A 144,179-nucleotide genomic window follows, 5' to 3' on the forward strand; every position below is an offset into this window, starting at 1 on the left:
CTGCCAGGCCATTAAGAACGCCCTTTCTGTCTGTGGCAGTTTGCCAACTTTTTAAGAGCTAGTTACGAACACAATCCACAGTTGACTTTCCTTTTTTATAGGCTTCTAGCATACAAAATGAATCTCCTATAATATGAGTTAGTGTCTTGATATTAAATAACTATTCGACAGGGTAGCCGCTTTACGTTGAAAGTTCCTTCTGACAACAACAGATGGCGGGCCAGCAGCAGGTTTAAACTGCGCGCGTTGGGCGCATGAGTCTTACGGCGATTTGTTGCATGCAGAGATCTTCGTATAGGTATCGCACAGATAGACCGTTGCGCGTTAATCAGTCACATGATATGTAGATGATTTCTCGTTATTCAAATGGGTACGAAATTAATGCTTGTTTTCTTCTAATTTTGGTGATTGCTTTTGAAGCTCCTTATGAATCCTGAAAGCTTCCCTTAACGATTAGTTTGTGAAATTGTTTCTCTTTCATGTTCGTAGACGCCCTCGACAGTTGTTTATGTCTGTCAATACTCTTTGATTTGCGTTCAAAAGGTGTGGTGACAATGAAAGGTGGGAGCGAAGCAGACAGCAGAATGTTCGTTTGTAGATGTGATGTGCTCCTGTCGGCGTACTGTATGTCTTGACTTTATCTCTGCTTAAGTATTGTGTGTCAACTGCTTACATGTTCATTCAAATTTGGTGAGCGGAGTTTCTTGGATCAGTAGCGCGTAGCGATATGTAATACAAACAGCGTCATTGTGATTTGAGTTACGAAGTGTTATTGGATATTTGGTAAACGATGGCAGATTTTAGTGGCAACCAGGGAAATGAAATCAATGAGATAAAGAGATTGTTGTGGGGAACAATTAAAGATGATGTATTTCGACGATGGGCCCAGGGTACGTATACAAATTGTCGCCTTATAAGTTATGGTATTGCTCATTCTTTCAGTTAGCATGTAGCAACTTCTTTTGCAGGATTCTGTTTTAGTAGCGACGAACCTACGGCTCTTGTTCAAAATCATGGTGGCCCCTGTGCAGTTATTGCACCAGTTCAGGCGTTCATTTTGCGGAATATTATTACTGAACCAGTGGGAAACAACTGGCGCGAGGTAAGACTTTGTTTATATTTTTCTTCACACGTTACGTATTAGTTATATGTTGTGTTTGTTATGGCGGTGAGGTTAGCAGCACGTGAGGTTTTACAATTAATGTCACGTGTAAACTTTTGAATTGTTGTTAGCAACATTTCAGGGATACAAATGTAACGACGAAAGTGTTATATTGTATGTGCAGGTATACCATAAGCAGTGTTTATAATGGAAAGCTAGTTGTACACGTTCGACATTCTGGCACCTTCTTGGGTGGCTTTCGTTCATGTACTTGCCCACATGTCCTGTTAGTTTTTCTTACGTTCTATAACTACAGTAAAATGTTGGTGGTGGTTCTTAGAATTGTGAAGTACTAAACTTGTTAAGAGGTATTCTTGTCCATCTTTCAGTTCTAAGGCTGTTGGCCTTTCTTTTTAAAGAGTCAACGTGAACGTAAGGATAGAATGAGTTTGTACACATTTGTGGCTTCCTCTTCCTACAGTACTGTCCCCAAACTTACTTCAGGGGTTTGCATAATTGCAATCCTCAGAAATCCCAGAGGAATCACTGATGAGTGTGGATGAATATAGAAAAACATTGTTTTTGTATCTTGGTTAAGTTGCATGTGAAATGCTCTTAAACTCTAAGTGGGACATATTAAACCAACGTTATTAAGGTAGTTCTTGGTGCAGGTTAAAATAAGCGTTGAGTTAGTAATGCTGTTACCTTCTGGAAATGTGCTCACAGGTGTGGAATAGGGATGAATCTACTGTGAAATGTGGTCTCCCATAACGCAGATAGTAGCCTACAACTAAAATCTGTTGGAGGCAGTGAAAAGTCTTAGATTTTGACTTTTATGAGTGCCAATTACTAAAGCAGAATGTGTATTTAATTGGTTATGAAATAACTTGGAATATGATTTGAGCTTGTATTAGATGAGGTGTAATTTTTCTGCTAGATCCAAAGGGAGGAAATGCTCCAGCGTGTAGAACATGCCAGAAAAGAATAATAATCTAGCTATAAATATTCACCAAGAAAAACAAATATGCTAATGTTCCTTTCATATTCCCAAGTGAAATACTCTTCATGGATGTGACATAAGTAAAAGGAAAATCAGAAACGTATTTTTAGTTGGAGAGTAATAAATAGCCATAAAATGTTAGACACTGAGATGCATACGGTAATTCCTAGGGTATTTTATTGTTAATCATCAAACAGAAAAATAATTTTACAGCACTTATTTACAACGATCACACTAATGCATTGAATTTGTACACAAGTCAGATTAAAGGATATTTATTTTAAATTGACTTAAGTCTTTGTTTTTAAATATTTCTGGAATAATAATTTACTTTCAAGGTCGTAAACTTTATTCGAAATTTCAATCTTAAAGATGTATCGGGGTACTTAAAATTGTTTACTTATAAACTGAGTGCTCTTATCGTGTGTGTGAAAACTATCAAAAACATATGTTTGGAAAGTCTGTGTCATTTAAGTTTAATCAATTTTTGCAATAAAGTATAAGAATCTCATATGTTAATTCTGTCATTGTCTTACTGCAGGAAGTAAACAATGTTCAGAATGGTCCGAATGGTCCTTAACATTTCTACCATCACATTAACAGTGATAAGGGACACAACATTGTTTACTTGCATAGATATTCAGTTACCTTATTAGCAACAATGTCTGAATCACATTTGCTTTCAAGAACATATTTAGGATATTTATCTGAATCATAGTTATCCACATAATCCTTGAATTTCTAAAAGTTGTTGCTGAAAAGCATTTTTCTAGCATGAACACTGTGTGTGTTACTACTATTGGCAGCCAGGTGTTTGGCCCTTACTGCTGTTTATATGTGAACATCCTAACAAAGTTGCCATTAGTGAGAATCTAAAATTAGAGCTAGATCTGCTATTTCTTCGTTCAGTGTGTTACTGTCAGCTAATATGAATAAAGCACTTCATGTACCATGTTTTACATGCAATAGCTCTTTCTCGCTGATTGTCAGTAACCTGTGTTTACAGACAAGATTTTCAATTACGTTTTTAATAAAGTGCGAGAGAATGACTAAAGGAGATTAGTTTAGTTGTAAAGTATGAACATTGATTAAAACAAACAATTTGGGTTTCTGTGCTGTGTAATTGCTTCATATTGGCTGTGATCTCTGCCTAACTATCCACATTGCTGTGAAAATCGTGAGAGTACAATCTGTTTTGGGATTAGTTGATTACAGCAGACTGAAAATGGATTGCTTAACTAACCACTATGAATAAAATATTAAGAAGCACAAGTTAATCGTGTCCAAAGGTCATGATCCCTACCCACTTGCATTGCAAAGTTAATATTAATTTAGCATATGACAGACATGTGAACATTGAATAAGTGAATACTGTTCATAGCTATTAAGTTTTCTCCAAAATGAAAACTGATGGAAGAACTGTTTCGAAATCATGGGATTAATGGGTGGTTGTTTATGGGCCATTCATTGCCAAGTAGTTTAGAGGGTCCCATCATGGTTATCATGGACTTAATGAATTTGAGCACCCACACATGTTCCCAATAAATACTGGTAAAGTTTTATGATCCCCAGTTAATAGTTACAGATATACACCCCCTGAGTTTTTGGCAATTTCAGACATATCACTGGCAATGTTGTCGTGTGAGAAACAAACCTAGACCATTTTGTGAAGTTTTTGCTTTATCGTGAAATAAGTTTCATGTGAATAATTTGGAGTGAGGTCATTAAAGAAACCACCTGAAAAAAATTTAATATCTTGTCTTTTATATCCCTGGAAGTAAATGTGGGATAGACCCGAAACTTTGCATGTAGTAACTTGCCAGCAGCAAGGCCTTTGTATGTAAAATTTCACTGTACAGCTAGTTACTAATAGTATACAAATTGAGGGCAAAGTTGATTTTTGTGGAAACTCCAAAAATGGCTGTTTATATCCCACTTTGACAACTTTTACGTTTTAAAAATAGTTTTGTACTCCTGATGAGCAGGGAGGTCGAACAATTTGAAAAAAAAAAAAAATTAAAAGAAATGGAGTGGGTGTCTGTCTTGCAATTGTATTGCAGCCAGTTTTTCTGCTGCAAGACTCATAGAAGCAAACTAGTTACAAATGTCAAAATTTAACTTTCATTGCCAAGGCACTGGACATCATTCCACAGAAATTGTTACAATCTGCAGCATATGTCCTATAAATTGCCTTTAAAGTTTTACACCATTAACACAGTGTGTAAATTTTCCTGAAGTTCTTAACAGTATGATTAACATTTTTGAAAGATGTTTCACGTTAACGAGAATTTTGAATTTCTTTATTTTGTAAAGCTGTTGATGTGCTTGTTTAATTTTGGTTCAAAATATATCATTTTGTGTTAGTGCAGTTTGTGGTTTGTGTTGATCTTAAGTCTACTGATGAAAGGCTGTATAAATGTGTTGCTATGGCCCATGGTAGCCTAACCATTGCTAGTTTGTTTTGAAGTGAGAACACCAGCATCCTAGTTCCATAAGGACCACAGATGGTAACTGTGCAACAGCAGCTACGATACAGGTTCTTTGTTATGGGATCCCAGTCTCTATAGGGTTTTTTTTTTTACTGTGGTATCCCAAGCCTGACACGAAAACTCCAATAAGGGATTTTCTCCACAGGGTTCCAAACCTGATTACACATTAGTGTCCCAGGCCAAAGCTAGACGAGGTCTAATTTAGAATCCTAAGCTTAAGTTTGCTCCGAGCTACTTCAATTTTTTAAAAGTTTCATTAATATGCTGTTGAATATTATGAGAGAACCTGTACTGCCGGCCAGGTAATGTCACTGGTGGCACTTTGGAAGTTTAAAAAAATGCAAGGAAATTATCCAAAATCTTCCATGGATCTCAGCTGTTGACAGTGCCTGTCTAGCAAGTCCAACGCTAGAATGGCACCTGATATTTTCAGCAGAAAGGAAAGTGCTCAAAGAATTAAAAAAAAAAAAAAAAAATATTCATCTTAGTTATTGAGACCTACAGAATGTCTCGTCGTCCAAAGGTGCCTGGGGTTTTAACTTCACGAAGGAAAACATTTGTTGTCGTATAATCATGGTTTGCTTAAATGTTTTTCATAAACAAACACAGCTGTGGTTTCCATTGCAAAGTCAGATGTTGGAACATATCTGGTGAAACTTCAGTTTTTAAACAAACAAGTTTTGTGCTAGATAATACAGTTTTTGTGAACATCAACTTGGGACATAGGGCAAAGAACTGAAAACTATCTATGCACTTTTTTGACAACTGTATATGTAATACGAACCAGAACATTTGACAAACCACTTGTTATTTACATTATTATAGTTACATCCAGTTTTTAAGTGAAGTATGAATTTGAATAAAAATGTATGTTTTCTTGTACAGAAAAATCGAAGAATTAAAACATAAACAATGAATTTAGATAATGACAATTTTAGATTGAAATATTTGAAGTTGGGAAACCAAGGAATCTTTTTGTACATATTGCTGTTGCTTGACTTTACATTAAATAAAGCTGGTTTTTTGCAACGCTAACTAAATTTCCATAATAAAGTGTGTAACCATTGAACAATAAATTGTGGTCCTGAACAACTTAAATAAAATTTCATAAGTTTGCATCGCATGCCGAAGACACTTGTTGTGATAGCACAAAATGAGGAGCTTTTGTATTGGGTGCTGGAGGTCTCACTGAAATACTTTGTGGCATATCTGAGTGAAGTGTGTTTTTTACGTATTTGATCGTTACCTTGAAGAGAGGAAAAAAGAAAAATGGCACTGTGATTGTGTTACATCATATAGTCACTGACAACACACACATTCATACTTTGCACCTTCCGATTTCGACAAGAATACATAACTGTGTGGATTGTTGCTTGAGAAGTATCCTGGTGCGAACATTACACTGCCTCTTGAACATTAAACAAACAGTTTTAAAAAATCCATTAAGGTAATAAGCTTTTCTGCCTTTAGATCACGTGTAAGGACTAAAGATATGAACTCCGAACTCCGATGCTTGGTAATGTAATGACATGACAGGCACAGTTTTTGTCCCTACTCCTTCAATAAATTCATTCACAGCCATCTGCTTCGTGTTCCCTGTGTCCCTGTCAGATTGGATAGATTGCTCCTACACAACAATTTCCTGTGGATCAAGATCTGTGTGAAAGCTTGTAACTTCAGATGCTGCAGTTTCTTGGTCCAGCACACTTTGCATATCAATAATGCATGCATTCTTTAGATTAAATACTTAAATGCTTTGCTGAGAAGCTCTTTATAATTTTTCACTTATTGCTGCTCCACTAAGCGTAAGCTTAACATTCTAATGATGAACTACAGGAACCCAAACTGCATACATTTCAGCTCGTCCAACTGTTACACACCCTTTCGGTCTAAATTTACAGCGTCTGCATCTGCTAAATGAAGGGATCACATTGTTAAAACAAGAAGTCTGCAGATACCAGTTACCGAATGCTGGCCACTATTTTGATGAGTATGAAGTTGGATTCTTCCTACATGTCAGGCAGTGGGCGTGAAGATAGCATAGTGAAACACTGAAACCGATTCCATAAGTAAAATAAAATTTGAAAAATAGATGGCTGAAGGTGTTTCTGATTTGCTGTTTTATATTGAACAGCAGAAGTCTCTGAAACATCCTGTATAAAGATGGACTTGAAGAGATCTTCTGATAATTGTCTTCCTTGTCAGTTTACAGGAATAATCTCATTCTCTGCCTTAAGCTTTGAGCATGTTTTACCATTCTTTCCGATACTTCAAAATGTGGTGGTGTTTCTCCAGTGGTCTGGCTTATAGGTGTCAAGGTTGAAATTTGTGTCTGTTCTTTGATTGGATTCCTGCATCTTGCTCTTCAGTTAAATTGGCAAATGTGTGTGGTCAGCATAGTTTCCATGTTGCTTGCTTTTACTGTCCTCTTCAGTTTACTGAGTCACACCTATAGAATTTGTGATGTGATTCCTAATAACACTGTTGAATTTTCTGCATCTCATACTGAGGCTTATCTCTGGTCCTCACAGTTTGTAGGCAAAGCATAAGTTGATGAGTGAGTGTTTCTCTTCATTTGGTGTGGATGACTTTGATGAGGCCAATAAAACTGGCACCATATATTTTCTTATTACAAACTTCGAAGCTGGACAGATTTTCTGACTTGGCTTGATGTTGTGAACAAGCTTCATCTAACTCTTGTGAACATTCACTAAAATGAAACGGTTTCAAAGCAGCTATCTGTAAACAGAAAATTGCATACTTAAATGCTCCAGCTCCTTGCTGCTCAGTTGAGCAGGAGAGTGAGCTGCTCCCTTCTGTGTTCATTGCTACTCAATCGTGGAAGTATTACTTGGAAAACACCATTGGCTCAAATTGCAGTTCACTGAAAGTACACACATTGTATAACACTAAATTGTAATGTTTGCACGGCCTCGCAAAGCACATGCAACATACACTGAGTCTGAGAACCCACACACCCTGCTGCAAACACTGCACAAAAATGCAGATAGTATGGACAAGGTCCCCAAGAATAAAACAAACATAAGTATAGCTGACTTAAACTTGCTGTTGACATATTTTCTGTAAAATGTGTATCATATTTTTTCCGTGTGAAATTAGTTAAGTAGTGATAGGTAGTATATTTGTTTAAAAGTGCAGAAATGAGGACATTTAAACCTATGCCTATTTGACAGACTTGATTTCATCCAAAAATCACAAAACTCAGTTCATAGCGAATTACATACGGTACTCTACAATGCTGATTAAGAATGGGGAAAGTATTTGTGAAGACACTTTGAGCACACCCACCAGCTGTACTCTCACTAATTTTCTTTACCCTCTCCCCTCTCCAGTACTGTTGAGGTGCAGACCATCTCTAGTGTAGGCCCGACTCCTTAAATTTCCCACTTGCACCAGTGAAATGTGCACCTGGTCAGCAGTCAAAGCCATCTCCAGCTCTGTGTTGACTGATATTGTTAAACATGTGTGCTTTATAGATAATGTGACCACATTGTAATTGGCAATATGTTGTGGATAAAGTGACTTCTTTAATTGAAAACGAATATTTTCAAAATGCCAGAGGTTTTTAGGGCATAAATTGGTGTGTGTGTGTGTGTGTGTGTGTGTGTGTGTGTGTGTGTGTGTGTGTGTGTGTGTGTGCACTATGCAAGACAGAATGAGAATGTGTGCCATAACACAGCAACAAATTTTTTTTAGTGTTTGAAATGAGTTACACATGCTGAAATGAAGCGAGTGTATCGCTGGGGATGAGCAACATCAAGGAAGCACCCTCAACAATTCCACCAGAGTACACTACCGTAAGAAAAGTATATGCAGTTAAAGTACTTAGGAGAGTGGATCTATGCAGACAAGACCGAGAACATAACCATTGACACCAGACACACAGCCAGGCATCTGACTCCCTTTTCGTTGATGATTTTGATATCTATTGTCATTCTCCAGAGACTAGTCTCATTAAGCAGCGTCTTCAGTGATGCATCGATCGTCTTTACTCATGGAGCATTGACAGTGGCCTTTTTTTTTTTTTTTTTTTTTTTTTTTTTTTTTTTTTTTTTTTTTTTCCCCCACCAAAAAATCTGTTTGTATGAATTTCTGGTGTTGCAATTGGTTTCTTCCATTGTATTTACATCCTCAACCTGTTGCTCTTCTGTTAGTTGAAACTATGAAATTCCTGGGGCTCATGCTTGGTAGGAAACTTTCTTGGTCCACCCATGTGTCTTATCTGGCAGCCCGCTATGTGGTCCCTCAACGTTCTGTGTGTCCTGAAGGGTACTTCTTGGGATGTAGATTGAACCACCCTCCTCCATTTATGCCGGTCCCTTGTCTGTTAGAAATTAGACTGTGTGTTTCGTTTATGCATCTGCACGTCCATTCCTCTTATGCCGTCTCAGTACTATCCACCATTGTGGCAACCACGTGGTCACGGGTGCCTTTTACACTAGCCCAGTTCAGAGTTGTATGCACAAGCTGCTGAACTACCACTGTCCTACTGCTGTGACATTCTTCTCAGCAGATATGTGTCCTATTTGTCTGCCATGTGTGGCCACCTATCCTGTGCCACTTCCTTCTATGACTCCTTTGATTGCCAGTATGGGGTGCATCCATTTTCTGTTACCTCCTGGAGTTATCTTTCGGCTCTTGCTCTGGCGACATAACTTCACGCTACCTGCAACTTTCCTGGTGGGTGTGAACCCATCACCACCTCGGTTTCGTGCAGTGGGCTTGTTCGCCTTGGTGTTTATTCTCTTTCCAAGGACACTACTCCAGCCTCGCTCTATTGCTTTGTTTCACAACCTTCGCATGGGAATTTGCGATAGTACCTTCATGTACAGTGATTGCTCTCTGTCTGACCATGGTGTTGGGTGTGCCTTCATCATTGGCACCAACGTTTTTTGGTATCGGCTTCTGGAACACTGCACAGTGTTTACAGCAGAGTTCTTCGCCCTGTATCAGGCCACACAGTATATACAATGCCACAGGCTTTTCAATTTAGTCATCTGCTCAGATTCTCTTAGTGCCCTTCAAAGCCTCTGTGTGCTGTAGACTGTCCATCCCTTTGTGCAGTGGATCTGGGGAAGCTGTAACTTGCTCACTCTCGATGGAGGCACTGTGATGTTTGTGGATTCCTGGTCACGTCGGTCTGACAGGAAATGGGGCTGCTGACACTGTTGCGAATGCTACAGTCCTTGTACCTCAGGCCGCTAGTTCTTACAGCCCCTCTGATCTTTGTGTCCCTGTGTGTCAGCAGGTGGTGTCACTTCGGCATGACCACTGGTCCTCCCTTCATGGGAACAAGCTCTGGGTTATTAAGCCTCTCACAGCAACTTGGATGACCTCCTCTCGCTGCAAGATAATTTTAACTAGGTTGTGTATTGGATACTGCTTTTTTTAGCCATTGACATTTGTAAGTGATGCTCTTCCACCACTTTGTGCACATTGCACTCAACTTTTGACTTGTACCATTTCCTGATGGAATGACCTTGGTTTAACCGCTTACATTCCTGTTTGTTTTTGCCGTCTGAGTTATGGGCTATTTTAGCAAATGATGCGCAGGCTGTCGACCATGTTTACTTTTCATCTGTTATAGCAATATGGCAAAGGTCATTTAATTTTTAGTTCTGGACCTTTCCCACGTACCCGTTTTTTAGCTGTCTTCTATTCCGACAATTGGGATTGGTGTGTAGTCACTTTTAACTCCTCTCTTTGTCTTCTTGTTATCAAGTTTTGATACGGGCACATATGACCCTAGTTCTTTTTGTGCCCTAAAAGAAAAGAAAACAAAACCTGACATGTAGTTTGAAAGGCTTACCACTCCTCTACTCAACCAAGTGCCTTTCGGACAACCTCATACTCAAGACATTAAGACTTTGTAGCTAAACCCTCAGTTAATTATGCCTCATATTACCTCAGAAAGGCCAGGAGGGGTCCACTCAGAAAACAGTAGGTCAAGGAGAGAAAGATCCTGAGCAAGATAGCAGGACACGTAAGAGAAGAGGTAGGCAATGCAGAATCTGGCATGATGGTGAGCTTTACAAACATCACTAGGACATAATCGCGTATGTAAGGAGATTTAAGGAGAAGGTGACAGACCTATGGGCGCGTGACCTCCACGTGAACACTAAATGACCCACCAACAGGATCTCCAGTGACACATAGATGGAAGGCCTCAAAGAACAAGTGAATTGTATTGGTAAAGTTAGATCTGGAAGAACTGGAGTTCCTGCAGGAGAAAACAAGACCACCTGAGGTTTTGGCAAGCTTGTCTGACAGGGAGTTGTTATTATTATTAACTTCCATTGTAATTAACTTGTAAAGACAATTGTAAATTTGTACCAGATCTGGACTTCCACTCAGATTTCCTGTAATGTACTAACAATTGCCTTAATCATTGAGCTGTATCAGCATGCCCTTGGCCTCCTGGAAAGACTATCAGTTAAACACTATAATGGTGTAAGCAAAATATGTACACTTACTGAATCTAACCCTCCACATGAACCATGGACCTGGCCGTTGGTGGGGAGGCTTGCGTGCCTCAGCGATACAGATGGCCGTACCGTAGGTGCAACCACAACGGAGGGGTATCTGTTGAGAGGCCAGACAAACGTGTGTTTCCTGAAGAGGGGCGGCAGTCTTTTCAGTAGTTGTAGGGGCAACAGTCTGGATGATTGACTGATCTGGCCTTGCAACATTAACCAAAACGGCCTTGCTGTGCTGGTACTGCGAACGGCTGAAAGCAAGGGGAACTACAGCCATAATTTTTCTCAAAAGCATGCAGCTTTACTGTATGGTTAAATGATGATGACGTCCTCTTGGGTAAAATATTCCGGAGGTAAAATAGTCCCCCATTCGGATCTCCGGGCGGGGACTACTCAGGAGGATGTCGTTATCAGGAGAAAGAAATCTGGCGTTCTACGGATCGGAGCATGGAATGTCAGATCCCTTAATCGGGCAGGTAGGTTAAAAAATTTAAAAAGGGAAATGGATAGGTTAAAGTTAGATATAGTGGGAATTAGTGAAGTTCGGTGGCAGGAGGAACAAGACTTCTGGTCAGGTGACTACAGGGTTATAAACACAAAATCAAATAGGGGTAATGCAGGAGTATGTTTAATAATGAATAGGAAAATAGGAATGCGGGTAAGCTACTACAAACAGCATTGTGAACGCATTATTGTGGCCAAGATAGATACGAAGCCCACACCTACTACAGTAGTACAAGTTTATATGCCAACTAGCTCTGCAGATGACGAAGAAATTGAAGAAATGTACGATGAAATAAAAGAAATTATTCAGATAGTGAAGGGAGATGGAAAATTTAATAGTAATGGGTGACTGGAATTCGAGTGTAGGGAAACATAGTAGGTGAATATGGATTGGGGCAAAGAAATGAAAGAGGAAGCCGCCTAGTAGAATTTAGCACAGAGCACAACTTAATCATAGGTAACACTTGGTTTAAGAATCATGAAAGAAGGTTGTATACGTGGAAGAACCCTGGAGATACTAAAAGGTATCAGATAGATTATATAATGGTAAGACAGAGATTTAGGAACCAGGTTTAAAGTTGTAAGACATTTCCAGGGGCAGATGTGGACTCTGACCACAATCTATTGGTTATGACCTGTAGATTAAAACTGAAGAAACTGCAAAAATGTGGGAAATTAAGGAGATGGGACCTGGATAAACTGAAAGAACCAGAGGTTGTACAGAGTTTCAGGGAGAGCATAAGGGAACAATTGACAGGAATGGGGGAAAGAAACACAGTAGAAGAAGAATGGGTAGCTCTGAGGGATGAAGTAGTGAAGGCAGCAGAGGATGAAGTAGGTAAAAAGACGAGGGCTGCTAGAAATCCTTGGGCAACACAAGAAATATTGAATTTAATTGATGAAAGGAGAAAATGTAAAAATGCAGTAAATGAAGCAGGCAAAAAGGAATACAAACGTCTCAAAAATGAGATCGACAGGAAGTGCAAAATGGCTAAACAGGGATGGCTAGAGGACAAATGTAAGGATGTAGAAGCTTATCTCACTAGGGGTAAGATAGATACTGCCTACAAGAAAATTAAAGAGACCTTTGGAGAGAAGAGAACCACGTGTATGAATATCAAGAGCTCAGATGGCAACCCAGTTCTAAGCAAAGAAGGGAAGGCAGAAAGGTGGAAGGAGTATATAGAAGGTTTATACAAGGGTGATGTACTTGAGGACAATATTATGGAAATGGAAGAGGATGTAGATGAAGACGAAATGGGAGATACGATACTGCGTAAAGAGTTTGACAGAGCACTGAAAGACCTGAGTCGAAACAAGGCCCCCGGAGTAGACAACATTCCATTAGAACTACTGACGGCCTTGGGAGAGCCAGTCATGACAAAACTCTACCAGCTGGTGAGCAAGATGTATGAGACAGGCGAAATACCATCAGACTTCAAGAAGAATATAATAATTCCAATCCCAAAGAAAGCAGGTGCTGACAGATGTGAAAATTACGGAACTATCAGTTTAATAAGTCACAGCTGCAAAATACTAACGCGAATTCTTTACAGACGAATGGAAAAACTGGTAGATGCGGACCTCGGGGAGGATCAATTTGGATTCCGTCGAAATGTTGGAACACGTGAGGCAATACTGACGTTAAGACTTATCTTAGAAGAAAGATTAAGAAAAGGCAAACCTACGTTTCTAGCATTTGTAGACTTAGAGAAAGCTTTTGACAATGTTGACTGGAATACTCTTTTTCAAATTCTAAAGGTGGCAGGGGTAAAATACAGGGAGCGAAAGGCTATTTGCAATTTGTACAGAAACCAGATGGCAGTTATGAGTCGAGGGGCATGAAAGGGAAGCAGTGGTTGGGAAAGGAGTGAGACAGGGTTGTAGCCTCTCCCCGATGTTATTCAATCTGTATATTGAGCAAGCAGTAAAGGAAACAAAAGAAAAATTTGGAGTAGGTATTAAAATTCATGGAGACGAAGTAAAAACTTTGAGGTTCGCCGATGACATTGTAATTCTGTCAGAGACGGCAAAGGACTTAGAAGAGCAGTTGAACGGAATGGACAGTGTCTTGAAAGGAGGATATAAGATGAACATCAACAAAAGCAAAACGAGGATAATGGAATGTAGTCAAATTAAATCGGGTGATGCTGAGGGAATTAGATTAGGAAATGAGACACTTAAAGTAGTAAAGGAGTTTTGCTATTTGGGGAGCAAAATAACTGATGATGGTCGAAGTAGAGGATATAAAATGTAGACTGGCAATGGCAAGGAAAGCGTTTCTGAAGAAGAGAAATTTGTTAACATCGAATGTAGATTTAAGTGTCAGGAAATCATTTCTGAAAATATTTGTTTGGAGTGTAGCCATGTATGGAAGTGAAACATGGACGATAACTAGTTTGGACAAGAAGAGAATAGAAGCTTTCGAAATGTGGTGCTACAGAAGAATACTGAAGATAAGGTGGATAGATCACGTAACTAATGAGGTATTGAATAGGATTGAGGAGAAGAGAAGTTTGTGGCACAACTTGACTAGAAGAAGGGATCGGTTGGTAGGACATGTTTTGAGGCATCAAGGGATCACAAATTTAGCATTGGAGGGCAGTGTGGAGGGTAAAAATCGTAGAGGGAGACCGAGAGATGAGTACACTAAGCAGATTCAGAAGGATGTAGGTTGCAGTAGGTACTGGGAGATGAAGCAGCTTGCACAGGATAGAGTAGCATGGAGAGCTGCATCAAACCAGTCTCAGGACTGAAGACAACAACAACAACAACTGAATCTAAAACTAGACCTGTGATTAGATTGGGTGAGGCGAAAAGGAATTAACATCCTTGTATGTACATTATATTCCCTTTGTCACAAATCGTGTGTTAGCTTGTGAAATGCAGAGATCACACAAGAGTTAAATACTTGCGTAATGGCTCTTGAGGTTTTGCATCCAGACAGGTTTCCTATCTTAAGAGTTATCCTAGAAAGTCATTGTAGTGTTCACAGCAAACCAGCATTCATTAATGATGTTGCAATAATCAACTCTTACAATTATAGCAAAGATGCCAGACACTCCAAAGAAAAATGAAACTAACATTTGGTGTCCATAACAATGCAGATGCCTGCATTATTATTTGATTACCAATATTGTTGGTTGCTTTGTTCTGTGCGTATTGTAAGATGAAGTAAAAAAAAAAAAAAAAAAAATCTGAAATAACTGCAAATTGTAAATTTTGTATGTAAATGTGCTGTCATTTTATCCTGCTTAATGCGGAGACAATTAGGATTGTTTATTTTGTAATTTGTATGCAATTTGGTTTGCAGGTGAGTATGTTTATACAAAGATTAAGACCTGCTGAAGGGCTGAATGTAGATTGCCCTTTTCAAAAAGCGGATGTTTGTAGACCAAAGTGAAGCAGAAGCAGCATTTTAGAATTGGTGTGGGCTAAGTTAAACCTTTTTAAGCAAGTATTCCGTCCCAGAAACCTTGTTTTAAAGGATATTGGTACACACTTCAAAAGAAGTGACATGCCATTCAGTCTTGAAGATATTTATTGTCACATAGTTTGATCCTGCCAAAGGAATGGGCGTGGTTCCGCACACTGTCCAGATATTCTTTCCCCCCATTTATTGAAATTTGATATACTGAATGGACGAAAACTTGAAATTTTATGTGACATTGTGAAATTGATAGAATACGATATTGCTTAATTTTTTTGTCATATTGCAATTTTTCTCCGGGTGCTGTGATAGCTGTGTTTTATGCTTATTATGTTTTCATGTTATGACACAGCATATTGCTAAACAGGTGGCTCACTGAACTAATCTGCTGCTTTATTGTAAACAGTTTCATCATTCATTCAAATGCAACTGCAGATGCATTTTTAATGTGTACCATTTTATGTCAGTGTTTTGAATATTTCCAACCAGCTAATTGTTCATTTAGTGTGTGGGAGTGGTGTAAGAACAAAACATGCTGTGCGAAAAAAAGTAGCACGTTAAGACAAGACAGCTATGTTCATATAATTTGCACATCTTAATACATTATCAGTTTATGAGCAATAAATTTGTGTATACTTCTGTATTTTGTTAAATGTTATCCATGTCATTTCGAAAGTAGGTGCAAGTGTGTGTTAATTTTTGTCAATTTCATTTGGTTTATGCATATATATATATATATATATATATATATATATATATATATATACATATATTATATATATGTGTGTTTGTGTGTACAAAATGTTTCTTTAGGTTGAGCAAGACACTCAGAATGAGCTCCTCGTTGGTGCCATATGTGAAATATTGGTTCAAGCAGCTAGGCAGAATGGGGGAAGATTCGTCTTAGTCGATACTTGTGATTCACCAACGGCGACTCCTAGTCCCAATAATGACTCCCCGACTCTTGACCATTCATCGGCCGACTATATAGAGCAGCCAGCAGATGAGAGCTGCTGCCAGAAGCAGTTTCATGCTCACTTAAGGTAAATATAATAAACTTGAATAAACAGCCTGGGTTTGCATGATTTGTTATTTTTACAAGAATTGTTGGGTGGAATAGATAATTGGAAAAATAACTGTTGTGGTGTTTGTTTTTTTATTGCGTTTAAAACCAAGTAAGGCTGGGCGTAATTATCACTGTCTGTTAGCAGGTTGTTCTGTAGTAGTGAATATTTTTCTGTTGGAAACAATTATTTTGCATACTATTTTTTCCACCTGTAGACATTTTAATATTTTGAAAGTGATAAAGATTTTAGATCACTTGAGGACTTTCACACTCTGTTTACTTTTCTTATATGCAACTGTAGTCTCAACCTGTGCAAAGCCACAGGTATTGTGTGCATTTCTCTGTGCCGCATTTACTAGTAATAGTGCGAATGCAATTTCAGAAAAAAATTTAACCTTGGTCACATGGGTAAGTTTTTTTTCTGTGTAAGTTCCTGAAACATTTTACTGTGAGAGACATTATTTTTAGTGCAGTGGCTGTTTTAAGGGACAAAGTTTCTTATTTGGGAATTGATGATTATGACCATTAGTTGCCATTAGCGCTGATAATTAACTAAAAAGGAAGTTTTCCATCATTGTAATTTAATGTTATACTTTTTCACAGCTGTTTTGTTTGTGTTCCTCAAAACAGTAGTTACCCTTTATTTTGTAGAAAACTAATTTTTATTTGTTGTGGTGAAACATTTTATAGAGACAGTCAGTAATAAGTGGAACTTCTGTAGCCAGTTGTACTGTGTAGAAAAAGAAAATAAGCTCCATAAACAAGTTATTGCATTTTATTAATTTGAGAGTAGGTTTTTTTCCATTTCTTAGACCTGCGATAGCTTAATATTGTGGTGCACAGATTTTAACTTTCGTTAAATACTAATACATCAGGGAGTAGATTCAAAATCCCTGTTTACGTATACTGATTTCCATTTGCATGGTTATCTTAAAGAACTAGTTCTCATTTTATCAAACTAAATTGTTTGTTATTTATAAACAAAAGATCATTGTATGATAGAAACCGGCTAGAGTAATGCATTTGTTAAGACACTGGTTTTGAAATCGAGAGAATGGGTGTCCTTTCAGCCAATGTGATCAGGTAATCTGTGGTTTCACAAACTCACTTCAGCAGAGTGCCAGGATTCTTATTTCAACAAGGCCTTTAAAGTCTCTTTATATTTGTGAGTGTATGTTCCTTTGGTTTTTGCATGTGATAAGCTGGCAAATTCTGTATCATTGTAAAATGATCAGTGCCTGAATGAGAAACTCAGTTCTGCGGAGAGAGATTCTATAAAAAAAAAAAAATTCCGCTTCAGCTGTTGGCTCTGTGTGATTATAAGTATTTTTTAAAAAAGTAAAGTCGCTGCCCGAAATAGTACTGGATATGTGTAAAAGTTCAGCAAATTATGTCGGAAAACGAAAATTATAACACATACAGAGAAATTTTCTTATGAATGGTCTCCCTTGGCCACAATACATTTACCTAATCTGTCTGAATGGTGGTATTAATGCTGCTCTTGCTGATACAGATTCCTCGGATATCAAGCTTGCAGATATCCAGTAATTGTGTGTCAATATCTGTTGAACAAGACTGATGTAATGTGTTCAGTGTTAGGAAAAGGGTAGATTGTTAATCATCGTAAAGATGACCAATGAGCTGCAGACAGGCACAATTAAGACTGTTAAATATTATAGAATAGCGGTCTTATCTTTTACCTAACATTGTTACTATTCCAACTTTGAGTTTGCATCGTTTGGTGTATTTTGTTGCTACACTTGCTGCCAGACAACCTGTGTCAGATGAACAGTTCACTTTTTACTGTGTAACTGCTCGGACAGTTGTAAACGCATTTGCTGTTCCTGTTTCTGCTGTGTTGCAGGAATGTCACTGGGAAGCCCTTAGACATCCTCCATACATCCTACACTATCCCCAGGCAATTTCCGTATTTTTGGATCACTGAAGAAAGGCATTTGTGGTCATTGATTTGTTTCGGACGAAGAGGTGCACGTCTAGGTACAATCGGGATTCCATAGGCAGCCACAAACATTTTTCATGAAGACTTCAGCCTGCTTGTCTGAAAGTGGGATAAATGTATAGTGTTTACTTTTAAAATAATAAACAAGTTTTAATACTTGTCCGTCTGTCTCATTTGAGTAACCGCTTATAAAATGCACCTCCTTTGCTGTAGATCAAAAAACCCTCAAACTATTATTTTCTGGCTGACAGTGCTCTTTTTAGTCATTTTGATAGATAAATTGAATATTGAGAAAGTACGATGTTGTTGCGCTCCCCCCCCCCCCCCCCCCCCCCCCCCCCCCCCCCCCACCTCCCAAATAATGTTGCAGTAGCCAGCTCCATAGGAGTAACAGTGATGTGCATGGTCAACGGCCTTATTTTGACTTTTCACTGGTGTTTCTGGAGTTACTGCATTGGATCCTTTCTACAGCAGCTACATAAGCTGTACTATGCAGGCTGCATAATTTTATGAGACAGGTGCATGACTAGGGGAATTAAACACCCATCTCCTGAAAGTTAAAGGGTCCCCTGGTTTTGTTTTAGGTAATGGACAAATAATCCCCTTTCAGTCTTGATTGAGGTAAAGATATGGTGTCCATCTAGGCCAGCCTCATCAAATTCTGCTCCATGAGGTAAGTTCATAAGCAGTGTTGGCAACCCTATAGCACACACTCCGTGCACACTGTAGTCACCTGGCCATCCTCATCAGTGGGCTGTTGACCAGTGTTTTAAGACCTTGTAGGCCGTGGCTCAACTACCTGCCTGCTTGCTTGTGTAACAGCTCCTTGTCCACCCCTATGCACTGCTATTTACTCAAAAAATATTGTTCAGTCCTTTGTTACCCTTTGAACATTATAAAGACTGATTGACTTAAAACTGATATAGGCTGACTTAAAACTGATATAGGCTGGAAGATAGGACACTAATCATAGGATTGAGCTCATGACGAGAGTTGTCAGTTACACTGATTTCTACAGTTATGAACATCAATTAGAGTGGACAGGGACTGCGATTGCTGTGTTCGGATGAGGGCTGACTTGGCATCCCTTCGCTCACAGCTGCAATCGGCACTGACTTCGGTCGCGCAGCTTGAGGCTGTTGCCAATGGGCACCACTGTGGGGAGCTGGACTTGGGTATCACGGGGATGTCAACCTCATCCCGTCTGTCCCCAGATCGGTCTGCCGCTGTGGTTGCCCCGGTTGCTGCCCGCAGTGGGGCTGAGCCCTCGCCTGTGGTTGATTGGGAGGTCGTTCCAAGGCGTGGCAGGCAGCGAAAGGCGTCCCCGGAGGCTGATCAGAAAGCCTCCCCGGTGCGTCTGACAAACCGGTTTCAGGCACTGTCTCTGGCTGAGCCAGATGCAGCCGCCTGCCCTGTTTCAGAGGATCATTCTCAGCCTTCAAGGTCCGGGCAATCGCAGAGGGTGGGCTTACTGGTAGTTGGGAGCTCCAATGTTAGGCGCGTAATGGGGCCCCTTAGGGATATGGCGGCTAAGGAGGGGAAGAAATCCAGTGTGCACTCCGTGTGCATTCCGGGAGGAGTCATTCCTGATGTGGAAAGGGTCCTTCCGGATGCCATGAAGAGCACAGGGTGCAGCCAGCTGCAGGTGGTGGCACATGTCGGCACTAATGACATGTGTCGCTTTGGATCTGAGGAAATTCTCTCTGGATTCCAGCGGCTATCTGATTTGGTGAAGGCTGCCGGTCTTGCTTACGAGATGAAGGCAGAGCTCACCATCTGCAGCATCGTTGACAGAACCGACTGCGGACCTTTGGTGCAGAGCCGGGTGGAGGGTCTGAATCAGAGGCTCTAGACGGTTTTGCGACCGTATTGGCTGCAGATTCCTTGACTTGCGCCATAGGGTGGTGGGGTTTCGGGTTCCGCTGAATAGGTCAGGAGTTCACTACACTCAGCTGGTGGCTACACGGGTAGCGGAGGCTGTGTGGCATGGACTGGGCGGTTTTTTAGGTTAGAAGGCCTCGGGGAAAGTGCGGGATGGGCTGCAATGTCAAAGGGTGCTTGGCAATTACAGGACGTGCTTGGATCAAGGAACAGTCGGAATTATAGTTGTAAACTGTTGTAGTTGCGCTGGAAAAGTCCCTGAGCTTCAAGCGCTAATAGAAAGCACAGAAGCTGATATCGTTATAGGTACAGAAAGCTGGCTAAAGCCTGAAATAAGTTCTGCAGAAATTTTTACGAAGTCTCAGACGGTGTTCAGGAAAGATAGATTAGGCAGAATTGGTGGTGGAGTGTTTGTGTCTGTCAGTAGTGGTTTATCTTGTAGTGAAGTCGAAGTAGATACTCCGTGCGAATTGGTGTGGGTGGAGGTTATACTTAACAGCCGAATTAAGTTAATAATTGGCTCCTTCTACCGACCCCCAGACTCCGATGATACAGTTGCGGAACAGTTCAGAGAAAGTTCGAGTCTCGTAACAAATAAATACCCCACTCATACGGTTATAGTTGGTGGGGACTTCAACCTACCCTCGGTATGTTGGCAAAAATACTTGTTCAAAACCGGTGGTAGGCAGAAAACGTCTTCTGAGATTGTCCTAAATGCATTCTCCGAAAACTATTTAGAGCAGTTAGTCCACGAACCCACGCGAATTGTAAATGGTTGCGAAAACACACTTGACCTCTTGGCCACAAACAATCCAGAGCTGATAGAGAGCATCATGACTGATACAGGGATTAGTGATCACAAGGTCATTGTAGCTAGGCTCAATACCATTTCTTCCAAATCCATCAGAAACAAACGCAAAATAATTTTATTTAAAAAAGCGGATAAAGTGCCACTAGAAGCCTTCCTAAAAGACAATTTCCATTCCTTCCGAACTGACTATGCGAATGTAGACGAGATGTGGCTCAAATTCAAAGATATAGTAGCAACAGCAATTGAGATATTCATACCTCATAAATTGGTAAGAGATGGAACGGATCCCCTGTGGTACACAAAAAAGGTCCGAACGCTGTTGCAGAGGCAACGGAAAAAGCATGCGAAGTTCAGAAGAACGCGAAATCCTGAAGATGGGCTAAAATTTACAGACGCGCGAAATTTGGCAGGTACTTCGATGCGAGATGCCTTTAATAGGTTCCACAACGAAACTTTGTCTCGAAATTTGGTAGAAAATCCGAAGAAATTCTGGTCGTATGTAAAGTACACAAGCGGCAAGACGCAGTCAATACCTTCGCTGCGCAGTGCCGATGGTACTGTTATCGACGACTGTGCCGCTAAAGCGGAGTTATTGAACGCAGTTTTCCGAAATTCCTTCACCAGGGAAGACGAATGGAATATTCCAGAATTTGAAACAGGAACATCTGCTAGCATGAGTTTCTTAGAAGTAGATACCTTAGGGGTTGCGAAGCAACTCAAATCGCTTGATACGGGCAAGTCTTCAGGTCCAGATAGTATACCGATTAGGTTCCTTTCAGATTACGCTGATACTATAGCTCCCTACTTAGCACTCATATACAACCGCTCGCTCACCGATAGATCTGTACCTACAGATTGGAAAATTGCGCAGGTCGCACCAGTGTTCAAGAAGGGTAGTAGGAGTAATCCATTTAACTACAGACCTATATCATTGACGTCGGTTTGCAGTAGGGTTTTGGAGCATATACTGTATTCAAACATTATGAATCACCTCGAAGAGAACGATCTATTGACACGTAATCAGCATGGCTTCAGAAAACATCGCTCTTGTGCAACGCAGCTAGCTCTTTATTCGCACGAAGTAATGGCCGCTATCGACAGGGGATCTCAAGTTGATTCCGTATTTCTAGATTTCCGGAAAGCTTTTGACACCGTTCCTCACAAGCGACTTCTAATCAAGCTGCGGAGCTATGGGGTATCGTCTCAGTTGTGCGACTGGATTGGTGATTTCCTGTCAGGAAGGTCGCAGTTCGTAGTAATAGACGGCAAATCATCGAGTAAAACTGAAGTGATATCAGGTGTTCCCCAGGGAAGCGTCCTGGGACCTCTGCTGTTCCTGATCTATATAAATGACCTGGGTGACAATCTGAGCAGTTCTCTTAGACTGTTCGCAGATGATGCTGTAATTTACCGTCTAGTAAGGTCATCCGAAGACCAGTATCAGCTGCAAAGCGATTTAGAAAAGATTGATGTATGGTGTGTCAGGTGGCAGTTGTCGCTAAATAACGAAAAGTGTGAGATGATCCACATGAGTTCCAAAAGAACTCCGTTGGAATACGATTACTCGATAAATAGTACAATTCTCAAGGCTGTCAATTCAACTAAGTACCTGGGTGTTAAAATTACGAACAACTTCAGTTGGAAGGACCACATAGATAATATTGTCGGGAAGGCGAGCCAAAGGTTGCGTTTCTTTGGCAGGACACTTAGAAGATGCAACAAGTCCACTAAAGAGACAGCTTACACTACACTCGTTCGTCCTCTGTTAGAATATTGCTGCGCGGTGTGGGATCCTTACCAGGTGGGATTGATGGAGGACATCGAGAGGGTGCAAAGAAGGGCAGCTCGTTTTGTATTATCGCGTTATAGAGTAGAGAGTGTGGCAGATATGATACACGAGTTGGGATGGAAGTCATTACAGCATAGACGTTTTTCGTCGCGGCGAGAGCTTTTTACGAAATTTCAGTCACCAACTTTCTCTTCCGAATGCGAAAATATTTTGTTGAGCCCAACCTACATAGGTAGGAATGATCATCAAAATAAAATAAGAGAAACCTGAGCTCGAACAGAAAGGTTTAGGTGTTCGTTTTTCCTGCTCGCTGTTCGGGAGTGGAATAGTAGAGAGATAGTATGATTGTGGTTCGATGAACCCTCTGCCAAGCACTTAAATGTGAATTGCAGAGTAGTCATGTAGATGTAGATGTATGAACTTCATTTACTTGAACTGCATCGGATGATACATCACTTACAGTTCTAAAACTATAGTTTTCTCTAGATCCTGCTAAATGAGAAGTTAGCTTAATTGCCACACCTGATAAATGTGGAACAAGAGGTGGATTAGGTGATTTTATTAATGGCACTAAAGTTTCACGTCTGGGGAGGTGAAATTATATGTGCTGCTACTACGTGCATACAAATGTGGAGGGGGAAAAGGTCCTATCTCGATAGACACTAAAGTTTGGACAGTACAGGCACTATGAAAGAGATAATGAAAATGTTTGAAGCGATAATTTATCTGGTAGTCTGACAACCAAAAAATTGTATTATTGCGTAATACTGTACAGGAAGTTTATAAATGACTACACTGGTGTGATCAGGAGACACGGATTTAACTGTGGCATGTTGGAGACATGCTGAACATGGCTGTAGCAAGCCACCGATAAGATATTTTTTCTTGTCTGTGTGCTTGGTATGTGACTCTATTCCATACATCTTATTAATTGCTTTGAAAAAATCTGGACATTGGAGACAGTTATTTGATCATTTAAAAATACTGAAAGTGCACTTGAAGCAATGGATGCATTGTGGATTTCGATATTATCGAAAAGGGCATGCTGAAATGTAATGCCTCCGATTTTTTTACCTGAAAACTGTTAAGGCTTTCTAAATAAAACAAATGTTATTAACATTATAAATCTTTATTATTCATGTATAGGTATTTTCAACTCACTGCCACTAGAGGGCTCTGAATTGAAGCATGTAACATGGTGGTGCATAACTTAACTTTGTCATTATGTGAGAAACAGTGTGGTATAATTGCATTTTGAATTCAGAGTGTTTGTCTGCACTTATAGCGCCCTCTCCTTCATCATTACAATGCCAGTGTGCACGAGTGCTGTGGCATCTAAATCAATGTGATGCCTTGGGTTCACTGCCCTCTTCCTCCTCCTCCTCCTCCTCCTCCATACAGACCCGACCTGGCCCCCATCTGATTTTCATGTATATAAGAATTTAAAGAACAGCTTTGAGGCCTTCACTTTTATAGTAATGAAGCGGGTCAAGCAGACGTGAGGTTGTCGATCCGTTGGCAAAATATTCAACAGTGTCTGTACTGATCAACTGGTTTCTCTTTGGGAGAAATGTGTTCATCGTGAGGGTGGCTATGTGGGGAAATAAATATGTAGACATGAAGAATAAAGGTGTAGAACATTAATGATGTTTGTTTTATTTAAAAAGCTTTAAGTATTTTCACATAAAAAAAATTTGGAGGCATCACTTTTCAGCACACGCTTGTACTTTTTACTCCGGGGACAGTTAATAGATCTGCAACATCTGTTTTTTGTGTAGTAAATCCAGATTTTAGATAGATTCATGTGTGATAAAGCTAAATTGTGTAGGAAAATAGGACATCTTGCATAGTAATTAACTTCATAACTGTAAAATAATGTACTGCCTATTGCGTGAATGCCTGTGACATTACATAAATTTGTTGTAGAGTCCTCACGTTTGAAAATAAGGAGGAGGTAGAGACATTTTATCTTCAAAGGATATACACATTACAAGGAACATATGGTGTTCTACTGTTTCTGTATTCGGTAATCATGACAAAGGTAATGTATTTTTGTTTTGCACTAGGTTTTTGAGCCTTTGTTTCTCTTATGTGCTTTTTAAATTAATTTTCATTCAGTCAAATTTTTAGGTAGCAGTTAAGTTCAGTTTTATGTAAAAATAGTAATACATTGTAACAAATGCTGTGTTTGTACTTGATGTTTCATCTGTGGGCAGCATAAAGAGATGCCTGCAGGTGTTGCTTTAAATGCTATTGCAGCTAATGTTTTTTTTTTAAATGTATATAACAGTTTTCCTGTTTAGTCTTCCATGTTAATTTTATTGGTAAACATAGTAATTTTTCTAGAGTGAAACTGTTTTTCTCTCTCTTGTATGGTGGAGATTCCTGAATCCAGACTCATTACATTTTACCTTTAGAAAAAGTTTTTTCTGGAGGACAGTTTCTTGTATTGTTTAGAAGATGGATTGCATGCCATTCATATGTTGTGGAATTGTATTTAGTGTGTTGTTTGCCTGCTTTTTGTGTTAAAATATTGCTTGACAGATGTGCTGCAGCTAGTGTGCCCTTCAGTATACCCATTCAGTGTATACAGGGTGTCCCAGCTATCTTGTCCACCCAAAATATCTCTGGAACAATAACGGCTATTGGAAAAAGACTTTCACCAGTATCAATGTAGGGCTGGGGCCCATGAATGTACATATTTGGAAAAATTCTAAAACGAAAGCATATGTGTTTTTTAACACAACTTATGTTTTTTTTTAAATGGACCTCCTATATTTTTTCTTCAGCAATCCATAGCATGAAAAAGCACATACACAATGGCGTTGATTGCATTCGTTTCGGACCTCTTGATAAGTATATGAAAGTGTGATTATGCATGTCAATCACATCGCGATAATACGGTCTGCTGCGCGATTACGGGCAGCATGGGGTTCACGCCTGAGCCTCGGGATGTGCGCTAGCAGCGCATGTCGGGTGTTTCAAGCGTCAACTTCGCGTCTTAATATCTCGGGATGTAATGGGAATATTGCGATGCAATCAATGCCATTGTGTATGTGCTTTGTCATGCTATGGACTGCTGAAGAAAAAAAATAGGAGGTCCATTAAAAGAAAAAAAAACATAAGTTTGCGTTAAACACATATGCTTTCGTTTTAGAATGTTTCCAAATATGTACATTCATGGGGCCCCAGCCCTACATTGATACTGGTGAGTCATTTTCCAATAGCTGTTATTGTTCCAGAGATATTTCGGATGGACAAGATACCTGGGACACCCTGTATAATGCAACATGAAGGTCCAAAGTTGGTGAGAAAGTTTCTAAATTCCAGAAATGAAAATGAAAGCTCCAAACTTAGCTACAATGAGGTAATATATTTTTAATGTCATATACGACAGGCCTGTTTTGTCTTACTGCCATTAACAAGTGACCTATGAAAATAATGTTACTTATATCTCATTCGAAGTGATAACCATATTATGTCTGTAGTAGATTTATCTTTAAAGTCTTGGTAAGTATATAATTTTTTGTAGTTACATAATGAAAATTACATTTTTGACACATTTGACATTCCAGTATTTTGACAGTTCTTTATTATGATGCTATATGTTTACGAACTTTTCGTATCCTGTTATGCAAGTAAAGTTCTCGAGATAGTATTTATATTTAAAATCTGTGTGTTCATTTAGAATTTCATGTGGCCTTTGTATGTCTAGTTCTTCGCGAATGTTCATATTTAGTCCTTTCGGAATTTTGTGGAAGATTTGCAACACGTTTTGTTTTCCGGGCTTTGTGGTGTACAGTTTTCAAGTGTAAATAGAAGCTTGACAGATTGCTATCACTGTTTCTAATGTGTTGTTTATATCTGATGTTAAAATTTTGTCTGATCTGGCCAATATAGAAATTGTTGCAAACATCACAGGATATATATTTTCCAGAAGGGGCATATGCTGAGATTTTAGTTGTGCTTTAATGAAATTTCATTGTAAGATTTGTGTAGAAAGTCAGTTGTATGTGTTTGGATTTAAATAGTACATTTATCTTATGACATTTGTACTAGGTAAATTATAGGTATTTAAGTTGTGTGTTTTGTTAAGGTTTCTCGTGTAAGGTGTAAGCCATCATGTATCATGATGGGTTTCGGTTTTTGTGTTTTTTTTTATACAATTTTTGTGTGCTGTGGAACAGTGTCTTCAGTTCTTTTTGTACAGATGATTATTCCAGAGGTAAATTGATTATTCTGGTAATCACTGAGTAGGAGGCGGCATGCTTTTATGTTTTAAGATGACAAGAGTAGACATTTATTATATTATCCATTTTGGTAGGTTTTCTGTATGCATCAGATGTATTGCTGTTGGTGTCTCTGCTATTTGTCAGGTGAGGGTAGTTTATTGAATTATCTATTTCCATTTCCATAGAAAATTTTTATATTGGGATGGAGGTTATTAAGTGCCTGGTGGACAGTAGTGATGTCTGTATTGTCTCCATCAACCAGGATTAAAGTGTCATCTACATATCTATAATAGAAGAAAATTTTTTTTCTTCTAATGTGTTGACAAAAATATCTGCAATTGTGCCAGCTACACTGTTGCTCATAGCTACTCAGTCTACTTGGGTGTAGATTTTTCCTTTGAATTCAAAATAATTTTGAAATAAAGTAGCTTTAAGGAGATCCACGATTTCATAAGTTATAGGTCTGTATTGTCAAAAGAAACATTTCCCATTGAGTGAAATTTCTCTCTTTTATTACTTTTGCTAAAGTACATGAATTTCTTGTGGCATATTTCTTGCTGTATGTGTACAGCACTGTTAGTACTTGGTTCAAAATTTTTTTTTAACGTACCAAGTACGTAGGACTATTGATGCAATCCACAGTCAGGCAGATCGGAATTGATATTTTATGTATCTTTATTTCAGCACGTAATATTGATTTGTGGGGGTTCATAATAATAGATTTCTTATCATATTCTGTTAATATTCCATTGTAATTTTTGATTTTTTTTTTATTGTGTTATGTTTCTTGGGGGTATGTGGTACTTCTGTGACGACGTTTTTCAAAAATTTCATAGCGTGATTTATTTACTCATTTTGGTTGATTATAATGGAACAATTTCCTGTTTTTGATTTTACTGCAAGTGCATCATTGCCTTGTGATTTGTGTGTTTGAGGGCAATGTATTCTGTCTTTGATTTTTTAATGTATTTTCACTTTATGAAGTTCATTTTCCACAGCTTTTGCTACATTAACTGTTTGTTCATTTTGCTTTCTTTGTCATGTCAATTGCTACTTTTCTAGTGGCTGTCAGGTGTTTTATGGAACTGTTGTGTAATTTAAGTTCTAAATTATATTTCAAGCCTTTTGTAAGTAAATTAATCATCTATGGAATTAGTATTCTTGAGACTTTTATTCTTGTATGAAATTGGTATGGAAATTGAGTCCTCCCTTGGTTTCTTTATGTAGTGTTGGGTTTGCATTAGCTTATTAAACTTAGTATTATCTATCTATTACCTATCTATCTGTGTATCTCTAAATTTAGAATTGTAGCCAAACATCAATGGAGTTATACTGTTACTTAAACATAGGTATGCTACATGGAGTTCTGGCTTCAAAATTTGTTTATAGTGTAATTTTTCCTGTATATTGTGCTCTGTAGTTCTTGGTGTGTGCAACTAGGTTGAATTTTGCAGTTATTTTAAGATGACCGTATGATGGAATAACTTAATATTGTAGGCATTATTTATTGTATCTAATTGCTTTAATTCTAAATGAACACACAACTTCAGACATAAATAATATCTTCAGAACTTTATTAACCTAATAGAATCCAAAAAGATATAGTGATAAGGAAAGGAAAACACACACACACACACACACACACACACACACACACACACACACACACACACACACAAATAGACAAAATTTAAAGGGAAAGAACAACAAAATGAAACATCGTCTCTAATAAGCTGTATGTAAATATATAGCATCATAGTAAAAAAAAATTCCCAAAATACTGAACTGCCAAAAATGTATTTTTACGTTACATAACTACAAAAATTATTATACTTGCCAAGACTTGACAGAAAAATTTACTAGAGGTACAATGTGGTTATGACTTGATACTAAACAGAGTAAGGTGGTGCAGTGGTTAGCACACTGGACTTGCATGTGGGAAGATGGCAGTTCAAACCTGCCTAAAGCCATCCTGATTTAGGTTTCCTGCGATCTTCTTAAATCGCTTCAGGCAAATGCCAGGATCGTACCTTTGGAAGGGCGCAGCCGACTTCCTTCCCTAATCTGATGGGACCGATGACCTTGCTGTTTCTTTTCCCCCAAATCATCCATCCTTCAATCTTCCTACTAGATGTAAGTACCAATGCAAAAGCAAACATAAAACAGCCATGATTTACATATAGATGTGCTTACCAATGTTATTTTTGCAGGGTCACTTGATAATAGCAATAAGCCAAAACAGGCCTATCATATAAAATGTTAAAAATTTATTACCTTATGGCATCTAGTTTTGGAGCGTCTATTTTCAAAATGTCTTATAATGATGTATACCTTGCTGTGGGGCCCAAGGGAATGTAAAAAAGTTCTGAAAATGTTCATTTGAGTGATAGGTCCATTATTGTATGATCTTGGAACTTAAACTTAGTTGTAGGAAAGGTATTAAGACACTGTTGTGAATCACTGGTGAATAGTAATGGTGTCTCAAAATATGTAGGTGCGTCGAAGTATTGAAAACTACAGTGGAAGTTGAAGAAATTGCAGATAATTGCTGATAGACAGAAGTTTTCTGTCATTCCAAGAGGTGTGCTTGGGTTGTGGGATCAATTTCCTGTTTATCATGTTGTTTTTAATGTTGCTAAAAGCTGTATTTCACCTTGTTGCTTGCCACTGTGAGAAGATTTTCACCTCTTATGTGCTGTGCTGAAGGTATAATCCCTATCCCCTCTCCTCTTGCAGTGTGTCAATACCTTAATTAATGTGAAAGAAAAGTTCCCTTGCCAATATAAACAGAAGTTTTTATATTATATTAAATCTGTATCTATGCTACTATATAAAAACAAGTATTGTTTAATGTTACCAAATTGTAAAACATTCTTGACCAATTTACATCAAATTTTCTATTGTTCTTTCCATTGTTTGTTGCCTTCTGGCAGTGTGACCAAAATATTTCAATTGATTTCCACTGACAAGTGTCAAGTTTTGTTCTGATGCTGAGCTGCCTCAGGATCAGTTTATTAATTCAGTGTGCTGTCCATAGTATTCGAAGTAATCTTCTGTACCACCAAATATCCAGAGCATCAATCCTGCGACGATGTGATGGCTTCATTGACAAAGTTTCTGATGCATAGGTTGTGATGGGGAAGATTGTGTGTGGAAGACGGTGAGCATTGTCTTGGCAGTGATGGAGGTGTATTTCTAGAAGTGAGCAAGTTTTCCTGTAGAATGTCTTGTAATCGAAAAGCATCTATGGCTCTCATGCTCTCAAGTGTCAGTGACAGCACACCCTAAGTACTCTAAGCCACTGCTGACCTTAGAGCCAGCAATATTTTTAATGTCAGTTCCATTGTCATGAAGGTTACCTACGATCGTCACTTTGGTCTTTGTATTGTTGAGTTCAAGACCAAATTCTCCACTTCATTCGACTAACCTGTATATGAAGGTTTCCAGTTGTTGCTTGTTTTTGCAATTATCAGTGTGTCATCTACATATCAGAGATTCATTTTTCTGCCACCTACAACAATGCTGTCATACCAGTATTTACGAACATCTTCGATAATGTGTTCACTATATGGATCGAACAATAGTGGAGAGAGAATGGAACTTCGCCCCACACTTGTATTTGTAGAAAAAGTCAGAAGGCTTTATGTATTCTTATTGTTGTTGTGTTCAGCTGGGTCAGGTACACCAGGCGTCTTAGCGTACCCATCTCCATGGAGATAGTCCATAGTATTGACTATTTCACCTTGCTTAGTCTGCTCGTTGGCTCCCTTGTCTGGAGTAAACCCAGTGTGCTCATCTGGTATTTGCGAAGGTGAGGTCTTCAGCCTCTCTCATTCAATATGGAATGATAGATAAGGGCCATCTTTAGATAGTTCGCACAGTCAATTGGAGAACATTTCTTGACTACTGCTATGAAAATGGAGTCGAAAACATTATTAACAAAAGTCTTTGACTGATTTACTTTGAATTTCCACATGGTAGGCTAATACACACATAGGCAGGCATAGGCTATATATTTTTAAACGACAATGTATTAGTTTTATGTTAGAAAATGTTGTTGTGCTCTTCTGCGAAAATATGCAGTTCAGTTATCTTCTTCAGTCAGTTTTAATGATGATAGCAGGGCATGTTGACCATTAGACTTATTATTTCTCTTGTAAATATTCTTTCTCTGTATATATAATTTCAAACAAAAATTTCGTACACAGCATTGTGCCGTTTTTTTTTTCTTTTCTTTTTTTTCTTTCTTCCGCACAGTGTGTTTTACAGAAAAGGTTAGTTTTATAGCTTATCGGGTTATAGTTAGAATGCTACGAATACTACTGGTTAATGTGCATCGTCCAAAATCTTGTAATTCTACACATTTGCAGATTAAAACTATGAAAATGCTGTAATTGAATCTACAATCCTTGCAGATCCAGCAGCTGGAGAGGTCTCTCTCATGCCCTGTATAACAATGATCCCGAGAGATTTACCCACTCGTTTTAAGTGACTCCAGTTCCCAATAAATGTTTTGTTTGAAGTAACAATAAACAAGGTTCAAGGTCAGAGAGAGGGGAGATAAGGTGGTGAAATGGACAGAGAGAGATTAGGTGAGGAGGGGAGGGGGGGGGGCAGAGAGAGAGAGTTACCAAAGTAAGAAGAGAATTGCAGCACCACCTTATTATCTGAAAATTTTTTTTTGTGTCTTCGGTTGCTGGTATATTTTTAGTTTCTAGAAGAGTTGGTTTCTATTTTGAACACAATTTTAGATGACTGACCTAGTTGTGTTATTCAGGAGCTTTGAATGGGAATGATGTTTGCTTGCTACCTGGGCTCTTATTGGACCATGAAGTATTTTTCGGGCGACATCCCTGTTTGCAGCCGACCTCAACTCCTATTTAGACACACCATTTTATATAGATTTGTTTTCCTACCCCATAACAGTATTATGTGAAATGCAGATCTGGTTAGTGTTTCAAACTCGGATGAATGAGATGACCACCAAGCTCTTAGTAAATTCACTGCTGGACCTTAACCTTAACCTAAATGTTCACACCTGTTTATAAGGTTTAACTGACATCTTTGACGATATACCATGATACTGGCCTTGTCATATATAGAGTCATGATTTTATTTTAGGCAGTTTTTTGTGACAGAGGGTTCGATTAGTTACGTGTCAAGTGTGTTGTTGTTGATCTTTTCACCAGCCATCCACTGTTCTGTCATTGACATCAAAGATATGCCATATCCATAAAGAATCTAGTATGCCTGTGGTTTTCTGTAGCCTAAATCCTCTTATTACATAACAAATCATATTGGTTAACTTTTTTAAGTGATGGGCAGTCAGATTAAAATTACTTTATAGTTGACACTCAACACATTGGAGCTAGTTTCTTCCAAACAAAGCACTCAGTGGAACTTCCTGGCAGATTATAACTTTGTGCCCGACCGAGACTCGAACTCGGGACCTTTGCCTTTCGCGGGCAAGTGCTCTACCTTCTGAGCTACCGAAGCAGGACTCACACCCGGTCTCACAGCTTTACTGGCGTTAGTCGTGCTTCAGTAGGTCAGAATGGTAGAGCACTTGCCCGCGAAAGGCAAAGGTCCCGAGTTCGAGTCTCGGTCGGGCACACAGTTTTAATGTGCCAGGCAGTTTCATATCAGAGCACACTCTGCTGCAGAGTGAAAATCTCATTCTGAAAGCACTCAGTATCAAACCGAAATTGTTCGCTGTTGCTGAACTGCCTCAACAATTGGTCATTTCCACTTCGAATTCCTTGTCGGGCATTCTTTCTTCATGTATTTGGATCCTGTATCGTGGGTCAGGCACTTTTATTTCATGTTTCATCACAGGCAATAACCACACCAAGAACACCACACACGCAACAATGCTAATGAAGTCTGCACATATCAGGCACAGCACTAACCAGACATTTCTGGATACCTTTCCACAAGATGCAGTTGAGTGTCATGTGTACAGTTATCATAATCACAGAGACTAACTTACATTAGATAAGCTTTGTATGACATTGTGTGAAGCCGAATTTTTGAAGGCTGCCATTCAGCATTGCTACTGGGTCAACGCAATCATAGATGTAATTGCTTTGTTTGCTATAGGGCCATAGCACAATGGTCAGCACATTAATTTCAAATGTAGGATGTCGCAGGTTCAAATGGTAACATGTCGGCCCATGTAACCTGTGAGGATAGTTCCAGGTAACCAGTGATAGTGAGAAATAAGCTTACTTTTAGCACTCAAACTGAATTTTTTTTTCTGTGGGAGTTGATTTGGAAATGTTGACTTTAATCCCTGTGAGCAAAGCGATTGCGATTTTAGTACTGGTGCATGTTGTTGACACATTTTCTTGCATATACAGTGAAACCCCACTTTGACACTTTTCAAGGGACTTAAAAAAAATAGTGTAAACCTCAGAAAAATGTAAAATGTGGGGAAATAACATTTTTAAGCTGTAAAAGTTACGTATTGGATACCCCCCTTGCACTTAGTGTATGATATGCACATAACAGGTATCAAGACATTTGACTCAATTTCATGTTATAAGAGATAGTTTTGAAAGCCTGCAGCTGTCATTCATTCATTAAATAATGAAATACTGCACTAGTTAGGTGTTTTTTTCATGTTTAGCAAGATGTGTTTCGAGAATTTTTTTCCTGATTGTCAAGTGCAAATATGTAAAAAAAGTATTTTGTATGGTGCTTGAATATGTGTTGTTCTGTGTCTCTTGCACTTTAGTCGTTCTTTTAAGGTTATCAGGTACTGTGCCTCATCAGTTATGTAGAAAACCACACACACACAAACTATCACTCACATTGTTTTTGTGTAACATCACAAAAAAATACATAGGTAAATACTGCACTTGACAGCAAGAATAAATTCTTGAAACACGTTTTGCTCAGCATAAATACAATACGTAACCAGTACTGTGTTTACACTAAAACCATTTGAGCAACACAAAGTGAATGACGGTGTCAACTAGTGCTACGCGTGTCCATACGCCGAAACACGCTAAATATGGTTCGGCAAAGGAGTCACGATGCTCACAACAATCACGAAACTGTTTGTGCAGTAGAGACAGTTTGGAAATGGTTGTGATTGATCATAATATCTTCATTTAAACGAACCTAGTTACTCCAATCAGCCACCACACCAAGTAGAGCTTGGCGGCAGCAGCAGGAGATACGGCACAAATTGTTGCAACTTTTACTCCTTTACCGGTTCAAATCCACTAGAGTGCCCTGGTGTCAAGAAACTTAACCACTTAATATTTGTAAACACTACTGGGCGGCCAACATCATATTTTCTCTACAAACATTTTTTCGTAATGTGGAAATCATGGGAAAATTATAAATATGTTGATGTAAAATCAGGTGCAAATTAACATTGGGGGATAGGAAATTTCATGGGACTCATAAAAAAAATGTCGTAAATGGTGGCAAAACGTTAATTCCGGGAAAGTAAAAGTAGGGTTATACTGTATTGTGAGGTTGTCATTATCTTAGGACACAAGTTTAAATTCGGGCCTAGAAAATGCATCATCTGCTGCAATTCATTCATGGTTCACTTAAACTCGGCAGTCAATAGAGCATCTCGTACTCCCTACATACTTTGCAGTAGTCACTTCTAACATTGTTCCACGTTACACATTAACAGCATTAGTTGAGTGACCCACAGAGTTCGTGTCACACCTATAACCGAGCAGTAGCTGGCAGCCAATGTGGCAACACTGTAGCGGCAAGAGACAGATGTCAACTATTAAGTGCTTTTAAATGGACTAGAGCTATTGAGTGAGAGTTAACACAATTGTTAAGGGAAACTAATTAGTTGATTTGTCAGCAAAAAAAAAAATTGTAGAGAGAACCCTGTTACTGATTTTTTCGGTGAAGAAACATTACTGCGTAAGTAGTAAAACACAAATTTTACAGGGGAGAGAAAAAACTGTGTAGAAAACCCGATGTGTTTCATAAGGGCACTAAATTTGCATTGTTGCACTTCAGTGATTTTTTTCCGGATCATAACAAAAAGTGAAACAAAGAAAGTCTGTTTAGAAAACTGAATTACAGCAAGCAGATACATGGAATTGTCGGTATTTATGGAAGAGGAATGTTGTTTACGCGATATTGGTTTGTCTTTTACATTAACATTGTATTGGAAAGACTTTATTGAAAGACTCATGGAAAAGCTACAAATATACACACGGTTCACATTGATCTGATAATGTCTGTAGATTACTTCAAGAAAAAAACTGCTGATCAAAAAAAGACACTTTACTGTCATTCTTGAAACAGTAACCTCCAAGATGGTGATTATTCATAAGGAATGTTATCATAATACAAATGACAATCCTTAGAAACAATTACTTTAAGTTGTTGTAAATGAACCTATTTGGCTTTCCTGATTTTCAAGTTTTCTTTGTATAGTTTTGAGAAGCAAACTTTTCCAGAAATTTTTCTCTGATTTCTTGCTATTTCTTCCTAAACTTTGTTGAAAGTGCACTTGGAGTGAATAAGGCTGTTTGGACGTAACTGTATGGCCCTCATGTCTGTAATTGTTGACTCATTCTTTGCAGGTCTTCCAGACCTAACTGAGTCATACTTCCACAAACTTCTCTGTGCATAGTTAGTGAAAAAGTAGCAATTCAGGTAATTGGTTTTGTAAGGTCGTGGCTTTCTTCTCACCTCTTTAGATGTCAAGGCATATTCGCTAGGAAGTGCAACTTCACATCCTTTGAACTTGCAATCAATGGAACTGTGAACTGAGTCACACTCCATGCGAGTATTGACTGTTCTCCAAAAACTTTTGCGTAATCAGTACTCGTGAATCAATTGCTTGTCTTTAAGTGTGTGTGTTAATATCACATTTCTGTTACAGCAAGTGCAGCTGTCAGAATACGGAGTGACTGGGACAGGATTTTCCTCAATCATTTTGGATAGTGTGCCCACGATACATGAGGCAGAACTTGACTCAACAATTTCGCCTTGCATTTCATCAAACCAGTAACACACATCATCATGACTTTCTAAATTATACATTATAGAGTTATGGGCAGCCAATTTTATTTTATAATAAACTGCACTTGTATGTAAAAGCGATGCTACTCTCATAGCCTGTAAGTCGATGATGTAGACTGTGCAGAGCTTGTGCTGGGCATGTTTCTTATCTAGACCTTTCTTCAGCCTTGCCTGCTCTTTCTGTTTTATGTCCCGTTCCCACATTTCTTCACTAAAGTTTCCGAGCCTGTAACAACACAGGTTGCACTGGTCTTCCTTTGGAAAAAAATCTGAGGTCAACCTCTTTGAAAATAAAGCTAAATGTAGCCTGATTGAATGGTGAAGCCTGTTCCTTACTGCATTTTTTATGTAGAGTCCATACAGCTATTGTTTACTGTATACAATATGCTCAGGATATAGCTTAGAGGGGGACTTCCTGCAGTAATGTGGTGGCAGTTTAGGAAGACAGTCCAGAAATTCTTTAATGAAGTTTTTCTCATCTTTCTTCTTTGTTTGTTTTATTCAGGAAAGTGACAATTATCAATCAGGTCTCATCCCAAGTGTGGAATTATCCAGCCAATACCTCACTGTCCATTCTTTAATGCCAATAGTATTGAAACATTTTTTTGCATACTTGATATTTTCCTGTATCGTTTCTCAGATGATAAACCAGTGTGCCTTTTCTACTGGATTCACCTGTGATTTTCTTTGGACGTTTGGTTGGAATTAGGTCCACAAGACTGATTATGTAAATCTTCCTGTGGTCCTGTGACATTGTTTCCAAAAAATTAAGTTGCCGGTCCGTCACCAGTAAAAATTTGATGGCACTTCCTTTGAACAGATTTCTGACACATTTTTGAAGTGCACATTGGACCTAATTTTCATGCCTCTCTTGTACTATTAAGAGTAATTTTGCCATTTTGACTTCTTTTATATCCAATATATGATTGCCTGCACATTGTTGGTGTTTCTCTTCTAATCTTCAGGGCAAGTTTTAGATTTTCTTTTCCTATCACAGCTTAAGGCGCCACAAAATTCTTGACCTCCACTTTCAATGTCCTTGCTTCCATCAGCTTCCGATAAGTTATCTGAATTGTCTGGGAAGAAATGAGCAACATAGTGCAGCAATCAACGTGAAGAGGTGTGGCCATCTCCAGTGGCAACTGTCACTGCTGTATTGTTTTGAGCATTCTTGGATGCAGTCTGTGAAGTTTGTAAACAAACATTTGAAAAATTGACTGAAGAAGACCGAAGTTGAATTTCACATTCATGTGTTTATGATAACAATTACAATAGCATTAATAATACTAATAATGACAATAAAAATTACCTGTGGTATTAGATGGCACAGGAAAAGTAACAGAGAACCCCCATACATGAAATTAATTCTTCTTCTGTGCCTACTACTACTACTACTACTACTACTACTACTACTACTACTACTACTACCTGTTGTCCATTCTGGATTTACATGAGAACCTATAATCAAGTGGGTATTCAAAACATTTTTAGCACAAAGGACTAAAGCACTCAATAAGTGAAGTGTGACGTTAAAATAAAGCAGCTGTGGTACTACTAAATTTTAGTGTGTTAACGGACTGCTGTTAATGCGTGGCAAATAACAAAACAATTTTCATACCAATGTCAATCACTTCCAAGGAGGATTCTTCGCTTTCATATGCTGTGTTCAGCTGATGATAATCTTGTAAAATGCTGTCCAAAAGGTAAAACCAAGGAACCACTTTTGAACACTGGATTTTTATGCAGTGTTGTTTACTACTTCCAAAACAATCTAGTTATTGGGTATTTCATTCTTTCGCCCTTTTGGATTATTTAAATTTATTTTTTCACTGTGTTATATATGCGGTATTGTTTTAGTTCATTTTATATGTAGATATTTTTTTTAAATTTGCATTCTGGCAGCAAGAGTTGGTGCGCTGAGTGTCAAGGATATGAACTGACTGAAAAGTGCAAAATCGATAATCAGTCAGTTACGTGGTATTGTTTCTTCACTGATGATTTGCTTGTCATGTACATACTATCTGGTCACTGTTGTGGAGCAGTATTGTAGATCAGTGGTGTACACAGCAAATGGAAGTAAAGGATTTTAAGTTGCAGCTTGTGAAGCCAACCATTTGGCATTGATGTATCTTCTTTGTCACTAAAACAATATTAAATCTTCCTCATCCATCTATGAATAGGATTTGGTGCAATGATACAAGGCTTCCTGCAGTGGTAAGAAAATCCACCAATGTATGATGCTACTGATGTACACATTTCATTATGTCACTGGTTGTAATTTCAAATTAAAGGATATTATCTGCTTTATGAGCCAAGCTGCTAATTGACTTACTGAAGAAAGTTTAACCACTTGGGATGGTTGGCTCATTCAGTTAAATACTTTTTAAATTATTTATAATTGGGCTTCATTCTGTCATTTCATAAACAGTTTTTAGGAGATTTTTAGACATTGAAAAGCGTTATCATTATGAGTGATCATAGAGAGAATGTGAGATTTGGGTGAAAGACATTTAAATTTTTAACTATGTTTTGTGTTTGTAGAATAAAGTGCATCCAAAGTAATTGTGTGCTATTCATCATACACACCACATCATTTGGCCTATTTACAGTGATGAGAAAGATTTTTACCAGTTCTTTTCCTGAAAACAAACATTATACTTGATGGCTTTAAAGCTGTAAAAGTAGACTGGTTTGAGGTAGTGTTGAAATCGATCTAAACATGCAGCTGAATCCACATTGTGAATTGGGGTGTTATTTTGTGTTGTATATCTTACAGTACATAAGTTGTGGCCCAAGAGAGCCATATAACGTTTGGCCCAAAACTATAGACAATGAAATGACCATTTTATTGAGTTCATAAATGTTGTTAGAGCTGCATCTCACTATATACTGCAGGCATGTTTCTGAGTATGTGTGCCTTCTTCACTTGACATCAGGTATACCTGTTATCTTAGTGTTCATTAAATATCTTGATTGAATACACACGTCGGTACAGGATGCACAAAAACACTGGCCAGGAAATTATTTGTAAGACTTACACAAATAATGACCTTTGTTAATGAACAGGAGAATTGCGCATTTCAGAAAGTTCTAGAATCGATGATTTCAGTGGACCTACTGGTCTGGCACATGGCTGCACAAGAGCATGTCTCACATTCTCTATTCCAAATACTTCACTATGTCATTAAGTTTGAGTGAGTGAGAGGAACAGACATATTTATTGACTAGTGGAATATAATGCAAAATGCTGCTCATGATGAAGCAGCACGTGTTCATTGTTGAGTGTTATGTGAAGCACAATTTGTAGAAAATGAGTGCAGAACTGTTTTTGCACAGTAGTTTGACTGGAAGTGCTGTTTCAAAACATCCAGCCACAATTTGATAAATTGAACACAACACAGTGTTTAATTGGGGTTGACTGGTCATTTCCACTATTTTATGTGACATTCATTGACAAGGGTCAATCCTGTGTCGATCTTATTTTAAAATTTTCCAGGCCTATTTTATTTTGGCCACCATATAGAAAACTCATTCATGCATCGGTTGGCCCATCACTATTTTTATATTATGGAGTGCTTCATGGAATAATTTTTAGTGAAGCTAATTATTTTACTCAGTGTTAGTTTAATACTTTATTTACACAATTAAATGTTTCAAAAGTGATGATGCATGTGTGGGCTTGTGTTTAATGATTTTATCTCCATCGGCAGTGATATAGACCAGTACAGTCTGAATGGTATTATATCTTATAGTGCACAGCTGTTTTTGTTTTCTGTGACTTGTACCAAAACACATTTGGATGGAAAAAGTTAATGACAAGCAGCACTAATTTTATATCTTGTAAATGTCTTCTGTTACAGCAGAGTGAGTGAGTCATCCTTTGTCCCCACTGACAGTTTAACATTAATGTACATCAATATTTTTGTGAGATTTTTACCTCTCCTCTTTCCTATTGCTTGACTTTTGTTCTTGTCATACTATTCTTTTATTTTAGAATCTTTTTTTACATTTTCATTTTTTTCCTTCTTCTTCTTCTTCTTCTAAGGAGCAACTGATAACTTTCCTGTTACTCAACAAACGTGAATAGCACCCCCGTTTTTGTTAAATATTTTCTAGTGCATTAAATATATCTGATAGCTTTATATTTTGATTTTTCTTTTCCATTGAAAAAATAGGAATTGAAATTTCCAAGTTACTATTTGCCCATGAATTTTCTTTCTAATTAACCTAAGTTATGGCAAATGGTAAAACTGAATTAGTTTCCCATACTTAGGCCTAATGTGATCTTCAACATTCTGAAAATAACATGTCAAGTAGAAGTACTTACATATCCTTGGATATAAACAACAGTAAATTAGCTGGTACAAGTAGCAGGAAATGTAAATATTATTCTTAATTTGTTGTTCTGTTATTACAGTTGCTCCTTTCCCTTTTAGCTGTAGTGATGCAGATAAATTCCCTGTGTATTTGGTAATTAAAAGGTAGTTTTAATACTGTGTCACATATCTGGGTATTGCATGTTAGCGAAACTACTCACACAATTATGTAATTGACTGTGTAAATTGTTACTCGTAAGTTTAATGTGGGTTATTTGAAATTTGTGTGTAGCTTGTATTTTTAATGGGTTACTGTGTTTTTGCAGGGAGTAGAACAAATAATGGCAGAAGTTAATGATCCCGCAGAGCCTTTTATAGACGATACTTATGGCTATGGTAGCCAAAGCCTGATTAACTTAATGCTCACCGGAAGAGCAGTGGGTAACGTTTGGGATCATGAACAAGATGTTGGAGGCCTCAGTTAGTAATTTTTTCACTTACTCCTTGAAAAAGATCCATAGGCTTAACAGGTAGTTGTGGAAGCAGATATGTGCCTGTAAATCATGCATTTCATTGAGTGCATGTCAAATTTTCTGTGTGGTGTGATAAATATTTGTCAGATGCTTGGCAAACTTGTGTGTTGCTTCATTTTCCTCTGTAATTTAATGTTTTCTGTGATGGTTTTGGAAGCTTTGGAACTGGGAGAGTCACTGACTGTAAGATTGCTTGTATATGTTTCAGATGGTTCATTGTTAATTTTTGTTATTGGTCAGCCTGGTCTTATTGTTTATAATTGGTGTTTTGTTGTTACTGTTACCAAAATATTAATTTTTGACTGAATTTGCATGAGAACAAGTCGGAAAATACCTTTACTGTGTCAGATACTGAGCAAAATATAGTGCTTCAAAATTTTGAATTTTGTGTTTTTAGCTAAAAATAAGTGATTTGTATGTTTAAGTGTAAGTTAAAGTAACTGAACTTATGACAAAAATTATTAATTTTAGCCTTAGTTCAAACTGATAAATCTGGTGGCCTAATTGCTGGGTACTGTAACATACAGGTCTTATTGCAGCCTTTTTTGAATGAGGTAGCAGCCATTTGATATCTCCCTTTTTGAGCAGAATTGTAGAAAAAATTGAGATCGGAACATATATAAACATACTCACTGGTAATCTTTGCCAAAACATTATCAGTTAATTAACTAGTGATATTTATGGTGCTGTGTGCAACAGAATGTGATGAATTTCCCTTGGAAAAAAATTCAACTTTTGAGGCTTCGGCACTTAATATTTCTAAGAACCATTCAACAGCAAAGATTGTATAAAATAATTCTTTATTTAAGACAGCCATTTTCAACAGACTTTGCGGTCATCTTCGGGCCTTAAAAATCTTTTTATTGTAAAACTTGTTCATTTTATGCTGAACCTCACGCACAAGATGTCAAGTGGATAAAAATCAGTATGTTACAAAAGATTTGTCGTTGCTAAAATATTTAAGAAATAAAGCATCTAGTGCAAAAGGCAAATGTCCATATACATATTGCTCACAAATTCTTGTTAAATCGCAGAACCATGTTACACAATAGCACATATGTTAATATACACTGGACATACTATAAACCGTTATGTCCATCATGCATAAACAGATGTGGTATTAGTTTATGTCCAGCATATGTAAACAGATGTGCTGTTGTGTAACACGGTTTTCTGATGTAACAAGCTTCTGTGAGCAATATGTATATGGACATAGCCTTTTGCACAAGGTGCTTTATGTTTTTAAATATTTTAGCAGTGATAAATCTTTTATAATGTCCATTTGACATCTCTTGCATGAGGTTAAGCTTAAAATGAACAGGTTTTACAGCAAAAAGTTTTTAAGACCTGAAGATAACAGCAAAGTCTGTTGAAACCAGTTGCCCTACATAAAGAAACATTTTATGCAATCTTGGCTGCTGAATGGTTTTTAACAATGAAAACAGATCGCCCTTCAGTGCTCTCAACATGAGAAAATTCAATCTCTTAATATTTCAGCTGTTTGTCTGAGCAGCAGGCCCATGTGCGGTTTTATGTACACTGCCTGACAAAAAAAGTGAAGCACCTAGATTAAGAAGAGGAAGCAAAATAAAATGCATAGGTTGAGAGGGAATGTGATGTTATTTCAGTGATTAAAAATTAGAGTAAAATTTGCAAAGAACTTGGCAGTATGGATCCATTACCAGTATGATGTTATGTCCATGCTGACCTTGCTATACCCACCGATTCTGTTGAGAATGGTGTTGTCAAACCATTGTATCCTCTCATGAGACAAGCTTGCCCACTACTGCTATAACTGATCTTTAATAGCTTAAAAGCTGGTACCGGGATGGAATTGATGTCCAATCTGGCTACACTCTGAGGCACAAGATCTGGGGATCTTGCTGGCCAAGTGAGTACATTATTGCCACACACAAAGTGCATAGAGATGTGTGCCATGTGTGGGCAAGCATTGTCCTGTTGTGACATTTTTCAACATTTCACTGTTACAGGAGAGGTGACCCATGATAGGTGTGTCTGTGACAAGCACCATTGTGTTGTCAGAGTTCCATCACACTCTCCCAAGTCCTGAAGTCATACCTAATGGCTCCCCACACCATGACATAAGGACTAACGCTGATGTTCCTCTTTCAAAACATTAAAAGAATGGGACATCTCCCAAAGTTGCAACCATACTCACTGATGATTATTTGGGGGTAGTGCAGAGCAGTGACTCATGCTGAACACAACACACTGCAATGCCATTCATCAACAGTTCATGCTTGCCGGTCATGGCATCACTCCAAATACAGCTGATTGTGTTTTGGTGTTAACTGCAGCCTGCAAATGGCACTGTAATACACCAGTCCAGCTGCTCAGTTTCTAACCAGTGATGTGGGATGACACAGAATGTTGCAGGGAGTCCATTACTTGTTCTAGAATGATAGGTACCGGTGGGATGGAGTTATGATGTGCTTGCTCTACAGTAAAACAATTTTCTATTCTCGTAGTCAAAAGTGGTTTATTGGAGTCTTGGTAATCAAAAGTGGTTTATTAGTGTCTTGATGATTAGTATGCATGCCCTCGCATTCCCTTCCAGTCCAGCATTGTCACTGTCACACTTGAATGCTCCACAAATCTGGATATTGTGTGATTTGACCAGCCTGCCAAATGGAGACCAACAGTGAGGCCCCTTTCAAACTCTGTCTGGTACTAAAAACACTGTCTCAAAAGTGAACGGTATGTGTGTTCTTCACAGGTATCACTGAACATCTTATGCTGTTTGCACTGATACCATACCATATCATACTATGCCTAGTGACAACAATAAACATGAGCAAAATTAATGCACTCTGGTAGCTGTTCTACCCGTCACAGAGAGTTGCAGTTCTAATCACCCGCCAATGATGTGTATGTGTATGGAAGTACATTGACATCTTACCGCACCATCTGGCTGCTTCACTTCATTTGTTGGCCAGTCGACATGTTAAGTGTGTGTCATAGAGTTTTGTGGGTCATGTTGGCAAGGTACAGTAGTTGAGGAAGTCTGCCTGACTAATGATTCTGACAATTGTCTTCAGGTTTTCACCTAAGAATTGAGCATTGACTTTGAATCAACTCGTTGGAAATTGTGGGAACAACAGAATGTTAAATTGTGATAGTACAAAAGCTTTTAGTGTTTCAGTTTCTGCTTTGTGTGCTGACACTTTAGCACATCAAAGTTGGATGTAGTTGACTGATACATAAAATTCCTCCTGGTATGTAAGATACACAGATCAGTTAGTACTAGTGTTTTATACATTTCAACATTAATTTTGGATAATACTTTTGAAAATGTAACTTCTTAATGCAAAGTCCAGGATGGAATATTGTTGCTAAATTTTTAATGTATTTGATATCAGATTATATTTGTGCCTTTTGACTGTAACATCCTTGTACATATTTTGCAAGTGTTTTAATTGACCCATCCTCATGTTTTACAGAATTACTTGGAATTGACCGCCAAAGTGAGATAGGTTTTCTAGCTTATTTAGAGCATATGAGGTACCTTGAAGTGGGTTCTTTTTTGAAAAATCCAAAGAATCCTGTATGGGTTTTGGAAAGTGAAACCCATCTTACTGGTGAGTGAAATAATTAACTTTTTAAATTACTCTCTAGAGAATAAATCTTGCAGAATTACATGAAAGAAAAAAATAAGGCATAACAACTTGTGTCCATTCTGTTATTAGGAGTTGGCCTTTTATTTGGTGACTGATGTTAAATTCAGTTAGTATTTCGCTGTTAACACATTGACACTGTGTAGTTTGTGAAAAGGAACAGTTCGTCAGTGAAATGCCTATGAAAACTGGGAAAAAATGCTATATTGGCAACATTACGTATGTCTGGAGCATAATCAGTTTACTTACACTAACATGTGCTAGTGGACTTAGTCAGGAAAGCATCCTTTGATAACATCACCCACAACAATTTTCCATTGAACGTGTACTTATTAAATTTAGAGAGATTCATAGTAGTAGATGTGTAGATGAAATCAGTAAAAAAAAAAAAACCCCGCTATTTGTTGTTTCACCGAAATTTAAGTGGTAGGCATATGGATATGGACCAAAATTTTTAATATGGTTGGAGTAGGGCTGGGGGGTTAGTTCATTGGGGTATATGAACTTGCTGCACCCATCACCTTTTAGTTCCAGGGAATTAATTCTCCTACTGAGGAGCTGCTTGTTGCAGAAAAGCTAATGTAATAATTGTCAAATACCTGTTTTGGAAATTGCAGTCTAACTTAAAACTTCTTTGTGTGCACTGTTCTAAAAATCAGAAAAGATCAGTTGGAGGGGAGGGGAGGGGGGGGGTCTTTACCAGGAGAGATCAATCTTTCGTGTTTAATCTGTGTTTAGCATTAGTGTAGACACTCCAAGAAACAGTCCAAAATTTGTTCTCTGAAAGAAATCGTAACTTCCACATATGGCGTATACAGCGTGATGTGAAATAGGGCTTTGCACTTGCTATACATTCAGAGCCTGGTTGTCACACAACATACACTATAGTGCAAAATGCCTTTCAGTACATCTGGCATTAGTAGTTCCATAACCAAAGCTGAAACTGGTTACCCAATTGAGCGTGACATGTAACTGCTCAGTTAGCGCACTTAGTAACTACACTGCCTTGTAGCTCAATGCATGTGTAAAATACCTCTCCAAAATACACTAAATCACATGTAACAATAAAGTTGGAGTACTCCTTAGCATGTTCTATTCAGTTTTTAAGAAGAGATCATCTACCTGTGAAGCTGATTGAAACGTATAAACTTCACTTTAAACCTGGGGCTCAATGATTTTTATAGTGATCTCTCTGTAATAATGAATGCTCAGGAAAATGCATAAATAATACATTTTGTCTAAACGGGTTTAGCTTTGCAATGTTTAGTTCAGCATAACCTGCTTATATTCCTAATTTACAATTTTTTATATAAATTATCGTATTTACTCGAATGTAAGCCGCACCTGTAAAATGAGACTCGAAAGCAAGGAAAAAAAATTCTTCCGAATCTAAGCCGCACCTGAAATCTGAGACTCGAAATTCAAGGGGAGAGAGAAGTTTTAGGCCGCACCTCCAAATCGAAACAAAGTTTTTCCATTGTAATATGAGAGACAATTTAGGTCGAATCAATGACGATACAGCTACTGTAGTTGGGTTCGAGTCGTAAGCTTAGCAGTTAAGCTTTATCAGGTAGCCATTGCTATGCGTCAGGCACTCCGTCTGTATTTATACGGGTACCATTCCTTTTTCGCATGCTTCATCTGGTTTGAATTGATTGCTTATTTTTCTTTGATCTGATAAGTGCCATTCTCTTTGCTATAGGTGTTTAGGTCACTCTAAGCTGAAAATGCATTACTGTACTGTGTCATTCATTGTTGGTCGCATTCTGATAATGAGGGTTTACGGCCTGTCGCTGCTTGCGGCATGGCTTGCTTTTGTGCCCGCTACCGTCGCTTACAATTAAAAAGAGGAATCGTCTCATTAGTGAAACAATGGCAAGAGACTACTATTTGTTGTTACTTCCACTGCTGCTTTCTTTGATAATGATGAACAAGAATCAAATGATGAGCTGCAAATGATAGATGATGTTCTTAACGAGAGTTTAGCGAAAACTTTTCTCCATTTGAAAATCTTTGCAGGCGCCTCTTTAGTACATTACATTCTGCACATCTTAGATTTAAAAATCTAGTCAATTCATTTCTGACTGTATCACTCTTAGGCATAAGAATAATATGAATATAAACATGACATGATATGTATATTCTTCTGCCCTTGCTGTTGTCTCACTCTAGTTTTGTAGTTTATTAGGCAGGCAGAATTTAAATGAGATAGCAGCAAACACTAAACAATACATGACAAATTGTTTATATTCGTATTATTCTTATGGTGAAGAGAATAGTGCATGCAGTTCACAATTCATGACAGTTCCTATTAGCAACCATCTCTTCTCGCAGGTAGGAAAAAATTCAGAACGTAGAGTTGGTCATATTGGCAAACATCCCGAACAGTCTTGCCAGTCGGATTTTTGTTGTATATTGAAATGCAGCTACATTCGGAATTCGCATTTACTTCGTTGGATAATGTATGAAAATGCAGTGGTCGAAACTCGGGGCGGAGAAAAAAGCTCGTCTCCCACCTTTTTTTTTAAATTTATTTACTGACTCATAGGTTTTGGCACCAGTATTTATCTTTGTGCCTACAAAGCATGCCTGTGTGGCGCTACATATATTCGACGGCAGAAGTTAGTTGTGGCGGCACCTACCAACATTTTTCTGAACTTCCGCTTGCTTTGCACTCGATTCTAAGCCGCAGGCGGTTTTTTGGATTACAAAAACCGGAAAAAAAGTGTGATTAGAGTAAATACGGTAAGCTATTTTATGTAGTTCAAAATGTGCAGTAATCTTAATAACCTCTCTAATTTTCAGTTCAGCAAAATAATGCTAGAGATTTCTATTAAAATGGAAGCTAGGTGGGAAAAGTGAGGATTGTAGCTGTTAAACTGGGCATGTTTAAAGAAATTGACTTTAAACAATAGTGCATTTTGTGTGTGTGTGTGTGTGTGTGTGTGTGTGTGTGTGTGTGTGTGTGTCAACTTTATATTAATTAGTTTCTGGACATTGCCTATAAAGCTATTCAAGAGGTACAGTGTTATGCAACATGTATTATTATCTCAAAATGTTCCACTATTTTCTAGCTTCACTAGTAGCTCACATATGTGCTGTTTGGCACTTGGGAACTGCACAGTTGCCTCACCTCGCCATAAATAAAAATAATAGTCAGTCAGTCAAAAATAATGTCAATGGAATATTAGGAACAGTATTCTTTTTTCTTGTAAATCAGATTCATTTGATAACTACCAGAAAAGTTAGTTCTTTTCTGTAATGGAGCTACTTAAGAGATACTGTTGCTTTTGGTTGGTTGTGTTAAAAATGGCAATTGGTTGAGTGAATCGCAAAATGCAGATTGAAAAACTCACTGAGCTTCCTGAATCAAAATATCAGAGTAATCAAATGAAGGTAAAGTGAAAGGCTAACTGATCTTGACTCTAAAATTATTTGCATCTCAGTGCACCAGTTATGGAGTGGTGAAGTACTTAGGTTTCCTCAAGAGAGATGTCTTAAGCAATTTTTATGCTGTAAGTTCTTTGTATATGGGAGTGTGGACATTTATGTCATGTGTAAGGTTTCATTGAGAAGTACTGACCTACAAAATATTGCACAAAACAAATATTTGAAGATTGTCCAGGGCTGTATTGGTTTTGAGGGGAGATTTTGAGCCCCCATTTCATTCTGACATACATCATTCCAAATGGTATTATGTCTACCAATGAACAAAATTAAGTTTGATATGTTTTTGTATTGTTTCCAAAGTGATCTTTCATGCTGTGAAGTTAGATTGTAACAAGTCGTATTCACTAACAATGTGAATATCTAAAATGTAAAGTAGAAAAGCACTCAGTTGCAGAAAGGATATTTTTTCTGCAATGTAAATGCTAGTGTAAATTCTCTAGATCGTACACTTAGACATCTTTGTGCCTATATGACTCTTCTGTGGTAGTGCACCAATGATGACTATATCATACTCAAAATCTAATCTGCTATAAATGGATTTCTGTGATGGACAGCTGTTCTTATGATTTGAATATTCAATGCTTGCTGTACACCATCCAGTGGATTCCAACGTAGCGAAAATATCTGCTGAGTACTAGCTGTTAGTTTCGAATCTTATTCAGTCCTCTATAGTGTGTATTCAAATCGTATTGTGTCCAACATTAAATGATGATGATACTTTGCTCAGCTTGTTATACCGGCAAGTAGTGCACTTTTGTCAGCATTGCTGTGTTCAATAACGCCAGTTATATTTTACATCTGAATTGTATGTGAGGGAACAGTTTTTTTTTTTTTTTAGGGAGGAAGAAATTGCTGTAAGTGATAATTAAAGAAGTCGAAAGGGGAGGGGGGAGGAGGAGGAATGTGTCCCTCAGCTTAAATCACCATACAGTAGAGTGAGTGAAGCAAAAGAGACTGCTGTGAATAATTTGTTATGCGAACATTTTGGGGAGATTTAGATTTCTATTCTAATGTTGTTGATTGAATTGCTATGGTAACTGGCATGATGAAGTTAGTATGCCAGCTTGTGGTTTCTTGGAAGGAGGACTGAACTAAATTGGAAGAGAAACCAGTAGGATGGACTTCTGAAAGATCTATGAATCTAAAAATTTAACCAGAACATTTGGATTTTGGATTAACCGTTTTGTTTAATAATATCAGAGGCATTTTTATAATAAGGTATATAATTAAAGAATTGTAGCAGGAAGATACTGTGAACTGTGTATCAATAGGTTTATGTGAAAAGTCTTGGTGTAATAGCATGGTATTTATTAATAAGAGTTTAGTGTGATGTACATCCTATTTGTCAGTTGGCAGCAAGTAAGATGTTAGCCCTAGGGGCTCGCGGTTCCTTCCCCGTTGCCACCTCATTCCCCTCTCTCGGTCTTGCGATTTATGTTGACCTGGCTATTCCTCTGGTTTCCAGTACTGGTGGCAATTTTGTTCCTTTCGCCTTTTTTTTCACCCTTTCAGTCCCCACTTTAGGTTTGACCTCCTGTTTTCAGTCTGAGCCATATGGGGAAGAACTCACTCCCTAGCATCTACAGTGTGGATTCCTCTCCCCCCTCCCTTCCTTTCACCCTTCCCCACTGCAGCCCTCTTCCACACTGCTAGGTCACTAACACGTGTAGCCAGTCCGTGTGGTGGAGCTGTTATGTACCCATATGGCAACGCAGGGATCACATTACTGATACCTGAGCTGTTCCCTCCTAGTTCATGCCAAGGAGTGGTTGCTTGTCTTCTTGGAGCATTGGAGCTCCCGGCAACAGTCACCGTGCCAGACGGCCCATGCTGTGGCTGGGTGGTGCCCATGGGGAAAGCCCCGGTTCAGAGTGGGTGATATCAGGACGGATGTTTAACGCATGGAGCATATCAAGCTGCAAAAATCTGGCCATTCTCACACGGCCATCTCTTCGAATGGTGAAGGATCCTTAAATACTGTCTCGCATGACCTGACAGCCTTCCCTTCCCTGGCTACCCAATGGGAGGAGCGCCAGGCTTGCCGTCTTGGGCTGAAACCCTTTCCCCGTTACCTTGTTTGTACTAGGACGGATGGGGACACTTTCACCACCACAAAGCCATTGTTTTTCATGGAAAATATCTAGGACATGTTTGGGGAAGTGGAGTGTATTAGTAAGATGCACTTGGCTCCCTGTTGATCAAAGCTTCTGCCACCCAATCTGCAGCTCTTCATGCCTGTGATTGTCTTCACAATCCCAGTGTCTATCACTCCTCACCAATCTCTGAACATGGTCCAGGGCATCCTTTTTCATAGGGACCTTATCTTGCAAACTGATGAGGAACTCTGAAGCGCCGTGGCGTTCATTTTGTTACAAGTGTGCAGTAGGGTTTCAAAGACAACGGCACCAATGCTGGTGCCTTCATTCTGGCTTTTGAGGGGATACCCTCCCAGAGAAGGTCAAGGTTATATGCTACAGATATGATGTGAAGCCATACATCCCTCCACCTATTCGGTGCTTGCGTTTAGGGCATATGTCTTCCTGCTGTATGGCGGACCCTTTGTGTGGTGACTGGCCACCCAGTTTGTGAGGGAAGCACTTGTGTTCCGCCGCCTGTGTGTGTCAAATGTGCTGACTGGCACTCTGCTTTCTCCCCAGATTGCCTGGCTTACAAGAGAGAAAAGAAGATACAGGAATACAAGTCCCTAGATCACCTGTCTTATACTGAGGCTCGCCAAAAGTATGAGACACTTCACTCAGTGTCATTATCTTCAACTTTTGCCTCTGTTACTTCAATCATTACTCCTCCCCCTCCCCCTCCCCCCCTCCCTTCCCTTGTCATTACCTCAGCCCTGCCCCACACTCCCCTGCAGTTCCCATGACATACCGTCAGGGAGTCGCTCCCCCTCCCTGGCCGAAGAAGTGCCCCCTTCTTCAGCATCTGCCAGTGATCAGGCTCCCTCCCAGGAACCCATTCCCTGGTGTCTCTCTCAGGCCAGAAGACTCTCACCACCACGTGGCCATGAGGCCCCCCTCCACCCCCCCGTGTCCTGCCCTTCTCCACCTCAGAGGAGAGGGAGAAGAATCATAAATCCCATGACAAGGCCCACAAGAGCTGCCAACTCCCCTTTCGCAACCAGAGTCTGACATCTTACTTATGGATGTCACCCCACTCTTGTCGGTGACAACTACTGACAAAGTGACCTGACCTCCGTTCCGTCATACCTACCTTGGATTCAAACTACACAATCACCCAGTGTAACTGCAATGGATATTATCGTCACCTACTGGAAATGCAACATCTTGTTTCCTCTTATTATGCGTTCTGTCTTGTTCTCCAAGAAACGCATTTCTGTGGTGACCACTCTCCAACTTTCCGTGGTTATCGGGCATTATGTTGGAACCGTGCTGTCCATGAGATAGCATGGAGTCTGCACTGTGGTTCGCTCCGATGTTCTTAGTAACTAGATCCCCCTACGTACCACCTTGGAAGTGATAACGGTTTAAATACACACGACTCTGGCAGTCGCCCTTTGCAATGTCTACCTCTCTCCAAGTTGGCCAGTTGCTTATATTGCACTATCTTCCTTAATCCAGCAACTCCCACCCCTGTTTCTCCTCCTTGAGGACTTCAATGCCCACCATTCACTGTGGGGGGAGTGTCACTTTAACGTGGCTGGGTATCCTAATCAACTTATCATGGACTTCGATTTATATCTCCTTAACGATGGTTCCCCTACCCACATCAGTACCCCTCGTGGCACCTTCTCCGCTTTCGATCTCAAGGTCTCCTCCCCTGCCCTCGTGGCTTCCCTGCATTGGTCATCCCATAATGACCTTTGTGACAGTGGCCACTTTCCATTGACACTATTGTCCCCCTGCTGCTGCCAGGCAGACAGGCCCCCACGTTGGGCATTGTGCAGGGTCAGTTGGCATTTTATACATGTCTACTGGACCCCTCCCTCTTAAATTCCATTGATGTAGTTGTGCAAGGCATTTCTGCCACTACTTTTCATGCTGCTGGCACTGCTGTCCCCCTATCCACAGGGCCCCCTCGTAATCAGCCAGTACCGTGGTGGACCAAGGATGTCACAGTTGCTGTCCAGGACTGCCGACGGGCGCTACAACGATTTAAGCGACACACCTCCCAGACCAACCTCCTCACTTTTAACCGTCTCCGAGCTAAGTCTCATTACCTTATTAAGTGGAGTAAAAAGGCATGCTGGGAGCACTGTTTCCTCCCTGGGGACGTATGCCTCGTAATAGCAGTTTTGGTCAAAGCTCCATAGTGTTCTGGTCCGCCAGCAACAGTCAACTGTCCAGGGTCTTAACCTCCAAGGAGCACTGTGCACTGATCCACTGGTCCTCGCAGAACACCTTGTGACACACTTTGTGATGGCATCGTCGGCTGCTTCCTACCCTCCCACCTTTCTCCAGCAGAAATTCAGTGTTTAACAGAACCCCCTCCATTTCATCCTGCACCACATTGAGCCCTATAATGCACCTTTCGGTGAATGGGAATTGGTACAGCCTCTTAGCCCTTCAAGAGACACAGCCACAGGGCCAGATTCCATTCACAATCAGATGATTCAACACTTGGACATTCCCCAGAGGCAACAGCTTCTCAGGATCTTCAATCGCGTCTGGCTCAAAGATGCTTTTCCGTCACGATGGCGAGACAGTATATTTCTCCCTGTCGTTAAGCCTGGGAAAAACCCAATGTCTGTAGACAGCTACCTTCCCATTAGCCTTACGAATGTGCTTCGTAAACTGCTTGAAAGGATGGTCAACTCCAGATTAATCTTGGGGCCTTTTGTCACCGTATCAGTGTGACTTCTGGGCAGGGCGATCTCCAACTGACCATTTGGTGGTGTCTGCTAAGCGCCAGCTCCAAGGTGTCATCCGGCGGGCCTCTGCATGGGCTACCAATTATGGCTTCCAGTTTTTCCCCTCCAAAATTCGGGTTATGCATTTTTGTCATTGACCCACAGTACACACTGATCCAGAACTTTATTTAGGCAACCAGCTCCTCGGTGTTGTAGCACAGTCCTGTTTCTTTGGCTTTATTTTTGATAACAAACTGACATGGCTCCCCCACATTTGCCACCTAAAGAATACATGTGTGGGCCAGGAGGTGGAGAGCATTAAGCTTCCGCACACATCTTGGGGTGCAGGCTGTTCCACTCTTCTCTATCTTTACTGCACTCTGCTCTTGTCCAGACTTGATTATGGTAGTCAGGTTTATGGCTCGGCAACTTCTTCCACTTTCAAACTCCTTGATCCTGAAACTTCCTGGCAGATTAAAACTGTGTGCCCGATCGAGACTGAACTTGGGACCTTTGTCTTGATCCTGTCCATCATTGTTGGATGTGTCTGGCTATTTGTGCCTTTTGTACTAGTCCTGTTGATAGTCTCCTCACAGAAGCAGGGATTCCCCCTCTACACATCCGACAGAGCCAACTTCTTGTTTCTTATGCAGTTGTCATTCGCCAATTACCTGAACACCCTGTGTACCCTGTGCTCTTCATCAATGAGGGATGTCTCCCTCCTAACACCCGCCCATGGGTGGGATTGTCGGTTGGCATGCATCTCACCACCCCCTGCTGGGATTTCCATCTGCACTCACTGGACTGTGCACCATGTCTCTTTCTCCTACCTTCCAAACTTTACAAAAGCTCTCCTGCGAACCTTGCAGAACTAGTACTCCTGAAAGAAAGGATATTGCGGAGACATGGCTTAGCCACAGCCTGGGGGAGTGAAAATCTCATTCTGGAATCATCCCCCCAGGCTGTGGCTAAGCCATGTCTCCGCAATATCCTTTCTTTCAGGAGTACTAGTTCTGCAAGGTTCGCAGGGGAGCTTCTGTGAAGTTTGGAAGGTAGGGGATGAGGTACTGGCAGAAGTAAAGCTGTGAGGACGGGGCGTGAGTCGTGCTAGAGTAGCTCAGTTGGTAGAGCACTTGCCCATGAAAGGCAAAGGTCCCGAGTTTGAGTCTCTGTCCGGCACACAGTTTTAATCTGCCAGGAAGTTTCAAAAGGTATTTGTTGTGTAGTGTGATAGAAAATGGAATAACCATATAATTGGACTAACCATTCCATCCACAACTGACTCACCAAGTAGTAGATGTTGACTCATTGACAAGCTCACGAAAGTGAATCAAGTTACCTAGCTTTCACACGAATCCTTTATCCAGCTTTAATCCTCCTCCTCCTCCTCCTCCTCCTCCTACTACTACTACTACTACTACTACTACTACTACTACTACTGCTACACCACCTACTACTACTACTCACACACACACACACACACACACACACACACACACACACACACACACCCACACCCTGAACCCCCTGTCTGCCTCGGATTTGAGGGACAACTTTCTTTACCATTGTCGCAGAACAAATAGAATGGGGTGATAAACGAAAGAATTATTCTCCTTCACAACTACTTTCAAAGCTGCGCTGTGAATTGGAAAAAATTAACTTGCTTTGCTGGGAGATTTTTCAACATCCTTTGGTCTGAACGTGACAGTGTCTTTAATCGGCCTGCTGACATGGATGTGAATATGGGAAAGAGTTCACAAATAACATAAAGGACTGGAATTTGGAAGAAATTAGGGTACAATGAAGAAAGCATGTGGCTGGAATGGGAAATGTAAAAGTATTAGAGATTTTCAAAAATTTCTGCAACCAAATGTCTTTGAAATGGTGAAATTTTTATTTTGTGGTAAAATGAGAAAATTCTGCCGTTTTGTGGGTGACTGGGTGCAGTTATTTCTGAAAACCTCATTTTATCACTGTTGCAGTGTTTCATATCCATAATGGATAAAAATTAGTTAAAACCACTATTGTTTCTAAGAAATAGTTGTTAAGGCTGTGCTGGGAGATGGAATTTAAACAGAAATAGATAAACTGTTCCTCAGGAATTTGAGGCGCAGTAATAAAAAAACATTGTTGTTGTTTATAAGATGCTGTTTTGTTCTGTAGTGTTCCAAACTCTAGGGAATCGCTCTCAATGTCTTGTTCTATTTTGTTATGTTTTTGAGATTTATCTGTGGCAATCTTTTCATAGTGAATTTTATGTTACTGTTTGTGGTTGTCAGTGCATAACAGGTTTTCATACGCAATATGTTCAGCACAGTGTGTCTTGTGCATAAGTGTTTTCAGTTTGTCTAAAAATTAAGTTTCATTTTCATTTTGTTTCAGTATTATTTTCCTTTGAGAAAAGGCTTGTGAGTCTGGAAACTCCAGGTGAAATAGCACGCAGGGTCTTCAGAAAATTTGATCCTGAAGGCAATAACTTTATAATGTCGTCAAAATTAGGAGAGCTTTTGAAGGCGCTCGATCTTGTTTCTGATGCTGAGTAGTAAGTATAAATACTGTCTGCTGCAAATCATAATAATATAGCCTGTTGAAAATGGATTGTATGTCTTGTAGCTTTGTGAATTTATTTACAGACATTTTTGTAGCATATTTGAATGCACATATTTTCTGATTTCAGGCTTAAGTTTTCTTCATTGTACGTGTTCGAGCTGTGTAGTCTCCTCCTCCACCTCATTGTCTCCTTCCCATACCCCCCCCCCCCCCCCATCCCACTCACTAAACTTCAGTTGGCAATAATTGTTTTTGTTCTAAAATGCAGCAGAAGTTTTCATTTTGCTGTAGAATTTATTGCTTTATTGACAGTGCTGAGTAATATTGCAATATTATTTTGCTTTCATGAACTGGTTCAGTTTTTATTGGTTGTGCCCTAAGGTTGGGTTCGTATCTCCATGGATTTCTTCTTAACTTAATTGGAAGGATCAACCTGTCAGTGAAATAAAAGGAGATAAATAAGAAACTGGGGGAAACATTCTGTGCAAAACTGCTGCAAATGTAAAAGTTGCACAAGAGGACAAATTAAAGGTAGGAAGAGATTGTTCAGTAGTTAAAAAAAATCTGACAATAGCTGGAGTAAACCATTGTTTCCCCTCCCTCCCCGCATTCAAATTAGGCATGAAAGGGCAGAATTCAGAAAACTTTTACGGTTATGGTGTTTTTGTGGGGTGGTGGAGGATAGAGGAGGAGAAGAACTGTTGAAATAGAATTCATTGATCATTTACAAGTTTAATCTCAATTTGGGATGGAGGGATGATATGTGGTGTGCGACAGATCCATCACTGTTGGTGATGGTACAGGGTCCATATTCATAGACTCATAGTAGTGACAGCTGTGTGGTTAATCCAAGTTTTAGTTCATACCAGTGTGAACCATTATCCTCTAAAGTGGCCAATTCACATACTGCATTTTAGAGTTGTTGGAGCTGCTCACTCTGCCATCTCCTGTGTGCATGAATTAAGCTACCATCTTTCCTTGGAAATATTAATTATGTACGCTTGGGCCAGTTATGGGTAAAGGAAAAACATTTTTGTGGTTACTAGCTTGGGGATGTTTCAGTAGTTTAAGAATCGTGCAAATTGAGGCCGTAATGCTACTTATAGTTCGTGCAAAAAGTTTTAAGACACTGTGCAAGTGCAATCCTCTCCCAGTGAAATGAAATGAGGCTTGATCAGACAACCCAATCATGTATGTATCAGTAACACTTATGGCAGTGCAATAAAATTATTACAGGGTGAATACGACCCGGGACAACTGGGAGATCTGTGAAAAACCCGGGAATTTTTTCATTGTTTTAGTTTTCAGTTAAATTTTTGTGATTTTGCCTGGTAAGAACCAATACTCTAACAAAGGATATTACTGTATTCCGCTATTGCAGAATAATACTGCAGCAACAAAATGTGAATGAGGGGGGGGAAATACTGAAAATAAAAGTTAAGTTGCAAAGGAAATGCGCCCTATACAACAACAAAACACAGTGCTCATACAAGCGTCTGCCAACAGCAAAGTGTATCAAAGGCATTACGAAGACTATGCAATGCTTCATAACAACAAATTGCCTCCGATGAGTGTGACGTGACAACTGTTTAAACTAGATTTGTTTGAGCAGTTGTGGGCGGGCTCTTGCGCATGCGCAGTTGAGTCGCGTATGAGTAGTACCTTCTTTCGCTTCTGGTTACAGAAGTATGGCTGGATGCCATTACTTAATATTACCCCGGTTCGGAAATACAGTAAATCTGGCGCTGATGCCCAGAGCAGCCTGAGTTGTGGTGGAGAGATGGGTTGTCTCCACGTGACCTATGTTTACATTCAGTGATTTGATGTTTCCTCTTCATTTATTGCTCTCACATTAAATGATAACGGATTTTTGTGGCCGGGAGTTATCAAATAAATTAAAATACGTTCACATAATTACAGAAGGCTAAAATATGGTATTAGTTTTAGATTTATTTGTGCCTTCCTCACAGTCGAGCATTAATCGCCTTGCAGAACAATGAAGTTATTTTTGTCGGTTTGCTAAAAAGATTTGACTTTCATTAATCTTTTCTGCTTTATTTGAAACTAAGTGTTTAGTTTCACAGTATTGGCTAGTTTCAACTGTTTGCTGCATTTCAAGTGCACATATGGTCTTATGCTATAATAAAAAACCAAACATGAGATAATACAGTACTGGTACTCCAAGAAAATTTACGTGCGAATCTGGACATATGAATGTGCATTTTAAGCCGAATTATGCATTTTACTATGGTTCACGAAATTCTGATGCTCTTAAAATATTCTCTGATGTCTTGTTTCTTTTACGACATAATGTAAGATCTTTTAATGCTATGTATATTAATTTAAACCATTAACTTTCCTTATTTGTATGTTCGTGCTACTTGGATCTTGCTATTGGCTGACTGCATCACGTGTCGTATGCTGTCATCAGCTGGCGAGATCACGCGACACGAGCTATGACCGGCTTACAAAAGTGCTCGTAATCTTGTTTTCAGTGCTTCGGAAAGTGACATGCCGTGTTTGGAATTCAAATGTATACCTACGTACATGTTGCTGCACATAAAAGGTCTTTCAAAATGTGTTCGCCCCCCTCCCCTCCCAAGTTTTCTGAAGTGCCAGGAAATTCTACGTCGATATATAAAATGATAAACATTCAAAGAATTGATGAGTTTCACAGTGCTGAGGAAGAGTAGACTGTCACTTAACACGGAAAAAGTGTGTTTTCACCCGGGAGAAAATGTATTTTTAACTGGGAAAAATCTGGGATTTCTTTCCTTGTCCACGTATACACCCTGAATTAGGATATGTGGCAACAACATTAATTTTCTTTATGTATTGAGTGGTCAACAACTCCAATTTCAGAATGCAGTGTCTGCTAAAATATTTGACTTTTGAAACAAACTGTAATGTTTAGTGCATGCCAGAAAAATTGCTGCTACTTGTTCATTTCAAGCTCTGTACTACTGCCACAAACTTCTAATTGCTCTGCAGCTTCATTAAATGATACAAAATCCCTTGTGGCACTTTTATAGTTTATACTAAGAGCTGCATTTACTCCTGATGTTGCCACTGTAATCTCTTTGAGATGTAGAGGTGTGTAGTGAATGCACTGGGTGCAATCTGCTGCAGATAGTAGCTCATTTTGTCACAAACGATGCCTGCTGCCTCTCTCCCTGTAGATGAGTTGCTGAATTGATGAAGAAAGCTACGTTAAGCTGTCTGGTTTGTAGCCAGTGGCTCTGACGATTTTGAGTGTTGAATGAAATTTTCTTTACCTTTACTATCCCTTGGAGAATTCCAGGGGGCCCATTTAATATGTCAGGTGTGCACTGCAGACTGAAAATGGCTAATCAGAGTATGAGAGATAAGTGGATATTGAATTTTTAGGTTCCACACATCCCTCCACAGTCCTGATAATGAGTCACATGCTCTATGGGGGGATATAGCAGCTGATGGAAGTATAAAGGGAAGATTTGGCCTTTCCGGACAAAGAAAGAATTTTAATGTGGCAGTACATAACTGCAGAAGTGTTCACACCAAGGTCTCGTAATTGATCTCAAAAAGGATAGTTACGATTATTTAGTACTATCATGGGAAAACTAGCTGCAACAGGAAGTAAGTGCTAGCAAAAATCTGATACCAGGTGGAACATAAATTGCAAGGATAGTATGGATGACAGTTGCAACACTGTCCTCAATTCCCTTAAGAACTCAATATCATCTAGGTTGATTATTAAAGATTCCAGATGCTAAATAATGTTATTGTAGGCAAGCTCCAAAGGTGTTGAAGACATGTGCTTTTATATAACTCTTGCTACAGGAACTGTAAAGGGTGGAGATTTTAAAAGAAAACTTGGACAATATCGGGGGTATATTTCCTGATCTTGATATTCCATTGTTGCAGTGAGAGGGGGTTCTCAATTTGCCAACTAGTGAACTAGAGTGTAGGAGTGTCATTCGATTAAAGCATATACCAGGAACAGGGATTAGTATGGTATTATTCTTAGTTTTATCCAGAAACTACCTTCACCATTCAGTGGGAGAGCTGGTTAGTGGCGATAACATCCTATATCTTCTGACGAGACCCGAACATTTATATTCAAATGATTTAGAATAGTGAGTCAGTGATTGTAAGGCAGTTTCAGAATCAGTGACCAAAACATATTAGAGAATGTTGGGAAAGTTATGAATCTGTTTAGGAAGTGGATAAACAGTGTGACGGTTATGAGTTGTCAATGTCAGATATTCAAATCTAGTAATGAAAAATGTATAAAAATTAAAGAATATTATAAAATTCACTTTAAACAAGTACTGTGTGTGCTAAGAAATATTGTGGTTCTCCCCCCACCCCCAGGGGGCCTGCGCTTCTTTCATGAGTATGTGCATGGTGAGCACGTGGCCCCGAGCTATTGTAGCTTTCCTTCTTTCCAGGGCTGCATTTCCTTGCCCTTCCCCTCCTTTCCTCTCCCTGCTCCACCCCCTTCGCCCTCTCCTCTCCTCTCCCTCTCTTGGTGTCCTTGCTTACGTTGGTCCCACTATCCTCCTGGTTATGTTGGTTTTGCAATTTAGTTTTGTTGCGTAATCGCCTCATCCTTTTGGCATTCCCTGGTCCCCCTCTGGGGTTTGACCTCCATTACTAAATTGCTATTCCACAGTGTGAGCCATTTGCAGAAGAGCACCTTACCTGGTGTCTCCTATGTGTGCCCTCCTAGTTCATTCCACCTTTTCTTTCACGTCGTTGTTTGATGCTAGGGTGCATAGCCAGCACGGTAGCCAGCCTATGTGGTGGGGTTGCTATGTACCCTTTTGGTTGAGCCCCATGAACACACAGGGATCACACTTCTGATACCTGAGCTGTGATAACCTCTTGTAAGCCTAAGTGTGGTTGCTTGTCATCCTGGAGCATCGGAACTCCCGGCAATGGCTGCTGTGCCAGACGGCCCTTGCTGTGGCTGGGTGGCACCCGTGAGGAAAGCCCCTGATCGGAGTGGGTGGTATCAGGGCGAACTCTATGCAAATGAAACGCATACTGGTCCAGAACTCTGCCCTTTCTTCTGCGGCCGTCTCTCTGCGTGGAACTGATTCTTGTAGTGCTGCTTCTCCTGCCCCTTCGGTATTCCCTTCCATGGTTACCCCTGGGAGGAGGGTCAGGTCCCATCAGCTAGGGGCGAAACATTTTTCCCCACTATCTGGTTTGCACCAGGACTGATGGGGATACTTTCACTGATACCAAACCTTTATTGTTTGTGGAACACATTGAAGACTAGTTTGGCAGAGTGGACTCCCTGAGCAAAATGCGGTTGGGTTCGTTGTTGATCAAAACTGCTTCAGTTGCCCAGTCTGCGGGCCTTCGTGCCTGTACCCATCTTGGCACAATTCCTGTGTCCTTTACCCTCCACCAGTCTCTAAATATGGTTCAAGTTGTGATTTTTTTTCACAGGGACCTCAACCTTCAAACTGATGAACTTCGGGACATCTCGGACGGCGGGGTGTTCACTTTGGCGTGTTCAGAAGGGTCCGAAGGACAATCGCATTGATACTGGTGCCTTTATCCTGGCCTTTAAAGGGGATACCATCCCTGAAAAAGTAAAGGTTATGGTTTATCGATGTGATCTGAAGCCGTACATCCCACTTCCTATGAGGTGTTTTAAGTGCTTGCATTTTGGACACACGTCTTCCCGCTGTTCGCAGGCCCCTCTCTGTGGTGTCTGTGGATGTCCACTCCAGGAGGGGAGTTCCTGTGTTCCCCCTCCTCTGTGTGTTAATTGCCATGGCAATCATTCTCCTCATTCACCAGACTGCCCAGTAGATAAGAAGGAAAAGATGATACAGGAGTATAAGTCCCTTGATCGTTTAACCTACACTGAGGCTCGTAAAAAGTATGCACGTCTTCACCCTGTGTCAATGACATCTAGTTACGCTTTGGTTACATCTCCACTCCTTCCTACCCCTTCCTTACCCCAGTCCCGGACCCATCTCCTTCCCCCCTCCCCTGCGGCTCCTACACTTTCTCCTCTGGGTGCGGCTCCTCCTCCTCCTCAGCCGGAGAAGTGTCCCACTTCTTTGGCGTCTGCCGGTCAAAGGCGTCCATCCCAGGATACCCCTTCCCGGCACCTTCAAGGCCAAAGGTCTGCTGCTACGCGATGACCGCGAGAACCACGGTCTGTCGACCCCCAGGTCGCCCGATTTCTTTCTGTTCCCGATCTTGCTGTAGCTGGCTCCTTTGTCACACAGGCCTCCTTGATCTCAAACAGAAAAGAAGAAGAAACATGAGCTCCGGGACAAGGAGCCTCTGATGTCACCAGAGGTCCCATCCCCGGCTTCACAGCCAGCTTCTGACCTGTTGTTCGTGGATGTTTTTGAAAATTTTTCACATTTTTGGCATCCTACCTCAAACGCTCCAGGGAGGGTGACTGCCACTATCTAATATTGCCCCAGTTCGGGAATATCGTAGATCTGGACCTGATGCACAGAGCAGTCAGAGTTGTAGTGGGGAGGTGGTAGTCTCCACATGACCCATGTTTATGTTAAGTGATTTTGCTGTTTCCTCTTCGTTTATTGCTCTCATGTCAAATGAAAACAAGGATTTCTGTGCCCGGGAGCTATCAAGTGAATTAAAATACATCCACATAATTATGGAAGGCTGAAATATGTTATTAGTTTCAGATTTTATTTTATTTCCACCTTTGACAGTCAAGCATTAATCGCCTTGCAGAACAATGAAGTTACTTTTGTCAGTTTGTAAAGAAATTTGACTTTTATTAATCTTTCCTGCTGAGGCAGTGTGTGTAATTCAACACTATTGGCTAGTTTCAACTGTTGCTGCATTTCAAGTGCACATACGATACTGGTACTCCAAGAAAATTTACTTCCGAATATGGACAAATGAATGTGCACTTTAAGCTGAATTATGCATTTTAGTACGGTTTGCAAAACTCCCATGCTCTTGGATTATCCTCTGATATTATGTTTCTTTTGTGACAAAATGTAAGATCTTTTAAATGTTTTACACGTACAAACGTACGTGCTTCCTGCGTCATCGTAGCTGTGCAAGCGCGGTGACGTGTGTTATCTGGCGTGCTCTGGCAAATGCTGAAGCAAACCTATTTCTAACAGGTTGCGGAAAAATATTCCGAACGGTTGTTTGAAAAGCGTTGCTTGCTCAATAAACTTCCTTTTACGCAAGATGAAGTCTGTGCTAGAATGTACGATGAATTTCTTGAACCACAGAACGTTTGGCTCTTACTCAAAAATTAACTCTTTGAGGATGACCATTTAGAATAATTTCGATCCCAGAAGACCAGACATTTATGTCGTTGTTAAAAATTTCACTGGCACATTTGTGTGATGATATTTTTTGCATGTGTTACACTTTAAGATACATCGACATCATGTGTGAAAGCTTAGCTTCTCTTGCAGCTTATTGATCTTAGAGACCAATATTATACGTGAAAGCTCTTCTTTTCTTGTAGCGACATTATGTATATTAATTTAAACCATTACCTTTATTTTTGTGTGTTCGCGCTACTTAAGTTATGTTGCTATTGGCTGACTACATCACGTGCGCTGTGCTCTGAATATCAGCTGCTATCAGCTGGCGAGATCGCTTGACATGAGCTACGACTGGTTTACAACCCTGTTCACATTGCAGCACATCAGGCATCTTTCCCAAACGTGTGTTTTTTTTCCCTTTAGTTTTGTTTTCTAGTGACAGGAAGTTCTAGGCCGGTATGTATAAAACCACAACCTTTGAAAGGGATGATAAGTTTTATAGTTCTGAGGGAAAGTATACTGTTACTTAACATGGGAAAACTGTATTTTAATCTGGGAGAAAATGTATTTTTAACCGGGAAGTCAGGGAATTTTTTTTCCTCGTCCACATATACACTCTGAATGCCATTGTATGATCATGTATTTTTCTTGTGATCATGTGTTTTTTTTTAAGATTAGTATTGTTTTGTAGAGGATTACTATAGGCATTCACTTATTAGAATAAGTTAACAGCTGCCTTTCATTAGTGACGTGATTAATGTTTGTGGTTTCGAGTTGTGTTCGGATAGGGTTTCAGCATTCACCTTACCTGATGAACGCTTTGTTGTCAGAAATAGGATGTATCACTTATATTTTCATTTTAAACCAGTTACTCATTTTTTTAATTCCCTTTTGCAATAAATTCTCCCATTTTTACTTTTCTGTTACTTCTTGCTCTGGATTTCGGTGTCAATTTGAATTTAATGTCCACACTGAAAAAATATGTTTGTCAGTAAATTTGTTCTCAGATTCTAAACTTGTATACCTGTTGTCAGTATACAGCGTGTGTCCGTTATCGAATAAACCTCTTAAGAGAGAGTGGTTTTAGTGGGCATAGTGTTCGCCTTTTCATGTAATCAGACATGCAGCACAACTTTAATATTTCTAATTCTAATTTTGTGGCTCTTTTGTTTTAAATATTATCTAAATGTAATGCAGCCATAAAATGCAATAAACAATTTGTCAATACAAATGTCTCCTGTTGGATTTTAATATTGTAACATGGTTTTATTAGGGCTGTCTGTCTGTCTGTCTGTCTGTCTAACTTAACCTAACCTAAAGTCTGTCTGTATGAATGTTCTGTATAAATTTTGCCGATTGTTTTAAATGAACTTCACGATGCACTGGGGACTTGAAAGGAGCTCAGAACTGGGTGGCAGTGCAATTTTAACTTGCTTTCTTGTCTCGTGTGTAGAAAAAGGCACTTTGTGTACCACTATCATTCTCCCCTTTTCCTGTTCCACTTACGAGGAGGATTGCTGATAAGCCTCCATGTGGGATCAGGTCTCTCTAATTTTTACCTTCATGGCCTGACCAGGAGATATAAGTTGGAGGAAGTAATAAATCGGTAGAGTCAAGTGAAGAGAAACTGAAATAAACCTGAAATTAATCACACAAATCTGCTGTAATTTCATCAGGGTGTGTGAAACGTGTTGAAAAAAATTTCACATGGACACACAAGATTAACAACCAGAAAATAATTATTTAAATAAAGAGGAATTTCTAATATACCTCATTTTCAAATTGGACTAAAAAATACAAAATAATTTAATCTAGCCCCCATACAGATAGTTCTCAAAATTTGTGATTGGGAATTTTTTAATGGATGCAAAAATACTTGTAAGAGTTCAAACGAAAAATGTTGGTGCATGAAATACATAATTAATCCATGAATAGTTTGTCTCCATACTATTACACTACATAGTAAGATCCCTTAATCGGGCAGGTAGGTTAGAAAATTTAAAAAGGGAAATGGATAGGTTAAAGTTATAGTGGGAATTAGTGAAGTTCGGTGGCAGGAGGAACAAGATTTCTGGTCAGGTGACTACAGGGTTATAAACACAAAATCAAATAGGGGTAATGCAGGAGTAGGTTTAATAATGAATAGGAAAATAGGAATGCAGGTAAGCTACTACAAACAGCATAGTGAATGCATTATTGTGGCCAAGATAGGTACGAAGCCCACACCTACTACAGTAGTAAAAGTTTTTATGCCAACTAGCTCTGCAGATGACGAAGAAATTGATGAAATGTATGATGAGATAAAAGAAATTATTCAGGTAGTGAAGGGAGACGAAAATTTAATAGTCATGGGTGACTGGAATTCCGTAGTAGGAAAAAGGGAGAGAAGGAAACATAGTAGGTGATTATGGATTGGGGCTAAGAAATGAAAGAGGAAGCTGTCTGGTAGAATTTTGCACAGAGCACAACTTAATCATAGCTAACACTTGGTTCAAGAATCATAAAAGAAGGTTGTATACATGGAAGAATCCTGGAGATACTAAAAGGTATCAGATAGATTATATAATGGTAAGACAGAGATTTAGAAACCAGGTTTTAAATTGTAGGACATTTTCAGGGGCAGATGTGCACTCTGACCACAATCTATTGCTTATGACGTGTAGGTCAAAACTGAAGAAACTGCAAAAAGGTGGGAATTTAAGGAGATGGGACATGGATAAACTAAAAGAACCAGAGGTTGTACAGAGTTTCAGGGAGAGCATAAGGGAGCAATTGACAGGAATGGGGGAAAGAAATACAGTAGAAGAAGAATGGGTAGCTTTAGGTATGAAGTAGCGAAGGCAGCAGAGGATCAAGTAGGTAAAAAGACGAGGGCCAGTAGAAATCCTTCGGTAACAGAAGAAATATTGAATTTAACTGATGAAAGGAGAAAATATAAAAATGCAGTAAATGAAGCAGGCAAAAAGGAATACAGAAGTCTCAAAAATGAGATCGACAGGAAGTGCAAAATGGCTAAGCACGGATGGCTAGAAGACAAATGTAAGGATGTAGAGGCTTATCTCACTGGGGGTAAGATAGATACTGCCTACAGGAAAATTAAAGAGACATTTGGAGAAAAGAGAACCACTTGTATGAACATAAAGAGCTCAGATGGAAACCCAGTTCTAAGCAAAGAAGGGAAAGCAGAAAGGTGGAAGGAGTATATAGAGGGTCTATACAAGGGCCAGGTAGTTTAGGACAATATTATGGAAATGGAAGAGGATGTAGATGAAGACGAAATGGGAGATACGATACTGCGTGAAGAGTTTGACAAAGCGCACTGAAAGACCCGAAACAAGGCCCCCGGAGTAGACAACATTCCATTGGAACTACTGACGGCCTTGGGAGAGCCAGTCCTGACAAAACTCTACCATTTGGTGAGCAAGATGTATGAGACAGGCGAAATACCCTCAGACTTCAAGAAGAATATAATAATTACAATCCCAAAGAAAGCAGGTGTTGACAGATGTGAAAATTACCGAACTATCAGTTTAATAAGTCACAGCTGCAAAATACTAACATGAATTTTTTACAGACGAATAGAAAAACTAGTAGAAGCCGACCTCAGGGAAGATCAGTTTGGATTCCGTAGAAATGTTGGAACATGTGAGGCAATACTGACCCTATGACTTATCTTAGAAGCTAGATTAAGGAAGGGCAAACCTACGTTTCTAGCATTTGTAGACTTAGAGAAAGCTTTTGACAATGTTGACTGGAATACTCTCTTCCAAATTCTAAAGGTGGCAGGGGTAAAATACAGGGAGCGAAAGGCTATTTACAATTTGTACAGAAACCAGATGGCAGTTATGAGTCGAGGGGCATGAAAGGGAAGCAGTGGTTGGGAAGGGAGTGAGACAGGGTTGTAGTCTATCCCCGATGTTATTCAATCTGTATATTGAGCAAGCAGTAAAGGAAACAAAAGAACAATTCGGAGTAGGTATTAAAATCCATGGAGAAGAAATAAAAACTTTGAGATTCGCCAATGACATTGTAATTCTGTCAGAGACAGCAAAGGACTTGGAAGAGCAGTTGAATGGAATGGACAGTGTCGTGAAATGAGGATATTAGATGAACATCAACAAAAGCAAAACGAGGATAATGGAATGTAGTCGAATTAAGTTGGGTGATGCTGAGGGAATTAGATTAAGAAATGAGACACTTAAGGTAGTAAAGGAGTTTTGTTATTTGGGGAGTAAAATAACTAATGATGGTCAAAGTAGAGAGGATATAAAATGTAGACTGGCAATGGCAAGGAAAGCGTTTCTGAAGAAGAGAAATTTGTTAACATCGAGTATAGATTTAAGTGTCAGGAAGTCATTTCTGAAAGTATTTATATGGAGTGTAGCCATGTATGGAAGTGAAACATGGACGATAAATAGTTTGGACAAGAAGAGAATAGAAGCTTTCGAAATGTGGTGCTACGGAAGAATACTGAAGATAAGGTGGATAGATCACGTAACTAATGAGGAGGTATTGAATAGGATTGGGGAGAAGAGAAGTTTGTGGCACAACTTGACCAGAAGAAGGGATCGGTTGGTAGGACATATTCTGAGGCGTCAAGGGATCACCAATTTAGTATTGGAGGGCAGCGTGGAGGGTAAAAATCGTAGAGGGAGACCAAGATATGACTACACTACGCAGATTCAGAAGGATGTAGCTTGCAGTGGGTACTGGGAGATGAAGAGGCTTGCACAGGATAGAGTAGCATGGAGAGCTGCATCAAACCAGTCTCAGGACTGAAGACCATAACAATAACAACAACAACAACAGTAATTGAGGGATGAATTGTTCACCTCATTGTTACCATCTATTGGATGTATCCCATGTCTTTTATTTTAAATCTTAGGAATATTTTCATAGCTATTAAAAACTCATGTTCATAGATTTTTCAGGACTATTTGTATGTGGTTAGGAGAAACTGTTTTATACTTTACAGTCCAATTTAAAAACATGGTATGTTAAAAATGTGTTTGTATTTCAGTGATAGTTTCAAAATTAATTTCCCAAGTGTATATAAGTGGTTGTATTTTGGATAAACAATAGGAGTCGATCGCAGTTGGAAAGCCATTGATATTGACCTTGCTGGTCAATTTAATAAGCAGCAATTGATTGGAGGTCCAAATGTTTCGTGGACTCCATCTGAACTTTACCTGTGATGTACAAGCAGTGTTTGGAGGTAGTACTTGGCTTACACTTGCTGTTGTATGGGGCAATCAAGCAGATTATGGTGGCCTTGAAGCTTTTCCTGATGCTAACATTCTTACTTGGAAGACATGGAGTATATCTGAGACTACAGGACTGTTGGCTAAACAGCCTTATGGTACTCTTGTTCCAAGCATGCCATTTGTTCAGAGTACGAGAAAAAAAAATAAAGGTATCTTTCTTAGTAACGTTTAAAGTATATTTTTGGGGGAGATGTCGTCCCCCCCCCTCCCAAAGAAATGTTTAGATCTGTAAAGGATCATGGGATCAATGTAAATGTAAGGTCATTCAGGGTAAAAATTTCAGCCACAGAACTAAGCCAAAAAATAATTTTTGTTCATTTTTGTTTGTCATTGTACATTTCCCCATGTGTTGCGAGTAGACGCCTTCAGCTTGCTGTGATGTGCGTAATTTTGTTTGTTCGGCAATTTATTCAAATCTTCAATTCTAAACCCAGAAGGACACGTAAAAGGTATAAGCTTTGGTTGATTGCCTCCCAGATCAGGTAATTTTCAACATTCTTACCTTTGTCTGATAACAAAAGCTCAACAGCTTTAAGCCATCTCGTATCACAAATAATTTCAGTACTATCTCTCTCTCACTCTTTAACTCATAATTTTACATTCATGGCTAAAGACAGATGTTTGTTTGCACTGGAGCAAAAACCGTAGCGAACTGAATGAATATAAATGTCAAACAGTTCTACAACATTTGTATTGCTGTGTTGTGAACCAAGCAGTTCCCCAGCTGCAAGCTGATATTGATGAAATCTTACCTAGTGTGCCAAACAATAGGCAAAACAGACATATTGCTTAAAATGTTGACGGAATGTCCAAAAGCATTTTGTTAAATGTAATTATCTTATGTTGTCATAAGAAACATTGCCCATGATAGGTTTGCAAAACCTGTATAGAGTAAGTGTCAACCTTAAAGTGCACTTGGCATTGCTGTACCACAATATTAGTGCAATACATAGCAATGTGCATGGTCTGATGATGTAGCAGTCAATGTGTAAAAGTGTTGACTGACCTTAGAAATTAAATTCCTTTCCTGATTGCCATGTGGAGCTTAGTCTGAACAAGGACTTACTCCTCCACTAATTAGAAATGTTGTGTGATGTGTATTAACCACAGCCTTATTGAAGCTATCACAACAAAGCATTTTATTTATATCTTAGGTATTCTATACCAGAAGTTTTTGTAGATGAGATTAGATGTAGTTCTTTCCATAGATTCATAGTGAGTAGCTTCTTAAAAGCCATAGACCATGTCACAAACCAAAAATACATAGTGTATACTTAGAGACGCTAAGATACCTTCCACAAATCCCAAATGAAGTGGTCATCATGGATGTTAAAAAAATTCATAAACTTCGGGCGCAATAAATATGGTCATGAATAATAAGAACCTTTCTGAACCAAAGCAAATGAGTTAAAATAGATTATTTTGATTGCTGGTACAGATTCCATGAACTGAGTGAGCTGATGGTTTGACGAAGACTGGTTTTATTAAGCAATAAATATATTCAAAAGTAGCATTGGGACATTTTTGACTTCACACAACAAGATATTCATGTTATGTTTTTAGACTCGAGAAGCTTATGGACTGAAAGTAACCAAAGCATGTTTTTTTTCCCCCTTCCAGACAACATCCACATTGCAAATAAGGGTGTGTTTTGATGTTTCAGTCGTTTTGTGGTATGCTCCTTCCAGTCGAATTTATTATAAAGCTGTAAGCCCAAGAATTTAACACTTGTCAACTTTTCATATCTGCATGTCGTCATGTTTTAGACATATACTGAGAAGAAACCTCATACAGTTCTGAACTGCATATAATGTGTCTCTTCAAAGTTTAGTGACAAAGAATTGGCTAGGAACCATTTATTGGTCCCCATTACATTTCCATTAACTAGTTTAAGACTATACTTTATTTGCTTTTTGTTTCAGTGTTTGTATAACCTACAGACAAAGCAAACTTTGCACATGGTCATGTTATAGATTGAAAAGTCATTGATAAGCACAAGAAACCGTAAGAGCCCAAAGATGGAACCTTGTGGGACACCACACATAATTAGTTCTCACTTGGATGGTGGCTTAATACAAATATCTTTCCTATTGACACACTCTGTTTCCAGTCATGTAGAGGATTGGAATCATTTTGTAGCATTTCCTGCTACACCACGATATAATTTGCTTAAAAGGATATTGTGATTTACACAAATGCCTTTGACAGATCACAAAATATACCAGTAGCCTGTAATTTGTGTAATGAAGAGAGTAAATTCTCACTATGTGTAGATAGACTCCTCATTTCAAAATCTTTTAGAAATTAAAATTGTGACTATGACAGTGTATTATTGTTGTCAGATGGTTAAGAAGCCAACTGTAAATTACCTTTCTTAAAATTTTCCTTATACTGTTGATATTCCAGCCTGAAATTTCCATTGTTTGAAAGTCTAATTCTGTGGCACATGCCTTGGTTCAGTGCTCTAAGCAAAAATTTTTAATGTCAATATTGTTATATTAATGACAATTCCTGGTGGTGTATGTTGCAACTCCTCGTTTCTCCATTTAGTAGTGAAGTGGTTGACATAGTTACATCGCTTAAATATCTAGGTGTAACATTGCAACGTGATATGAAACTGAATGATCATTTTAGATTGATAGTAGGAAAGACAAATGCTAGACTTTATTTTATTGGGAGAATTTTGGGAAAGTAGATGGTGTATAGAATGCTAGGGTGACCGATTCTTGAGTACTGCTCTATTGTTGGGAATTTCCACCAGGTCAGATTAAAGGAAGACACTCGAGCAGTTCAGAGGTGTGCTACTTGATGTCTTATGGGTAGGTTCAATCAGCACACAAGTATTACACAGAGAGGCTTTGTATAATCAAAAGGAAATGCCTGGAGGGTAGGCAATGCCTTTTTTGTGAGGTAGTGTTGTGGAAATTCAGGAACTGACATTTGAAGCTGACTACAGAACAATATTACTGCCCCAAAGTAAATTTTGTGTAAGGACCATGAAGATATAATGAGAGAAATTAGTACTCCTACAGAGTCTTATAGACAGTCATTTTTCCCTTGCTCTATTTGCAAGGGGAATGGGAAAGGAAATGCTTAGCAGTGGCACATGGTACCCTCCACCACGCACCGTACTGTGGCTTTCAAAGTATGAATGTAGATGTACATGTACATTTAAACATAGGATGACGACAGTTGTGGCCATCGATTTGCTGTGGGTGAAAAGTACTGTTCCGTAGACAGCGACAAACTTTTTCCATGATGGCATTGACTGTCTTGTCTCATAGTGGGATAAATGTGTTAATAGGTATGGTGGTGTTAATTTTGAAATGATAAATAGTTCTCTTACTTTTTCATCATCTGTCTCATTTTCATTTGACTGCTGCTTACACCATTCATGATAGTCTCCTTCCCCCCCCCCCCCCTCTCACCCTCCCCAATTAGGTTTTCTGATGGAACCACACTAATATGTGGTGTGGCATCTGACTTATGCTGCCACTCCAGCTCCAAATTAAATCTCCTGTTTCCTGTTAGAAGAGTTCAGAAAAGGTGTATGGTGTCTCAGACCAGGTGCAAACTTAGCATTAGTGTAGCTTGACGCTGACACAATGTAGTATTTCTTGCAGATTCAACACTGAAAACTTAAAATTTTAAGTCTCTGTTACTTGATCACATGTTTTTGTCATGTTCCTTAAACATTTTTGCCCTACTATGAATTGTCTGCTTGTGTAGCCTGAAGACTTTTTAAAGGCAAAAAATAATGCCAGTGACTGTTGGTTGACCATTTATCAATAAGCTCTTTTCTTTGTGAATGGAAAAACCATGACACAAAGGCCCATAACGCAAGTACTTGTAACTAGAAATTGAAATACTCTAATAAAGTGTTCACTGGGCGTGAATGACAATCCACAAAACACAAGACTCGAAGGCTGATAATAAAGTTTATTGGTAACACAAAATCATTTGGATGGCCAATAGCAAAGGGCATATGCATCTGTGGGGTAGGAGGGAGTTGTTTCTCAATGTTTACATGTATTATTCTGAGGTGTCTACACTATAGCTCACTTTCACGTGCTGAAATGCTTTCTTTTTCATCTCTTTCAGTATTTTTTGTGTGTTCTGTTTCTTTTAGGCTTAAGAAGTGTTTGGTATTACTGTGTTGTATAAAAAAAAAAAATAATTGTTACAGTGTCAAAGTTATCATGAAAAAGTTGGATCCTGAGAACCTAGGAATTATTCTACTGAATGCATTCCTGGCAGAATTTTACCCTGATGAGAAGACCTCAGTACCAGATACATTTAATTTATATCACTATAATGGTCTACCAGGTTCTTGTCCTGATGGAAAAGTAAGTAGCTACCTTATTATAACAAATGTTTATAAATATGTTTGTAACTGACTTGTGTAATTTTCCATACAGCTTCTATAATTATGGTCTAATGGATTTAACATAGTTTGAGCCAGTGGATAAATGTGTCAAAATAAGTCTGTAGTAATGAAAAGATATAAATACACGTATAGAATTTTGGCTCATCTTGTGGGAACTTCAGGTTTTATACATAGCTCCTCCCCCCCCCCCCCCCCCCCCCCCCTCGAGTCCTGTTCAGTGAATTTTCGTTGTCATCATCTTTATTATAGATCAATTAATCTGTCATCCAAGGGGTTCACAACTATCTTCTGAGACATGCATAGTGAACATCAGGTCCTGAGCAACTGCTAGAGGTACCTGAAATTAGCAAATCAACTTTGAAAATTTAGTATTTTGAAATTTTAATTTGTCATTTATAGTTTTTGATGTGTTCATGCATCTAAATGACCCAGATATGTCCCAAACAATGTGTATAAAAAATTCATCCCTTAAGTTTTTTTTCTTTCTCACCTTTACGATTTTTAAAAAGTGGGAGGGAGGAGGTAGGAAAGGATGCAAGGAGTGATGGGGTAGTGGAAAAGATGCTAGTCTTTGGGCAAATGACTTGTAGCCATTCAAGAAGACAAAATGAGTACAGAGTGTAGAGTGAAAATAGATCTAGGAAGAGGGGGAAAAAGACAATTGGGGGGGGGGGGGGGGAGAGAGAGAGAGAGAAGAAAATGGGGCGGGGGAGAATGAATTCCCATGGGAGGGAGGGAGGGAGGGAGGGAGAGTGGTGGGAAAAGGCTGCACACAATCTGAACAAGGAAGAAGTAGTGTGGACAGAAGAGAGAAGGGAAATTGGTAGGGTGAGGCAGTGGAAATAGGTTAGCAGAGGTTTAGGCCAGGAGGATTGCAATAGTGTAGGATATGCCAGAGAGGATTCCCATATGTGTAGTTCAAAAAACTAGTGCTGGAAGGTAATATCCAAATAGCTTCACATAGTGAAGCAGCTGTTGTAGTAATGTGTGTTGTTGTGTGCAGCATGTTTGGCAACTGGATGATGTAATTTTCAGTTTTCCACAGTTTGGTGGTGGCCATTCATTCGAGGAGACAATTGCTACTTGTAATGTCTACGTAAAATGCTGCACAGTAATTGCAGCAAAGCTTGATAATTATGTAACATGGCTGCTTTCACACGTGGCCTTGCATTTTATTGGGTAGGAAATGCTTGTGACTGGACTGCGGTAGATGGTGGTGAGTGGGTTTATGAGAAGTCTTGTACCTGAGCATACCACATGACCTGTGGGATGCGGGATTCCAATACGGATGGACAAGGATGTTCTGTAGGTTGGGTGGGTGGTAGAACACTGTTTTGGGGATGTGGGTAGGATATCACTCATGACGAGTGGGAGGGATGCATACCAGTGTATGGTGAGCCCCAATGGACAGTTGACTGCACCCATCCACCCACCCACCTACCTACCCACTGACCGATTATTTCTCTTCCTTTATTTTATTGTTGTCAGTCATATTGGTGTTCATTACATTGTTAGACATTTTGTTGTTACATTACGGATCGTCTCTCCACCTGGTTAACAGGAATTATTTATTCTGTTACCTGGACAACCCCTTCATCAGGTTGGCAGGGGTCAGGTGTGGGGGAGGTGCCCCTCACTGCAGGTGAGCCCTGAGACACACTCGTCTGCTCTGTGGCCCACAGACTGACCTTATACTTTTATATTTTGTGTAATTATTTTTCAAATCTGGCATCAATGTTGCTTTCACTGCCTCTATTTTGCTACTTATACACGCTATGTTGTTGTTGCTGGGACATTAAAGTGCAACCTTCCTACCTTCCTTGGTTTTCCAGCTTAGTAAGGACGCCTTTGTGCTTGTGCTCAATAGCTATCCAGTAATGTTTTCAGAAATAGCTAGCTATCATCTTGAAGAAATTTTCTGTGTGTTCCAGTAATATCACATTCTATTTGAGGGGCTCGGGCATAAAATATGGTAACTGACGTTTTAGTGGTTTGGAGATATTGGAATATGAAGTTTCATAGAACTATAACAACTCATTGTACTATGTTATGTCTTTACTTCAAGTTTTAATGCAGTAGTTGACCATTACGGAATGCACTGGTAAGGTTACGAAATGGAAATAATTTTTTTTATTGGAAAAAGAGGCAATACATAACACATTGACACACATTATAAGGTAGATGCCATGCTACTCCTGAACGTAAAATGTAGAGACCATGTCATTCAATGCATTAAAAATGTTCATTTCCCACAGGAAAATTTGATATTATGAAGTTAGTTGATAATAATTTAAGCCAACCTATTAATGACACAATGTTATGTAATTAAATTTAACAGTTTTAATAACTGAAAACACTAATAGTGGTACACAAATTTCACTCACTGCTTTCATCATTTGCCTTGGTTTGCTCGGCTGCTTTTAAAGTCCTGCTTTCACTTTGCGCTGATGTAATTAAAGTTCAGCAAATGAGGATATGGATAAGCTTTGGTCTTTCTCCTTTTTTGCATTTTCTATTTTAATATATAGGCAGTCGCATGTGCTGCAAGTGTCTGATTTAGGGTTTTTAAAGGATATGTTGTGCTATCCTACAAAAATCCGTCGAAATTTCACTGGATAAGAGCAATTTCTGTAGTTGTTCACATTCTTCTTTGTATTGGTCTTAACAGCTTTCTATTGTGTGCTCCATGCTCATGAATTTCCTATTTGGACTATGAACTCTCTTATAAAGACTGGTTAATGTCAGCAGTATATTTATGAAAGTATTGACAAATTCGATAACTGCACTTGAATACTTTTTAGGATGATGCTGGTGTTTTCCCCTTCCATCTCCTGATAGGGGTTTTACAACCTTCCTTTATTTTGAATGGTAAGTATTCTAAGTGACCCCTACTTCCTTGTAGTCCATGAATATTCAAGTGAACAGCCTTACAAACTTCAATGTACTTTCTGTTTGATATCACAGAATACCTTATAGTTGTAATCAGTCTTGATGGACTATCAGTTTTCTTTGTTTTGGTTGCTTGTATGCAACTTTGAAGGTAGGCATTCTGCAAGTCATAATTTCCCATATTCCAAAACTTCTGAAAGATATTCGTTCTCCCTCCCTCCCTCATTGAATAAATGGAAACACCTTTTTCTGCTGTTACAGGTAGGACCAGGTTTGCGGCCATGACTCTCATTCCCTTTCCCTTGTTTCTGAATATAAGCTAAAGCTTCTTGGCATTTCTGTTATTGATTCATACCTCTCTCCCTTTTTCTGCCATGACTCTGTTCTTGCCTTTCTTAGGATCTGCATTATTCTAAAAGAAAAGTAGAAAGAAATTGGAAGGCCTAATATAATTTAAATACTAAAAGATTTGCTTCGAAAAACACACACTGAAGTTAGTTTACAATTTTAATTCTACTACAATTCTTATTAATAAACCTTAATCAAAAATACGTTGAAAATTATTTTGTAAACACATTACATTACCTAGCCAAGCAAGCTACACACTTTAAAACATAATATGCACACAAACATTTGTACAGGAGAATATTACTGTACATATCCACAAGTTGTAGTTCTCTGTATAGTCCGTAGCATATATAACATGGTCAATAAAGCAAATAGCATCTGCATTTCTCTGTAGCACGTATAACATGTTAAGTACAGTAGATACCATTGTATGCATGCAAAGGCAAATATTAGGTTAGTGACACTACTTAACTTATTTTCTTCTTTATTACTGCTGACATTACTGCCATAGTCTGTCTCATGGTAATTTAGATCTTTATCACTGTCACCACACTCAAAATAACTGTTTAATAGATTTTCTAACATTGCAGAATCATCCACATTTATCGAGCCTCCAAACTCCAACTTTCTCACGGTAGCCATTTTCTCACAGATAACATGTTATATGTGCAGATGTCGCTACTTAAGAGGAAAAAAAAACTGTTTTCTGCTGCCATCTGTGGAGATTTTTGAAAACTAACTCATGTACTTATCTCAGCATGCAACATACTACATCGTAAGTGGCATAAGTCATTTTTGGCCAAAAGTTAGTTACCATGTTTTACACCCGAGCTGCTCATTTGTTTGCTTCAGGCGTGATTTTCATTCTATTTTATTACATATAGGAAGTTTTGTTTGATAACTAGACTGATGCCAGCTCTGACAGTGCCAGATCACTTTCCAAGGTTTTTATCGTGGGCATGAATAACTTAGAAGGCATCTTTTTTAATTCAGGAGTAATTTCATTGTGATTGATTTGGAAGTAAATGCAAAGCTGCAGTCACCATGCTGTGATGCACTTGTAGCTATCACAGGTCATTTGCCTAGTGGTGAAATGTACTATCCGGAGGTTTCAAGTAGTATCTTCATGAATTTTTTAAACACTGTTCATTTTTTTAAAATCAACAAATGATACAGCTGTCTGACTCAGTGATAGGAAAGCTCAGACACTGTGTGTCTGTGCTGCCTGATGGCCACCCAAACTGCTGGTAGTAGTAAATTGTTATTTGGATGTTGTGGAACTCCCAAAAGCCACTAGGGAAGTAAGTGTCCACCCAGACATAGCTCCTCTTGCCTGGGTAAAGGTGCATTTACAGCTTTGCACTTTGCGGCTAGTCACTGTGCAGCTGTAGCTTTTCCCACACGGAAGGAGAGGTGCCTATTTTGCACACAGATGCGAATGGGATCAGTGGCACACACATGTTAAGGAACAGGGATGAAACGAGCACGCATGACTCTACTTCGATAGTTTATCGTAGAGTGTCCTCCTGACTACGGGCCTCAGAGGGATTGTGGGCTGCACAAGTTGTTGGCAACTTCACTCTTAATGTTGACAATGTTTTCATTTGATAACATCTGAAAAGGTTTTTCAGAGACCACTAAGAATCACAAAATTTTGTTAACTTGGTTAAATTATTTAATGGAGCAACAGGTTGCAAGTTATAGTTCTCATCTTCATACTAAAATGGTAGTGCAAAAAGCATTTAATGAAAGTGCAGATAGATACTAAAGTTGTTCTTTACAGTCTTGGGATGTGCTGTGGAGAAAGGAGGATAACGCAATAAAAGGGAGTTTTTACTTTGTATGTTGGTCTGTTGTTCACATAGCATTTTTTTAAAATGTTTATGTTCTTTACTCCACCATATGTAAGAGATCACACATACGTAGGTGCTGTGAGTGTCAAAGCACATGATGGACCCACATATTTCAGATATTGTGTGTGGTATTAAGCATTATTTAAAATGCTGGTTTTGGACTGGACGTAGAGTTTCCTCTTGTTCAGACGATGGGGCTAAGTCCGAAAATAGGTAAAAAAACATGATCTTTTTAAATTCTATGTAAGAGTGATTTTGTTAGTGAAAGTGCATATATCTGTTAAACACATTCCATACCATAAAGTTTAAAGATGGCAGCTGGGTGACATAGTTCTCTTGCTACACTTGCTTACGACCAATCCTTCAGCCATCTTCAAGCAAGCGTTATGCAATGGAGATTACTATTAAATGTCAATAACATTATACCAGCAATTGGTGTGAAGATGCATGCTCATGCGTTACCATGAGCCCTCCCTGTAAAGTTTAGTTCCCTCTTCAAATATTGAGCAATCAGTGGTATACAGGCACATGACTAATGCTGATACTGCATGCACACCTTCTGTTGGAATTTGGGGGTGCAGTGTTACAATCCAGATTGCAAAATTAATAAAACTGTTTAGGTGTTTCACTGCGCATAAAGTGTTTACATTCTGAAGGTATTAACGAAATCACTGGGTCCAATGCGTTATCCAGTTGAAAGCTGCCATAATGATAAAGATCTTCCACCAAACGTATTTCCTCATATTTCTTAATAATTAAACCCCAGAAGGATTTCATTGCTGCCAAGATGGTCGTGGCAGAATAATCCATAGAAAGCCCTGTGGTTATATAGTGCTCTGCTATGACTGACCTATTGGACTGTGAAAGGTGAGTGTGGCGAATATATTCAAAGCACTTTCCACATTCTCTGCATGTGGTCAGTCCAATGCAGGCTTTGCTACTATGGTATGGTGTTCTGTAGACTCCAGCCGTCCACAAACCCAGATCATACTTTACTGAAGTGAGCAGAGTACAGTTCTTTATAGGTGGCTGGAAGATCACTTCTACTTAACAATTCTTAGAATTCTGCCTTATTTCAACAAAACACTGCCAACATATGGGAGGAACGCCCTGTCCTACCTTTAATAGCTCCTTTTCTTGGTCTTGGGAGTGATCACATTTCTTCCTCCTTAATACTAGGCTAATCTGATGTGGAGAATATCCATCATCCTTGAACATGGATTGTAAATGTTCAGGTTGCTTTGTTTGAAAGACACCAGTAGTTTGTGAAGGTTAGTGACAGCTAAATGCCTGCAAGTACAGCCATGTATGTGTGGGTTTATTGTAAAAGAATGCCCCAAATACCCATCCACTTCCCGACTGACAAAGACATCCAGAAATGGCAGTTGCTGTTATCCAGTTTGATTGTAAATTGGAAATCATCACGGATTTATTCCAGAAGCTCCAAAAATCATGACCGCTCTGTCACTGTGGGGTCACACTGCATTGGTGCACTGCAAAGGAGCTGGTACTCATTTACACTAGGAAACTACTTTAATTGGTATGCTTACGGTGCTTTGGGATTGACATACATAAATCATTTGACTAAAAGAATGAGAGACTTGTACTCTGTCTTCTTCCCATTTCATAATATGAGCGGTAAGGTGTGTGTGTGTGTGTGTGTGTGTGTGTGTGTGTGTGTGTGTGTGTGTGTGTGTGTGTGTGTGTGTGTGTGTCCATGTCAATCTATATCCTTTTGCATCTCCTGAAAGGGTGCCACATTTTGCTTCCTCTTTGTCATTGTTGACTCTGTTATTCGACTACCTAACAAATCCTGGCAGCCATTGCGTATATGGCATTATTAATTGCTCAGAGTTATTCATTGTGATTAAAGACCTGTTTTTCGTGAACTCGTTGAACATTTTCTTTGTAGTGGTTTTATTTAAGCATATGCAGTGTGTTATTCTTCAGTATTTAAAATTCATTGGGAGTGATTATGACTACTGATAGTGAAGGTCTTTGAGAGTACTTTTCATGTTCAAAAAGGATAACTCATGAGAAGCATGAGGTTTAAGGAAACATTATTGTTACCCATGTGGACATACATATGTCAGTGATGGAATATTCTAAACTCAGTTTGATTGTCCTAATGTGCTTGGGCACAGTTCTTGTTCATTAGATCCAAGTCTTTAACTCCATCATTCGCAGATGAGGTCTTCAAAATTTTGTTCAATTCTGATGATTCCCCTTCCAGGGGGACACTACTTAATCATAGGCACCTTTGGTGCCAGGCAGGAGGGTTTGTGTGCCTCAGTGATGCTGAGGGCTATGCCAGTAGTAGCATAGCTGCTGGTAGGATCACACACGCTAGACAGGCCCCAGTGGAGTAGCCTGATGTTGAGTGTCTCTCAACTTTGGGAAGGGAGGGCTGCCTGTTTCCCAGGAAGCTTCGCCAGCAGTGGTTAGGTACAGGTATAGTGAACCCAGATTTCCTGAACTAGGGACTGGCCAGCACAACCACACCTCTTCTGTTGTAAACACTGGGCATACTTCAGGGGCCATCATAAGGCACAGAGGTGGAACATAGTGCATTTCAGAGAAAAGGGGCCTTGGCTCCACTGCCTTTACTGTGAGGAAGGTACACATCTGTGCAAACAGCCCTCAACCTCAAGATGAGGTGAGGGACTGTTGAGATAAAACAGTTTGTAGTGGGCAACCTCTGGGTCACATTCTGCCTTCCCTTCTGCCCACTGCCAAGTAGTATAAGGCTTGCTGAGGCACACAGGGCTTCATCTTGGTTGAGACTTGTTTCCCTAGTGGCTCTTGTGATCCCTATGGTGTGACCTAATTCCACATCTACTCCTGATGGGATGGGTGTATCGTCAGGTAGTACGTACAACAGAGCTCAATTAGTGAGTCTGCCTGAGAAGTCTCAGAATTTTAGTAACAAGGCACTAGACTGCCACAACACTTAAATTGTGATCAAGAGAGCGGAAGGGACGTTTAAGAATGTCTCCCCTTTCTGTATTCATAAGGCATTTGAGGATATTGCTGGGTCCTTAAAAAGTGTTAAATGCTTTCATAATGGAATACTTACAGTTGAAACTGCTATGTCAAACCAAGTACTGAAGCTTCTGGGATGCAATGCCTTAGGTGACTAACATGTTGTGGGTGTATTTATAGCACCCTTAACTTCTGTAAATGCGTGCTTACCTACTCTGATGTGATGGAAATGGTGTTACATGAAGAATGGAAAAATATGGGTGTAATGGAAGTGCAGAACTATATGACGAGAGTCAATGGCACATTGGAAACAAATGTAACATTTATTTTAACATTCGACACTCTGGAATTGTCTGAACATATTTTTGCAGGCTATACCTGTTTTCAGATTTGACTGTTTGTTCCCAATCTAATGTAATGCTTCAAATGTCAAAGATATGGTCATACCACTATAGCATGTAACTAGAGGGGGCTACGTGGGGAAATTGAGGAAGCTCAACTCACGAATCTGGCAATTCTTGTACACTTCATCTGAAATGTATAAACTGCTCTGGTAATCACCCATTATGGAGCAGTAAGTGAGAGATTTATAGGGAGGAGAGAAAAATTCTGGCGTTGAAAGTTAAGCTGCATACCCTATGATGAAATTTAAAAAGCTTTCAAAGCTGTGCTGCACCCAGTGTTAGCTACTTGTTTTGCATTGGCCCTTAAGAAGCCAGTCACTAAGTGTGATGCTTCCACATAAACACAGACCACAGATTAAAAGAAGCAGCATGCACCTCTCAGTGTACCATGAAAGGGGGGGGGGGGGGGGGGGGGGGGAAGAGCTACACTTGAACCTGGAATTATTCAGAAGCCATTGACGACGTACTTGGAACCTACTCCTTTTCTGATGGTGATGTTTACTTTCAAGGATATTGATAACCCCTGACCTCTTCAGGTAAATCACTGCCGCTGAAGGAGGAGGACAAAGACAACTATCGCCAAAAAATGGCTCTCATATGAACTTTCGTGTTGCAGTGGATTTTTAAGGGGTATCAGTAGCATGTGGAAGAATTAAATTTCCAGGCCCAGGAGAGACTGTTCTGCATCTGCTGACAAGAAACTCATTTTAAAGTCAACAACATAACTGCATCAAGGGGCTACCACCACTACTGGAAGGACAATGTTACTGGAGACAGGTCTAAGGGTAGAGTGGCAGTTCTCATCATTGATAGATGTGACTCTTGTTCTGTTTCTTACCATGACTGTAAAAGCAACTGCATTGTCAGTTAAAATCTGTGTGTTGTTTATATCTTCCAGTTCATGATCCGTTGAATACAGATGAACTGACAGAACTCTTCTGGGCACTCCCATGCCATTTTCCTCCTCATGAGGGACTTCAGTGCACACAATGTGCTGTGGGGCTGCCTCTTTCTCCAGGTGCAGCAGGACACTGCTGCCAGGCACAGCCTCAGGAGGCTGGGGAAGGAGAGGGGTAGAGAAGGGGAAAAAAGATAGGTGGTGTGTGGCAGTGTGTGGCAGTGTGTTCACTATACACTGTCAAAAATGTATGGTACCCCTGCATGTGTGGTCAGTCAGATAAGTATGTAAATTTAACTGTTTACCAGAATCTGTTTCACCAAATTCATATCAAGAAACCAAAAAAGGATATCTGCCACACTATCAATAAACTTCATATACAGATTTTTCACACTTTAGAACAGACATCGGAGCTTCAGAATGAATTTATTGTTCACCAAGAATTGGCTAACCTGTCTTACAAGGCAAATGCCAGGAATAAGGAAATTGCGTCAGCTGGTGATGGTAGAATGCCTATCACTATTGACATACAGCAGTGTCTGCATACTGTTCTGTGGACTTTGATTGTCCACAATCTCCAGAAAGAACAAACATACTGTTACATGTAGAGTGATTGGCAAATCTGGGTGAGGAACTGACCATGTGCTATTGTACCGGGTATGATCGCATGCCTTCGAACATTGAGCAATGCATGATGTATTCAGACGTGTTGATAAGAATAAGAACTGTCACATATTTGGAATGCTGTTATCGGTTATTACAGATCAGCATTTGTAGGAAGTTAGTGACAACTTTCTAGCGGCTGGCTATACACACATGAAAAACAGGGGTTGAAGGTTCATATTTTTCATCCCCAGTAATTGTGTCCAACTTGTGGGACAAGAAAGGAAAAAGAAGCCTTTTAAAGATCTTGAAATGAAACAGTTTGATTTTTATGCTTTTTTTTTGTGACTTCTCAAATGCCCATTAGAAGTACATACATGTAATGATCATGGGAAAGATGCTTACAAAAATGATAGACGCATTTTAAAAAAAAATTCGAAATTTCTGTAAGAACACTTCGCAGGCTAGTGGTGCAAGTCCTTGATTGTCCTAGAAACATTCCTACTGTTAACTGCTGTAGTTGCTTGGCTTGATCGTATTATTCTCCTCCTTGTGTATGACTAAAACTGGGGTAGTGGAATAAGTTCTGGCTAGGACAGCGAATGTGGTTTCTAGGTAAGGTAGTGATTTTTTGGTGATGTGTTAGAGTCCTTCTAAGTTTTAATATATGACAACAGAGAATTAGGTAACATAAGACATCAGAATTTTGGTACAGTCCTGACTAAAAGGAAAAATGGCTTTACTTATGTGATTCCAATTTACTCCCACCCCTCTGCAGGAGTGTCATGAGCATATTTGAACACCTTTCTGATGATGCTCATGCCACCTGCTTTTGAAAATTCCTTTCTGTAATGTTTTAGAGGAGATGACTTACATCTGCAAATTACATGCATTTTTAATTTTTTTATAATGATTTTGAAGAGTGTAGTACAGAAACAAAATACTGTAATACAGTGCTTGAAGAGAGAATATATTTTCAACTTTCTTTCTTTCTTTTTCTTTTCTTTTTTTCCCCCCAACAAATTATATTTCTGCGACATAATCTGGATTGAACTGGAGTGTCAGAAGTGCAAACCCTTTTTATCATCCTAATCCAGAACTGAATAAAATGTGATATATTTACCAGTAATTAAGGAAAAAGTTCAGAAATTTTTGTTTGCCCAACAGAGAGATTAGTGAATGAACGTTTACTTTACAAGTGGAGCATTAGTTGAGTACACTTTATGCCACTGAAAAGGGCATGATTTGGTATAAAGCACTGTATGATCTGGGAATCAAGAGTGGTTATATCTGGTTGTTTGTAGTTTAAATAGGAAAAGAAACAAAACTGGATTGGGAATTTAAGAGCCTACCAGTATCCTCTCAGGTGGTTGTGGCTTACCATTTCTCAATAAGGGGCATTGCTTGACAACAAAACATTTCTATATGTCTTTTCAGCTTTTAGGTCTTGCAATCAAAAAATTTGTGTATACTTTCGGTCCTGTGAAGTTGAGTACCACCTTGTCTCAAGAACAAAAGCTAAGGTAAGGAGGAATGTCTCAATACAGAAGGGTAAAATAAAATGAAAGGATGGTGTGCTTCAGCTATACACAATAATAATGATATTACAAAGAAAGGGAAAATTGCCATGAATCATACAGTACTTGTTGTTGTTTGCAATAATAAAATGTGAGGAACGGTTCAGGCAAATAAGCAAATGTTAAAACTTCCAACACAAGAGTGAGGTCCAAAATATAAGCTTTTTTAAAATTTATTCAGTCTGGTTGTCTGGAATTTGTTTGTACCAGCCATCCAGGGAGAAATGACTAGTACGGAGTTCTTGATTAGCATTGAGGGATAATGTCTAATGAAATACAAATGCTTCACTTTCTGCAGATTCCTTGCACACTCTACAACCCTTTCAGTTGTAAGCATGGCAGTTTCTGGAAACCATTTCACTGAGTTTTTGAATAGTTCTTTCTAAAAGTGGTTGGTTAAGAACTTACACTTCCATTAGCACAAATATAATGGTAAACTCCTTCACTCAGAGCATACAAAAGTGTTAAATATTTATATAAGTGCTAATTTTATCGTTTTGTGAATTATTGTCCTTAAAAGGCCTTATTTTTGTTGTGGCAATTATTTTCAGACTTAAAAATTGATTAACGTACCAAAGTTAAAAAGGTGAAAAAAAGACTGCATTATAGGTCTAAGGCTGAAGCAGTTATGAGGGTTGCTCAGCAGCCTGACCTATAGGGTGAGAGGGGTAAGGCTATCCCCATATCGAGCATGTAGAATAGAGTGGGGGTATGATTACATGTAGCACTGGAAACTGACACCATTTGTTGTATGCAAACTCATTACTGCAGTGCCGGTAGTGGGAGGTACTAAACTTTCGCAGCAATGGCAAAGGGTATGGAAACCTCAACTAAATACTACACCTTTGACAAGAAAATATCTGTGGCAAAGTAATGATCAGTGATCTATCGGCCATCCCTGTTTGTAATATACATTTTGTGGACACACTGCAGAACAGGTGTATTTTAAAATTGTGATTAAATGCCTGTAAAGTGTGTGTTCAGTCAACTGTGGCCATGACAAGATGAATATAAAAAATGGCTAGTGTCATTGAGACTCGTGGAGGAAAGTGGAAGATTTGCATAAAGGCCATTGATCTAATGATGACAGAAATGGCATTAAAAGCCCTTATCCAATGTAAGTGTTATTTCATGTTGTATGTAATTTGATTACAATGACTTGATGTGCTTAAATTACATGTGTGACACATTAAATCGTGAATGAGTTGTTAATACACTTCGTCTATACCTACTCGACTAATAATTGTTGTATATGAGAAAGCGAGTGTTGCAATTATCAGAAAGGTGAAGCATAAATGGGACAAAGTAACAAAGGCAAAATTACTTGGATGCTGCACTTAACGGCACCCAACACACAAATTATATTGATGCTGGATGGTTTCTTGGCAGCTATCAAGAACCATTGAGGATGGAGCCGGGTCACCTGATGGCAGAGCTGTGCCAGTGGCAGATCAGACCCGAAACTGGACTATTACAGGACAATTTAAAAACATTACGTGGCCCACCTAACAGACTGTACATAAAACATGATAATAATCACCTTTACATGTTGCATGTTTACTTTATTCTTGACCTCACTAAAGCATTAAGTGCAACTATTGTCAGTAATGAAAAGGTGCTTAAAGTCCTTAATTTTTATTTTGTAAATGCAGTACAAACTCTGAAGTTTCTCCTAGGAAAAAATTCTAACAGACAAATGGTATTTTAGGCATTGTGAATGGGATTTATAAAACTACCCCATAGAGCAGAAGAAATGAGAAACTTGGTGCAAAAATTTACTTGTATGTTGGTTTAACTTGTTTTTTCTCCTGTACAATGGTGGAAATTGGATTTGTAAAATTGGGCCTGAAGAAGAGCATAAATTTGAAGTTATTTCCACATGTTACTTTTACTAGCCAGCTAAAAATTTTAATTCAGCTTCACACTTTTCCTTCTCATAATTTTTATATGCTGTTATTGCTTTCATTGATCATACTAGTAAATTTTTGTTTCTCTCATCTGTCTTGTTTCATGCTGAAAGCTAATATTACAGTGCCTAAAATGACAATCCATGTCTATTTTTCCAAGCATTGGTTGTTGTAATGTACACCTCTTCTCGTAGTTGTAACACTCTCATCCTTTGCTCCTGGACCATGATGAACATTTTGTCTTCATATATGCATCTGTTACATGTTACAGGTTTGTTATCAAGAGGGTCATGCTGTTCTCCTTGAATGTGACATTAGATGTGTTCTGGAGAGCAATCCTATGCTAACATGTCTACAGACAAAATGGCAGAATATAGAAATACAATGGCAGCAGGGCGTGACACCATCCCTGAACTAAGGATTGATCGTATTTAAATGTTGGCAGTTATGAGAGGTAACTTCTCGTTCAGATTTTTAACTTTTAGTTGTTGCATAATGTATAGCAGTTGCTAAGAGGAGAGAAACAAGTGTACAGAAAAAGAATGGTAATTAGACTAAGAGCTCTCTAACCCACTTCATTCACAAGAGTACAGTTTGTAGGAAAGTTACGGCAAACAGTAAACACCTGCATCAATTTCACTGCCAGCATTGTAAACCTAAAGAAATCTGAAGTTATCAACCAGAATTGGCACATGTTTAGTGTAACCAATTCAAACGTAATCAAAGCATGTCCTGAAAACAAACTAATAATCAGCAAACTGATAAGACATTGTACTAAAACCTGCATGTAAGTAGGTACACTGCCTGTCGTATCTCCACTGTCAGAATCAGGCACACATTGATGTAGCAGAGAATACAGCACAACTACTGCAGCATTTAAAATTAATATTGAATTTTGTTAGATGTGGTGTCCAATGATGCAGCCCACATTGACTTAATGCCTGCTAAGTAGTGTAGTTTTCTGCCAACTGCAGTCTTATTGTAACAGATCATATTTTACACTGCACAGCTGCACTACAGTGTGCTCTTAAGCTATTTTGAGGAAACTGTTTGTGAGTTCGTTCAATCAATTTCAAATCTTGTAGTCTTACATCACTACTTCACAATCGACTTTCATTATTGGTCACCGTTATGTTGATTATAATGTAAGTAACCATTATTGAGAGTTTGCATTGGAGAATATGGTTTCTGTATTTCCCATCTAATGAATATTAGGTCACATATTACTGGGTGTCAGATATATTTGCTGCTCATCTGAAAGGGGAAAGAGATTTTAGGTGTTTCTTTAATTGATGCCATTTATATCAGTTCAGCTTGCAACTCGGTGATTGAATAGAAATTTAATGTGACATATCGTAATTTCTCAAGGGGGCAGTGGAATGGAAAGGGGTGGTGAAAGCAGACACACTGTCATGGTGATTGTTATCTTAGTTTTGAACATGGGTGTAAATTTAATTTAATCAACATTTGTACATTAATATGTGCAAGTGAATCCAGTTTTGTGTATTAAAACATTATGATTAGCAGTTAGTTTAAAAATGAGACTAAACCACCTTAAAACAGACATAAAATCTGGAAATTTTTAACACTATTAAGTAAGAATTTATACTTACATTATATGTGAAGTGAGAAGGTTTTCTGTCTTGTCATTAATACCCACACATGAATAATAGAAAAACTGACTTCCCAAAGTTCTGACATCGGGTTTCCCCCAACAGACGTGGTGTGGATCACCCATTTAGCAACAAAATTGAGATTGCTGTAGCAGAGTGTGTGTTTCAATATTTAATTGAAACTACTGAAAAAAAATTGTTTGCCATGAATAAATTATATCAAAATATAAAAAGTTAGGAATTATTTTAAAATTCCCCTTTTTTCCCATCCATGAGTATGGCAATACTTCATGCATATGAGTATGCAAGGTAAAATTTGACTGAATTTAAAATAGAAAGACTTTACATGGCAATACAGAGTAGAGGGGGATCATTGGCTATCATTACTAGGCAGCAAAGGGATATTAAGTAGGGAAAGATAACAACCACTAGTCTAGCTTAACTTTGTCATGTCTATTGCAGTCCGAATTTGGTGGTGTGCTACAATTCACTTCTGATTTCAGCCATATTTGTGTTCCTTACACTATGTAGCCATTATTAAGTTGTTGTTGTCGTTGTTGTCTTCTGTCCAGAGACTGGTTTGATGCAGCTCTCTATGCTACTCTATCCTGTACAAGCCTCTTCATCTCCCAGTACCTACTGCAACCTACATCCTTCTGAATCTGCTTAGTGTATTCATCTCATGGTCTCACTCTACGATTTTTACCCTCCACGCTGCCCTCCAATACGAAATTGGTGATCCCTTGATGCCTCAGAACATGTCCTACCAACCGATCCCTTCTTCTGGTCAAGTTGTGCCACAAACTTCTCTTCTTCCCAATCCTATTAAATACCTCCTCATTAGTTCTGCCCATCTAATCTTCTGTAGCACCACATTTCTAAAGCTTCTATTCTCTTCTTGTCCAAACTAGTTATCGTCCATGTTTCACTTCCATACATGGCTACACTCCATACAAATACTTTCAGAAATGACTTCCTGACACTTAAATATCGGTTGGCCAACCACCGTCACACGGTGTGTTTTAATTTGTTTTCTCTGGTCTCTGTCAGAGTATTTCATGTCCTGTCTCGTCTGCTGCCTTTCCTGTTGTTTGTTTTTTATTCTCTTCAGGTGGTTTTAGTTTTTATGGAACAAGGGACCGATGACCATATAGTCTAATCCCTTTAATCCCACAAACCAACCAACCAACACTCAAATCTGTACTGGATGTTAACAAATTTCTCTTCTTCAGAAACGCTTTCCTTGCCATTGCCAGTCTACATTTTATATCCTCTCTACTTCGACCATTATCAGTTATTTTACTCCCCAAATAACAAAACTCCTTTACTACCTTAAGTGTCTCATTTCCTAATCTAATTCCCTCAGCATCACCCAACTTAATTCGACTACATTCCATTATCCTCGTTTTGCTTTTGTTGATGTTCATCTTATATCCTCCTTTCAAGACACTGTCCATTCCATTCAACTGCTCTTCCAAGTCCTTTGCTGTCTCTGACAGAATTACAATGTCATTGGCGAATCTCAAAGTTTTTATTTCTTCTCCATGGATTTTAATACCTACTCCGAATTGTTCTTTTGTTTCCTTTACTGCTTGCTCAATATACAGATTGAATAACATCGGGGAGAGACTACAGCCCTGTCTCACTCCCTTCCCAACCATTGCTTCCCTTTCATGTCCCTCGACTCTTATAACTGCCATTTGGTTTCTATACAAATCGTAAATAGCCTTTTGCTCCCTGTATTTGACCCTGCCACCTTCAGAATTCGAAGGAGAGTATTCCAGTCAACATTGTCAAAAGCTTTCTCTAAGTCTACAAATGCTAGAAATGTAGGTTTGCCTTTCTGTAATCTTCCTCCTAAGATAAGTCATAGGGTCAGTATTGCCTCACGTGTTCCAATATTTCTACGGAATCCAAACTGATCTTCGCTGAGTTCAGCGTCTACCAGTTTTTTCCATTCGTCTGTAAAGAATTCGCATTAGGATTTTTCATCCGTGACTTATTAAACTGATGGTTCAGTAATTTTCACAACTGTCAGCACCTGCTTTCCCCCAGGGGCTCAGCATTCACTTCCTGAGTATGGGCTTGGCGACCCCGGGGTCCTGAGCTGGGGACTGGTCTGCCAGTCTCCTGTCACCGTAACCCCCGGACATGCTTCAGCGACCACCGTACAGCGCGGCGGTGAAATGTTGTGTGCTGCGGGGAATGGTAATCTTGGCTTGACCGCCTGGATTGCGAGGAAGGCCAACCTCTATAAAAACCCCTCAATCTTTCGGTGTGCTCTGCGCCTAGAAGATGCAAGGCTGTTGGGGTGGAACAGTCACAAGCGGGCAACCTCTGGGGCACCTGCCGCACCCCAGTTGTATAAGGCTTACTCAGGCACGCGGGGCTCTGTCTGAGCGGACTTTTAGTTCCCTAGCTGCTCGTGGGACCACAATGGACCCTTCGACCTCTACTTTTCCCCCTACCAGTGGCTTGGGTGGGCCACTGGTAGGAAAACACACCCCATCGAAAAAGCGGCTACACTCAGAGAGTCCTCCAGCGCCTGGTGTTGCTAGAGATTTAACAGACTGTACAGACTGTAGTAACGGAGCACATGCTGATAATCAGAATGTGTTTTTGATTATTAAAAGGAAGGAGGGTAGCTTTGAGAGGGATAAACCCCTTTTACATCCACAAGGGTCTTGAGGGAATTGCAGGAACACTGAAATCTATAAAGCGACTGCGCAATGGGACTCTGTTAGTTGAGACTTCTAGTTCCCGTCAAGTCGCTTCCCTTCGGAAAGCAACCTGTCTAGGAGAGTACGTTATCGAGACCGAGCTCCACTCCATTTTGAATTATAGTACGGGAGTTGGGACGTGGTGGATATCCTACGTTATCGAGACCGAGCTCCACTCCATTTTGAATTATAGTACGGGAGTTGGGACGTGGTGGATATCCCCATAGACGAGTTAAAATCGGAGTGGGCTGACGAAGGTATTGTTGACGTGCAGCATATTATGGAACGAGTCGATGGGGACCTCGTCAAATCTGACTCGTTTATTCTCACGTTCAGTTGCCTGAGACTCCCAGAGCATGTTAAAGCGGGGTTCTTGCGTTTGCCAGTACGGCCATATTTCCCCAACCCAATGCGCTGTTTTAAATGTCAGTGCTTTGGGCATACTACGTTGGGGTGCAATGGGATAGCCGCTTGTGGTAAATGTGGTCAGCCTGCCCATGACGGAGCAGATTGTTCATCACCTGTGAAGTGCGTGAATTGCTCTGGGAGTCACTCTGTCTGGAGCCGGATCTGCCCCATCTATCTCAAAGAACGGAAGGTACAGGAGATTAAAACATCTAAGCGCATCCCTTATGGTGAGGCCAAGAAGCTCTTTAAGGCCATGCAACCTCCTGTGTTTTCAACATCTTTCGCTTCCGCTCTCAAAAAACCGGTACAATTGGCCACTGTTGCTACGCAAATGGAGGTTGCTAGTGTTAGCACTAATAACTGCGCTTGCCAGTGCACTTATGCTGCTGTGGTTGTTTTGCAACCTGCGACTCTCCCTGCTACATCAGACAAGGCTGTGGTTGCTGATATTGGGGTACTTCCTGCCTCTCCCCGTATGGCGCCTTCTGCCCAGGCGAGTAAAGCTCCAACTCTTGCCAAGGCTCTGTGTTCTAAGCCCCCCAAGACAAAGCCTCAGAAGGTGAAGGTTTTGCCACCTGAGGAGACTAGTCAGCGTCCGTCCGATGACGAGGCCATTGTACTGTCTGACATCTCCTGTGGGTCATCATCGGAGCTTATGGACATTGATGTCTACCGGGGGCAATCTTCTCGCCCCAGGAATAAATCTCCGGCCAGTACGGGCTCACCTCCAAAACACAGAGGCAGGGTGAAAGTCCAGCCACCCTGATCACTGGCTCCCATATAACAATGGAACCTGAATGGGTTCAGGACGCATGTGGCCGAATTACAACTCCTTATACGAGAGTGCCCCTTGTGCTTATGTCTCCAAGAGACACATTTTCGGGTCACTGATGCTCCTTCTTTACGGGGCTATACCGTATATCGAAAAGATGATCTGACGGGAGGAAAGGGCAAAGGGTGGTGTTGCGGTTTTTGTCCGTGACATGCACCCCTCATCTGAGCTCCCTCTCATCACCGACTTGCAAGCAGTTGCAGTTGTCATTCTTGTGGGTCGGAGGCTCACAGTCTGTTCAGTTTATTTACCGCCTCAGGATGCGATAGACTATGAGGCTCTCACGGACCTTATTAGCCAACTCCCCCGCCCATTTCTTCTTCTTCTGGGGGACTTCAGCGATCATAATGTCTTATGGGGCTCTCCGACTACTTGCCCCAGGGGTCGCATTCTGGAAAGCCTCATGATGTCTGAAGAAGAACTGTGCATCCTCAACTCTCATTTCTGTACTGCTTCCGGGTAGTCATTGGCTATTGACCTTTCCTTTTGCTCTTGCGGATTCTGCTCTGTGGGAGGCTGCTGCTGACCTCCATTCCAGTGACCACTTCCCCCTTTGGATTCGCCTCCTGCATGAGGCTGTGGCATTACCAGTGCTGCCCCGGTGGCAACTCTGCAGAGCTGACTGGACACTTTTCAGCCAACTGGCTGTTTTGGAACACCGTGCCAGCATCCACGAATGGGTAGACCATGTTACAGCCGTGATCTCCCATGCTGCTGAATTTTCAATCCCACTGTCATCCGGTCATCCCAAGAGGCGTCCTGTCCCTTGGTGGACCACTGAGTGCCGCTCAGCCATCCGAGCCCGCCGTGCAGCTCTGCGCCGCCTCAAGTTCCGTCCCTCAGCTGACAATCTTGCGGCGTTTCGGGTGGCAAGGGCCAAAGCGCGGGGAGTGATTCAAGAGAGCAAACGACAGTCATGGCAATCGTTCTTGAACTCCATCTCTCGCTCCACTGGTTCTACGAAAGTATGGGAAGCCATCGGGAGGATTTCCGGGAAACTCAGCAAGCTACCTGTCACGGCATTGCTGCATCAGGGATGTCTCCTCACGGCGCCGAGAGACATTGCCCAGACACTGGCCATGCATTTTGTGGACTCTACCGCCACTATTAACTGTGATCCAGATTTCTGCCACTACCGCACTGCCATTGAGAGCGGTCACTTGGACTTCCGGTGTCTAAATTCTGAATCCTACAACTGCCCCTTCACAATGTGGGAACTGGATTCTGCCCTGTCTGTGGCTCATGATACTGCACCTGGTCATGATCAAATCCGGTACAGCATGCTGCGGCACTTGTTGCTGCCATCCAAGGAAGTTCTCCTGAACTGTTTTAATATGATATGGTTATCCGGCACGTACCCTGACTCGTGGAGGGAGACGATTTTGAATCCCTTCCTCAAACCAGGGTAGGACCGAACGCATCCCAGTAGTTATTGCAGTATTGCTTTGACGAGCTGTGTTGGGAAGACGTTGGAACGCATGGTCAACCGCCACCTGGTTTGGCTGCTCGAGACCAGGCAGCTCCTTAGGCCCTCTCAGTGTGGCTTTCGGAGATGCCGTTCCACTATAGACAACTTGACTCTGCTTGAGGCCGCCATCCAGCAGGCCTTTCTATGTAACCAGCATTGTCTAGGGGTCTTCTTTGACATTAATAAGGCGTATGACACTACTTGGCGCCACCTTATCCTCAATCAATTCCATGAGTGGGGCTTTCGTGGCCGTCTCCCCATCTTCATTCGGTCCTTTCTTTCTCACCGCCTCTTTCGGTATCGGGTTGGTAATGTGCTATCTGATTTGTACGTGCAGGAGAATGGTGTTCCTCAGGGCAGCGTTTTAAGTTTCACCCTCTTTGCTGTCGCTATTAACAGCATCACGTCCACTATCTGGAGTCCTGCCCAATGCTCCTTGATTGTGGACAATTTTGCTGTTTTCTGTTCTTCCTCCAGTCTTGTCAGTGCTAGTCGGCAGTTACAGGTTACGATAAAGCGCTTAGAGGCATGGACTGCAAAGACGGGTTTTACCTTTTCTGCACACAAATCTGTGTGTGTTCATTTTAATCGTTCTCGGTGTCTTTTTACCTCCCCTGAATTGCGTCTGAGGGACACCGTTCTTCCTTTTAGACACACTGTGAGGTTCCTGGGCCTCACTTTTGATTCCAAGTTGTCGTGGTTGCCTCATCTTAAAGACCTCAAGGTGCGGTCCCTGAAGGCACTGAATATTTTGAAGTGTCTGAGCCATCGGTCCTGAGGAGCAGATCGGGCGAGTCTGCTGCAGTTTTATAGGGCTTTCGTCCGATCGCGTCTTGACTATGCTTGCACCGTGTATGGGTCAGCAAGGCCTTCGTATCTGAAGATCCTTGACGCAGTACACCATGAGGGTATCAGGCTGGCCACTGGTGCCTTCCGTACCAGTCCCATCCCCAGCCTGTGTGCTGAGGCAGGGGAACCGCCGCTCGCCATCCAGCGGAAACTCCTCATGGTGCGACGGGTGTGTCATTTCCTTGCCTGTCCTCCCTCCCCTGCGTACCCTACCGTTGCCCGACCGCCTATTGAACGTCGCTTTTCTAGTCATCCCAGGGCAACGAGACCATTTGGGATTCGTGCCAAGCATTTGCTTCAGTCGCTTGGTGTGGAGCGTGTGCCCCCCAACGACAAGGTTTTACTCGCCTGCCTCCCTGGTTGCTCCAGAGGCCGAGCATCCTTCTAGACTTGTCGGAGAACCGGAGGAACTGCACTCCAGCGTTTGTTTTTACCTCCTTATTTTACGATATTTTAAACCAGCATCTGGACCATGTACCTGTATTCACAGATCCCTCTAAACAGGGGGTCTCTGTTGGTTGTGCTGTTGTTTTCCCTGATCGAGTCGTCAAGTTACGGCTTCCTGCGGTGTTTACCATCCTTGATGCCAAATTGTTTGCAATCTTGCGGGCACTGGAGCAGGTGAGATGTGTTCCCAGTCTTAAGTTCCTCATCTGTTCTAACTCCGAGTGCCCTTCAGACCATGCAACACTTGTACCCAGCGGATATGGTCGTCCACAACATCCATGATGCCCTACTCCACCTGCAACGGCAGGGGAAGGAGGTTTCTTTCTGCTGGGTGCCGGGGCACGTGGGTATTAGGGGAAAAGAACTGGCGGATATGGCTGCCAAAGATGCATGTTCCCTCCCTCACGTTGTTGAATGTGCTGTCCCCCTCCATGCTGTAACCTCCCTTTTGCATTTTCGTGTTATGCATCAATGGGAAGAAGAGTGGCTGGCAGTTTCTGACAATAAGCTGTGTCTGGTAAAGGCCACTATGCGACCATGGCGTACGTCCTACCAGTCATACAGGCAGGATGAAGCTCTCCTCACTCGCCTCCACATCGGGCACAGTCCCTTAACGCATGGTTTTTTTTATCCGGCGGGAGGACCCTCCAATCTGCAGTGCTTGTGGCGTCCAGATTACTGTCCGCCGCATTTTACTTGACTGTGTTTTATTCTCTGACCAGAGGGCGGTGGTTTCTTTGCCACCGGAGTTGCCCTCTATTTTGCAAGACAAAACCGTAAGACCTTAACAGCAGTCGCTGCTTCGTGTCCTGTCCAATCTGTTGCCTCGGATTTTAGGGAGAGTGTTTTAATGTGCTGCTGGGTGACTGGCTCACCCAGGTTTTAGGTAAGAGGTCCGCCAGTCAAGATTACCTCCTTGTTTCCCTTCGGTTTCTGTTCTCTTTTCCTTGTGTTTCCTTTCCTTTTTTAGTGTGTTCCTTCTCCTCTTGTTTTGCCTCTGTATGTGGGAATTTGGAACTGCGTCAGGTCTGCGTCTTTCTCACTCACTCACTCACTCACACAGACAGACAGACAGAGAGAGAGAGAACCTGCTTTCTTTGGGATTGGACTGAGGGTATTTCGCCTGTCTCGTACATCTTGCTCACCAGATGGTAGAGTTTTGTCAGGACTGGCTCTCCCAAGGCCGTCAGTTGTTCCAATGGAATGTTGTCTAATCCGGGGGCCTTGTTTCGACTCAGGTCTTTCAGTGCTCTGTCAAACTCTTCACGCACTATCATATCTCCCATTTCATCTACATTCTTTTCCATTTCTATAATATTGTCCTCAAAAACATCGCCCTTGTATAGACCCTCTGTATACTCCTTCCACTTTTCTGCTTTACCTTCTTTGGTTAGAACTGTGTTTCCATCTGAGCTCTTCATATTCATACAAGTGGATCTCTTTTCTCCAAAGGTCTCTTTCATTTTCCTGTAGGCAATATCTATCTTACCCCTAGTGAGATAAGCCTCTACATCCTTACATTTGTCCTCTAGCCATGCGTGCTTAGCCATTTTGCACTTCTTGTCGATCTCATTTTTGAGACGTTTGTATTCCTTTTTGCCTGCTTCATTTACTGCATTTTTATATTTTCTCCTTTCATCAATTCAATATATCTTCTGTTACCTAACGATTTCTACTAGCCCTCGTCTTTTTACCTACTTGATCTTCTGCTGCCTTCACTACTTCATCCCTCAAAGCTACCCATTCTTTTCTACTGTATTTCCCCTGTACAACATCTGGTTCATTCAGTTTATCCAGGTCCCATCTCCTTAAATTCCCACCTTTTCACAGTTTCTTCAGTTCTAATCCACAGTTCGTAACCAATAGATTGTGGTTAGAGTCCACGTCTGCTCCTGGAAATGCCTGACAATTTAAAACCTGGTTCTTAAATCTCTGTCTTACCATTATATAATCTAGCTGATACCTTCTAGTATTTCCAGGATTCTTCCATGTATACAGCCTTCTTTTATGATTCTTGAACCAAGTGTTAGCTATGATTAAGTTATGCTCTGTGCAAAATTCTACCAGACGGCTTCCTCTTTGATTTCTTTCCCCCAATCCATATTCACGTACTATGTTTCCCACTCTCCCTTTCTCGATTTCCAGTACCCATGACTATTAAATTCTTTTCTTTCATCATACATTTCTTAAATTTCTTCATCTGCAGAGCTAGTTGGCATATAAACTTGTACTACTGTAGTAGGTGTGGACATCGTATCAATCTTGGCCACAATAATGCGTTCACTATGCTGTTTATAGTAGCTTACTCACACTCCTATTTTTTTATTCATTATTAAACCTACTCCTTCATTGCCCCTACTTGATTTTGTATTTATAACCCTGTATTCACCTGACCAGAAGTCTTGTTCCTCCTGCCACCGCACGTCACTAATTCCCACTATATCTAACTTTAACCTATCCATTTCCCCTTTTAAATTTTCTAACCTACCTGCCCGATTAAGGGATCTGACATTCCACGCTCCGATCCGTAGAACACCAGTTTTCTTTCTCCTGATAACGACATCCTCTTGAGTAGTCCCCAACCAGAAATCCGAATGGGGGACTATTTTACCTCTGAAATATTTTACCCAAGAGGACGCCATCATCATTTAACCATACAGTAAAGCTGCATGCCCTCGGGAAAAGTTACGGCCGTAGTTGCCCCTTGCTTTCAGCCGTTCTTAGTACCAGCACAGCAAGGCCGTTTTGGTTAGTGTTACAAGGCCAGATCAGTCAATCATCCAGACTGTTGCCCCTGCAACTACTGAAAAGGCTGCTGCCCCTCTTCAGGAACCACACGTTTGTCTGGCCTCTCAACAGATACCCCTACGTTGTGGTTGCACCTACGGTACGGCTATCTGTATTGCTGAGGCACGCAAGCCTCCGCACCAACGGCAACGTCCATGGTTCACGGGGGGAGATTAATTTGTTATATGGGATTAATTCTGAGACCTCACCATAGATATTTCTGCCACTTGCAAATACCACATTGTTTTCTCTTACTACTCCTCCACATCTCAGATGAGATGTTGTGGCAAGCATATCAAGTATACTTCACATTTGCCTTCTTTCCTACCGTGCCTGGACAGTAGTTCAAACCATGTCCAACCATCATGATTTAGGCTTTCCGTGACTTCGTTAAATCACTTAAGGCAAATGCTGGGATGGTTCCTTCTAAAGAGCATGGCCACTTTCCTTCTCCATTCTTCCCTAATCCAAACTTTTGCTCCATCTCTAATGACCAGTTTGTTTACGGGATGTTAAACACTAATCCCTCCTCCTCCTCGTGCGGACTTGGCAGGAAAATCAGAAACTGGCCCAACATATAAGGCGACCTGTACAGCTCAGGTGTGTTACCAACATTGGGTAGCACTTCAAACTTATTGTTCAGGACTAAGGCGGCTGCCATAAAAACAGTTCTCGCACTGGTCTTCAACATAGATAGCTGAACTCGCAACAGTCCACCACTCACCCTCGAGTAAGGACAAATGAGTCTGATGGTCTGCATCAGAAGATGCAGTGGCATCAGAGTTTTCAGGATATTCTAAAGGCACTGGAAGTGTGCGTGTTTTCACCTCAGGGACTTAAATGTCCCTGCAGCTTAGGGCAGCAGTCTAAGCTCATCAGCTATCACCAATGCAGCTTCCAGTTGTTTCTGGATAACCACCAACTTGCATTATATTCACAAACAAGCAGTAGTCTTTGTCAATTTCCTACTGCATGAAACTATATAAAATCATGCGAAGAAAATGTACTAATCTAAGCATTAAACTAAGAAACTACAGGCAGATGACAGTAAGATATCAAATTATTGACTGGTGTTGTAGGTGGTGAAATTGCCACTACTGTTTTTCTTATGATACACAAAACATAAAGAAGAAAATGATTTTTTATTTTTAAAAATTTTTTGGTTATTGAATTCCGTAAAATGCGAATTGGGAACCGATTTAAATTGTAAGAGTTGCAAGAAACAATATTAACGGTTATGTCCAGAAATTAATGTGTTTATGAAAAAATACTGAAGCAATTATTTTGTTTTTGATTTTATTATTCGTTTATTTACAGGAGAGATTTGCGTTTTGAATGGCAGTGGTGACAACAGAAGATAATCTATTCCAGGTTCACATGCAGGTGGAAAAGCAGCAGAATGTATAGCCCAGTTCCAGTTTCGTTCTTGCTGTTAAAAGGGCATTGGTGCTCTTAAAGTGTGTTTATAACATTCTGAAAGAACATTTTTACAAATAAATATCTCAACACTAGTGTTCTGTGTATTATTCATTTGGATTTGTCCCACTGAAAAATACACTTTTAAGTAGGACTGAAACACAGTGTTATCAGTGTGATGGTTTACCATAAACTTCCTTCTTTCCTTTGTGTGGAAAAATACAACAGCATACTTCTGTTTAAAGTTATCTTACATCTTCAAACTTTCATTTCGTGTGTTATGTAGTTGTTACTCTGTAAAGTGGTTCTGCCTTTGTTGGTTCTGTGTGAATAATTTAGCCAGTTAAGTTTACAAAAGTATTGTATGAAAAGTACATGGAAACACACAGCACTTTTAAACACTGAACACAAGTATCTCTTTCTGAATTTTATTGTTGACATTACACTGAAGTGACAAAAGTTACAGGATAATGATATACACATATACAGATGGCAGTAGCATCATGTAGAAAAGGTATGAAAGGGCAGTGTGGTAGTGTTCCTTGTACTCAGGTGATTCATGTGAAAAAATATCTAACGTGATTATGGCCGCATGATAGGAATTAGTGGACTTTGAATGCAGAATGGAAGGTGGAGTTAGTTGCATGGGACAAATTCCATTTCGGAAATGGTTACGGAATTCAATATTCCAAGATCCACAGTGCCAAGAATACCAAATTTCAAGGATTACCTCTCACCACAGACAGTGCAGTGTATTTGGGTTATTTGCATAGAGTTATCAGTGCTGACAGACAAGCAACACTGTATGAAATAACTGCAGAAATTGGTGTGGCACATACGATGAATGTATGTTAGGACAGTGCAGTGGAATTTGGTGTTAATGGGCTATGGCAGCAGACAACCAATGGGAGTGCCTTTGCTGACAGCATGACATCTGCAGCACCTCTCCTGGGCTCATGGACATATCGATTGGATCCTAGGCTGGAAAACCATGGGCTGGTCATATGAGTCCCGATTTCAGTTGGTAAGAGCTGATGGTAAAGTTAGTGTGGTGCACATCCATGGCCCCAAGTTGTCAACAAGACACTGTGCAAGCTTGTGGTGGCTCCATAATGGCGTGGTGTCGACCAATCATTGACTGGAAATTGTTAGGGCCAGCAAATTCAAAGGCTGTTTGCAGCCATTCATGGACGTAATGTTCCCAGACATCGATGTTGTTGTTATGGATGACAATGCATCAATCACTGGGTCTCAGTTTTTAGAAATTGGTTAGAATAACATTCTGGACAATTCAAACAATTCAGATTGCCAGACATGAATTCCAGTGAATGTTTATGGCACACAGTCAAGATCAGTTTGTGCACAAAATCTTGCATTGGCAACACTTTGGCAATTCTGTAAGGTTATGGAGGCAGCATGGCTCAGTATTTCTGTAAGGACTTCCAACGACTTTTTGAATCTATGCCACATTAGTTGCTGCCATACATAGGGCAAACGGTGGTCTGACACAATATTAGGAGGTATCCCATGACTTTTGTCACTTCGGTGTATGATTGTAATTTTGGGATCTTCTCTTGTTTGTAAGAGGTATGTACCTTATTGGTACAGATTTTCCTTAATTTAAATTTGAATATAGTTAAAAAAAACTACTTTCAAAACATGAGGGTGCATTGTACCTTGAAACAATTTAAAATGAAACCAATATCTGAAATACTCAGATTAAAAAATTATGCAGTTGGGTGATATTTTATGCAATATAGAAATGTAAGCTTTTCCCACTCTGGTGTCTTTCATAATGTTGGTGGCGCTTTCAAGTAGAGTGAAATGTTTTAGAATGTTTTGAAGCCGTTCAGATGTAGATCCAGAGTACAGTTATGGTCGCGCTCATTACTATTTTAATAACAGTAATAATAAAATTAAACAGTTCAATTCGATTACTTAAGTACTGACAGTTAGCCTTCTGCCACCGAGCAGTGTGTCAGCATTGTGCAAGTAGCAGCATTACTACATTTACTAGGCAGTCTTGTATTTTAATAACCGTTTAAATTTTGTGTCGAATTGTTTGTGCTGTCTAAAGATAAGTTCAGACGTTCTTTGCACAACAGTATTTAGCATGGATAGGGACTGCGACTGCTGTGTTCGGATGCGGGCTGAGTTGGCACCCTTTGCTCCCAGCTTCAGGCAGTGTTGGCTTCTGTCACACAGCTTGAGACTGTTGCCAGTGGGCATTACTGTGGGGGTCAGGACAGGGGTTTGTCGGGGATGGCCAGCTCATCCCTCGCATCCTCCGATTGGCCTCAGATTGGCCTACGGCTGTGGCTGGCTATGATACTGCCCACATTGAGGCTGACCCCTCACCCATGGTGGAGTGGGAGGTCGTCTTGAGGTGTGGCAGGGGGCGAAAGACATTCCGGAGGACTGAACGGAAGGCCTCTCCAGTTCGTCTGATGAACGGATTTCAGGCTCTGTCTCCGGCTCATATTGATCTTCGGCCGGACATGGCTGCTTGTCCTGTTCCAGAGGTTTCCCCTCAGTCTGCAAGATCCGGGCGGTCGCAGAGGGTGGGCTTACTGGTAGTTGGGAGCTCCAACGTCAGGCGTGTAATGGGTCCCCTTAGGGATATGGAAGCAAGAGAGGGGAAGAAAACCAATGTGCACTCAGTGTGCATACTGGGGGGGGGGGTCATTCCAGATGTGGAAAGGGTCCTTCCAGATGTCATGAAGGGTACAAGGTGCACCCATCTGCAGGTGGTCGCTCATGTCGGCACCAATGATGTGTGTCACTATGGATCAGAGGAAATCCTCTCTGGCTTCTGGTGGATATCCGATTTGGTGAAGACTGCCAGTCTCGCTAGCGGGATGAAAGCAGATCTCACCATGTGCAGCATCGTCGACAGGACTGACTGCAGACCTTCGGTACAGAGCCGAGTGGAGGGTCTGAAACTGGGGCTGAGACGGTTCTGTGACCGTGAGGGCTGCAGATTCCTCAATGTGCGCCATAGGGTGGTGGAGTTTCAGATTCCGCTGGATAGGATAGGAATCCACTACACACAGCAGGTGGCTAAACGGGTAGCAGCGTTTGTGTGGTGTGGATTGGGCAGTTTTTTTAGGTCACATGGCCTCGGGCAAGTACAGAAAGGGCAACAGCCCCGAAGGGTGTGGGGCAAAGTCAGGACATGCAGGGACCAAGCAGCAATCGGTATTGTAATTGTAAACTGTTGATGATGTATTGGTAAAGTACCGGAACTTCAAGCGCTGATAGAAAGCACCAAAGCTGAAATCGTTATAGGTACGGAAAGCTGGCTGACCCCAGAGAGAGATTCTGCCGAAATATTTACAAAGGCAAAGACAATGTTTAGAAAGGACAGATTGCATGCAACCAGTGGTGGCATGTTTGTTGCTGTTAGTAGTAGTTTATCCTGTAGTGAAATAGAAGTGGATAGTTCCTGTGAATTACTATGGGTGGAGGTTATACTCAACAACTGAGCTAGGTTAATAATTAGCTCCTTTTACTGACATCCTGACTCGGTAGCATTTGTGGCAGAACAACTGAGAGAAAATCTGGAATACATTTCGCATAAATTTTCTCGACATGTTATTGTCTTAGGTGGAGATTTCAATTTACCAGATATAGACTGGGACACTCAGATTTTTAGGACGAGTGGTAGGGACAGAGCATCGAATGACATTATACTGAGTGCACTATCCGAAAATTACCTCGAGCAATTAAACAGAGAAATGACTCGTGGAGATAACATCTTGGACCTGCTGATAACAAACACACCCGAACGTTTCGACTCTGTAAGCGCAGAACAGGGAATCGGTGATCATAAGGGCATTGCAGCATCCCTGAATATGGAAGTAAATAGGAATATAAAAAAAGGGAGGTAGGTTTATCTGTTTAGCAAGAGTAATAGGAGGTAGATTTCAGACTACCTAAAAACCAAAACTAAAGTTTCTGTTCCGGCACTGACAATGTTGAGTGTTTATGGAAAAAGTTCAAAGCAATCGTAAAATTGCTTTTTAGACAGGTACGTGCCGAGTAAAACTGTGAGGGATGGGAAAAACCCACCGTGGTTAAACAACAAAGTTAGGAAACTACTGTGAAAGCAAAGAGAGCTTCACTCAAAGTTTAAACGCAGCCAAAACCTCTCAGACAAACAGAAGCTAAACGATGTCAAAGTCAGCGTAAGGAGAGCTAAGCGTGAAGCGTTCAGTGAATTCGAAACTAAAATTGTATGTACCGATTTGACAGAAAATCCTTGGAAGTTCTGGTCTTACGTTAAATTAGTAAGTGGATTGAAACAGCGTATCGAGACACTCTGGGATGATAATGGCATTGAAACAGAGGATGACATGCATAAAGCTGAAATACTAAACACCTTTTTCAAAAGCTGTTTCACAGATGAAGACTGCACTGCAGTTCCTTCTCTAAATCCTCGCACGAACGAAAAAATGGCTGACATCGGAATAAGTGTCCTAGGAATAGAGAAGCAATTTAAATCACTCAACAGAGGAAATTCCATCGTACCTGACAGAATACCAATTCGATTCTACACAGAGTATGCAAAAGGAATTGCTGCCTCTTCTAACAGCTGTGTATTACATGTCTCTAGAGGAACAGAAGGTTCCAAATGATTGGAAAAGAGCTCAGGTAGTTCTAGTTTTCAAGAAGGGTCGTCGAGCAGATGCGCAAAACTGTAGCCTATATCTCTGACATCGATCTGTTGTAGAATTTTAGAACATGTTTTTTGCTCGCATATCATGTCACTTCTGGAAACCCAGAATCTACTCTGTAGGAATCAACATGGATTCCGGAAACAGCGATAGTGAGACCCAACTCACTTTATTTGTTCATGAGACCCAGAAAATATTAGATACAGGCTCCCAGGTAGATGCTATTTTCCTTGACTTCCGGAAGGCGTTTGATACAGTTCTGCACTGTCTCCTGATAAAGTAAGAGCCTAACCGAGCGAGGTGGCGCAGTGGTTAGCACACCGGACTCGCATTCGGGAGGACGATGGTTCAATCCAGTCTCTGGCCATCCTGATTTAGGTTTTCCATGATTTCCCTAAATGGCTTCAGGCAAATGCTGGGATGGTTCCTTTGAAAGGGCACGGCCGATTTCCTCGCCCTTCCTTCCTTCACCCGAGCTTGCACTCCGTCTCTAATGACCTCGTTGTCGACGGGACGTTAAACACTAGTCTCCTTAAGAGCCTACGGAATAGAAGACCAGCTGTGTGGCTGGATTGAAGAGTTTTTAACAAACAGAACACACAATGTTGTTCTCAATAGAGAGACATCTACAGAGGTTAAAGTAACCTCTGGTGTGCTACAGGGGAGTGTTATACGATCATTACTTTCCACAATATATATATAAATGACGTAATAGATAATGTCAGAAGTTCCATGCGGCTTTTTGCGGATGATGCTGTAGTATACAGAGAAGTTGCAGCATTAGAAAATTGCAGCAAAATGCAGGAAGATCTGCAGCGGATAGGCACTTGGTGCAGGGAGTGGCAACTGACCCTTAACATAGACAAATGTAATGTATTGCGAATACATAGAAAGGAGGATCCTTTATTGTATGATTATATGATAGCGGAACACACTGGTAGCAGTTACTTGTGTAAAATATCTGGGAGTATGCGTACGGAACAATTTGAAGTGGAATGATTATATAAAATTAATTATTGGTAAGGTGGGTGCCTGGTTGATTCATTGGGAAAGCCCTTAGAAAATGTAGTCCATCAACAAAGGAGGTGGCTTACCAAACACTCGTTCGACCTATACTTGAGTATTGCTCATCAGTGTGGGATCCTTACCAGGTCGGGTTGACAGAGGAGATAGAGAAGATCGAAAAAAGAGCACCGCGTTTCGTCACAGGGTTATTTGGTTAGCATGATAGCGTTACGGAGATGTTTAGCAAGCTCAAGTGGCAGACTCTGCAAGAGAGGCGCTCTGCATCGTGGTGTAGCTTGCTGTCCAGGTTTCGAGAGGGTGCATTTCTGGATGAGGTATTGAATATATTGCTTCCCCCTACTTATACCTCCTGAGGAGATCACGAATGTAAAATTAGAGAGATTCGAGTACCGTATTTACTCAAATCGAAGCCACACTTTTTTCCTATTTTTCTGATCCAAAAAACCGCCTGCGGCGTAGAATAGAGTGCAAAATCTGTGGAAGTTCAGAAAATTGTTGGTAGGTGCCACCACAACTAACGTCTGCTGTCGAATATACTTATCGCTAAACAGGCATGCTTTGTAGGCACAAAGATAAATACTGGCACCAAAACCTCTGTGTCAGCAAATAAATTAAAAAAAAAAAGGTGGAAGAAGAGCTTTTTCCTCCGCCCTGAGTTTTGACCACTGTATTTTCATACATTATCCAATGAAGTAAATACAAATTCCGTATTCTTCATCTTTGTATGTAGCAGCAGTTTTTTAATGTACTGCAAAAATCTGGCTGGCAAGATTGTTTGGGCCTACTCTATGTTCTGAATTCTTTCCTACCCGTGAAAAGAGATGGTTGCTAATAGGAACTTTTATGAATTGTGAACAACATGCAGTATTATCTTCACCACAAGAATAATATGAATATAAACATTTTTCCATGTATTCTTTCGTGTTTGCATTCTTTCCTACCCGTGAAAAGAGATGGTTGCTAATAGGAACTTTTATTGTGAACCACATGCAGTATTCTCTTCACCACAAGAATAATATGAATATAAACATTTTTCCATGTATTCTTTCGTATTTGCTACTATCTCATTTAAATACTGTCTGCCCAATAAACTACAAAACTAGAGTGAGACAACAGCAAATGCGGAAGAATATACATATTATTCTTATGCCTAAAGTCAGAAACGAAGCACAGCAATTGACTAGATTTTTAAATCTAAGATGTGCAGAATGTAATGTACTAAAGAGGCATCTGCAAATATTTTCAAACGAAGAAAAAGTTTAGCTAAACTCTCGTTCAGAACATCTTCTACACAGTCTATTATTTGGTTATTGTTGATCATTTTCAAAGAAAGCAGCGGTGTAAGTAACAACAAATTGCAGTCTCTTGCCATTGTTTCACTAATGAGATGATTCCTCTCTTTTTTTTAAGTTGTAAGTGTCGGTAGCGTGCACAAAAGCAAGCCATCCCGCGAGCATTAGCAGAATGCAACACAGTACAGTAATGCATTTTCAGCTTAGAGTGACGTAAACACCTATAGCAAAGAGAATGGCACTTATCAGATCAAAGAAAAATAAGCAATTGATTCAAACCAGATAAAGCACGTGAAAAAGGAAGGGTACCCGTATAAATACGGACAGAGCGCTTGACGCATATCAATGGCTACCTGGTATAGCTTAATTGCTAAGCTTAAGATTCGAACCGAACTACTGTAGCTGTATTGCCATTCATTCGACCTAATTGTCTCATATTACAATGGACCAACTTTGTTTTGATTTGGAGGTGCGGCCTAAAACTTTTCTCTCCCCTTGAATTCCGAGTCTCAAATTTCAGGTGCGGCTTTGATTCGAGTGCGGCTTAGATTCGAGTAAATATGGTATGCATGGAGGCTTTCCGGCAGTCGTTCTTCCTGCGAACCATGTGAGACAGGAACAGGAAAGGGAGGTAATGACAGTGGCATGTAAATTGCCCTCCACCACACAGTCATAAAAATCTCATTCTGGAATCATGCCCCAGGCTGTGGCTAAGCCATGTCTTCGCAATATCCTTTCTTTCAGGAGTAATAGTTCTGCAAGGTTCGCAGGGGAGCTTCTGTAAAGTTTGGAAGGTAGGAGGTAAGGTACTGGCAGAAGTAAAGCTGTGAGGACAGGGCACGAGTCGTGCTTGGGTAGCTCAGTTGGTAGAGAACTCGGCCGCGTAAGGCAAAGGTCCTGAGTTCGAGTCTTGGTCTGGCACACAGTTTTAATGTACCAGGAAGTTTCATATCGGTACATACTCCGCTGCAGAGTGAAAAATCTCATTCTGGACACTTATGACTGTTCCAGAGGTCTGCTCATTAACACAATTTACCTTGGGCAAAATGACCATTTCCTAATTGACACTGGGGCACAAATTTCTTTGATGTTGTCATGTAGCTGAGCTGTACAATTACAGGTTTTTATGGCAACTGAATTACATAGAAGTTGTGATTAACTTCAGGATAGACCAAGATGAATATATGGGGAAAATGCATGTGACAAGAAGGAGAGAAAAACACTACGAAGATGTATTGGGAGTTAGATTTTGGAGTAGCTAACCATACTCGGATAAGTATAGCAGAAAGAGATATCTGATTTTGTTATGGCAATTATTGCTACAATAGAAACTCTGAAGGTCAGATTCAAAGGGGCATAATGCTTCTAAGATAACATGCAAGCCATGTAGTGATGCAGTTTACGCCATTCAGTCGATGTGAGTTTGGCTGAAATTGAATGCGTTCTTCTGGAAACATGAAATTTATGTATATTGATGTGAAAATGATAAAGTACGGAAGAATTATGTTGTTAAAAGCCACTGGCGAAAGGTAATTGCTAGACCAGAGGCATTAGTGTTTAGCTGCAACTGCTAGTCCCATTAAAAAGAGCTGAGCGAGGAATTGCGTGTTCCAATAAGCACTATTCGTATAACACAGAAGTGGGACAACAACAAGGAACTGCTGTTGGAACAGTGTCAAATGTGGATTCACAAGATATGATTGAAGAAACTGCGAAAGAGCAAGATGAGCAGGTAGTAAATTATAGTCTGCCTAATGAGAGCAATGCTGATGGATTAAGTAAGAAAGTAAGATTGTTTCAAAAGCGGCAAAGAAGAAAAATTAATCAAGGTGCAAGAGGCAGACTTGTGTCAATCTAGGAAACAAAATCCTAAATTTGAAGTTGTTGATGGAATAATCACAAGAGCACTGTTAAAGGGAACTGCATCTTTGTACCTGAAAGCCTGTGAGAAGTATTGTTATGAGAATATCATGATAGCCTTCTGGCAGGATACATTGACAAAAGAACAACTAACCAAGAGTAACTCCTATCTATTGATGGTCGAACTGGAAACCAGATGCTTGGTTATATTTTACATTGGTGATTCGTCTGGACAGCAGAACATCACAGGAAAAACTAAAGCACCACTGCAAGAACTTTCAGAAATGATTAAAGTGTTTGAATGAGTGTCTCTTGATATTTTAGGTCCCATACCATAAACAAATGATGGAAATTGTTATACCTTAACTATTGTATATTGCTTCTTGAGAGAGCTGTTAATGACACCAATCTGCAGCGACTAAAATGTGGCACATGTGAATAATATTTGGTTTCGAAATATGGCTTATAATCTCTAATTGCTGACAAAGATTCCTATTTTACTTCCAAATTACTACAGCAAGTATACAGATTGCTGAAAACTGACAAGGTAAGGACAATACTAGCTCATCTGTAGGGGCATGTGCAAGTGGAAAAAGTTCATTGAACAATCAGAAAATGAAATACCCCTGTGCCGTGGGATACAACAGCAAAAAGCAGCAATGATGAGCTTGCTGAAGAATTAGCCAGCTAACTAAATGAAGTATGGAAACATGTAAAGACTTGAAACCACCAGTTATTACACCAACAGGCTGATCATATGCCACCAGAGTTCATCCAAATTTTGCTGAATACCTCAGTGTTGAGCTCCTGTAAACTCCTTCATCCAAATTTGTGGCATATCCAGGGCTTGGCCAGAAATGCATGTGACAGAAGTGGGAGCTCTAGATGGCCAAGCATTTAGGAGAAAAAAAAGCATTTTTTGCCATGGGTCAGGTGAGACATGAGCCATTTATGTTAAAATAAATTCCAGACAATAGTTGGTATAGTGGAAAGAGTACAGTACCATAATTTCGGGGTCTTGATATCAAGTCCCTATGTGAAAATACTTTTTATTTTCAGTTTTTAAGTTACACTGCAAATAAAGTGAGATAATGCTCAATACATTGTAATTGATGCAGTGAGTCTGCATGTGCATGAGAACAAATTTGTTCTGTTAATTGACTTGTGGGGAGGGTTATCCACAATTATATGAGGACATTTTTCAAGATGGAGGAGGATTGCCATGGTGCAGTATTAAAGTGATTCTCTCCATGCTCCTCCTTTCCCCCCTTGCTCCCCCCTCCCCCCCTTGTATAGAAACTTCAAAATAACCATAAAATTGTAAAAATGCAGCCTTTATAACATGTGCAAGATGCTGAAAAAATTATTGCTTCCACTGTTTCTGTGATTAGTAGTACCCCAGGATGTGTAAATCTTCAACTGAAAATGAGAAAAGTATCCCAAATTTTCGTTTGCCTTTCCTTTTATTGAAATGTTAACATATTGAGCACTGTTTTGGTTTATTTGTAGTGTAAGTAATGTAAAAATAGAAAAAAGTTTCTGCTCTGCACCAAGTGCTGCTTGGACACTACACCAAGTGAAATGGCTTATGGTTCATCTGACCCATGCCAAAAATGCTATTTTTTTATGAGATGCTTGCCCATCTCGATCTCCATCTTCGGTACCTTTCATTTCTGGCCAAACCATGGACATATCATAAATTAGGATGAGATCTGTGATTAAGTGGGTGTGGTCCCCTTGTTAGTTTTGAGAATTCCAGTATGGAAGTTTAAATTTCGTTGGAAAGGACCATATGAAGTCTTTGAAATTGCCTTACCAGTTACATTAAAAGGACAACTGTCCTTCATCCCATCATAGTGCACACGGACTGTGTAAGCCGGTATATGAGCAAGCCTGCTACTGAACCTTTCGATGAACAGGAAGGCAGAACAACCCTGAGACAGACTCTGGAAGCAGCTGAAGGAAATACAGGATGTACCAGACACTGAGCTACTGAAGCCCACTGTTCAATGCAGATGAGTCAGGACCCTGCCAGCCAGGATGCAGGGGTGAGCAGCACTTAGACATGGTTTCTACTATGACAGAGACAGTGCTAAACATATATACATTGCTTACAGACTGAAATCTTGTTGAGCTAATTCCTGTCTGTTATGTATGGGACCTAGAGATCATATATTACTATAGTTGGATTACAGCTAAAATGCAAGTTGCAATAGCATTTACCACATCAGAAAAATCTTTTTAGATTTACATGGAAATGGTTTGATTTTAGTTGTAATATATTTAGAGCTGTCATTAGAAAGTAAATGTTATGACAGTGCCACGACATTTAACAGTGTCGCCACGACAGTACGCGCAAACGGCGATAGAGGCGCTCCGCAAATCAGCTGAGCGCGGGAGCGTCACCTAGCTACGAACGGAGCCGGCCGCATGTCACGGCACGGCAGTCGAATACGAGAGACTGAGTTGTAATCATGTGATCAGCTATTGTTTCTAAGGGAGAGTGTTGAATATCCACGCAAGTATTGGTGATTAAAGGTTATAACACTTTTTGGCGACGAGGATGGGATATTTTCACTGCGTTGTGGATTTGCATGTTCGTGACGGGGCAGACATGGAACAGCTTATGCAAGCGCTCATTGAACAACAAACACAGCTGACGGCCACTATTCAGGCTCAACAAACACAGCTGACGTCTGCGATTCAGGCGTAGTCGACGTCGCTTACTCATTGTCTGTCTTCCTCTTCTCCGCCTCCATTCTCTTCTTACAACGAGGCGCTGAAGACTGGGGGGATTATGAGAAGCGTTTGCGGCAACACTTCTTGGCTTTCGGCGTTGTCGACGCGCCTATGGGTAAGTCGTTATTTCTATCTTGGATTTCCCCTCGGATCTATCAGGTGCTATCTCAGTTAGCCCCTCTGCGGGAACCTGCCTCCCTGTCCTTCCAAGAAATGTGTGACTTATTGTCTGACTATTATTGAAAAAACACCCACGCCGTTGCCGCCCGCGTGGCGCTCTACCGGTGTCGTAAACAGCCCCATCAATCTTACCGGGCTTGGGCGGCGGAACTACACGGTCTGAGTAGGAAATGTCAGTTTGTCATGGACACACATCACGAGTCTTATGCTGATTCAATGGTTAGGGATGCTATTCTACGGCTTGCTCCTGATAAAGAAGTTCGGCAACGTGCCCTACGACTGCCAAACCCGTCGTTGTCGGAAGTTCTAAGCATCGCTCAATCCTTTGAAGTGTCTCACGCTGCTGGCGCGCAAATAGACGCGTGGTGTGATGTACAGTCAACTCTCGACACGGACAATTTGCCTGTTTCACAGGAGAACGAAGATGTGGCGGCGGTTCACTCGCGTCGACGACGTCGCGTTGGGCCGCAACGCTCGCAGCGAAACCAGCAACCACAGAAGCCGGTTCGTTCCGCACTTCCTTCTTGACCCCGTTGTTTCGTACAGCACGACAGGGCAGCGTGTCCAAAACGTTGGGCCACGTGTAATTCATGTAGGAAAAAAGGCCACATTGCTTCAGTGTGTCAGTCCCCTAATGTTCCTGTCGACGAGGACGAGGCGTCGGACATGGATGTTCACTGTGTGCTTTCTCTAACAAATAAGTTGTTTGTTACTGTTCGTGTTCTGGATAAAGACATCCGCATGCAAGTGGACACTGGCTTTGCAGTAACTCTCATTAATTCTCACACGTATTTGGCGTTGGGCTCCCCTCCTTTGTCTCCAGTTACGCGAAATCTGAGGACTTACAATAAACAGAAAATTCCTATCATGGGCCAGTTTGATGCTTCCACTGCCTACAAGTCCGTTGTTCGGCCCCTCAAGTTTTATGTGGTGGATCATGCGGGCACTGAAAACCTGTTTGGTTATGATGCTTTCCAGTTGTTCGGGTTCTCCATTGATGATTGATGTGCACCTCATATCTGAGGATATTCCGTATCAATAGCTGGATGGATTTTGTTCTGAATTTTCGTCCGTGTTCTCTACTGGTCTGGGTTGTGCCAAGGATTTTGAAGCCCACCTTACTCTTAAACCTACGGCTCGCCCTAAGTTTTTCCGGGCACGCCCTATTCCGGTGGCGTTGCGTGCACCTGTCAAGGCTGAGCTAGACAGGTTAACAGCTTCAGCGATTCTCCTTCTGGTTACCTCCACCGAATGGGCATCACCGATCGTGGTGGTTTCTAAACCAAACGGGAGCCTGCGATTGTGTGGTGACTTTAAAGCCACTGTCAACGCTCAGAGCCTCATTGACACTTATCTTCTTCCCCGTCCTGAGGAGTTGTTTACCAAGCTCGCTGGGGCCAGTTCTTTTCCAAACTTGACTTATCGGAGGCGTACCATCAGTTGCCGTTGGACGCTACTTCCAAGGAATTTCTCGTTATCAACACTCCTTGTGGGTTGTATCAGTGCCAGCGGTTACCATTTGGCGTCGCTAGTGCACCGGCCATTTTTCAGCGGTTTTTGGAACAGCTCACGGCTTCCGTTCCCAGCTGCATAAACTATCTGGATGACATTGTTGTCATGGGGGCCTCCACTGAGGAGCACCTTCGTAATTTGCGTTCACTGTTTTGGGTTTTGCATTCGGCTGGCTTGAGGTGTAATCTGGACAAGTCACAGTTCTTCCAACCCTCCATTGTGTATCTTAGCTTCCACTTGTCCCGTGAGGGTATACGTCCTCTACGTCAGCACGTTGCGGCCATTAACGCTCTACCCCGGCCGTCTACGGTGAAAGAACTTAAGGCGTTTCAAGGCAAGATTGCTTATTATCACAAATTCATTCCATCCGCAGCAGCGGTAGCTTATCCTCTGCATCAGCTGTTACGCAAAAACATCCCCTTCTGTTGGTCCGACGGGTGTGAGCAGGCTTTTGTCCGCCTGAAGGCTCATTTGCAGTCGGCGCCTTGTCTTGCCACATTCCGTCCGGGTCAGCACTTGGTTCTGGCAACTGACGCGTCACAGTATGGCCTAGGGGCTGTTCTCGCCCATCGGTATGAGGATGGGTCGGAACGACCCATCACATATGCTTCCAAGACCCTCAACGAGGCGCAACGGCGTTACTCTCAAATCGAAAAGGAGGCGCTCGCTATCATTTATGCTCTAAAAATTTCAGCGTTTTTTTTTGTATGGTTCTAAGTTCCACCTCATCACCGGCCACAAACCGCTGGTCTCTCTGTTCAGCCCATCGGTGTCACTTCCGGAGAAGGCAGCTCACCGCCTGCAACGTTGGGCCTTATACTTGTCTCGTTTTCATTATGAGATTCACTATCGCCCCACAGCCCAGCACGCCAATGCTGACGCATTGTCACGATTGCCGATGGGCTCCGACCCAGTTTTCGATCGTGATGAACTCCTCTGTTTCCACATTGATGACGAAGAACGTCGTGCGGTTGAGGGTTTTCCACTTACAGGTGTGCAGGTCGCGTCGGCTACTGCGCGGGACCCGGTCCTGCGTCGGGTGATCGGTTTTGTTCAACGGGGTTGGCCGGACAGGACCAAGGGCCGGGCATCGGATCCCCTTCGCAACTACCATGTCTTGCGCCTTCGTCTGTCTGTTCGTGTTGGTGTTGTTCTTCTGGCCACGGATGGCGCATCTCCACGGGTCGTGGTTCCAGCCTCTCTTCGCAAAGATGTTCTCAAACTGTTGCACGAAGGCCATTGTGGTATTTCTCGGACCAAGTCCCTGGCTCGCAGGCGCGTTTATTGGCCCGGTATTGATTCGGACATCGCCCATATGGTTGCTGCGTGTGGTTAGTGTGCTCAACAACTGGCTGCACCTCGTAGAATGCCCTCTCCGTGGCCTGATCCAGCTCAGCTATGGGAACGGGTGTACGCAGATTTTGCCGGCCCCTGCCTCGGTACTTATTAGCTACTGTTATTGACGCCTTCTCGAAGTTTCCGTTTGTTGTTAGATGTCAGTCACCCACCACTGCGGCGACGACACTGGCTTTGTCCAAAATCTTTGCGCTAGAAGGTCTTCCATCCACGATAGTCACGGACAATGGCCCTCAGTTCTCTTTGCAGGCCTTCCGTGATTTTTGTACTGGACAAGGGATTCATCATGTTACAGCACCTCCCTTCCATCCGCAATCGAATGGGGAGGTCGAGCACCTTGTCCGCACTTTCAAATGCCAGATGAAAAAATTCCTTCATGATTTTTCCACAGATGACGCTCTGCTGCAATTTCTGACCTCTTATCGCTTCACGCCTCTGGGTGATCGCAGCCCTGCCGAACTCTTGCATGGTCGCCAACCGCGCACTCTACTGCACCTGCTTCACCCTGTCAGGCCTTGTGCTGTGTCCCCTAGTGCGGGAAAATACTTGGTGGGTGCCGACTTGTGGGCACGAGGGTATGGATCTCGCCCTAAATGGATTCCAGGGGTAGTCAAGGCTATTCGCGGCCGCCGGCTTTGTGAAATACGTACGCGCGACGGCACGGTTGTTCGCCATTACGACCAGATGCGCTCACGAGTGGTGGCCACGCCGGTGCCACCGCCCCATCCTTCGCCTCCACCAGCCCGAGAAGCCAGTCCTGTTGCTGCTGCCAATCTACCGTACGTGTTGATGCAGCCGACGTCGCTACCGCTTCCGAGTATGCCGGAACCGGCCCCAGTCGCGACGCCGCCTTCTCCGGGACCCATCTCGCTGGAGCACACTCCCAGGTCCATGACACCTATGGATGCTGCTCCAGAGTTTTCACCCATCATCTCATCCAGGAGGCACATTCCACACACGAGCTTCTGTCCTGGACATTTTCAACCATACTCTCGTATCTCTCCGCGGGATCTCCTCGGGGCCTCACAAGAGGCCATGGATGTCTCCGTGCTGTCATGTCTCCAGGGAAGTGAGTTTTTTTTTCAAGGGGGGAAAAGTGTTGTGACAGTGCCATGACATTTAACAGTGCCGCCACGACAGTACGCGCAAACGGTGATAGAGGCGCTCCGCAAATCGGCTGAGCGCGGCAGTGCCACCTAGCTACGAACAGCGCTGGCGGCATGTCACGGCACGGCAGTCGAATACGAGAGACTGAGTTGTAATCATGTGATCAGCTATTGTTTCTAAGAGAAAGTGTTGAATATCCACGCAAGTATTGGTGATTAAAGGTTATAACAGTAAACTAACAAGAATCTGATTGTTCTGAGTAAGAAATTAAAGCAACTAGGAAAAGGTCATTCCTAATACTATGAAATTACTCAATTACAGACAATTACTCAATAAAACAATTTTCGTTGGTGTGGTTGTTAACCACCTCAGTTCTGAACTTTTTAAATGAAAAGTTTGTATTGGCAGTCGGGACATGGTTACTTTACAAAATAAAACTGAAATACTGAATCTAAAACATGTTGTGATTTGTGTTTGAAGTGAGTACTATTTGTATTAGAAAATAACGCGAATATATGTAATACTTTGGAAACTCAATATTAAATACTTAAAAATTATGCCACAGAAAGGTGAAAGTGTAAGTCATTTCTTTCTGTAGTCCCATTTCTACATCAAAAATAAATGTCGCCATATTATTATGATTAAATAATTCACTTATTCAATGATGTAGGGTATATTAGCATATTAAAGCATGTTCTGAACACATTCTAGTCCAAAATTACTAAAACCAACAGAAATTACCTTTAATTCTTAAAGACAATGCTGAGATTGCACTAAACAGCTTTCTTCAAGTAGATGTTGCCACATACTGGGAACATGCAGAAATGAAAACGAGTGAAGCTCTGAAACCACATGGTGTAAAGTCGTCGTCTTCTTCTTTTGCTCGTGCCTTTGTCCTACAGTTCTGCACGCTCGGCATGGTTACGATCGGATTTGGCGAGGTTAGTTTTTAAGAGGTGGCTGGACGCCCTTCCTGTCACCACCTCTTGGAAGACAACACAATCACCCAGTCCCTGAGTGGAGAAATTCTCTGACCTGGTAGGTGTGCAGTTGTGATTTCTGGAAAGTGTGGGATGAATGGTTTCATTAAGAGATCTGCCAATGTGTACAAGAGTTAAGACATTGATAATCTCCAGAAATAACTAGTTTCCCCAAGTTAAAAAAGGTTCCTATGAGCTCAATAGATGGTGCATCATTTGAGAAAATTGGATTAAAGAATTGAAGGGGCAATTGCAATTTGAGTCAATCAGGCATGAAATAAATTCATGTAGTGTTTTCGATTTATAAGGAATCCCTTGAGCACAAGATTGCAAGTTCAATCCTTAGTAAGGCTCATTTGAAAGTGCTGTGTTACAAATTATAACAGGAAAAATATTAACTGCTAAGGACTCAGCATGTGCATCAAGAAGGTGACAGAAAATTAGTGTCCAGGAGGTGCAGAGATTAATCTCCTAGGGATGCATGTATTACGCTTCACAAAATGGACATTGTTGACATCCAGGAAATGTTCAAAACGAACCATTAATTTGCACCATTAACACCAAATTAAAAATGGCAAGCCACAGTGATCACAAAGGTTCACACCATCAAGATTGAAGGTGAACTCCTTGGGTAGTACAAACCATGCATTACGGTCTGCTAGATACTCACTCTTACAGAAAGCATACAGAATCATATTGGTGTGACGGGCTGATGAGAACTGATACAATATGACGACATGCAACAAATGTGAATCTGCCTGTTATAGCTGCAGATAGTGTGATAATATGTTATATAGGTGAGGAAAAAATAAATGTCCAGAGGCCGAACTTACCCAGCGCTTCCAGGTGATGTGAACTGTAATGTTACACACTTTTCAGGAAGGATAGTTAGCTCTAAAGGAGTATGATTTTTATATGCAGACCAGGAATTGATCAAAACTAAGTTATTTTGACCAACTATTGACTAAAAGCCGTGCTCATACTGTTGTAGTTCTCGTATGCCCTTTTTCTCAATCTTGCTTGCTGTGACGTAAATATTTCCTACTGCCCTTGCAAGATCACACACAGGAAAAAGAATCATGGGGGGGGGGGGGGGCAGAGCACCTCCAACTTCTCACATAACAATAAATAAGTTTCCAGCCAATTTATGATCCAAATTAACAGTGGTCATAATTACACACGAATGCATTAAGGCATTGATGTTAGTTGATCTTGATACACATTACTGGTACCTCTAATTTCTAAAGTTCCTTTCATATGCATTTCCTCTTCAAATGCCAATTGGTTGGAGTTGAAAATAAATTCCTTGCTCAGTGATGAGATAAGTTTGGGTATGTCATCTACAAATTTTTGGACCGATTCCACAGTTTGCTGGCCATCATGAAGTTGGTGCTTTGTTTGAAATTCTGTTACCTTATGACTTCCAATTCTGTAGCACTGTTTGAAGTTATGCAACCATCTATTGTTTCCATTGAAATCACTGTAATCTATGCTGTGCACAATTTGCTATGCATAATGTGGTAGGTCACTATCATGTACATCCTGTAAATTCTATTGAGCATCCTTGAAACACGCAAACACCAGTTTTTGTAACAAGTATGCCTTGTCCTCTGCCGAATACCCATACTTTTTCTTATGCACTACATAGTTTTATTGTAGCAGACTTACTTAAAATCTGTTTATAATTGTTTTTTCTACTATGTTGTGGAAGATTTTCCATGTACAACATTTTGTCTAGCATCCGCTCCTTCGGCGATGAGTGTCCTATGTTTTATTGGAAATGGAATTTGTGGCTCCTCGTCTGACAAGGATGATGAACTACATTGCTCGACATCTATTTCAATACAACTTTTATTTGTTAAGCACATATTTATCACTTTACCCCTCAAGGGTATTGTCTGCAAAGCCAAGCGTATATGACACGACACATTCCACTAACTCATCTTGCAGAAACACTGACATTTCATCTGCCACTACTTTCTCACTCTGCTAAATTCATTAGGTTCCTTTCTGGTTAAATGTCAGCTTCAGCAACTGTTGTAGATATAATGCAATATTTGGCTTATTTACCATTGCCATTACTCTGCTTTGTATCGAAACCACAAGCACTGTTGTGTGCTACTTGTCGACTAAGCAGCTCAATTGTGCTCCATAGCCTTATGCTGTGCTCAGCATCAGATACATCCAGTCCTGGCCCATATTGCCAGCAGCAGTCAACAGTATGGTTGCATGGTAGATAATGTATGGGGCATTGAATGCTGTAAACACCATTGGCCTTTTGTGACCTTACACTCAAGCAGTTCCTTGTTAGAGAAATCAGATGTAGGAATTAAGGTTAAAAATATTAGCCTCTTCATGTATTTCAAGTTAAAAAGTTAGGAGCTGCAGTATTCTTTCCTCTGATTTCTGTGACTATTATAAACCGTCAAAAATAAATTTCCATATGCCATGTTTACTCGCATTTTTCGTCAACACATAAACATCAGTTTTCATCTTTTTCATGGAACGGTTTCTTCCTTCATGAACTGTTTCTACTTCAGACATCAGTAAATATTTCTGAATAAAGAATTGCAAACAAAAACATCAGAACAGAACTGCCATTTATAGATAAAACAATCAAGTGGTAATGCCTGTAATCTACAGAGATGACCTCTGGCCTAAACATCTTATTTTTACAGTGTTTCTGCAAGAACTATTCACAAATACACTCCTGGAAATGGAAAAAAGAACACATTGACACCGGTGTGTCAGACCCACCATACTTGCTCCGGACACTGCGAGAGGGCTGTACAAGCAATGATCACACGCACGGCACAGCGGACACACCAGGAACCGCGGTGTTGGCCGTCGAATGGCGCTAGCTGCGCAGCATTTGTGCACCGCTGCCATCAGTGTCAGCCAGTTTGCCGTGGCATACGGAGCTCCATCGCAGTCTTTAACACTGGTAGCATGCCGCGACAGCGTGGACGTGAACCGTATGTGCAGTTGACGGACTTTGAGCGAGGGCTTATAGTGGATGCACGCCAAGACCGAAGGATCCTACGCAGTGCCGTAGGGGACCGCACCGCCACTTCCCAGCAAATTAGGGACACTGTTGCTCCTGGGGTATCGGCGAGGACCATTCGCAACCGTCTCCATGGAGCTGGGCTACGGTCCCACACACCGTTAGGCCGTCTTCCGCTCACGCCCCAACATCGTGCAGCCCGCCTCCAGTGGTGTCGCGACAGGCGTGAATGGAGGGACGAATGGAGACGTGTCGTCTTCAGCGATGAGAGTCGCTTCTGCCTTGGTGCCAATGATGGTCGTATGCGTGTTTGGCGCCGTGCAGGTGAGCGCCACAATCAGGACTGCATACAACCGAGGCACACAGGGCCAACACCCGGCATCATGGTGTGGGGAGCGATCTCCTACACTGGCCGCACACCTCTGGTGATCGTCGAGGGGACACTGAATAGTGCACGGTACATCCAAACCGTCATCGAACCCATCGTTCTACCATTCCTAGACCGGCAAGGGAACTTGCTGTTCCAACAGGACAATGCACGTCCACATGTATCCCGTGCCACCCAACGTGCTCTAGAAGGTGTAAGTCAACTACCCTGGCCAGCAAGATCTCCGGATCTGTCCCCCATTGAGCATGTTTGGGACTGGATGAAGCATCGTCTCACGCGGTTTGCACGTCCAGCACGAACGCTGGTCCAACTGAGGCGCCAGGTGGAAATGGCATGGCAAGCCATTCCACAGGACTACATCCAGCATCTCTATGATCGTCTCCATGGGAGAATAGCAGCCTGCATTGTTGCGAAAGGTGGATATACACGGTACTAGTGCCGACATTGTGCATGCTCTGTTGCCTGTGTCTATGTGCCTGTGGTTCTGTCAGTGTGATCATGTGATGTATCTGACCCCAGGAATGTGTCAATAAAGTTTCCCCTTCCTGGGACAATGAATTCACGGTGTTCTTATTTCAATTTCCAGGAGTGTATATAGTAGGCTACTAAAGACAACTTCATTAAGAAATAGACCATGTAAGCACTGCAGGGAGTCTTCCATACATTAGGCTTTAACCTTTTTGATACTACGCTGTGCTTTGATATCTTCTAAGCATAGCCTGAGATGTCCAGTCTTCTAAGACCCCACTACATCCACTGTGCCCTTTGGAATCTGGGAGCTCACAGCTCTTTTGTGGGTGCACGTATGGTGAGGGCAAGGGCAGCAAGTCATTGAGCCATCAAGCCACAGTAGCATTTCTCATTTTCCTCTGCCGCAATAGTATTCTTTGACTATTTATTTTCCTTTGACTTAATTCCGGTGTTTGTGTGATTTGATATCAAATATTCCCAAACTCATTTCTCTGCTTTCTTTTACTCAACTTTTCCTTTTCATTAAATCCTTACCCTCTTCAATTAATTTGAAAATATCCCCTTCTTCCAGGTTTGAGCTCTATTTTTTTCAAAATTTAACAGTAGTGTTGGTCATGCAGAAGGGGTCACTCAGTATCTGGCATAGTCATGCATCTGGTCAGTCTGTGTGTGGGTGGCAGTGAGGGGAGTGGTTTGTCAGGTCTCCACATGGTAGTAGGCCCTGTGAATGAACAGGAAACATACTGTTGGCACTTGTGCTGGTTCCTCCCCCTGAATGTTGAGGAGTATATGTGTGCCATGTTTGGGCATGTGGACTCGTGGCAATGACCTCCATATTGTAGGTGGTCATTCTTTTTGCAGGGTAGTACTGATGTAGGGAGCCCCAGTGGGAGCCCCAGGCATCATGGAAGATCAGTCACAACATAGAGAATAAATCTAAACCATGCTGGTGGCTGTAGGCTCCAGCAGTCTGATCAGATTGATCTACTTACTTTAACGGACAAGATTATGACCACAATATGTTCCCCTCATTAGTTAAGACTTGAGATGAAAACCAACCTTCTTTAGCAAGGAGGGAAATATGTGGGCCAATTCTTGGTCCATACTAGAACTGACAGTGTATACCTGTATTTTGCAAATATCAATCTACTACTGTTTCTAGAGGAAACTGAAGAGAAGTATTGTGAAGCAACTTCAGTGAACAAAATGCAGAATGGACTAGATTGGTTAGAATATCCTGTCGAATGAAGATGAAAAATTAGACACGTGAGCAATTATTCTGTGTTTTGAGGGTGAGTTATTGTCAGATGAAGTTAAAATTATGGTTTATTGGTGTGATGTAAAATGCCGTGTATGATTTGCTGTCAGGCTCTTAAAGTGTATGAAATTTGTCCACATGTTGTCTAGTTGCATTAATGACCTTATCTATAGAGGATGTGGATGATGAATACATGAGGATGAGGGTGCCCCCTGTGTACAACCAACTCACCACACATGACTGTGGTGAGGTTCATTCCCCTACTCCACCCTCCACCCTCGCCATCCCCGATCATAACATGAAGAGTTCAAAATCTTTGATTTACGTTTCAGGAAGCCAGGAGCAAGAAGATCACCTTTACCTTGTCTAGATTACTCCAAAAAAGTAACCCTTTCATAATCTACAATGAGAATGAATATTCCCCCTGTCTCCTCATCACCAGGCTGTAGCTTCCACTGTTGTTGATCTGTTCATGTGTAGGAGGGACCTCCTGTTCACCATGTCCCCATTTGCATGTACAATTTGCTGGAGACTTCAGGTTTCCCGTCACTCTTAGAATAGAGATCCTCTATGTGACTGACAAACCCTAGCAGAGGGTTGCTCCCTCATGGTCCTACTATGCTAACCCCCACAACCCAGTGCCCTACTGACAACTAGCAGGTGCAAGAGGTGTGGACATTGGGCCACAGAACAGCACTCTCTTCATCTTTTCCAGACTTATCTGGTTACTACTACCAGATCCAATTATGATTTATGTTCACACACACACCCTGCAAGCCACCATATGGTGCATGGCAGACGTTACTTTGTATCATTATTAGTCAATACCTTTTCTGTTCCACTCGCAAAATAGAGTGAGGGAAAAACAACGAACTATAGGCCACAGTAAATACACTAATTTCTCTTATCTTGTCTACGCGAGTCTTACATGAAATGTACGTTGGTGGCAGTAGTATCACTCCACAGTCAGCTTCAAATGCAGATCTGTAAACTTTCTCTACAGTGTTTCAGAAAAAGACACCGTCCTTCCTCCAGGGATTCCCATTTGAGTTCACAAAGCTCCTGCTGAGAATCCCAAACACTGTAGCAGTACTTAAGATAGGTTGTACCACTGCTCTATACGTGGTCTCCTTTATAAATGATATGGTATCTATCTAGGGTCCACTACTAGGCAACACAAATGGGCACTGTGGGCTGCTGCCTCTCCAGGCCATTGGTGACAACTGTGGGACTGGCAGGCAAACAGACACTAACATAAGCACACAACGTTTTTGTCAATCACATCTCCTGCAGCCACCACAGTGACTCATGGTGCCATCCTAGTCGCTAGCAGCATGGGAGTTGCCACAATCAGCACTGCCATTGTGGGGACTGATACTTCGGTCATAGTTCATGTGCACACTTATCGTCATGGCAGTATTCTTCCACCTTGCAGCTATAAAGGATACCGCCCAGCCAATCAGAACCAGTTCACATCTGAGCCAAGTGCTGACCACATTCTGTTAGTTACTGAGTCGGAGTTCAATTTGCCTCAGCACAGTTGTTGACTCCAAGCCAATTTAGAGTCTTTACTCCACGTCTCATCGCAGTTCAAACACCATCACACTGTGTGATGTCCAAGTCTGCACACCACATCTTATCCAATTCTCCACATCAGCCTCAGTTACCTTTGCTCCGAGCCATATCCAAGTCGGCATTCAATGCCTCGTCCGATTTCGCTACTCTGTGCCCAATAGAGCCCATATCTCCGCAACATCCACAACTGCCACACTATTTCCGACCGGTTACAAGCTTCCACCTCTCCAAGAGCACTCTCCTGGACTGTCCTTAAGCCCTGCCACTCTGCAATAATATGGCTGCATTGATATCGCATTTTATTCTGTTTACAAGTGTAAGTAAAGTTCCTTTATCTTGCTACCTGGGGTACAAAAATTATCAAGGGGCTCTCAACCATGACACAAAATCTGCCAACAAAGTGTGGATTTCGTGTGCTTGCCCAGTGCAGATACCCATCTCTGTGCACTACTTAGGACAGTCACTACTACACCCCCCCCCCCCCCCCCCCCCCCTCCACCACTGCATGTGTGTATGATTTCAGTATGGCATCGATGTTCCCAATCATACAGGTGCAATAGCTGCTACAACGCATGAAACAGAATAACGGAACTTCTACTGAAGCTAAGCTACACGCCTCTCACTACCATAAGCAAAGCAGACCCTATCGCCATTGCTCCCAGCTGAGCCTGTCAGCATCATGCTGACATCCCAACAGCACACCTTCAGCTGGCAGAGCCTCTCAGCCCTATGCCAATATCCCACCAGCCTTTTGTCTGTCTGTTTAACTTGTGTTAGGTCACACACCTGCAGAGATGCCTTCTCCTTGGGTGCCCAACACTGCTTCCAGTTAGCATCTGGTTGCCATCGCCACCTCCATCACCAATCTTCCTGCTGGAGACTACCCTCTCACTGCAATGATGATGGGTCGGGTGCTTCACTGGTCCATGTGTCACCTCTCACTGGCTGCCACTGACTACTGTTGCCAACCTACCATTTCCAAGAGTGCCACCCCTTCCGGGTGGCAGCTGCATCACCTCTGCACTAGCTTTGCCACCTCTTCTTACGAGTGAAGGATTTAGTAGCTGCATGGGATCCAACACAGGCATGTGCTGCGGGCTATCACCTCTCCACGTTACTGGAAATACCACCTCAGGAGAGGCAGGAAAGCAGTCAGACAATGGTATAAGCACAAAGTGTTGTCAGTCTCATCTACTGCAGCCACCACAGTAACGCATACTACCAGCATTGCCACTCGTTGTGTGAGAGTCGCTGCACTCAGTGCTGTCAATCACCGATTCTTCTACTGCAGGTCACATACTGTTGATCGTCACAGCAGTATTCTTCCACTAGGCGGGATGCCACCCACAACAGTGAACTGTCAGTGCTCATCTCTTTATCACTCCCAGATTACACTGGCCATGTCCGCAGCCCATCCGACGGAGCCCACCCTTTCCACATCGTCCACTCTGCCTCACCCGGACTTTTTTCCTGTACCGTTTTTGAGCCCTAACTTTCTCCACCAACATGGGCAAACCAATGTTGCCCTAGTAAGACATAACAGCAATGACTATCAGTGGATTGAAACCCAGTACTGCTGATTTAAGTCCGAATGAGTTGTATTCCCTTTATGAGAGCAAACAAAGCTCTTACTATCTGGGGGCACATTAACTGATGTAGTTCTCTCTGTCACGACAAAGAAGATGAGCTACAGTCTCCCAAAAGTCTCCCAATAAACCGAAGTTGACCTTTCACCTTCCATACTACCATTCTTATGCGCTCATTCCATTTCATATCACTTTGCAACATGATGTCACTACATTTAATCATCGTGATTGTGTCAAGCAGCACACTACTAATGCTGTATTCAAACAGTAAGAGATAGTTTTCCCTACATATCTGCATTAACTTACATTTCCATACATACACAGCATGCTGCCATTCATCATGGCGACAAGAAATTTTTTCTAAGTCATCTCATGTCCTCTTACAGTCACTCAACACAACCATCTTCCCAAACACCACAGCATCATCAGCAAACAGCAGCAGATTGCCGCTCACCCTGTCTGTCAGATAATTTATATAGATAGTAAGAGCGATCCTACCACACTTCCCTGGGGCACTCCTGACAATACCGTTGTCTCTGATGAGCACCCTGTCGAGGGCAGCTGGGTTCTATTACTCAAGAAGTCTTTGAGCCAGTCACATGCTCTGCTCTTCATTAACAGTCTGCAGTGGGGCAATGCAATATGTCACATGCTCCCCAAAATGGAACGATATCTAATCCATTTGTTGCCCTTTGTCCATGGTTCACAGAATATGGTATAGGTTATTCAGTTTCTGTATAGTGACAGTTTGAAACCGACTGAATTTCATCAAAGAATGAAGGTGAAATATGGTAATGCATGTATCAAAGCAGCAAGTGCATGAACGGAGACGAAAGTTTGAAAATGGAGTGATGTGCATGGACGATTCTCCTTATTCAGCTAGAGCATATCACACCCTGACTCTAGAAAACACAATAGTCTCTGAAGACATAGTGATGGAAAACCAGTGAGTGACACTGGATGACACTGTAGTAATTATTGTAAAGTACATGCCTCAATAATTCTCACCAAAGATGAAACCTGGGTCCATCATTTACCAATAACCAGAAAAAGAAAAGAACGAGTAAACGATTCACTCTTCATCAGCTCAAACAAAGGTCAAGTAATGAGTTACAACAATAAACATATATATATATATATATATATATATATATATATATATATATATATATATATATATATATGATCAAAATAACTTTCTATAAAACTTACAGGCTATTTCTTGTCTCTTGATAATGTTTACTACTTTATTTTATTCTCTCGCTTGCAGTATAACAGATTCATACTTCTCCAAGTGCAACACAAAAACAGGCTTGTATCCTACTTTTAGGGCTTGCCAATCTCTTGACTAGGCAACACATTCCTTCTTTCATGAGATATATTGATTAAAAACTGCATCAATTTGCTATCTTTTGGGCCGTTCCATGCCAAGTGGTTTGATTTTGGAAATGTAACCACATGAACATCACAGGTTCTGCTGAAGTTTTGTGTGAACAATTGTAAATATTCACTTCCAGAGATACAATCATTTTTTTGACACCATAGCACAACTATTGAACGTAAACCCTGAGTTTTTGGCAACTTTGAGACACGGTATGTCAAGCAATATTTTCTTGAAAATGATGATGTGATCATGGTAACAACAGTGATGATGATGAGGAGGAGGTGCCTGGCAATCACCATCAAGTTTCCTGTCTCTACTAAAGGCAAGCAGCGTGTGTCACCCTGTCTTTTGTTAAACCATGTTTGGAACCCTATAACACTCCTTTTTCTGACTTGGAACTTCTCAATGCACAGAAAATGTGCTCCAGGCCCTGATGTAATACATAATCATATGTTACACTATCAACCTGTAAAATGCAAACACCAAATCCCTGCTATTTTCAACTGAATTTCACTTGAGGGAAAGTTCACTCTCCCAGGGGAGGGAAAGGATTACTATCCCAGTTCTGAAAAACCAGGGCAGATCCTACAGGATGCAGATAGCTACAGACCAATCTGTCCTACCAATACCCTTTTCACAGGGTTTTAGTGCATGGTAAGCTGATGTCTTTGCTGTACCCAAAAGTTCTCTTATCTAACTCAGTGCAGAATTAAGGAGAGCTGGTCTGCTACTGATTACATACTCTGAAGCCTAGTATTATAATTGCTTTTACCCATCATCAGTGTGTCATTGCTGTCTTCTTTGATCCGTGTAAAGCCTTATGGCACAACATGGTCCCTTATGGCACCACCATAGTCTTACAACCTAACTTGAATGGGGCTTTGCAGGATCCCTCCTGATCTTAATACAAAACTTTCTGTCATAATGATTCTTATTGGTCTGAGTCAGTAACTACTACAGTGCCTTTCACACACAGCAAAACAGAGTCCCACAAGACTCTGTCCTGAGTGTGACACTCATCTTAATAGAAATAAATGGACTGGCAGAGACAGTGTGATGTCTAGTCTCATCACTGTTATGACTGCTGCAACTGCCGTAGTTGTTCCAACATTAGGTTTGCCATAAGGAAAAGAGGATGTTGTACACCTGCACATGGCTTCCAATTTACCAGTATCAAAACCTGTGTCCTGCATTTATGAATTTTTACTGACATAGAGCCACTCAACTGCATCCAGAGCCTTACCTACATAATGAGCTGCTTAACGTGTTCAAAAGATACTGCTTCTTAGGACTCATATTTGATGATAAGCTAACTTGGTTGCTCTATATATAACAGCTTATGTGGACATGCCAGTTAAAACTTAGTGTCCTATGTTGCTTCAGTAACACCCCATGCAGTGTGTAATGTTCCACTACTTTACAACTCTACTATGCTCTAATTTTATCACGTTAGATTATGGTAGCCTGGCCCATGGGTCAGTGATGCCCTAAGCATTGTGACTCCTAGATCCATTCAACCAGGCTTGTGACTTGTGCTTTCTGGATGAGTCCCATAGACAGCTTCCTGTTAACCTCCCTTACAGATCAGGTGCAACCAATTACTCATCAATGTGCCATGTATGTTTGTAACCATCCAGAATGTCCAAATCAACACCTTCTCTTTCCTACTACAAAACAGGACTTTAGAAAAGCAAACTCAGTGTGTATCTGTTTCAACATTAGCTTGCCTTCTGTTGATCCTCTCATGAGTTACTTGAGAACACTCCCACATTCCATATCTTACACCAAATTTGCCTGATTTTTCCAGGTGACTTAAAGGATATGATAGACTCTTCCATTTTCTACCAGTTGTTCCTTATGGCTCAATAGTTGAAGACAAAACAGGCTACACCTCTACATGTACCAGGAGCAATGAGCAACACTCCCTACCTATTAGATACAGCATCTTTATGGCAGAATTGATAGCTGCCATACTTGGCCCTCATTAGACCTGTATCCAGTCACATCAGTCTTCTTATTTACAATGACTCCATGAGCAGGCTACAGGTTATAACTCACTGTTGTTCACGCCACCTCTGGGTTATGCACATTAAAGATCGCCTCTCAGACCCCCGTGACAGCAAAATATGATAATATTACTCTGATCTCCCAGTCACACTGGAATCTAGGAGGAACAAACTCATGGATTGTCTTGCCAAGAAGGCTTCCAGAAGGATGCTATGTAAATAAGGATACTGGGATGCAATTTGCTGGTGACATTATATCTCAGACTCTTAGCTCCATGGAACAGAGAATGGAGTGTTATGTTCACAACCAGTAAGTTGCTGACTATGATTGGCTGCAATCACTTTGACTGTCTTGTCATGAATTTGCAATACTTTGCTACCTCCATATTGGTCACACTAGTCTAACCTGTGGACACATCCTGTGACAGGCTGCAGCCCCCCCCCCCCCCCTCCCACCCATATTATAGTTGTTATGCCTCCCTGATGGTTGCCCATTCCTGTTGGAGTGCCCCAACCTTGGTGCTATGAAGTGAGCTCCACAAGATTTTTAGCCCCAGGAGGCTTTCAGGTAGACAGCTGGTTTGACCCCTGACAGTCATACTCCTGTTTAATATTACTAAGAGTTAATATTTTATAAATGTTCTAGGGCTCCTCCAGCTTGTCATCTCAAATGCTCTTGTACAGTGGGTGAGGGAGCTTGCTCAGCAGTGGGGAAAACAGTTGCACCTTTTGCAACATTACGAACACCGTTAGACCGCCAGTAGCTCCAAGGTGACATCTGCTCCACCTTGTCTCCCCCCCCCCCCCCACCCCACCCCCCACATCTATTTCAAATAATTTATTCTTAACATTTATTATGGATTTCCCATTCCTACTATATTTATCCCCTTTGTTTAAGGTTTAAAACTGAATGTTTTTGCCAATGTTTCCAAGATACACAGTATGGAGGGACTGATGACCATAGCAGTTTGGTCTTTCAACCCTTTTGTAGGCATATTTTTCCAAGCTTGTTACAGGTGACAGTTGATGGTTCAACGACTTGCTATGAAACACCAAGCTATACAATGCAAAAACAAAAAAAATTAGGCACCGTTTTTTTTTTTTTTTAAATTGATGTGGGAAGATGGCCTCCTATGGCCCGTGGGATAATAGTATCAAACTCTTCTGGAATTTTTTTATTATGAAAATTGGCATTGCAAAACAAAATAGAAAGTGTACTTGACTGCTAGATTATCTTTTATTAATGAAATATTAATGAACATCTAATTACTGGATGTTATGGAACAGTCTGAAATATGAATCTACACAGAAAGTGACTTTGCAATTGTAGCATATTACTCTTGTTCTTTTATCCTCTTTTCTTATACTTCACAATTTTCCTTGGTAGATGTTCACCCACATTTGAAAGTCTGAGTTCATCAGGAACACCAATGCCATCTGCTCTTTTTTTTTTTTTTTTTTTTTTTTTTTTTTTTTTTTTTTTGAATTGGGTACAGGCTGTTTTCTTGATGAGAATCCCGACAGTAATTCTCTTGCTAACTGTAAATGGAATGTTAGCGGTTCTCTATTTCTTGTGATTGCTGTGTGCATTATAAACACTTTCACAATGGCAGTAACAACCAGAAAATAAATTCTGTGCCACCATTTTACAGATCACCATCCAGCTTTATACCATTCTTGTTTCTGATCAAAGAGATTCACACTGCCCATTACACTATTGCAACAAATTTATGGCACTCTGATAAGCTATGCTAGATGTGGAGCTGTTGTGGCATAACCACAAGCGCTGAAACAAAGAGGAAGAACGCAGGATCAGAGAAGACGGTGAAGCGATGTCAGCTAATAGGGCACTGACAAGGGCCGTGCCACGACAGAAATGACCTCTGCAAGAAGTGAACATAAAGGCCACTCCTGCCAGCATCGGCCAAACATTAGTGGGCATTAATGGAGTATTAGCATGGCTTAGCAGAGAGTGCTGCGATATCAGTTATTAGTGATCCATATCCATTGCTAGTTTGGACTTTGTCTATAGCGAAGATCATTACTGTTTGCATGTTGCCCGTCGCTTGCGACACTTGTTCTAAATACAAAGTTAAGTATTGTCAATCTGCATTATTGAAATAAAACTATTAATGTTACTTGCTTGAATTATTGTAAGCATTATGAGAATGCAGCATCCCTTAGGCACCCTATATGAGATGAGTGGGAAAGACCCCATATTTGGCGACGAGGATTCAACAGGTACCATTTCTTCCTTTTCTGGAAATGAATGTTACTCCCTTGGAGATGTTGTTGTAGACAGAACCATTAGTGTTCTTGTATATTTTATTGCAACAACTGAATCTTTGGTCTGCACCTTGAACTTTCTTCCCGAAAGTTCATTGCTTTCCATCATCATTTCCAGAAGACCTTTTATTTTTTCTCTGCCAGTACTTGCAGGATATATTCCATTATCTACAAGTGTTTTCATTAGGGCACACAAAGTGAAATAGTTGTCAAATGCTACAAAACACTTGTGTTTTTTTTTCCTCCAAAGGTGAACAAAAATCAAGTAGAGCCGTTTCACCAACAGGAATATTGACATTATTGTCTTACCCTTTTCCACAACAGATCTGGAGCTTCAGTTAATAGCTTGCTTTAGCATCAGCCAGGTGCTGGAACTTGTATCCTTTCTTTATAGACTTCATGGATATATATCATTTTATGCTCTTTCTTCCCTTGAAAGGTGTCTTAACTTCATCAACAGATGATCTGCCTGCATGATTATATGCCTCTATGAAATTAGTATTTAGGTCATCAGATACCCACTTTATATACTTTATCATATCCAGGAGCATCCATTCACACTGCCTTCAAATTATTGTTGAGATGAAGGTTTTCAAGAGTTTTTTTAAACCTTTTTAGAGTCATCACTATTGACACTGATTCAACGTGTAACATAGTATCTGTACTCCAGTAATTTGATAAATATGGCAATTTGTGGATGACCGCAGTGATGAGCAACTCAATAAATGTTTTGATTTCAGAGGCTGTTGTGTCCATCCAGTTCTTTGTTGTTACAGGTGTTTTGGAGCTCACTTGAAAATTTTGTCACTTTTGCAATGCATACAAGTTTCTTTGTTCGACAGTATTCCGAATGATACTTTCACTGACAATATCAGGAAAATACTCATGTGGATGATTCATTTTAGAGAATGCTCTCTTTGGCAATGCTAATCTTTGTATAACAGAATCTTATGTCTAAACAATGAGGCAGGGTTTCTTACAAATCAGTTTATGCTCTCATCAGTAACACTCAGAGCTCGAATGTTTGTTGACTTTGTGGGAGAACAAGCAGAGAGCAAACACACTGTATGGACTGAAACACTGTCTACTGAGGGCATTTGTTGAAAAGTAGCAGAACACGGTGGATGGGTGTTTAGTATATTATTTTTCTTATATGTTAAAATATCATTTGATTCAATGTTGGAAACTGAACTCTTCCTGGGGAAGTGAGAAGAGATACTCTAGATGTCCTCTTCCCTGGCAAAGTACTTCTGTAATGAGAAATATCTAAGCTAAGTGAATATGCCTAATAACACCTCAAACTCAATGCAGACAGATACAGAGCCCTTCACTGTCGTGTTTTGTGCATCAGATCTTCTTCACTGTAAGTCACTTAGTACAGTGAGTGAAGGGTTATTGTGCTAGAGCGGCTAAGTAATAGAATGTACTTACTAGGTTTTTCAGAATAAACTTTATTTGAATAACAAGAACATAAGTATGCACTAACACTACATTAACACTTGCTCATTGACTTTAGGAAAGCAATTTATCGCTTGGCATGATCCTAAACAAACACCGATGTTTCTGAATAAATTTGCACTGAAATGCTAAATGGGCCAAAAGACAACCAAACAAGTTTTGTAATATTTCTACATCTCGTAATCATTTTGCTGTTCTTTCTTGGCAAAATTCACTGTGAAACTGTTTGTGCACAACAGGTAGGTATTCCATTATACTTTTGTGGTTTCTTTTTCTTCTTTAAATACTATCCTTTTCCACAGTAACCTCACTGAATGTGATTGCTTTGTAATCTTCAGTTCGCCGCCCTTTTTTCAACACTCATTTTCCATCCCTTTGTTTCACCAAATATCTATTTTATCTGGATTACCTCAGGCATTGTGGTTTTAATCCACAAGATAGAACTTATATTAACCTTAGTTGTGTTAATGAGCATATCAGCTGCTTGCTTAAAGTCCATAAAATAACTGCCTTTCATCTGAACAATTTTAAATGATTGCTTACTATGGTCTGTTGTTATCGTGTTCATTACATCCTCAGGAATAAAATGCTCCCTCACCTTTGCTCATGATTCCTTTGAGAGTCACAAGTTTTTCTGTTACTTTCCTTTGCTGAATTATTCATATTGTTTTCACTATCTCTTTTACCACCAGTGAAGACACTCAAGAGACAGGCTACAAAACAACAGGAGAAAGGAGAAGTGTATAATCTCTATGTCCAGTATAGGCAACATGTTTAATGCATTCTGCACACAACTCATTTGGCTTGCACAAGCGATAGGAGTTATTTCTCATGCCACCTACTGGTCTTTGTAACATCATCGATAATTGCAGACAGTGCTTTTAGTAAGTAAAGGCCCTGTTCACATACCACATAAAGGACGTAGAAAACATAATTTATGCAAAACTGTCACTTAGCCCCTTTAGCATGATAACCCTCCAGTTTGTATAATAGATAAGGGCTATACAAATTCCCTGTCCCTGAAATTCTATTTCCAGTATGACTTAGAAGTATTCAGGCAATTTTGTTTCAATAGCTGGCAGGAGTGATCATTGTGTATGATCTGGAACTATTAAACTATTTCCCTAAAAAGCTCTGAAAAGATTGCCAGGATACTCAAGGAAATTTTTTTTAGTTTTATTTATCAGTTATGAACCAAACAATAAGAGAAGAATTGCAGAATCGATTAACAGAGTAATCATTGTTCATTCTCTGTGGTAGATTTGATGGCAACAGGTTGAAATAACACAGTTATGTACATTAGATTTATCTGCATTTTTGTTTCCGTATCAGCTGATACAGTTCTTGGTGCTCCATAATGTGCAGTTTGCTTGACTGTTGTGTGGCATTATGTAATTTGTCATTCAGGTTTCTCTATATGTATTTTCCCATCAGTTTGTACCCAAGTTTTTGTGGTTGTTCTGAGATGCTACTTGTATACAACACAAAATGTAGTATATACACAGTCTGTTTCAATGTATAAACTGAAGAATATCTTAAATCTCTTGTGATGATTCAGATTAGCTTTTTAGTATTTATGGTAGACATAAGCAAATGACTGGAAAGGGCAGTGTATAGAAATTTTCTGGCAAGTTTTAGTTGTCATGGCAGATTATGTGCTTCAGACCTGTACGTGTAGGAGATGTGAAAAATTTTGAAGCGATTAGGTAAATATCAAGGATTGCATCATTTTTATGTAGAGCTAAAATGGAAAAAAGAGGAGTTGCAACAAAGTCAACAATATTGAAACAAATAGTTTTTATGTTGTTCAGAACCTGGAACCATGTACTTGTACATTACTGTACAATTGTAACAGTATTCAAATCCCATCTACGAAACTTTCAACTATTTATGAGAAATTCGGCTGCATTATGGAGCTACCTGTCAGACAAGAAGAAACAGATAGTAGTTTGTGGAGATTTCTTAAAAGATACGGACAGGAAAAATGAAATAGAATTATTATTTGGATGTTACAACCTAATTTCAGTAGTTTCAGTTTTTCCAACTCACATGTAGCAAAATAATAGGCCATTGATTGATAACATATTTACAGACAGTGCTCAGGCTGAAACAGTTCATGTGTACCCAATTGCTAACACACTATCTAATCATGATGCACAATTAATGGAAATTAACAGTATGACACCTTTAAACCTGTGGCAGGTTCATAAAAAGCTGTGAGGTTTATTAATGAGAACATGATACAATGTTTTTAGAGTGAGCTAAAAGGGGTGGTATGGAATGAGGCATGTGTAGAAAGAGATGATAATGTCAAATTCAGTTTATTTGACAGTAAATTTATGTCTATATTTTAAATTTGTTTTCCTAAATAAATTATCCATTAAAAAAGAAGAAAGCTGTGGATAGCTAAGGGAATTAAAATCTCATATAAGAGGAAGAGAGAAATTTATATAAAGGCCATAGTAAGTCAAGATATGACATTACTTGCATACTACAAAAAATACTGTAATATTTTAAGGAAGCCCATTAAAATGTCCAGAAGTATGCATGTCCTCACAGAAATAAATAATGCAGGTGATAAAATTAAAACTATATGGGACAACATCAAACAGGGAACAGGAAAACGAGTCAGGGTACATGATTGCATAACAATGAAACTAAATGACATTGTTCAGATTGATAATTTGCAAGTTGCAAGTACTTTTAGCAATCACTTTCTAAACATAGCAGAAAATATGGTAATTGAAGAAGCAAGAGAATATATTAAAAATTTTGTTCCACAAACCTCAAAGCAACTAGAAGTTCACTGAATTTGATACAATTATAAAAATTCTAAAAATCAAAAACTGTTGTGGAGTTGATGGAATTTCAAACAATATTCTTAAAAGTTGTTCAAACTTAATAAATAGCAATGCAGTGCATCCCTGGTGTAGGGAATTTTTCCAGAGAGGTTAAAATATGCAGATGGTAAACCACTTCAAAAGAAAGCTGATGAGACAGACTTAAAAAATTACCATCCAATTTCCTTGCTGACACTTTTACCAAAATATTTGAAAAAAGTAATGTACCCAAGAGCAGTAGCACACTTGAATGGAAACAATTTACTTAGCACATCAAAGTTCGGCTTCCAGATGGGTTGCTCAACTGTGAATGCTACTTATACATACTCATCAAATAGCGCAAGCCATAAAGTAGTAATATATTGCCAGTTGGTACTTTTTGTGATCTTTCTAAGGTGTTTGATACTCTCTTAGAAAAGCCAAAGTTTTATGGAATTGATGGTTTTATGCACAGCTGATTTGAATTATACTTGATAAACAGAATACAGAAGGTATGCTGAATAATTCAGACAATGAGAGAGGTATAAAATTTTAGTGACTGGAGAAAAAGAAATCACAAATGGAGTCCCACAGAGTTCAATTTTGGGTCCACTCCTATTACTTATATACATGAATAGCCTTCCATTTGACATTCAACATGTAAAATTGGTACTTTTTTCAGATGATACTAGTGTTATAATAAATCCCATTAGAGAGTAAGCAACAGAGGAGTTGGCAAATATTTCCCAAAGAATTATTAAGTTATTCCCTGAAAATTTAGAAAAAACACACCACACTCAGTTCTGTACAACAAATAGTCATATCAAGAAGTGACGTAGTACAGGAGCAGGAGTCAGTAAGTAGAGTAGAATGCTCCAAATTTTTGAGTATGCATTTCAATGAAAACTTTAACCAGAAGCACGCTACTCAGATTCTCAAACAGTTAAGTTCAGCTACTTGTGCTCTTTGTATAATTGTTAATATTGGTAACAGATGCATCATGCACCTGACAAATTTTGCATATTTTCACTGAATAATGTTGTACAGAACAATTTTTTGGGGTAACTTAGCACTTAGAAAGAAAGTATTTATTGCACAAAAGTGAACGGCAAGAATAATATATGGTGTTTGTACACGAATGTTATGTAGATACCCATTCAAGGAGCTAGGCATTGAAACTGTGCCATCACAGTACATATATTCACTCATGAAATTTGTCAAAAATATTCAATCACAATTTGAGAAGAACAGTGATGTCCATACCTACCATAGTAGAGGGAAAAGTGACCTTCATTACCCATTGTTACAGCTGTCAGTGGGTCAGAAAGGAGTTCAGTATGAAGCAACAAAAGTTTTTTTTATCATTTACCCAATACCATAAAATGTCTGACAGGTAGCCAAGCAAGTTTTAGATCTAGTTTAAAATTATTTCTCCCAGACAGTTCCTTGTTTTCCATTGATGAATTTTTACTTAAGGAAAAGAGGTATAATTGCATGAGTAGGAATAAAAATAATAATGTGTTCATTAACATTAACACTAACCATGTATACATCCTATACACTGACCCATTCCACATCATTTTGATAAAATAATCATTCAAATGATATATGGGATGTGTAACTAACTAACTAACAAACAAACTAACTAACTCTCTTGACATATCCCACATGAAAACTAAGCACATAATTGACTTTGGCATCTCTGTGTTGATGTCTGCTACTGCTGGTGTAGACAGCCATTAAATTCTTGCATGCTTTCACATTCAGTAACTATTAAAATGGGTTGTGCAGTTGGGCAGGAGCAGGTAGGTAGAAGCAAGAAAGCAAAGGCAAAAGATGTTATTACTGAATGTATGATCTCAGACAGTGCCCTTGCAATTCAATACTGCAACCCATTTACTCCTACACCAATATCACATACAACAATGTACTATTTCAGTGGTTGAGGAGTTCTTCTACACCTTGCGGCTGCCCATAGCGTTTGGACCTCATGCAGGTTGCTGACAAGAATAATGATGTTTTATTGGAGAACCAGGGTTCAGCTCTGATAGCCACTGCATAAACCTGCTTGTGTCCAGGCTTTCGTCAAAAATCTGTATAAATGATTTCTGAGGGTAGCTAGGACTACACATCAGAAATCTCATTTCCATTGGTAGGGGTGATAAACTTGATGGCAACCTGGAAACTCAGGACAGCATTTTCTGCTATTTAAGCCCTTGATATGGGATGGCTGTGAGTGCAGTGCGCCTGGTGCCCCCTAAGTATAGGAAGAATAAGTTGTCGATAACCTTCATTGTAGTTTCCATACCTATATTTAATAATGATGATGATATTATTAATAAAATTTCAAATGAAATAACCTAACAACAATGTTGTAATCAAATTAGTTGTTGACATGACATACTCTAACTTCAAGAAAGCACACATTGTGCCTGCTAAATTATCAGTGCTCAAATATATATTCACACGCCAAAGAAATTGGTATTGGCATGCGTATTAAAATACAGAGATATGTAAACAGACAGAATACAATGCTGCGTTTGGCAACCCCTATATAAGACAATTAGTGTCTGGCACAGTTGTTAGATTGGTTACTGCTGCTGCAATGGCAAGTTATTAAGATTTAAGTGAGTTTGAACATGGTGTTATAGTTGTGCACGATCAATGGGACACAGTATCTCAGATGTAGCGATGAAGTGGGGTTTTCCCATATGGCCATTTCTGAGTGTACTGTGACTATGAGGGATTCAATAAAACACCAAATCTCTGACATCACTGTGGCTGGAAAAAGATCCTGCAAGAACGGGACTAACAATAACTGAAGAGAATCATGCAGTGCAACAGAAGTGCAACCTTTCTGCAAATTGCTGCAGATTTCAATGTCAGGCCATTAAAATGTGTGTGAAATCTTATGGGACTTAACTGCTAAGGTCATCAGTCACTAAGGTTACACACTACTTAACCTAAATTATCCTAAGGACAAACACACACAAACCCATGCCTGAGGGAGTACTCAAACCTCCGCCGGGACCAGCCACACAGTCCATGACTACAGCGCCTTAAAATGCTCAGCTAATCCCGCGCGGCAGGGCCATTAAAAAGTGTCAGTGTGTGAACCACTCAACAGAACATCACTAATATGGGCTTTCAGAGATGAAGGCTCACTTGTGCACGCTTGATGACTGCACAACACAAAGCTTCACACCTCGCCTGGGCCTGTCAACACTGACATTGGACTATTGATGACTGAAAACATGTTGCCTGGTCAGACGAGACTCATTTTAAATTGTATTGAGCAGATGATCGTGTACGGGTATGGAGACAACCTCATAAATCCATGGACCCTACATGTCAACAGGGGCTGTTCAAGCTGGTAGAGGCCCTGTAATGGTGTGGGGTGTGTGTAGTTAGAGTGATATGGGACCCCTGATATGTGTAGACATGACTCTGACAGGTGACACATACATAGGCATTCTGTCTGATCATTTGCATGCATTCATGTCTATTACACATTCTGACGGACTTGGGCAATTTCAGCAGGACAGTATGGCACCCCACATGCCCAGAATTGGTGCAGAGTGGCTCCAGGAACACTCTTCTGTGTTTAAACACTTCTGCTGCCCACCAAACTCCCCAGACATTAACGTTATTGAGCACATATGGGATGCCTTGCAACATGCTGTTCACAATAGATCGACACCCCCTCATACTCTTATGGATTTATGGAGAGCCCTGTAGGATTCACAGCGTCAGTTTCCTACAACACTACTTCAGTCATTGTTGAGTCCATGCTACGTCGTGTTGCGGCACTTCTGCATGCTTGTGGTGGCCCTACATGATATAAGGCAGGTGTACCATTTTCTTTGGCTTATCAATGCATATTCTTTGAGAACAATTGACTATTTCCAATGAAATAATATTGTTGCACTTAGTGACTGTTAATTTGTTCTGAAAATAAAGTATTGTAACTCTATATTTATGAGACTATAAAATGTTACCTCAACAACAGAATGTAAAGTGTAATTTAAAAATGAAATATTACAGAGGATTTAAATCTTATAGCTTGGTGCTATACTGAACACTGCATGCCACATTACATGCCTGGTTACAGATCTCAGTTATTATAGGACATTGGACGCAGAGCATCTCAGTGTACTACTTTTAGAATTTTAATTATTCTGAAAGAAGTCTGTTTGAACAAGTGTTGAGTGACAAGTGTTTAACTTCTAGTAGGTTACGTTACCCAAACTGCAGTGTCATGCTGTAGTGGTTTTCTTTCGGAATAGTGCATGTTGGGATGATATCCCACATGCCCTGGCCGTATTCCAACTGTCTATACTCTGCTCACCAAAACAAGAGAAGGCCTCGAAACACATCAAGGAGCATAACCACAGTGGTGCTGTTGAAGGGGTGAATGAGACAAGGTGCTTGTTCAGTGTGACTAGGTTGGCCATTTGTCCTGTTTGATTCAGATTGTCCAAAATTTGAGCCTCAAAAATTTGTCCCACATTTTTTTCTTGTTTTTTTTTTTTCTTTTCTAAAAAGCTAGTAACTTGTCCCACTTTTCTGAGGATTAATTTTCAAACAGTTCCAAAATAATTACAAATTTTATTGATTTATAAACTAACAATTGAAATCAAGATTCCATATGTTGGTACCCCTGATACATGTATAGATTATCCACTGTAATTGTTGTTTACCCTATTTTGTTTGCTTTCGATTAACACTGGCATCAGCATCAGTTTTGTGAAACGCTAACACTTCTGGAATTGTACTAATTGTGATGCCAAAATGGAAATCAAAATTTTCAGAAAAGCTTTAGAACAAATTCTCTTGCTTCAATGACACAGACAATGATTGTTTAGTGAAATGTAAGATATGTAACTGTGCTGTATCTGTGTGTCTCATAGTGGTGCTGCAGTTCTCAAACATCACATTGATTCCGAGAAACAGAAGAATAATCTTTGACCAGCATATTCCTCACTAAAGGTGACTAGATATTTTGTGACTTCAAATGCAGAGCAACAGCAAAATGTAGCTGGATCAGAAGGAACCATATCATTGTATGTTGCTAAACAGCACCAAAGCTACCATTTTGATGACTGCAATGTTTAGCTGCACAATAAACATTTTCAGATTTGAAGATTGCTGGAAGTGCTTAATGTGGGATAACCAAGGTAATAGCTGCTGTAAACAGTAGAAGATACTTTCTGATATCTCCTGGGCATCATAAAAATTTTTGTGTGATAATTCAGTATTTTTCTGTAATTGAAGGTGGACTGCAGATTACACTGATTGAAATTGATGAGATGCAGAATGCAAAGTCTGGAACAATTTCTAGTTATCTTTCTCATAGCATACAGTCATTGAACATAAGCTGCCTGCCAGCCAGACTGAGAGCATGATGCTCTAAAAGAGGAGCTAGCAAAAACATCTAGCTGAGAGGAGAGCTGGTAGTCAAGAGAGTGACTGTGTTTTGGAACACCTCTCGCAGGAATGGTGATGTGGGGGGGTGCATAAGTGATGGCTCATAAAGCTCATGAGGGGTTGGGTGTGTTATCAATATAAGATGTGAACCAGGTATGGGCAGGGGTGCATCGGGTAACATTGGCAAAGGGCTTGCTGCCATGAATGAAGATCAAAATTTGGACAATTTTCAGAGAACTGAATTTTAAAAATTATTAAAGGAAATAAATTTTAAATATGTTTGGCATGGATATGATAGCATGCTATTAGCCATGAACGACGTCATTTTACGAAGGCAGTGTTATCTACAAACCATTAAATTGCCGAGAAATTAAGGAAGGCTCATGTACTATTTGGATGAGACACGGTTGAATGCAGGACATGTCTGAGGCAGTGGATATTACCACTCAGTTGGTAATAGTGTCATGTGGATATTTCCACTGTGTACACATCCTTGGTCATGGAGGTGGGTTCATTATCTTTAATAATTCATAAATAATCATGGAGAAACTAGACTGTTTTGTGTATTCAAAAACACTTGGTATTACTTAGGCTATATATAATATGCATGTGTACAGGACAGGCAATTTAGGATGAAGGCAGGGTGTGGGGATGCGGGTGTGTTAGGGAATTTCTTGAACTGAAACTTGTAACGAGAGTTTTAGTGCCACATTTGGAGTTTATTACTCCAAGCCATGGCATTAAGGGTCACAACAAATGATATGCACTATGGCTTCAGGAGGCTGTCACGGCCAGACTGAGGGCATGATGCCTTTAAAGAGCAGCTGGGAGGAGAGCTGGTAGGTAAAAGAGCAAAAGTGTGTCCAGAATGCCTCTCACTGACCTGCTCTACATCCCTCAAATGATGACTGCCAGCTTTCCTATTGGCTGGTAGAGGGGTACCTCAAGCAGTCCTACTGTCAGCAACATCTTTGAATAGTGTCCCCTGTCAGCAGCACCCACTGTGGGAATGCTATGCATGTGGACCAGGTGTGGGCAGGGGTTTATCAGGTAACATCCAGTATGCACCTGCACAGGTTCAGTCACTGTCTCATCACAGAATACAGTACTGAAGTCATAAAATATAGTTTAGTAAAATTTTGAAAATTTCCCTCAATACTTAGATATTCAGCTTACCTGCCTGATATCGTGTAGAGTCCCCGTGAGCATACAGAAGTGCTGCATTGTGACATGGCATGGACTCGACTAATGTCTGAAGTAGTGATGGAGGGAATTGACACCACAAATCTTGCACGGCTGTCCATAAATCCATAAGAGTATGAGGGGGTGTCGATCTATTGTGAACAGCATGTTGCAAGGCATCCCATATGTGCTCAATAACGTTAATGTCTGGGGAGTTTGGTGGCCAGCAGAAGTGTTTAAACACAGAAGAGTGTTCCTAGAGCCACTCTGCACCAATTCTGGGCATGTGGGGTGCCATACTGTCCTGCTGAAATTGCCCAAGTCCGTCAGAATGTGTAATAGACATGAATGCATGCAAATGATCAGACAGAATGCCTATGTATGTGTCACTTATCAGAGTCATGTCTACACATAACAGGGGTTCCATATCACTCTAACTATACACACCCCACATCATAACAGAGTCTCTACCAGCTTGAACAGTCCCCTGCTGACATGTAGGGTCCATGGATTCATGAGGTTTTTCTCCATACCCATACATGTCCATCTGCTCAATACAATTTTAAACAAGACTCGTTTGACCAGGCAACATGTTTCCAGTCATCAACGGTCCAATGTCAGTGTTGATGGGCCGTGGCAGGGAGTAAAGTTTTGTGTTGTGCAGTCATCAAGGGTACATGAGTGGACCTTCAGCTCTGAAAGCCTATATTAGTGACTTTTCACTGAATGGTTCACACCCTGACACATGTCAATGCCCCAACATTGAAATCTGGAGCAATATGCAGAAGGGTTGCAGTTCTGTCATGTTGAATGATTCTCTTCAGTCTTTGTTGGTCCTGTTCTTGCAGGATCATTTTCTGACCGCTGAGATGTTGGAGATTTGATGTTTTACTGGATTCCTGATGGTCATGGTACACTCATGAAATGGTCATATGGGAGAATCACCACCAGTGGCACTGTCGAGTGCATCTGGGAGTTTTTACTAACAATTAAAATGTCCTTGGTTTGCCAGAGAATGTGTCTGTGGGCAGCTGCCTATGCAACTGAGAAGGGGTGAAAACAGTAACAGCCTAATTCACAGTTTGTGCAAGTGACAGGCAATAAGATTTGCGCTTTTAGTGTGTCTAGGAACTATGAAAATTGTACTCTAGCAGCTATGTATTAATATGGCAAAGTTGATCCCATATGGGGTAGATCTTCCACATAGCAGCCGATAAATGAAAGGCAGTGTTTGTTAATGTTTGCAAAAAGGTCTCTGTGGGTAAGAGGATGGGGCTTGAGCCTCTGTTGCAATCCCAGCCTAATTATGGAGTGCAAGGTATTGCTATGTAAGTGGGCTGCATGCATACTGTATAACGGCAGGATTTGTAATGCTTCAGTTACTTTCAGGGTAGCAGTCAGGTTTGATAACACTATGTATATGCTGACTATTTCTCCTTGGGTAGAGTTAAGTTGCACCAGCTCACTAGCTACAGTCTGGATTTGTCTGGAAGTGGCCAAATGGTTATCCTCAATCTGCAAAAGCTGCACATATAGGTAAACAAGTGTCTTATGGTTTTGAGCAGCAAAAGACATAGCTCACTGGAGGGCTCTATTCCAATGATCAGCATCAGCGTGGGGAAGGGAACAAAATAGTGTCTTTATCAGAGCTCTGCCAGTGTTTAACTACGCTTGCTTGGTACTATGGAGTGGTATGGCATCCGAAATATTTCACAGGTGCTCTTGGGTAGTGACAGGTACGTTTGACATCTCATGGAATACAAAGCATTCTACTTTGGTCCCATTTCTTTATAAGAAGTTCACAAGTTGTTAACTGACTGGTAATCTGCTGCAACAACAATTTCTTCTTCTTCTTCTTCTTCTTCTTCTTCTTCTTCTTCTTCTTCTCCCTCCTCCTCCTCCTGTGCCGTTAAGCTTATGCCGGTTAGTATGACAATGTGGTAAGATGTCTACAACAAGTTGCCAAATCTTTCAGACACTATATCTGATGATGAGAGGTGGTCTTGAATGCGAGGAGAACATGTAACACCAATAAACAGAGCAAACATAAAACAGCACCTCTTTTCACGTACTGGTAGTGGGTGGTGAAGATACAACAGCTCGGAACACCTTCGCAAATATGATTATCACCAGCCTTTAGTGTCCCAGTGGTGTTGTTGGCTAGCACAAGTTGGTCTACCTAAAATGTAGTAACACAATACGTTGCATGGTGCAAACTAATATTTTCACTGTTTTAAATTCAAAAATTGACAGAATGATGTAAAGGTTTATTCCATGCAAGGAAGGTAACAGTAGACAACAGGTTGGTGTGTGCTGTTATATAATTGGTAAAAAGGGGTGGTGTTCATTGTATGCTAGTATGCTGGTGTGGCAAATGATGGATTTGACTAGTGACTGAATGTTACGAGTTGAACAATGTTGTATAGTGGTGGAAAACTGAGTCACCTAAAAAGAGCAGTGGAGAAGGCAGGAGGCATTGCGTCTCGAATGCTTACAAAAACGAGGATAATGGACTGTAGTCGAATTAAATCAGGTGACGCTGAGGGAATTAGATTAGGAAATGAGACACTTAAAGTAGTAGATGAGTTTTGCCATTTGTAGAGCAAAATAACTGATGATGGTCGATATAGAGAGGATATAAAATGTAGACTAGCAATGGCAAGGAAAGCATTTCTGAAGAAGAGAACATTGAGTATAGATTTAATTGTCAGGAAGCCTTTTCTGAAAGTATTTGTTTGGAGAGTAGCCATGTATGGAAGTGAAACATGGACGATAAATAGATCAGTTGTGGAAGGGACAGTCACGTAGCATGAGATTGCAAAAGGATAAACAAACTCAAGTTTCTCCACCAAGCCAAGTGTCAAACAAGTAGCCAATAATGGAGATCGACGTTTATCAGTTTAGAGGGAATGGCTCTAGATAGATCACGATGCCCTCTTCAGGCAACCTGAGAGGATATACACTCCCCCCCCCCCCCTTCCCGCTCCCACCACCTTGTATAGAACTAAATTTGGGACATATTTTACCTGTCATCGTCTAGGGCACTACGCCAGAGACTGCACGGAAAACAGATGAGTCAGCATCCATAAGAAGAACGCACAGGAAAACGAACACAGAACGTAATGAAGCAGTCGCATTATGCTGCGTCTGGAATTATGTTCAAATATGTGTGAGTTCCTAAGGGACGAAACTGCTGAGGTCATCGCTTCCTAGACTTACACACTACTTAAACTAACTTAATCTAACTTATGCTAACACACACACACACACACACACACACACACACACACACATGCCCGAGGGAGGACTCGAACCTCCGGCGGGAGGAGGCGCGCAATCCGTGACATGGCGGCTCTAACCACGCGACCACTACGCGCGGCTGCGTCTGGAATTCTACATACTATGGGCTACGGAAGCAAGTATAATTACATCCAATTACAATGTCTAAGCTTGTGCAACTCTAAGATAAAATTACTAATAGATATCAGAGCCCATGTGAGCTTGATGAAAGAGAAAGGGATGAAAAAGGGAAAGTACTGGGACTCTAGAAGGGCTTTCACGATTCAGAGTTTTATGACTGAAGAGATTCAGACCAAAAGGAGAGCTAAGATAGTGTTGCAGATGCCACAAGGAATAGAATGTGTATATGAATTTCAGGTCATAGCGGCAGATACCGATCAACGCTTTGACGGTTTATGACGAGACTTCCTGGACTAGCACCATGTAACACTTGACTATCCACGCAGATGTGTTAACATACAGGAAGAGTGGGCCGAGTTACGAGAAGCAGAAGAGATTGTGACAGTAGCCAAAGTGGGAACAAAGGCAGGTACAAGTGCCGGTACGAGACGAGCAAAAGACGAAATAAGAAACCATGAATGGAAAAACAGTAAGCCAGTTCCTCACGAGGTCACGAGGATTCAGGGGTTAACAAACGGGGAAGAGAGAGCTCAGCCACAAGCAGCAGCACACGCAAAGCGACGAAGTTTACCAAAGCAAGCGAGTTCAAGCAGGTATTTAGATACGGGACCAGTATTGTCGCAAGAAGCCTGTGGCTCGCCAGCAGCCACCAGAGGAGCAAAGAAACAAGAGTCGCGAGAAAAAATTTTACAGACACGAGAATTCGAAAGAGCGCCGGAAACAAACAAGAAAAAATTGACGGACTATAATCACAGTTGGAACAAGACATTGAAACGGAAACTCAGATAGGACAGTGCGAAGAACGTTTTGTGAAAGTAAGCTTGAATAGTGTTAGAGGGACAGAAGCTGTTATTCCGAGACAAGAAATCCGACCTAGTTATACATCCCCGATGCGATAGTAACTGTGAGAGATGGAACATGCATTTCTAGTCTGGTAAATACTCGTGAAGAAGAAATGCAACCACCAACAGCCGAGCTACTTGCAGAATCAGATGTGTAATCAGGTTTGACAGGAGGAACCAACAACTGTAGTTAAATAGAGTAAGAGCATGTTACGAGAAAACTTATGAGTAGATCATTTGAAGCATGAAGAAAAATAGTCTATTGAGGAATTGTGCGTGACCTCTAATGACTTCTTCCATTTACCCGGAAATATGTTGACACATACAACCTTGGTGAAAT

The 144,179-nt window shown here is 40.6% G+C and overlaps 1 protein-coding gene across 1 annotated transcript; it reads left to right on the forward strand.

Annotated features, from left to right (window-relative positions):
• Positions 1 to 331: 331 nt before the first annotated feature.
• LOC126298563 (ubiquitin carboxyl-terminal hydrolase MINDY-3 homolog) lies at positions 332 to 98,100 on the forward strand. Its single transcript, XM_049989924.1, has 11 exons — positions 332 to 370; positions 490 to 890; positions 969 to 1,102; positions 15,836 to 16,065; positions 24,456 to 24,570; positions 40,416 to 40,569; positions 44,084 to 44,221; positions 54,915 to 55,074; positions 71,804 to 71,963; positions 85,737 to 85,919; positions 97,907 to 98,100. Exons 2-10 carry the CDS (start codon positions 791 to 793, stop codon positions 85,881 to 85,883), a joined length of 1,338 nt encoding a protein of 445 aa, XP_049845881.1. The 5' UTR covers positions 332 to 370; positions 490 to 790; the 3' UTR covers positions 85,884 to 85,919; positions 97,907 to 98,100.
• Positions 98,101 to 144,179: the final 46,079 nt, after the last annotated feature.

Source organism: Schistocerca gregaria, chromosome X, assembly GCF_023897955.1.
Source record: "Schistocerca gregaria isolate iqSchGreg1 chromosome X, iqSchGreg1.2, whole genome shotgun sequence".
NCBI lineage: Eukaryota > Metazoa > Arthropoda > Insecta > Orthoptera > Acrididae > Schistocerca > Schistocerca gregaria.

Excerpts from the sequence above, each read along its gene's own strand:
- LOC126298563 (XM_049989924.1), top strand. The coding sequence starts at position 791 with ATGGCAGATTTTAGTGGCAACCAGGGAAATGAAATCAATGAGATAAAG. Across the intron at positions 16,066-24,455 it reads CAGTTTCATGCTCACTTAAG|AGTCCTCACGTTTGAAAATA; the intron begins GTAAATATAATA and ends AATTTGTTGTAG. Across the intron at positions 44,222-54,914 it reads AAGTGAAACCCATCTTACTG|TATTATTTTCCTTTGAGAAA; the intron begins GTGAGTGAAATA and ends ATTTTGTTTCAG.